General features: G+C 41.3%; 1 protein-coding gene across 6 annotated transcripts; it reads right to left on the bottom strand.

Annotated features, from left to right (window-relative positions):
- Positions 1-27,003: 27,003 nt before the first annotated feature.
- Positions 27,004-94,647, bottom strand: ITGB6 (integrin subunit beta 6). 6 transcript variants are annotated; one of them, XM_060301496.2, is made up of 15 exons: positions 94,572-94,647; positions 93,745-93,824; positions 90,957-91,161; positions 90,098-90,344; positions 81,203-81,368; positions 79,782-79,943; positions 76,604-76,699; positions 61,047-61,136; positions 53,399-53,533; positions 52,760-53,177; positions 45,943-46,165; positions 43,078-43,175; positions 38,235-38,354; positions 32,739-32,905; positions 27,004-27,108 (listed from the first exon to the last, which is right to left on the bottom strand). In XM_060301496.2, the coding sequence occupies exons 1-15, from the start codon at positions 94,630-94,632 to the stop codon at positions 27,010-27,012; spliced, it is 2,367 nt and encodes a 788-aa protein (XP_060157479.1). In that variant the 5' UTR covers positions 94,633-94,647; the 3' UTR covers positions 27,004-27,009. The 6 variants fall into 6 exon arrangements, with proteins under 6 accessions (XP_060157479.1, XP_060157480.1, XP_069901957.1 ...); XM_060301497.2 differs by having other exon boundaries at positions 90,098-90,340; positions 90,953-91,161; positions 94,572-94,632; XM_070045856.1 differs by having other exon boundaries at positions 91,130-91,161; positions 94,572-94,586.
- Between the last annotated feature and the right edge of the window lie 38,232 nt (positions 94,648-132,879).

Genomic DNA, 132,879 nt, shown 5'->3' with positions numbered 1-132,879 from the left:
GACGCTAGTCATTAAAACATAAGAGGAGGGAAGAAAGCAAAAGGGAGCTTTAAAAAAATAAAAGGAAGGTGATGGGGTCTTGGAGAACCTTGCCTTTCTCAGCTGCCTGTTGGCCAAGACCAAACCAATAGTTTTGAGTAACACTGTCAGTTTTAGACTGAATTGTGTCCCACCAGCTCCCCAATCATATGTGGAAGTCCTAACCCCTCAAATGTAGTTGTATTTGGATATAGGAATTTTAGGAGTTAATCAAGTTTAAATGAAGTCTTGAATGTGGGGTCCTAGATAAGGTCGGCTTTACAAGAAGAGGAAGAGAGAGATCTCTCCATCCAGGCACTAAGGAATGGAGGACACAACAAGAATGTAACCATCTGCAAGGCAGGTAGAGAGACCTCATCAAAAACCAAAACCTTCAGGAACTTGATCTTGGACTTTCTAGCCTCCAAAACTGTGAGAAATACATTTCTGTTGTTTAAACCACCCTGTCTCTGATATTTTGTTGAGTCAGCCCAACCAGACTAATAAAACTGTCTTAGCCTGGTTCTCCAGAAAGCAGAGCCTGGGTTGAGATCTCTGGCAGAGAGTGGGATTGAAGATCAGAGTGAAATAAGGAAGCAAGGACAGCTACTGCCTTGGCCACTGTCGTAGCAACATGCGCTCAGTCCTGCAGGAGCCTCGGAAGGTCTCAGAACTGTCTGTCCTGGGGAGAAGAGGAAAGGGGGAAACATTTATCCTTAGGCTGACCGTCTCTGCTAGTGAAGGTGGTCCTAGGGTTATTAACTCCTCTGCACACTTCCATAGCAGTGGTAAGCTCCAAGCTTGGTCCCGTGCCTTGGCAACCGGAAAGCCCTGTGGCAGGCAGCAACAGGTGCATGGCATGGCCAGAGGTGAGGTGCTGTCACGTTGCCCCAGAGGGAACCTGTGCAGGGCTGGCTGCTGCAGAGGTGGCTGGAGTAAGAGGTGTGGCTGAGAGAATGTGAAAACTTCCAAAGTGTGCCCTGAGTCAACAGCATATTATTACATATAGAAGTCAGTATCCCTGCCTGAAACATGCAGAAAAAGATGCTTTCAGCATAAGAGACTATATAGACCTCAGTCATGAAGTACTTATAAATCTCTCCTGTGACTCAGCACTACATCATGTGTCATGGGAATTACCCCAAAGTACAGATGGTTCAGCCCTGTCTGAGTGGGCTGCCATCTATTGAGGCAGCTGAGCGCGATCCAAGTGGCATAATTAAGTAGGAAAGTGCAGCCTTGATATTAATCTTTGGTGAGGTGCAGTGCAGTGAACGTAAAAGTGGGAGAGGCCACGAGGGGCTAGAGTGATTGCGCAGGGCTAGATGTGTTCAGATGGGGTGAAGGGCATTTAGGAGGAAGAGGCTGTTCTAGGATGGGAGGAAGTCGTGAGAGAAAATACGAAGTCTGGAGTGAGAAACGCTTGCACGGGAGAGAGTGAGTAGGCGGGCCTGGCTGAAGCAACGGGTGGCTACTGGGCAGCCTGGCAAACGAGGTCAGTCACTGGGACACAGGACTGCCTCCCACTGGCTGTGGGATCCTGGTGAGACATCCATCTGCTATGGGCTTCAGTTGTATCCTCTCTCTAATGGGGGGAAAAAGCCTTCCCTGACCCAGAGCAGATGATATTCCAAAGTAGCAGAGCTATGAATATGAACAGGATAAAGAGGAGAAACCAGCCATATTTCACCTTCAAAGCAATTAGCGTAATGAAGAATGGTGATGACAGCTTCCTGACACCAAATTTCCTATTCAATGATTAGAAGATTCCAGAAGGGCTCGTTTTCATCTCTTTGAGGTGGAAATCTGTGGCAAAATCTTTTACACCTTCAAGAAAATGATCCTTCCCCATACCCGGGTCTTGTGCCTGTTTCAGATTCGGGAGGTAGGGTAGTATGATGGTGAAAGTAGGTGCTTTGCTACTTACCAGCCGGTTACTTAGTCTCCTTAGCCTCAGTGTCCTTCCGTGTAAGATGCAGATGGTACTATTTGCTGCTGTATTAAATGAGATAAGATTGTGCAGTGCTTGGGACAGAGTCTAGCATATTTTCAATGTCCTTTCATGGGAGCTGTGAGGGTGTGGGGAGGAAGCAGGGCAGCAATGAGCAAAGGGGAGCTCAGGAGCGAGCTCTGCAGACCTCTGTCCTGCTGAAATGATGTCTCCTGCCCCCTGCGGCCCAGAACACCTGCACCTGCAGGCCTTGTACATCTTCCATCATTTTGAATTAGAATTACTTCTTTATTTATAGCTCTCACCTGAAGGTAGGTTCCTTGAGGAACCCACTACATTTTCCTTCTCTTTGATTCTCCAGGGCCGCACAGTTCCTGGCCCTTAGTAAATTCTCCAAAAGTCTCTGCTGAGTGAGTGAATGAAGGAGGGAAGGAAGGAAGGAGGTGGACAGGAATAGAGTGTGTGGAGTCATTTGAAACTCTAGAAAAATATTAGAAACCTGAATGATGTTGAATGAAAATGGTGAAGAAGATTCAGGATTTAAAACTTACTTAATGTGTGGGTTATGGTGAGGGTCAAGATTAACAAATGTATTTCGAGCACTGTAGGAATCAGAGTCGCCGCAAGAAAGGGTGAGACCCTGATTTATAGTGGTTTATAGTGAAACACTATTTACAAAGTTATGGGCAGAGTGAAGGGAACCGAAACAGGAAGGGAAAGACCTAGGTTCTAGCCAGTGCTGGAAGCTGTCATGACTGTATCGGGGCCTGAAGGAACCTGGGAGGGAGCAGTTATAGGGACCTCATGAGAGCTGTACCTCTGCGACAGGGGCCATCTGGCAGGACAGGAGAAGAGCAATTGTTACCAAACTGGAGCCTGTCAGGGGGGAAGCTTAGAAAATGAAGAGCCTGTTCCTTCTTCTCCTGCCCTCTGATCTCTTCCAATTGGCTGACCCAGCCAGTAGTCAGTGGTCCAGGAGTCCACAGAAGTCAGCTTTCCAGAACACAGTGCAGGGTGGAGAACTACGGACAGTGAGTCTGGAGAGACAGACAGTGACTATGAACGTGAGCATGTTCTGTCCATCTCAGTACTGGTGTGGAGGATGCAGCAGAGAGCAGGGTGTGATGAGTCCTTGACCATGATCACAGAGTTCTGAGTCTGGGGGAGAAACAAATAGGTAAACAAGCAATTACAATAACAAACTAATATCATAACAATTACAATGCATGTCATGATATGAGAATGTGTCTGAGACTTGACAAGTCCTTAGAAGGGCCACTCATCAAAGCTTGAGGCTCACAGAAAGTGATGCGAAGAAAAAGTGGCATCCAGATTGGCACCTTGAATAGCTAGCTAACTTCAAAAGATATGCTTAAGCGAATGAAAGGAAAAGCCACCAACTGGGACAAATTATCTGCACATCATATACCTGATAAAGAACTTGTATCTGGAATATATAAGGAACTCTCCAACTCAATAATAAGAAAAACCCAAATATCAAATGGGCAAAAGATTTGAGTAGACACTTTACCAGAGAAGATGTACACATGTCAAGTAAATACATGAAATGATCTCCAAGACCATTAGACATTAGGGAAATACAAATTTACACCACAGTGATATACTTCTACACATCTATTAGAATGGTTAAAGTTAGAAAGACTGACCACGCTAAGTGCAAGCAAGGATGTGGAGAAATTGGAACTCTTACCCACTGCTGATAGGAATGCAAAGTGGTGCAAACACTTTGGAAAATTGTTTGACGGTCTTTTTAAAAGTTTTAAAAAAAAACATATAACTACTTCGTTTCCTAGAACTGCCGTGACAAAGCGCCATAAACTGGGTGGCTTAAAACAACAGGAATTAGTTCTCCCACAATTTTGAATGCCAGAAGTCCAAAATCAAAGTGTCGGCAGGATTGGTTCCATCTTGAGGGTCTGAGGGACAGTCTGTTCCTTGCCTCTCAACCAGCTTCTGGTGGCTGCTGGCAAACCTTAGCATCGCTTGGCTTGTAGTACATCATCATATGGATTTCTTCCCTTCATCTCTCTCTTATAAAAACATCAGTATTGCATTTAGGGACCACTCTGATCCAGTATGATCTGATTGTAACTAATTACATCTGAATATACCCTATTTCTGAATAAAGTCACATTCTGAGGTTCCATGTGGACATGGTTTTGGGGGGACACTATTCAATTCGGTACAACAACCATATGATCCAGCCGTTCCACCCTTAAGTGTTTACTTAAGAAAAATGAAAACACATGTCCATATAAAGTTTGTACACGAATGTTCATAGCAGCTTTATTTGTAATAGCCCGAAAGTGTACACAACTCAGATACCCAGCAACGGATGATTAGATAGATAGATTTAGGTATATCCAAGCAATGGAACCCTACTCAGCAATAAAAAGGAAGGAACAGCTGATGAATGTAACAACATGGTTGCATGTTGAAATAATTATGCTGAGTGAAAGAGCTAGGCAAAAAAGAGTACATACTTTATGCTTCAATTTCCATAAAATTCTGGAAACTGTAAACTAAAATGTGGTGACAAAAAGCAGGTGAGTGGTTGCCTGGGAATGGGAATGAGGGGCTGATGGGAGAGGAGAGATTTAGCTGAGCAGAAAAATGTTCCAAAACAGAGGGAATAGAGGCAAGAGTGGACATGAGGTGTTTGAGAAGTTCTTTTAGCAGGGATATTGGGTACTGAGGTGGGAGGTTCTAGGAACATTAGGGCTAACTAGGAAAGCTGAGATTAGGTCTTAAATCATGTTAAAAAACCTTTATGCTAGAGCCAGCAGGGAGCCATTAGGGGGTTTCATTGTGACCAGATTTATGTGTTACATTTTAGAAAGAACATTCCAGCCATAGTATGGAGAACGGACTGGAGGTGAGCAATTCATAAGGGTTAAGAGGCTGCGGCAGGATCCTGGATAAAGAGGTGGCTCTTGTCTGGACTAGAAAGGAGACAGTAGAAGACTGGGGAAAGTGAACACACTTTGTGAGATGTATAAGAGGAAGGATCAGATCAACAAGACTTAGTGTTTGAGCGGGTGTGTTGGGGAGAAAGAGAGAGTCATCAAGAATGATGTCCCATTTCTGGCATGGCAACCTAGTGGCTTCATCCTCTGAGAAAAAGTTTGGGGAAGGAGTAGGGTTTCAGTCTGGGATACGTTGAGAGGGTGGTGAAGATGTCTAGGGGACAGTTCCATATATGTGTATTAAAGTCAGAAAGCATAGATTTGGAAGTTATCTGTTGTTGATCATTAAAACCATGGGAGTAGATGTGGTTGTTGTAGGTCAAGAGAAAAGAGGAGAGGCCTGAAAATAATCATAGGGAACAACATTTGGGGATAGCTAGAGAAACAGACTGAGAAGGAGTTAGGTGTCTGGAAGCTGGGGAAGAATGTTTCAAGGACAGAATCATTGACAGCTCCATATTCTCTGGAGAGATCAATGGATGTAAGGGCAGAACTGTGCACTGGATTTGGGGACGAGGAGGGAAATTATGACCTTGTGGAGAGTGCTCCTAATGGTTGGAGGAGAAGGCACGTCAGTGGTTTGGGGATGACTAAGACGACTCTTCCCAGCTGCTGGTGGCCGTGGGGCGCAGGACATATAGCTGCACAGGCTGTGCGTATATGGTTGCGGATGAGGGTGAACCAGTTGCTGCTATTTTTGTTACTTTTAATTTTTTAAAATTATTTATTTATTATTATTATTTTTTTTTTTTTTTTGCGGCACGCGGGCCTCTCACTGTTGTGGCCTCTCCCGTTGCAGAGCACAGGCTCCGGACGCGCAGGCTCAGCGGCCATGGCTCACGGGCCCAGCCGCTCCGCGGCATGTGGGATCTTCCCGGACCAGGGCACGAACCCGTGTCCCTTGCATCGGCAGGCCGACTCTCAACCACTGCACCACCAGGGAAGCCCTACTTTGTTATTTTTTAGATGAGCGACTTGAGCACATCTAAATGCGGATGGGAAGGATCCAGCAGAGAGGGGGAATTCAAAGATACTTACTGTTGGAAAATTCAGAGTGAGGTCCTCGAGAAGGAAGAAGTTTCCAGAGCAAAAAGTGAAAGGATTCACTTTAGGAAGGAAGGTGATGCCTCCCTTGATAGCAGGAATATAGGAAATAATGGTTGTAGACACAGGTAAATCTGTAAACTGAACGTAGAGCTGAGAGTTCTCTCCTCTGCTAAGTTCTAGTTTCTCTGTGAAGTAGCAGGGGCGTTCATCTGCTGAGCATGAATGGAGAGCTGGAGCTGGGGAGAGGAGGTGAGACTGGCTCTGACGTCCTCAGAGAGAGCTGCTGGGGAAATGTGGCCGGAAATCTGGGCATAACCAGGGGCCCAGATGTGGTCAGGGACTATGATTTTAGAGTGGATTTTTGTTTTCTTAATGATGCTCCGTAGCCCAGCTACCTGCAGGGAGAAGGTGGACACCGGGCTTCATCCAGATTGATGTCACCCAATCAGAATATTACCTACAGGGAGTTGAAGATATTGGCAGGAGAGGAGTTGATGATGATGAGGGGATCTCACAGGACGTGGCTCCATGATCACAGGTGGACAAGCTGAGGCAGACAGAGGGGGCTCTGGGGCCACACTGCCAGTCTCAGAGCCTGGGTTTGTCATCTGCTGGTTGTATGACCAGGGCAGGTTTTATCTCCAGGTGCCTTAGTTGCCTCATCTGCAAACTTGGAACAATAATAGTGCCATTTCATTGGTCTGTTATGGAGATTAAAAGAGTAAATACCTGGAAGCTGCTTAGAACAGTGACTGGCAGAGTAAACACTCAGCAAAGGTAGTTTTTATTATTGTTATTACTTACATAAAAAAAATATCTGGGGGGCAAACAAAGACTGAGGATTGATTTGGTCTCTTGCTGGGTAGAGAAGAAAGCCATACGATAGACCGTGTTTCTTCCAAGGAGCTGCCATTTCTGGAGTGCTTGCCGTAGCCACAGCGTGGTGGTGAAGAGGTAAGTCTGCTTGGGTGGGAGTCTGCTCTGTGACCTACACCAAATCACTGTGCCTCGCCCAGCCTCTCTTTCCTTTCTGTAAAAGGGAGCACGATGAGTGCCCACCCCATAACATAATACATGCAAAACACCCAAAACCTGGCAAGTAGTGAGTGCTCATGAGACGTAACTACAATTATTAGATGATACCCACAACAGTTACACTGTGAAGTAGATATTATTACAGTCATTATATACTGATGAGGACAGAGAGCTTAAATGACTTACTGTTAAAGCCCTACCCTGAACTGCTCATTAACTTCACATAATAAGCTATCTCATTAAGAGGAAACTGTACTGTAGATAAAAGAGAATATTGGTTTACATAAGACATGAGTTTTCTAACCTATTTAATATGTACTTTCAGCAGCTTTCCCCCAGCCATTTATTAAACACTTCTGGATGTGTTCAAAATATTGCTTTAGGTAGTGATTTACCAGTACTATGGTATTTTAACTAATAACACCCACAGTGACTGGAGTACTAAGGGGTGAAAACAAGTGAAAATTCATTGGGCTAAGGGCCAATGTCCATAATGAGTTAATGAACTAGTTTTTCACCTTAGTCTAGACAGCAATTTATATCAATTTAATTCAATTAACGGCTTTCCCAGTGTGTGGTATTTAGCCAGAAATTTCCACTCATTTGGAAGTTTTAGCTGAGCCTCTGTCTTGACTGGGTCTTCATAGGGTATCTTAAGTCTCCCCTGTCAGCATACAGCCTAATTTCTGCATACTCATGCTCTCCTTCTGCTTCTCACATGTAACCTCGTAGAGGATGTGCAGAGGTAGCAGGCAAAGGGGCACCATCTGTAGAGGAAAGAGGAGACCCCTCCGGAGAGCATGTCACATGTTTTCTGAAACCCAGCTGGCCCAGTGGTGCTCAGCCCTCACTGTGGTCAGAGTCCCCTGGAGAACTTTTGAAAAGCACCAATACGGAGGCCCCTACACCCAGTGATTCTGACTCAAGGGGTCGGGGATGGGACCCAGGCAGCAGTACTTTTTTTTTAAGCTCCCAAAGTGATTGTAATGTGCCGCTGGGGTGGGGAAATCTTGCTTCTCCCATGAACGCGCATTGGATTCTGAATAGATGAGGGCAGGAGATAATGTCTGGCACTTGAAAAAAAAGTGAAACCAACAAGAAACCTCTCAGTTCAGGGAGAGAGGTGAGTTTTAGATGTAACGTTTCCACTTGGCTGTGTTGTAATCACACAGGGAGGGAGAAGCAAGGTATGGGCAGCCACAGCAGACCGGGAGACCTGGCCTGGCTGTCACGGGCTATGGGACTGCCTGACGCTAGGGGCCCCATTTGGAAACTTGTGCTACCAAAGAGCCTTCTCCAGCTGTGCATCTCTGGTTGTCACCCTGCAGGCTATAACTTTCCAGAACTTAATGGGAAAGCCTGGTGATGGATCAATATTTATTTTACCATTTATTAATCATTTTCTAGTAATTTAGATATCCTATTCCATTTAATATTCAGAAAAGTGTGTAAGGTAGTTTTTGTAATCACCAATGCGCCTTTTAAATAGAAACAATAACAAAATCGAGGGGTGGCTGCACCTTTTGATTTCATCTAAAGAATTCCCTGATAAATTGAAGCAGAGTCTGTGGGTGTGTTCACATGTTGAAGGACTAGGTAAAGGGAGGAGGAGGAGAGAGAGAGAGCAGGGAGAGGTAATGGGTTAAAAATTCTTCTTCCATTACTTCTCAGCTGTGTTCCTTTGGTCAAATGACATAACCTTGCTGAGTTTCCTCACTATATAAATAAAAAAAAACCTACCATAAAAATTTCCAGCAGGGCTTCCCTGCTGGCGCAGTGGTTGAGAGTCCGCCTGCCGATGCAGGGGGCACGAACGTCTGGGAAGATCCCACATGCCGCGGAGCGGCTAGGCCCGTGAGCCATGGCCGCTGAGCCTGCGCGTCCGGAGCCTGTGCTCCGCAATGGGAGAGGCCACGGCAGTGAGAGGCCCGCGTACAGCAAAAAAAAAAAAAAAAAAAAAAAAAAAAAAAAAAAAAGACGGTCAGCCTTACAATGCAATATTTTCTCCAAAAGGGAAAGAGCAGAACATATAAGTTGAAGCAAAAACAGGAGAGGTGACAATATTCTTTTTATTTATAGTTAAAGTTGGTATTAAACATTGATTTTTTTTGATCTTCTGAAAACTGATTTATAAATCATTTTTCTATTGAAAATGTTTTGAAATGGCATTTACCCATCAAACAGACGACTATTTTAAAATGGATAATTTTATGTCATATTTTCTTGCTTTTGCACCTTTAAAATAAGGTGCTTTTATTTTGCATTCTTAAAAGTTGTTTATTACTTTATTTGGTAATACCTAATTACAATTTTGAAAAAAAAACCCAAAAACCTACAATAAAAACCTACCATTCAGGGTTGTTGTAAAATGAGAAATAACGTGAGTCGAATGCCACGCACCAGCAGGGCCACCCAGATACTCTGGGACCCACAGCCATTCTGCAGGAGGGAAAATGATCCCAATGGATCAGGGGCAGAGACTCTATGGTGTGTTCCTACTTGTCTTATAATGTGTGCTTGGAGGGTTGGAGACTTGTCAAGTTTTATTTCTAAGACAATTCAAAATGTTAAAGCTCAGCGCGGAAGAAAAAATAGACATGAGATAGTCATGGGGCTATGAAAAGGAACTAGACAAAGTCCTCACCTGCCCTTCTTAGGTTAAACCAGTTAAGTATTAAAGTCCAGAGTAGCTTTCTGAGAAGAAGGTCTGCAAAGCTAAGTGAATAGAGCACTGAGAAGGTGGCAAACCTGTTTTATATTGCTCGGCTTCTAGAATCTTCCAAGGCATACTGCATAGCTTTTCCATACTTTAACAATTTTTCTAAGTTAAAACAGGAGTCATAGTGTTGTCGAATGTATGGATTTTGTAAAAGGGGAAGATATGATTGGCTAAATGACCAGGAATTTGTGAATATAACTTAATTTTTCCTGTATTAAATCAACATATAGTTTTGTTCCTGCATAGTGGCTTTATTTTCATTTTATTAGTAGAGAAAAAGCAAGTTATTAATATAAGGCCAGAAACCTCAGCCTTTTGAACTAAGATTGATGGGCTAAATAACATTTTTAACATATTCCTAGTGAATCCAGTGAAAATTAGAAAATTATAGGAGACCTTTATTGAGATGAAATTGACAAACAATAAACTACATAAATGTAAAATGTACAATTTAAGAATTTTTGACATATCTTTACACCCATGAAGCTGTTATCATAATCAAGACAGTGAACATATCCATCATCCTTACTAATTCCACTGTGACGCTTGGTAAGCCCTCTCTTCTATTCCTCCCCATCCCAGGCCCTAGTCAACTATAGATCTGCTTTCTGTCACTATAGATTAGGTTGAAATTTCCGGAATTTCATATAAATGAAATCATATAGTATATGCTTTTTTGGGGGTCTGGTTTCTTCACTCAATATCATTATTTGCAAATATAGCCACATTGTTGCATGCATTAAAATTTCAATTATTTTTTATTGCTGAGTCATATTCCATTGTATGGATATACCACAATCGGTTTATCCATTTACCTACTGATAGATATTTGGATTGTTTCCAGTATTGTGCTATTATAAATAAAATTGCGAAGAACATTCATGTATAAATCCTCAGGTGGACACATCCTTTCATTTTTCTTGAGTAAATACCTACAAGAAGAATAACTGGATAACAGAGTAGTTATGTATTTAACGTTTTTGGTTTTTTTTTTTTTTTTGCGGTACACGGGCCTCTCACTGTTTTGGCCTCTCCCATTGCGGAGCACAGGCTCCGGACGCGCAGGCTCAGCGGCCATGGCTCACGGGCCCAGCCGCTCCGCAGCGTGTGGGATCCTCCCGGACCGGGGCACAAACCTGTGTCCCCTGCATCGGCAGGCGGACTCTCAACCACTGCGCCACCAGGGAAGCCTTGTATTTAACTTTTTAAGAAACTACCAAATTGTTTTCCAAAATGGTTGTACCATTTTACCTTCCCACCAGTAGTATGTGAGTTCCAGTTCCTCTATATCCTCCTCACTGTTATGGGTTGAATTTTGTCCTTCCAAAAGATGTTAAAGTCCTAATCCTCAGTGCTTGTGACCTTATTTGGAAATGAGGTTTTTACAGGTGATCAAGTTAAGATGAGGTCATCGTGACATTTGGACACAGAGACCGGCATGCATACAGGGAAAATCCCATGTGAAGATGAAGGAAGAGATTACGGTGATACATCTACAAGCTAAGGAATGCCAAAGAATGCCAGAAAACAATCAGAAGCTAGGAAAGGGGCGTGGAACAGATCTTTCCTTCACAGCCCTCAGAAGGGACCAACCTTCTGACACTTTGACTTTGGACTTCTAGCCTCCAGAACTGTGATACAATAAATCTTGTTGTTTAAGCCACCTAATTTATAGTACTTTGTTATGGGAGCCCTTGGAATTTAATATTCTTGTCAACACTTGGTATGGTCAGTCTTTTAAATTTTAGCCATTCTAATAGGAGTATAGTGATATTTCATTGTGGCTTAAATTTGCATTTCTCGGGACTTCCCTGGTGGCACAGTGGTTAAGAATCCGCCTGCCAATGCAGGGGTACATGGGTTCGAGCCCTGGTCCGGGAAGGTCCCACATGCCGCGGAGCAACTAAGCCCGTGTGCCACAACTACTGAGCCTGTGTGCCACAATTACTGAAGCCCATGTGCCTAGAGCCTGTGCTCCACAGCAAGAGAAGCCACCACAATGAGAAGCTCATGCACTGCAGCGAAGAGTAGCCCCCATTCACCACAACTAGAGAAAGCCTGTGCACAGCAAAGAAGACTCAATGCAGCCATAAATAAAATAAATAAAAAAAAAAAAAAAAAAAAAAAAAAAAAAAAAAAAAAAAAAAAAAAAATTTGCATTTCTCATACAGCATGGTGCTGTATGTAATTAATAAGTTTATGTATTGTTATGTATTGAAATTTGCTAAGAGAGTAGATCTTAAGTGTCCTCACCAAAAAAAAAGGTAACTATGTGAGGTGACGGATATGATAATTAACTTTATCATAGCAATCATTTCACAATGTATACATATATTGTATAATTTAAATGGATACAGTTTTATTTGTCAATTATACCTCAATTAAAAATAAATAAATTTGTATTTCCCTAAAGACTAGTGATGTTGAAAATCTTTTCATGTATTTATTTGATAACCATATATCTTCTTCGGTGGAGTATCTGCTCAAATATTTTGCTCATTTTTTATTTGATTGTTTTATTACTGAGGTTTGAGAGTTTTTAATATGTTGTAGATATGAGTTCTTTATCAGATATATAATTTGCAAATATTTTTCCCAGACTGTAGCTTATTTTTTCATTCTCTTAATATTGTCTTTTGAAGTGCAGAAATTTTAGATTCTGATAAAGTTCACTTTATCAGTTTATTCTATTATGGATCATGCTTTTGAAATCTAGTTATCTTTGCCTAATCCAAGGTCATGATGATGTTCTGTGCTTTCTTCTAAATGCTTTATATTTTACTTTTAGATCTCTGGTCCATTTTGAGTTAATATTTGTTACTATGAGTTTCATTTGTTTACATGTGAATAAGCCCATTTGATTTTAAATATTGTGAGATTCAATTTGCTAACATTTTGTTTAGAATTTTTTCCGTCTATGTTTATGAAGGATATTGGTCTTTAGTTCTCTTTCCTTGTAATGTTTTACCTGGCTTTGGTATCAGATTAATGCTGGCCTCAAAGAATGCTTTGGGAAGTATTCCCTTCTCTTCAATTTTCTGGAAGAGTTTGGGTAGAATTGGTATGTATTTTTTCTTCCTTAAGCATTTGGTAGCATTCATCTGTGATGCTATCTGGGTCTGATGTTTTCTTTGTGAGAAGGTTTTTATTATAATTTCAATTTCTTCTGCAGATATAAGGCAATTCGGGTTACCTATGTTTTTTTCTTGAACAAACTTTGGTAGTTCTTGTCTTTCAAGGAATTTTTCCATTTTATATAAGCTTTCAAATTTATAGGCATAAAGTTGTTCATAATAGTCCCTTATTTATTCATTTAATATCTGTAGAATCTATAGTGATGTCACCAGTCTCATTCCTGATATTGGTAACTTGTGTTCTCTCTTTTTCTTTCCCTCATCAATCTGGCTAAAGGTTTACCAATTTTATTTACCTTAAAGAAGCTTTTGGTGTATTGATATCCTCTATTGTTTTCCTGTTTTCTATTTCATTGGTTTTCAGTTTGATCTTTATTATTTCCTTTCTTCTGCTTACTTGTGCTTTATTTTTTTCTTCTTTTTCAGTTTCTTAAAGTGGAAGCCTGAGGTCATTGATTTGAGACCTTTCTTGTTTTCTAATATAAGCATTTATTGCTATAAATTCCCTCTAATTACTGCTTTGGTGGCATGTTATGTATTCTGGTATATTGTACTTTCATTCAGTTCAAAACCTTTCTAACTTTCATTTTGAGTTCTTCTTTGACCATGGGTTACTTAGAAGTGTGTTATTTACTTTCCAAATATCTGAGGATTGTCCAGATATCTTTTTGCTATTAATTACTAATGAAATTCCTTGGTCGAAGAAGACACTTTATGACTTAAGTCCTTTTAAATTTATTGAGATTCGTTTTATGGCCTGGAGGAGTATGGTCTATTATGCTAAATATTTTTTTGTGTGAAAATGATAGTACCTTGTTTATTTATATCATACCTGTTGTAAGCATCTGTAATTATTTTTTTTAATTAATTTGTATTAGAGTATAGTTTCTGCTGTGCAGCACAGTGAATCAGTTACACACATACATATATCCACTATTTCTTAGATTCTTTTCCCATACAGGCCATTACAGAGTATTGAGTAGAGTTCCCTGTGCTATATAGTAAGTTCTTATTAGTTATCTATTTTATATATAGTAGTGTGTATATGTCAATCCCAATCTCCCAATTTATCCCTCCCCCGCCTCACCTTTCCCCCTTGGTAGCCATAAGTTTGTTTTCTACATCTGTGACTCTACTTCTGTTTTGTAAATAAGATCATTTGTACCATTTATTTTAGATTCCACGTATAAGTGATATCATATTATATTTGTCTTTCTCTGTCTTACTTCACTCAGTGTGACAGTCTCTAGGTCCATCCACGTCACTGCAATTATGCTAAATATTTCATGTGTGCTTAAAAAGATCATGTCTTCTTCTGTTTCTGGTTAGAGTGTTCTAGAAATGTTAATTAAGTAAGCTGGGACAATTGTAGGACTGTATGGTCAGGCCACCCAAGATGGCTGTTCTCTTGCTTTCCTTACATCCCCTGCTGGAGCAGTGTCTGCCTTACCTACACCCTATTCATCTGACGGACCTTCCCTTTTAATCATAGAGCCTAATCAGTAAATGCCTACCTACTTGCCCCCGGCACCAGCTAGTGGTTGTTCTAATCTTTAGGTCAGAACTCTCTCCAATATGATAGTTTGTCAAAGGGTCATTGAGAGGCGTGCTCCTCTGCTCGTTTCTCTGGTAACCGATGAGCCAACCTGACGTCAACTTCGGTTATAACTGGTAACCTCCCTCTCCGCAGGTAGCAAAGACTGCTGCCTTGTCTTGCCCATCATCTGACTCACTGGGTAGGGTGTCACTCCAGGACCTTGCTTCAGACATGTAAGATTCCCTCCATCCATTAAACCATTGATGTCTCTGTCGCTGACTCTGGGCTCTTTCTTCAGTCTTGAGGCTGGGCAAATAGAGGGCTTGCAAGCCTGAGGGATACAGCCCAACAGGGACTCACCTTGTTTGTTTCCTATATCTCAGGGATAACTGCCCTTTAATGCCTGATGTCCGTTGTCTTGAAAACCATTGTTTCATGTATTTTATTTGTTTGTTTTTGTTTATACAGGTGGCAAGGTAAATCTGGTTGGTCCCCATTACTCTGTCTTTTTTTGAAAGCAGAAATGTCTTTTTTTTAGGGATATTTTTTCTCACATCTGCATTTGACCTTTAGATGAGGGGAAGCAGGAGACAGGAAGAAAACACTAACATAAGGGACTCTAGAAATCTGTAAAATAACATTTTTTTTCAAAGGCTTATGACTCTGCTTGGTTTTGTCCCAAGGAGTATGTGTGGTGTGTGTGTGTGATTAGTACATACGGTAATGCATTTCACACTTAGCTAGAATGAGTAGACTTCAGAACCAATGAGTAAACGAAAAACAAACCAACCAATCAAATCTGAGCAGCCAAGTTAGATGTAAAATCTTAGAAGCATGTTACTGAAGTGTCTGGGCTAAAAAGTCTGTGTTTTTAAGGGTACAAATGAACTTATGTACAAAACAGAAGTAGAGTCATAGATGTGGAAGATAGGCTTATGGTTACTAGGGGATAAGGTAGGGGAGGGATAAATTGGGAGATTGGGATTGACATATACACACTACTATATATAAAATAGATAACTAATAAGAACCTGCTGTATAGCACAGGGAACTCTACTCAATACTCTGTAATGGTCTATATGAATCTAAAAAAAAAAAGAGTTGATATAGGTATATGTATAACTGATTCACTTTGCCATATACCTGAGGCTAACACAACACTGTAAATCAACTATACTCCAATAAAAAGTTTTTAGAAGTCTGTGTTTTATTTAAGGAGAATACTTCAGACCCATAGTCTTATGAATGATTCTAACATTGGGACATGAGGTTTCCATCCAATTTCACAGAAATGGTATTTGAAGGACAAGGGGCTGCACTAGGCATTCACCCTGAGAAGCCTGATGAGGGGTCCCATCTGCACTCCAGCAGCCATCCCTTTCCAGGCCAGGGCATCCCTGTTTCCGAAGCTTCCGGTCCATCTTAGGCAGTGCGGGAAAAACACTGACCAGGTCTTCTCTTCACCTTTCTTTTCCTAGGCTCCATGAAAACCATTTGCCTTCCATTAGCATTGCTTTCCTCAGACCATAGAGTAGAAAGTACCATCAACTGTCTTGGGTCTTTCTTACAGAAATTACATTCCAGCCCTTTTCTAGTTGTCTTATTTCTATTTATGGATATCCACATTTTCCTGAGTCACTTATTCCAAGATGGTCTCTTGGGTTATTTCTACAGGGGTTAATCATCTCCATTTGTGCTTATTTTCACTAGTGTCATTTCCAGAGTAATTTAACTTCCCGTTCTGGGGACAGCACACTTGCCCTCTGGGGGCTGGATAAAGCGATGCTGTGCCTAAACCAAATCACCCAGGCAGCTCGACGGTGCTTTCTATACCATTCCACTTCCTCCAGGGTGAGGAAATACTCTGCCTTGGGTTTTTCCTCTGGTCCTGTGCCTTTCATTGTACACCCTGCGGGGGTTGTGTGACTCACCTGCGTGAGCTACAGAAAATCTGCATTCTTTTCACTGCATCTTTTATGTTCTGACTGTGCTCTCTCTTCAGGCAAATTCCAGTTTATTAGTAAGAGCAACTATTTTCAAGAAAGGTTAAGCCCAAATCTGAACTGGTCTTGGCTTGTTAGCTTGAGTTTCTTAAAAATTGAAATCTGAAATCTGTTACTTGTGTTCGTTATTTATCATAAATAGTTGCGGCCTTGTTATTTCCATCGGAATTCTTAATTTTGCCTATAGGTCCTCACGACCTACATGATTCCTCTACTCTCTGTCTCCCACCCCCCAATTTTCCCTACTGCCTTCCTGTTTCTCAGAAAAGCCTGCGATTTGTTTTCTGGGCTGCCCCTCGTGGGGGACTGGCTAGGGAAAGGACTAAGTGAGATACATTATTGTGAAATTATTTTTAGAGCTGAGCAATGACCTCTACGGGTGTACAAATGTTAATTTGAGAAATGTTGCTCGAAATTGTTTTTCCTTTGTCTACCTCCGTAGCAGATATGTCTGTCCTTTGAGTCCCAAACCCTTCCAAGTGTCAGCACCCAGTGGGTTATGAATAAAGTCTTTTTAACATTGAGACCTGAATTTCGCTGGTGGTATTTTTCATCATGGTACCTAGAAGACTTAAGGGACCTCTTCTGAGGTTCATGTTCACCTCTAGTATCTGGGGATCCCCAGGGGGCATGTCCCATGCTCTATGGCAACTTGGTGGTGCTCTTTCTGGCAGCTGCCTACATGGTACCACACCCAGGCCCGGAACATCACTCCAACTCCACTGCCTGAGCTGAGTCTGTGCCTCCAGGCCCCCCCTGAGGCTCCCGTCACCCAGTGTGATCCCTCCTGAGCTTGTGGGCTCTGCTCCACAAGCAGCCCTAGCAGGACCTGTCCCATGATGGCCACTCACCTCTGCACCACAGCCGGACGCTCTGCCTTCCCAACCAACAGAGACCATCTGTCTTTCTTTCGCCATTTGGAGGCAGCTCCTCTCTACTGTGTCCCTCTGTTTTCAAAGGGGCCTCACAATAGGCCTCAGGGTTTAGCAGGTCAGACTTCAGTTTACACAGAATTCTTTTAAGGGCTGGTTTAAGAAGCTGTCACCCCATATACTCAGAACCAGCATTCTCCTCTTACAGTTTGACCCTTGTTCTCAGTTATCTAGCTCATGGTATCAGAGACTTTTCTACGTTATTCTTTTTCGTGTACTCCATGGTTTTTCTGAAATTTGTCTTCCGTTTGACCTCTTCCCTTTATATCCCCACTTCTCCAATCATACCTAGACGCCAACCTTGGATACTCTGCTCTTTTTGACAGAAGGGATTATTGGAGGCCCTCAGTTAATAAACACAGCTATCATTTCCTGCATATTTACTGAGTGTATATGTCAAGTATTTTAATATATAGTTTCATTTAATTCTCACAACAACCCTAGGAAATAGGTGAGAATACATGCGGTAGTGATAGAGAGAAGCCGGATGAGGACAGGAGTGTCTGTCAGATTGTTACCTCTTCCCTGTGAACTTCTCAGTATGTGAAGTTAGACACATTAAATATTCACACCCTGTTACTGCCTACATCTAAGTCTAGGATATTAAAAGGTAACTTTGTGTGCCAAGAAAGTTTCTTTGCAGCTGCAGCGTAAAAGTGACTATGTATCGGGCTTCCCTGGTGGCGCAGTGGATGGGAGTCGGCCTGCCGATGCAGGGGCCGAGGGTTCCTGCCCCGGTCCGGGAGGATCCCACATGCTGCGGAGCGGCTGGGCCCGTGAGCCATGGCCGCTGAGCCTGCGCGTCCGGAGCCTGTGCTCCGCAACGGGAGAGGCCACAACAGTGAGAGGCCCGCGTACCGCAAAAAAAAAAAAAAAAAAAAAAAAAATTACTATGTGTCCTTTCCTGTGTGTATCTGGAACTGAAGTCATTTTCAGGTTTTTTAATTAATCATAGAGTTTTATTAAAGCATGGGCTGGTTATCTCTTAAAATTAATATTAGATCTGAATAAACCAAATAATGACTGAACATGACCAAGAAAGCCTAAGAAAAACATTGTATATATTTTCTTACCTTTATGACAAATTCATCTCTTTTATTATTCCCAGTGTTTTTAATCTTCTTTTATTTATATTTTTCTTCTCCAATTCCATCTTCTTAGTAAGAGAGTTTCCAAAATCTGACACACTTCTTAAAATCAATGAAATAGCATTTAATATACCAAAACTGGGCTTCCCTGGTGGCACAATGGTTGAGAGTCCGCCTGCCGATGCAGGGGACACAGGTTCGTGCCCCGGTCCGGGAAGATCCCACATGCCACGGAGCGGCTAGGCCCGTGAGCCATGGCCGCTGAGCTTGCGCGTCCGGAGCCTGTGCTCCGCAACGGGAGAGGCCACAGCAGTGAGAGGCCCGTGTACCGCAAAAAAAATAAATAAATAAATAAAATAAAATAAAATAAAAAATATACCAAAACTATGCAAGATACATTTAATAGCTAGTCTGCTTAATTTAAATGTTCATTTTCCCACTGCAGTGTTTATAAAACCAATAGTATTTTGTAGAGAATATAGTAGAATATAGTCATTTATTACAGGAGATGAATAAACAAATAAAAGAAGCATAGTTTTTATTTTTAAAAAGTATGAAACAAAATAGTTGTTAATCAAAGGGGAGAATTATGAAATAACTGTTAAGTTTATTAGTAGTATTAAGAAGTGTTTTTTTGTAAGACATTTCATAAAGGCGATTACAACTTTAATTTGAGCACTTTAAACACTGTAGCCTAAGAAGAACTCTTAAAAGAAGTTTTAAGCAAATGGTAATCATCACCTTTAGTATTTCAAAGACTAATCACAACTTGTATCTCCACTAGCTTGTTTGGGGAAACAAACAAACACAACAAGGGCTTCCTAATTACCCATACTGGAGAGCCATTCCTGCCACAGTCATTACTATTTTCTGATTTCTTTTGCCATCACCATCAACCCAGCCCCACTCCTGCCTCTCCTTTCTAATTAATTAGCTAGCAAAGTGGGGGCACTCGTCCACTTTTCCCTCCAAGTTCTCTGTCTTGCCGCCCAGGCTGGGCCTCTCTGAGGTGCCAGATGAGGGCTTGCAGGTATTGGCTTCTGCTGGAGCCGCCCCGAGGGTGGCTGGGGGGCAGTGAGGAGAGCAATGTGTGTGCTCAGCAAGGACTTGTAGGAAGACAGGGGCTCTCCAGTCAGATAACCAAGTCCACCCACTTAGCATAAAACACCAGCGTCCCACAAAACGCCCCTGTGGATATAGAAGTCTTTGCTGCTGAGAGAAGTTTCCTTGACATGTCAAGATCCCTACCTCCAAAACATCCTAAAGTTTCCTGCCAGAACTCACAATGTGAAGATCCCATGTGTGCATGGTGGCAGTCCTCTGAGGTATCTGCCTTAAAGGGTGACAGGCAGGGCTCTAGAAAGAGAACTGAGCTGGACACGCCCCACACTGATGCTCAGGCTGGCTAACTTGGCTGGTTAGAGTCTGATGCCCTGAAAGGGTCTTTACTTTATAGCTAGATTGATCATAACCCTGCAGGGAAGCCTACGTGGTTCAGGGCAAATCCATGATTACATCTGGGAAAGCAACTCTAAGACATATCCTACCAGATGCAGATTAGTAGTTGCGCCTTTCTTGGCATACAGAGGAAGGGGCAGAGCCAAAGGTGAGCACTGCCATTGACCTTCAGGATAGTATGGTGATTAAGACGGAGGCTTCAGAGTGAGATGCGCTCAGGTCAAAATCCTGCCCTTGTATATATGTCCATGCCGCTCTCTCACTTTGCCCCAGCTTACCCTTCCCCCTCCCCGTGTCCTCAAGTCCATTCTCTACATCTGCGTCTTTATTCCTGTCCTACCCTTAGGTTCTTCATAACCATTTTTTTTTTTTAGATTCCATATATATGTGTTAGCATGTGGTATTTGTTTTTCTCTTTCTGACTTACTTCACTCTGTATGACAGACTCTAGGTCCATCCACCTCACTACAAATAACTCAATTTCGTTTCTTTTCCCTCAGCTTTCTGAATGCCAGTTTCCCTCTTAGTAAAGTGGGGAAAACAATACAAGCCTAAATACAATAAGATACATAACATACTTTACATAATGCTGGTTATGGTAGATAATCAATGAATGGTGGCTTTTATCATTATTATGTCCTTAACTGTGATTTATAAGACAGTAGAGCATGGTGGTTAAGAACATGGATTCCAAATCCAGAGTTCAAATCCTGGCTTCAAAGCTTGCTAAGTTTGTGACCTGGGCAAGTTACTTAATATCTGTAAAACAGGAGATACCAATAATACCATTCCAAAGGATGGTTGTGAGCTCTGTATAAATGAGCATATAAAAAGCTCTTGGAACAGTAGATGTTACCTATTTTTATTAACAATGTAAGTTATTTAATACTAGTAAGTTACACCTATTAAAATAAGAAACAATAAATACCTCCATTAAAATAATAGATGTATCTAATAAGATACATCTATTAGAGTAAGGAAGAAATATATATGTATGTATATATGCACACAAACACACACTGATATTAGGTCTAGCAAAGCCAGCTGGATGAAAAAAAAAACACAGCGACTTTTTCCCCAGTCAGTTATTGACAAACAGTGGCGTTTCATCATGCACTGTCTTTCAGTGTTGACCTGGAACTGGGTTGGCTACTGTACAAGGACCATGAATGTAAACACATATCAGGCTAGAAATGCATATACTGTTTGAGCAGTAAGTCTCCTCATTAAACGTGTACCTAGAAATCTCAAAGATCAGATTGAAATTTCAAACTGATCTAGAACTTCTGTGGGATTTGTAAAGCCTTGAAGTGGTTCACAACACCAAAGAGCATGTGTGAGTCTAATCTGTGCCTTCCAGGGCCTGGTCTCTCCCAGGGTCTAGCTCCGGGACAAGCTTAAGAGAGGAAGAATTCCTAAGTTGCCCGTGCTGCTCCCTCTTTGCTGGTTGTGCAGCCAAGTGGGAGAGAACAGAAGATCACATATTTGACCCTTTGCTCAGCCTAGGGTGATTCACATTTGGATGCCTGTAAAGCACAAGGGAGGCGGCATTTAGCAGCCTACAGCCCACATTTAACAGCCTACAGCCCACACTTAACAGCCTACAGCCCACATTTAACAGCCTACAGCCCACAGCCCACAGCCCACACTTAACAGCCTACAGCCCACACTTAACAGCCTACAGCCCACAGCCCACATTTAACAGCCTACAGCCCACATTTAACAGCCTACAGCCCACACTTAACAGCCTACAGTCCACATTTAACAGCCTACAGCCCACATTTAACAGCCTACAGCCCACACTTAACAGCTTACAGCCCACATTTAACAGCCTACAGCCCACACTTAACAGCCTACAGTCCACAGCCCACATTTAACAGCCTACAGCCCACACTTAACAGCCTACAGTCCACAGCCCACATTTAACAGCCGCCCACAGCCCACATTTAACAGCCTACAGTCCACATTTAACAGCCCACAGCCCACATTTAACAGCCTACAGCCCACACTTAACAGCCTACAGCCCACACTTAACAGCCTACAGCCCACAGCCCACATTTAACAGCCTACAGCCCACACTTAACAGCCTACAGTCCACAGCCCACATTTAACAGCCGCCCACAGCCCACATTTAACAGCCTATAGCCCACACTTAACAGCCTACAGCCCACACTTAACAGCCTACAGCCCACACTTAACAGCCTACAGCCCACACTTAACAGCCTACAGCCCACAGCCCACATTTAACAGCCTACAGCCCACACTTAACAGCCTACAGTCCACAGCCCACATTTAACAGCCGCCCACAGCCCACATTTAACAGCCTACAGTCCACATTTAACAGCCCACAGCCCACATTTAACAGCCTACAGCCCACATTTAACAGCCTACAGCCCACAGCCCACATTTAACAGCCTACAGCCCACACTTAACAGCCTACAGCCCACACTTAACAGCCTACAGCCCACATTTAACAGCCTATAGCCCACAGCCCACAGCCCACAGCCCACACTTAACAGCCTACAGTCCACATTTAACAGCCTACAGCCCACAGCCCACATTTAACAGCCTACATCCCACAGCCCACATTTAACAGCCTACAGCACACACTTAACAGCCTACAGCACACACTTAACAGCCTACAGCCCACATTTAACAGCCTACAGTCCACATTTAACAGCCTACAGTCCACAGCTCAGAAGAATTCATACGCTGGCCCAAGTAGTGACTATTTGACCACTGCCCACCATCCTGGCCTTATGCAAAACTCTACTCATTTAGTACTAGAGCGTCCTAGTCCAGCTATTAACAGAGGCCCCGATCACTTAAGTTCCCTTGCTTTTTAGCTGTATTGGCTTGAGTCTGCTGCTGTATAATGAAATTTAATAAAAGGGAGAATTTCTATTTATCACATTTCATTTAATCCCTGTTTTTCATTCCCTCTGAATAAGGGGAATGAATAATGAGATTTTTTCCCATTTAGATTTCCATAAAATGAGGCTGATATAAAATCATTATGAACAACATTTAAATAAATTTACCCTCTTGAGAGATCAACTTTCTCCTGCAGTTAAAAATATTATTGGTGGGATCGCTTCTGTCGTATCATGTCCCTTCAAGAAGTGCTGGAAGAAATGGGTGTGGAGAGGCGAAGAGAGTGATTCAGAGGACTCTTGCTTGCTTTGGGAGGATTCGGGGTCTTCCATTTGGGGGGTTTCACAAGAGTATTTCAGGGCACGACTGTTTCTGATGTTGAGGAGGGTTAAACCTGAACCAGATTAAATGCACCACGTGGGCTCAGCTGAAATCCCCATGGTGCTGGGCCGTCTCACTCTTGCCTTGGAGCCCTGCAGGATGCCTTTGTCAGGGGAACAGCAGGCCCCAAAGGATGAATACATTTAAAATGAACAGCCAGCCACTCCCACCCCCATGTATCTCATTCTCAATATCGCCCAGCGTAGCTGTCCCAAAAACTTTCTTTTCCCTTTCCCCCCAAACTTCCTGCCTCTTCCCCAAATGTAGCTGGGTAAACATTTTGTTTCTTTCCCTTCCTCTTAATGGCTCAACTCAGATCGACTTATTCTTGCATTCTTCTTTTAACATTTCTGTTTTCTTAATTACCCAGGTTTAGCTGCCACTCCGGACTTGGGCACAGGACTTGTTGTGGCCCCCGACCCCTGGGGAGTTAGGTGGAAGTTGAGGCTCTACCCCTAAGGGAACTGTGTGAGTAGGTGTTGGAGCAACTCCCAGCTTAGACCCAGGGAACAGGTGGAGACAAGGGGATCTGGGATGTGTGTAAACTGGATCCAGTACCCTGATAGTGTATAGTTATTTGTTTATTTTCTTCTCCCCGACTTGGGAGCACAGGGATTGGTTATTTTGTTCATTGCTGAATCCATATTCATAAGAAATGTGTCTGGCATATATTAGGTACTCAACAATACAGATTGAATGAATTTATTGGGCCCCTGCTATGTGTTGGGGATTGTTATAGGTGCTAGAAAAGACAGGAACTGCCACCACCTAACAGATGGAAAAACTAAGGAGAAAAGTGACTTTCTCAGAGCTATTCAAAGTGGAAGCAGTTTCTGGATTTCCAGACATCTGGCCTTTCGTCTACAAGAAACAGCTTGTTTCTGAATATTAGCACTCTTGACTTGACTTCCCCTGTCTTTTTGTAAAGAGAGGGTCTTTCTGAGGGAAAGGATTTTTTCTAAGCTGACTCCTTTTGTGAGCAGTGGGTCTTTCTCTGCTTAATTTTTCTGATTTGGAAAATGAGCATGGCATCCTGGAATCTATTGGGTTGGCCAAAAATTTCTTTCGAGTTTTTCGCATAGCATCTTACAGAAAAACCCAAAGGAACTTTTTGGCCAACCTAATACAAATGGATTAGCACTACCTGACTGTATTAGTTTGCTGGGGCTGCCATAACAAAATACCACAGACTGGGGAGCCTAAAAATAAGAAATTAATTTTCTCACAATTCTGGAGGCCAGAAGTCCAAGATCAAGTTGTTGGCAGGTTCTTCTGAGGTCTCTCTCCTTGGGCTGTAGATAGCCGTCTTCTCCCTGTGTCTTTATGTGATCTTCCCTTCCTGCATGTCTGTGACCTAATCTCTTCCTATAAGGACACCAATCATACTGGATTAGGGTTACCTCATTGTAACTTAATTACCTCTTTAAATTTCTTATCTCCAAATGCAGTCATATTCTGAGGTACTAAAGGTTAATACTTCAGAATGTGAATTTTGGGGTGAGAATCACAGTTCAGCCCAAAACACTTACCCTAAAGAACTTGATTTTACAAAATGTGAGGTAATGTCCAGGCCTGTTTAAAAACCTAGTGATTTCAGTATTGTAAACATGCAGCAAATTACAGCCCATGCCCTGCTGTCTCCTGCCTTTGGTGGCTGTCTCTTTCTGCTCTTCTCCTTGGCCCCAGACTGAGACCAGCAAGGCGGTCAGAACAGGTCACCCAGGGATCCAGAAATCCAAGAAGAGGGTTTTGTGTCACGTAAATAAAAGGAATTACCATTCATCTAAAGTTCATTGTTTAAATTACCATGTTTATTTATGTCAACACAAAATACAATAAAACAACTTACAAAAAACCCATTTTATCATCACGTAACATAACTCTTCAGTGAACAGAAGTACTACTGTTGATGTTTTGGCCTTTTCAAGGTCCAGCCTTGGGTCAAAACAGTATTCAGAGAAATAGCAGATTCTTTTCTACCTTCCCCAATATATACACAAAGGAAATTTATATATTCTAAAACCCCATTCCAATAATAATACAAAAATATCATATGTAGAGATGAATACCACTATTGTGTCATTGGTATTGCAACTTCCTTCTTGCTCTAGATTTCCCACTGACCCTGAGCTTCAGTCAGGAACGTATGGGTACATCAGCCCTTCAGGTTTCCCAAGTGATTAGTAATTCTTTTAGTATAACTGTATACTACCCAAGTGTCTAATTTACCTGAGTTATTTAGAAGCCTGAAAAAAAAAAGTCTCCAAGTGATCAAATGTGTACCAAGCTAACTGATAGAATTGAAGAGACTTACTGTAGATTAATCTGTGCCAGTTCAGTGGATGAATGTGAAGCCTCCATTACCTAATGAAGTACTCACCTAATAAAAGGCTTCACATTACAATTTACTCAAAGGTAATAAACATTGCACAAAAGCACAAGACCTCACCTACATTCCAGTAGTTTAAGTGCTATTTGCTTAGTCACTACATTATCAAACAAATGGTAGTTATCACTTACTTAACAAAATCTTTCTATCATTTCACTGACAAGAGTCAGTCTCACCCTGTGGGAAGAAGCAATGGCTTGGACCTAGAAGACCTCAGTTCTGGACCAGTTCTACCCACTCTCTGAGGCTTAGTTTCCTTGTGAGGATCAAATGAGATGAAAGTGTTTTGTAAAACAGTATTAACTATAAAAAATAATATTCTACAGAGTTCATCTCTTCAATTAACCTATGGATCCCTAATTACCCACATGTATTTTGCAAGTAAAATCTTACTTTTTAAAGTAACATATTCACCATATGCAACTGAAATGTGCAAGCTGTGTTATGCAAATGAGAAAAGAATATAGGTTTAAATAAGCCTATTACTCATGAGAGACTTGTGTACTCTTGATGTGTTTGATTTAAAACCACTAACAATTTTATTCTGTTTAACCCATGGTCCTTTTGTATATTATTGGAGCTCTTTTTGAATAAGCTATCTAACCATTTAAAGTAAATTTTTAAACAAGAAATTAAAACTTTCACATGACAGTTACAGGGTTTACATGACTGTGAAACTGAGTAAAATGGGTTGAGAAATACAGAAGGAGTAATAGTTTGAAAACTCAGGGTCAATAGGGAAACTGAGTATAGAAGTTTATTTTCAGGTAATTAAACATAATCTAATGATAGGCTTGTTATTTTTGTTTTTTATTGGTGACTTCCTAATTTATAAATTACTTCTTCTTCATCTGTAAAACAAAATACTTGACTTTTGGGTACATTCAAATCCGCAGAAATTATTAACACTTCATTTTCATTCTTACACGTGGGATATTTTTGGAAGAATTGCATCCTACGGCTGAAGTAAAAGTCAGCATCTCATTTTTTCATAAATTAAAAAAAAATCCTCCTTTAGGAAAGGGCAGATTTACTAAAAGTTTAGAATTCATTGGCAAGTGTGAGTATATAATGTGAGCATATGGACTTTGTGACTTTGCTGAGACAAAGACGTCAGGTATTCCTGCAAGAAATGAGATTCTAATTTCAAACATTTTTTAAATGCAAATCAGGCCCCCATGAATTATTTTGATGATTTTTTGAGGCATTAATGCAACAGAGTTAGTATTCCTGAAATGATCCCCAAAGTCACCCCTTTTTTAAGGATATTTGTCTTCTTGATTATTTTGAACCTGCCAACATAGTCTCTAACCTTCACACAGAGAATGACTGATCTCCAAATGACCTATTATTATCTTAAACCAACCTCATTTTGAAACAACAAAGAAAGAAAAATTAAATAGTGCATTAACATTTCATATCAGTGAAACAGACTTTTTCCGTGCGTAAAGTAGTTCTATCCATCCGTGGAAAGGTCTACCTTTTGTTTTTCCCTGTGTTTATAGGTTACATTTTTAAAGGTACTGGTGGAGCCTCTGTACAGTGGATTGGTTCCCTAAAAAAAAAAAAAGGTCCAAATGAAAGTATGTATATTATGTTATTACATGGTTTTAATATAGCTAAATAATTTCATTGTGTATAACAGATTGGAAGTTGAGAGTCAGGCTCAATCTTGAAAGGCATTTGAATAGTTCTGATTAATTTGATATGTCATAATTTTAGCATTTAAAAATGTATACATCTTTATTTTTTTTATTATGAAGAACCAGTCCTATGTGTGCAACCTAGAAATCTTACCCTTTTTGGAAATGCACTAAAATCGTGGATAGAAAACAAGACTTTGGCTGTTTTGGTCACTGCCGTTTTATCAGAGCTGAAAGCTAGCTCACAGTAGGCACTCGGAATTTATTGAATGAATAGAATGAACCAATAGGGGACCCAAAAGTGAAATGTAAAAAATAAAAATGGGAAAAGTGAACTGGTAGAAGCACACAAAGATGAACAACATAGTATCCGCCTTTAAGAAATGTGTTGCTGGTGAGAGGCATTAAACAAGGGCACAAATAATCTTGCTAAAATGAGACCAAAATTCAGAAAGAGTGACAGCTAGCTGCTTGAGAGAAGCAGAGAAAGATCCCCAGGACAGCAAACACCTGATGTGGATAGTAAAAGAATTCAGTGGCTTTTCCTTACTAGAGAATAACAGTGTGGGAAGGAGGGAGTCACAAGAGACTGACATGGGGGACGCTGGGCTCATGAAGGAGTACAGGTCCCAAGGCAGGTTGGGCAAGACAGCTTTGCCCTTGCGGCAATAGAAAGGTTGTGTGCCAAAGCCTGGATAATTCAGTTGTGCTGTTTGGCTGTAGATGTGTTTCCAGGTGCCGTCACCAGGACCAGAAGGACCAAAGCTCTCTAGGTGTTTGGAGAAATGCCCAGCCTGATCCTCCCACTTCTCTCCTTTGGTTTCATTGTTCCAGGCAGGAACAATGTCTGGGTGAGGAGCAGTTTCTTCCCTCCCATTTCCCAAGGTTGACGAGGTAACGTACTTCAGCAGGTGCCTGGCACATAGTAAGTGTTTAATAAATGCTGCCTCTCCTTATTAGTACTTACTTATAACTCTTCTTCACATTTGGAATTTCCTTTTCTTTTAGGTCCTAGAGAGGGTACTAAAGATATGTCCCCCCAGGGCTTTGGGACTCAACATTTCCAAGCCCATTTCTGAGTATTATGGAGTCTGGGTACCACCTCTAACCTTCCAAATTACTAAATGTTATACATTGGTCTCCTTATCCCATGAACTGCAGAGATGGTAGCAATTTCTAGGCATAGGTTTGAAAAAAACACAATTGTACTTGTCTCCTCAGTACATTTCTCTTGCCTCTCAGAGGAACTGAATAAAACTGAAAACCATTCCCTGGCCTCTCCCACTTGTTGCCCTTGGATTCGCTACAGTGTCTTCATTGTGAGGAGGAACCACACCTGCACCTGTTTCTACATTGCCCAGAGTCAGTGGCCTGACCTCTAACTGAGTAACACGTTACCTTTGTCCATGTGCCTTTGGAGAGAGATGCTATCTCAGTAATGAAGGCAAAAATAGAAGAGGTTACCTGGTGGTGGATGATGAGTGAAGGCCAAGTCACCATATTGCTTCTACTCCTGAGGTCAGCCTGGATAATCATAAGGACCCTACAGTCCTTACTTAGTCCTACTACAATAAGAACTTGAGATTTGGAGGGTGTAGGGCAGACTTATGTGGTCTTAGATGCAAGTGGAGTCTTGTTTACAAACAAAAATCATGAGTAGAATTCTATTAACTTTAAGAGATTGCAAGCTATTAAGTTTAAGTTGGCTACAGAAGAATAAAGGACTCAACTGAAGAGGAAAGATGGGAAAAGTAAAATGTGTAGGCTGGGAATGATGGGTGGGGTACTGTCCTGGAGGAATAGAGGGACTTAGGAAACAGAAAGGACACTCGGTTAAGAGTAAATAGTCTGTGAGCAGGGTCAGGGAAGATCTTTGTAGGACTAGGAGTTCTGTTGTGGGCCCCATCCCAGATCACGTCAAACATCCCACACTAAAAATAATTTATATGCACGACAAAGGAGGTGCCTTGAGTTGCAATTGACTGAATACACAATGCTATTTTGCGGACATTTAGTTGAATGTTTAATTTTGATTATGCAGTTTTCATTCTGTGTTTTGAAGCAACTTTGTTTATCAAGGTCTACAATATTAGTGGTGGGGGGAGCATCTCTTAAGAAGATAGTTATAGGGCCTGGGCATGCTAATAGGGTTGAGGGATGAAGCAGTTCCCACCACAGTAGGAGGGTAAGGTGGAAGCTTAAAAGTGGGGAACAGCAAGTATACATTGTCAGGGGGCAGTAGTGTTTTTTCCTGTCCTCAGCTGATGATCAGAACTTAGGAGAATGAGCTCAAACAGGATTTTGTTGGCAGGTGAAAGTATGGCAATGTCCCACCAGCCTCCTCTAGTGCCACGTAGGTGGCAACCTCCCTACCTAGGATTTCCAGCTGAGACACAGGTTCAGGTCTGGCTCCATTTCGGGTGGGTCTGCACTCCTGCACTATTTAGACAAGGTCAGGTTTCCCCCAACCATCTGGGGTGACCAGGCTGATTCCCCCAGGAGTCTGGGGGTTGCTAATTTAGGCTGTGGATTTTACAAAGGCAATGGCACATTTTTAGAGCTTGAAAAAGTGGTATTAAGAAAGCTCTCTGTCATGACCCACAGCTCCCTTAATGATCGCCTAACTGCCAAACGCAGACCTGATTTGCTTAGCACAGTACAAAATCAATCCATGACTGCAACGAATGTCAGACTGAACATTTTTTGCCTCTAGTTAATGACTTGTCATCCTAGAAAAAATGTCGAATCAAAAATGGATTTAAATATCTTCCCTTTGTGTTTTCATAAAGAATATCTAAAAGCATAATAAAAGGTAACCTTTCTTCACAGCTACGATGAAGGAAATGTTTCAGGAGGCAAGGACAAAGCTCTTTCTCATCCTGAGCTCTGTCACCTTTAGAGTCTAATGGGGGCCTAGGGGTCAGAGGTCCCACTACTGTCCCCGGAGATCCCCAGGGGTTTGAAGACCAAATTCAGTTCTTCAAGAAGAAACAGGTTTTAGATAAAAACAAAATCAAATCGAGGACCCCAAAATGGATGCACTGAGCAATATTCTTTTTTTCCAATAGGACATATTAGTGAAATTTGAATTGAGTTATTTGAATTAAACCTCTTTTGCATCCAAGTGAATAATTATGACCCAGTCATTATCTAGTCCAGAACATCAAACGCTTGTTATTCAAAGAAACTCAATTTAACAGGGAATAATATTTTTCTTTTATGCTTTTATCTGTTTAATGCATATTTTTGTTCTATTTTAGGTGAAGAGACAGCAAAAATTCAGCATTTGAATTTCAGTCATGTTCTACATCCTGAGGGAAAACAATTCATGTTTTAGGGGAAATTAACTGTTAATTAAAATGTTATTTTAAAGATATTAATCATTTGTCAGTATTCATGCCTTTGTAGGAGAACATGAAAATATGCTGGTTAGTAGATACACATCACATAATTGCCCAAGCGCTTGTTTGCGAACACCTGCCTCTTCCTTCTAGGAGGGTCAAGGCTGTGCTTGGAAGAAGAGGCTGCAATTAGGATTTTAGCTCCACTATGGACCAACAGTTTGGGAAGTCTCTTAACCTCTCTGAGCCTCAGTTTTCTTACATTGGAAAGTGTCAAGACTACTTCACTGGGCTGGGGGTTGTTGGACTAACTGCTGCTATCGTGTTTTGCGCCAACTTAATCACATTTTTTTTTGTCGGTTTGCTTGCTTCTTTTTCAAATTCTTTTCCCATTTAGGTTATTACAGAATATTGAGCCGAGTTCCCTGCGCTCTACAGTAGGTCCTTGTTGGTGATCTGTTTTATCTATAGTAGTGTGTACCTTATGGTTACCAGGGGAAAGGGTAGGGTAGGGGAGGAATAGATTGGGAGTTTGGGATTGACCAGTACACACTAATCAGATTGTTTTGTCTGGTTGCCTTCTGACCTCTGCCAGGCAGTGGATGAGAGTTAATAACAGCATCTGTGGCCAGGGGGTCAGGTGAAGTTAATTGCTCCAACACTTTGGCCTCATAGTACTAGGTTCTAAGTCACCAAACTAACCTGTCAGGTTACATTTTTACCTCGTTAGAGATGGATACCTTATATCCCCACTGCAAATCCTCACTTGACATTCCTAAGGGTTTTGTTTAATTAGGAAAAATCCACACACACACAGAAGAAGAGGAAGGCTGTATCAGGAACCTCTGTAGACCCAGATTCAATAGTTATGAAGATTTTGCCACACTTGCTTAACTATCCCTCTCTCTCTCTCTTTTGGCTGAATTATTTAAAAGCAAGCCCAGCCTTCACTCCTTTTTCATTATAAACCTTAATTATTTTCTAGCAAAGCCTCATGCCATTATCGTACCTAATTGAATTAACCATAATTCCTAGCTATCAGTCTAATAACCAGTCTGTATTAACTTTTTTCCAGTTGTCCAAAAATATATATTAGAGTGTTCAAATCAGGATCAAAACAAGATCCATACATTGCATTTGGTTGTTCTGTCTAAAGGCATTTTTAATGGGAAGATAAAGTAGATAAAAACTTTCATTGTCCATTGTGCTGCACCATATATTATAGTTGTTTCAAAATAACTGCACAAGATATAAACATTCCTTATCAAGATAAATTTATCCAAAACAGAACATTCCATTTGCTTTAGGTATTGAAGATATTATAGACCTAGAGCAAAAAGTGTTAACATCAATTTACTTGGGGAGATGAACCCAAAGGAGCATTGTATTTGCCTGTATTGCCTCCAGTGATATCGCTGTTTTTAGAATCAGCAATGTAAGACAATTGCTATCAGATAGCTGGACACACCATTAGAGAGAGAGAGATGAAATTAAAACCATGAAATTGTTTCTGTGGGCCTCTAGAAATGGAATTATCTCTCCTGTGGAAAAGAAACACAGAAAATTGGAGTCCTGTTTTGTGTTTGCCTACTGTGAAGAGGAGACACATAAATTACATTTATTGAGTACATATATTTAAAAGTTGATACTTTGGGGGTTTTTTTTCAGGTAGCTGTTTAAAATTTATGTTTTTCAGAAAAACTAACTGGACAGTATTTAAAAAGCCTTCTTGACTTTGTAACTTATTATGAGTCATAAGTATTTCCACGGAAATCGGCATGAACTGTCATACTACTCATGAACATTATTCCATTAGCTCTAACAACCGAGTTATGGAAATATTTAGATACAGCACCTATACTTTATCAAATGGGACCTGCGGGATCCTCCTGGTGGTAAAGAATAAAAGGCATTTCCTTGATGTTTCTAAGTAGCTATACAGTATAAGGAGTTTCACGAGACGCTTCAGAGTCGGGGAAATCCTCATTGCACTGAGAGACAAATGTATGCCGTGAGGGCTATCTGGGTCCCAGATAATGGACAGAGGTCCCTTTGTCCCCAAAGCAGAACCGAAGTAAGCTGCTGGGGACGTGGTGAGAGGAGTAGAGAAAGAGCATGACATTCTAACTCTCCCAGCTCAGAAGAAAGCCGACATCCCATCTTTTACACAGGAAAAGGAGTAGCCCTAAGTGTGCACATACCGTTTGCCACTTGGCCTTTGACCTTTCTGTTTCAAATTTGGCAACTTCTTTCCGATCGTGAAATGACACCAGCAGCTTCCAAATGCACAGTAGGACGACTCCAATGAGAAGAATAGCCAGCGAAACCCCCAACATGATCATGGGAATATTCGGAGGTTTTGGACAGTCTGTGGAAGCAAAGAAAATTATATTAAGAAAGTGGTACAATTAATGTTCTGATGTAGTGAAAACACTTCTCATGAAATTTTCCAACCATACTTTTTCTCCTTCTGTAACACCTTTTGTTTTGCTGAATTTAAAAAAAAAAAAAAAAAGAGTTGCTTGTTGAAGGGTAGCCCTATTCATTCAAAGTAGAACAAAAGATAAAGTAAGAGTTTGGTTATTCAAAGCAAATGGATAGATACTTGAATGGCTGACTCAAAAAGAATTCGAATTCGAAACAGTGACAATTAACACACATGGAATATTTAAAGGATCAATAAAAAGACTATAGTTTACTAAAGATGGTCTCTTCTGGGTATATGATAAAGCAGAAATGGAACGTGTTCACACAAACACACACACACACTTTTTCATGAATTTTCTTGAACCATATAGGAGATTATACTCAATTTTGAGTATTGATTATACTCAATACTAATATTGAGATTATACTCAATATTAAATACAACCTACCCCTGGGAAATATACTACTTGTGCTTTTTAATATATAGACAGAAGACAATCATGGCTTTCAGTTTTATTTCAACTCTAATGCAGTGCCCTGGTGTCCTGGAAAATTTCTGGACTGGGTTCAGAAGAGATGGGTTCCATTCCCATCTGATGGACAGTAGCTGCCTGAAACCATCAAGTCCCTCCATCTCCCTGAGCCCCAGTGCCCTCATCTGTAAAACAAAGATGTGGGAGTTTAGCGTTTCCTTAACTTCCTGATAAATTTAAGCCCAGGTGCCCATGCTTATTAAATCTACCCCTGAAATTGCTAGGCTGAACCCCTGAGATTCTGATTCGGTGGGTCTAGATGGATCCGTAAATTTTTTATTATTAAAAGTATCCCAAGTGATTCTTATCTTCAGGGAAGTTTGAGGAATTAGGTGTTCTGTATAATCCTTTCTACTTGAACATTCTATGAAATGTTATTTTGACTCTATTGATGATAGTAATATAATTTTGCAATTACTCAGTACCTTCTCTCATTGACAGCAGAATGACTAATAATACTTGCAATATGCCTGGGAGATGATACATTTCTTAATGAAACATTATAATTAAGCTCCCCCTTTGCTTTCATGGGAGAAAAAAATCCCACACAGAAATTATCATTAAATATGTTTCCCTCTGCAAGAAGTGAGGCAAATCCATGGTAACTTGGGAGGAAATGAATCATGCTCAGTTTATCCTAACTCTTATTGCTTTTAGATATTTAAAAAGGAGGGTTATACACACAGGACTAGTCATGCCGCTTTCAAGGTAAGATCTATAGCTGATCTGAATTTGAGCGGAATTAATGGCCCCCTAACAGCATGATGCCTGGCCTCACACACTTTTGTGCTTTGGCCAAAAAACCATTTAAGGAGATTATGCAGAAATAAGTAAAGGAGCTAATAAAATAGGTACTACAGTATGAAGATCTAAAGACTGTTTCTAGCATAGCAAATGAACCATGGCTGCTTCTAATAAGTTAGCAACACTCCTGCAAAGAAAGTGGCAGGCCTGTGTCAATGAGAATGTATACTGGCTACATCTTTGACTGAAATGTCTGGGGTGGGGCATAGGATGTTCCTGCTTGAAGCAAGATGAAGCTTGCTGAGACCCTGCAGTCAGAACATGAATTAGGAGAGTTCTCCAGTAGGAAATAAATGATGGAGAAACAGCCATGGCCTGGTGGAGATAATTATTTTAAGAACTTAGAGTCATTGGGAATTAAACATTTCTCAAGAAAGGATTTTGGCCCAAGCTCCAGAGCAGGTATTACACAACAGAAATTTCCACTTTCCATACTCTCTTTAGTATTTCTTGAGATGCTCAGACTAAAGACATTTGTAGGTGGGGCAAGATGCTTTCTCCATCACTGTGCTCCGTCCAGGGTTGCCTATTGAGTCTGGGTCAGCGCTGCGCCTAATTCTAAGGCGCTGAGTTTCTAATGCTGCCAATCTGGTTGCACTACCACATGAGGCTATTGCTCAATAGTCACTAGAAATGTGACTTTTCAGAATTAGGTTTTGTGTTAAGTGTGAAATACACACAGATGTTGAAGACTTGATATGAAAAAAGTAAAATATCTCGTTAATAATTTTATATTGATTGTACACTGAAATAGCAATATTTTGGATGCAATGGATTAAAGAAAACATTATTAAAATTATTTTATGTTTTTTTAATGTGGTTACTAGAAAATTTAAAATTACAACGTGGTTTGCATAACATTTCTATGGGAGAGTGCTGATCTGACATGGGGGAGTGCTGATCTGACCTATTTGGGGGATTCAGATATTTATGATGCTTGTACAGCCAGTGAGAGGCAGTATAGCACAGTAGTTAAGAGCACGGGCTCTGGGCCAAACTGCCGGAGATCCCCAATCAGGGCTGGTACTTAATTGCTGCAGGACCTAGCAAATTATTAACTTCTCAATTTCCTTACCTGCAAAATGGAAATAATAGCAATACCTGCTTTCTATGGTTGTTGAGGGTGTTAAATGAACCAATACATGTAAAACATATAGCATAACACCTGATACATGGTATTAGTAAGGGCTCAATAAATGAGAGCTGCTGTTATTATTATTATTATTATTATTACAACAAATGCACCCTTCTCGCTTTTCTATCCTCAAGACCTCAAGGGCTTGGAATCTCCAAGTTGGAAACTGTGGGTGTAACATCCACACCCATATCCCTGCTAGGAAGGCTCCCCAACTATCATTCACTGACTGTGGCTCTCAGGAATGTGGCTGAAATTTCCTCCAAAAGGAAAAAAGATGAGTGAAGCTCTCCCTATGTTCACACACACACTGATGGTGACCCTTCACTGGGTGTTTTTTTTTTTTTTCTATTTGTTTGAAGAATACTGGGCATCCTTAACTTTCAGATCCTCCTTTCTCATTTTGCCTCTTTTCTCTCCTTGCCTCCAACCGGCTACCCTGGGATCCTCTGGTTTTAAAGCTGTGAGAGGGGACTACAGATTCCTGGGGACGGGCTCTGTCCTCAGGGCCCCTGGAAGCTCCGGGCCTATCAAGGAGCTCGAACATTTACCAGGAAAGAAGCATCCTTGAAGCCGTCAGGTGACTCCTGTTAAACTTCTGGGAGGTCATTTTCCCCTCACTATTCCCTGCTACAAAAGCATAGGGAGAATAAAAAGCTTTAATAAAAAGATATCAGGGCATCTGAGGGCTCTCGGAAAGATGGCATGTTGATGTACCACTCATATTGTGTGGATGAATAAAGAAGAAAAACCCAACAGTTCAGTAATGAGCAAGCATTTATCAACCAAAATGTTTCACAAGAAAAAAAAATCAAAATGAAACCATCTAGATACAAAACCCCCTGTATTAAAAACAGAACTTACTCTGGAAGTTCATTTTTGTTTGGAACTTGCTTCTCCAATGGAATCAATATTATAAGGAATGGCTTTGATTTCAGTGGCTAAAGCCACTGCCATGGTCACAGACAGAACATGGGGGTGTAGTTGAAGAATTTGACTTAATGAAATACATAATGAGGAGGCCGGTTTTCGTACTGTAAAGTATTTCTTCCTCGTACAGCAGGATTCACCTTAGATTTTCTTAACTAATGACCTCTACAACGCCCTTTACGTATGCATTTCAAAGAAGTCAATTTACAGAAGCTTTTCAAGAGCAAGTCTCCTGGTGCACTCTGCCCACCTGAGTGGCAAGGTCACCATCATACACTTGTCTCTTGCATTGTGCCGACCCCTCCCTCCCTGACCCTCAGCACTGCAATGTGATACTTTTCTAATCGTGTTTGCTTGGTTAGTTCATAACGTCTTGAACTTACTTTTTGGTAATTTTGTCATTGCTTTTCACACTCTTAAGTGATGGCAGCTTGGTACTCTTGGTTTCAAATTCAGGACTTAATACTTTGTCAGCCCACCGATAAACCAGCACACACAACAGAACACATCTGTCTTCTAGCCTGCCCTTGCTGCTATGGTCTGGGCCGGAACTTAGGCCTCAAGCTTTTGAGGGAAGGAGCAGGAGGCTGCTGACAAGATCTGGAGAGGTCTGATTTAATGCAGCTGTCATTTCTGCCAGGAAGGTTTAGGGACACATCATTAACTGAAGACAGAAAAGGTGAGGCACCTGTGCGCATCTAAGAAGGCAGCCAGGGCTTTTAGGGCAGAGTCACTCAGAGGAGGTCTGGAAGCCACCTGTATCAGAGGCGCCTGGAGAAGTGTTAAAATGCAGAGTCCTGGGCCACACATCCAGCCTGCTGACTCAGGAGGCTGGCGGTTTAACAAGCTCCCCCGGTGAAACTTACTAAAAGTTAAGAACTTCTCAACAAAAGTATCAATACCTTCCCCACTAATTTCTTTTCTACCTGCTACAAGTTTCTCTCTCCCCTTCACTGAAGATGAGATTTTTATGTGAGGGTTTCCTGAGTCCCAAGCTGACTCCATGAATTGGTAAGGAGAAAAACTCACAGAAGCAACTCACAGACTCTGACTTCCTTTACAGATCACTTCCTTCCTTCCTTGTCTGTTCACATCTTTCCGACTCAGCATTATCATTTAAAGACCCATTAGGTAGGTTATGAACTGGTACATATTTTACATGCATTATTTCATTTAATCATTGAATCAACCCTTAGAAGAAAGTACTGTTATTTTTCCCATTTTACAGATGGGGAAATAGAGACTCAGAGAGACAATTATCTTCCAGAATGTCAAGGAAGTAGTGGAGCAGGATTTGAGCCAAGGTTTGCCTGAGTCAAAGCTCATTCTCAGGCTTCCCTGGTGTCTGGGAGTCCGCCTGCCGATGCGGGGGACACGGGTTTGTGTCCTGGTCCGGGAAGATCCCCCATGCCGCGGAGCGGCTGGGCCCGTGAGCCATGGCCGCTGAGCCTGCGCGTCCGGAGTCTATGCTCCGCAACGGGAGAGGCCACAACAGTGAGAGGCCCGCGAACCGCAAAAAAAAAAAAAGCTCGTTCTCTTAGACTGCTATGCTTCTCTTCCCTGTCAGTCTTTCCTAAAAACATACCTTTTGCTTTCATTGCATTTAATTGGTCCACCTTTCTACAATTCATCAGCCAGCTTTCAGGGATTGGTACAAAAACACTTCTCTTGTTCTTTGGTCTTAATAAGAGGCGTTGGAACATATCAAACCTTTCAACAGGTATCTTTCAGTCACTGGGAAAGTAGAGGCACTCCATCAAAATTTGGAAATGTCTTTCCTGGCAAGCTACCCAGAGCAACTTTCTGGTTGTTTTCTCCTCTCCCATGTAACATCTCTTACCATTGGCAAGGGAAGGCATGTCACCCACCTTTCTCATTAATGCTGTGAATGATGGTTTTCCCTTCGTTATCTGTAGTTATTAGGAATGTAATAAGACATTCATTTTCTCCTCGCAGAGAACAGGAAACAGAACTATCCTTTGAGAAATCTGTAGATAAAAGAGTCATTCATTAGGTTAAATGAGATTCCAAAAGAGATTTTTTTTAAAGCAAAGTAGCACTGAGTTTTATTATACAAATAGGAATTTTCAACATTACAGAATAGGAATAGAAAAGACATAGAATTTTCCCTATCCACTGAGATTTTAGTTTCTACTCCTGTTCCAGAAGAACAGTTCCAGGTGTGGTCAGTCAGGACTGACCATCGAATGCACCCATCAAAATGATGGTGGGAGGATTTCAGTAGAATGAAGTACTTCAAGGCAGGTACCCTTAGCTGTCTTGGGAATAGGATGGCTCTGATTATGGTAATGAGGAAGCTATACGTTCTCCTTGGCTGACAGCATCTGGGAGGAAGCTGAGATTATATTTCAGAAAGGGACTACACAGTCCAAACTGATAGTGGTATTTCTAAAGGGGTCTTTCCCGCAATGGCATAGTCAAGATTGTTGGCCACATATTGTCAAAACAGTAAATATAAATTAATATGAGGAAATGGAAAGTGAAGTGTTATGTAGCTCAGGGACCACCAGGATAAAGGTAAATCCCAGAATAAAAGGAGACCAGGATGACAGTGGGCCTACCACTCAGTATAGCCCTTTTCTCAATTAAAAAAAATTCAGTTTTCCTCTTTTCCAAGTAGAAGAAAAATGTTGAGCTTAGGCAAGAAGCAGAAAATGAATGTCATGACCGAAATTGATAATATAGTAAAATGGTCAGTCTAAGATGCTAATACTATTTATGAGCCATTTTAGTGATCTGGTACCTATGCCAAAATTACATAGGAGTTTTCTAATTAAAAAAACAAAAAACTTGCTTAAAGTTCTCTTATCTTCTAAGTTAGAGACTTTTTTAATGATACTGTTACAAACACTTTTTTTCAGAAACCTGTAAATAGAATGACCTTTTGCTCTTATCCTAAAATTTTAAGACATATGATCCAAAATTAGTATATTATGACACAGTGGGTCAGAATACAAAACTGGGACTGTCCCAGATAATCTTGGACATAGTCTTGTTAGACCTATAACTTTTCTCATTAGCTTCAACATAAAAAGATTTTAATAAAACAGAATCTACATGTGTTCCTCTGATTCTAACAAAGAAAAATTAAGTAATAGTCTATTTTTTGGTTCAACAATGCTATCGCCATAGCAAGATAGAAAATTAAGTTGTTTTTGCATTTAATTTCTAAGTTAAACATCTCATGCCAGAGTCCGTAAGAAGCATGCCTGTATTATCTATCACAACAGGGACTAGTAAAACATTTGGCATTATTAATAAGATTTCAGAGGATAAATTTAAGTGAACAAACTGTCTTTGAATCCATTAGAAGCATCTATTTACATAGGAATATTAAGAAATCTAATTACAAATTATTCTCAGCTGGTCCTAAATGTTTACCATCATCTAAATCACCTCAGAGTTCTGCAGTGATGGATTCCAGGGACCCACCCTGGCTCTTCTGAGTTGAGAAGTCCGTGGTTAGGACAGGAGTTTGCATTTTAGTGAATTGTTAACAGTATTTTTAAGGAGGTGATTCTGATGAAGAGGTTTGGGCACCTCTGGGCAGCATTTGATTAGTGAAATTTGTGATATTTCATGTGTTTGACAGCAACAGAACTGTATATATAATTCATACTTCGGTCATTTTTAGATGACCTCCACCACACATTCTCCTACCAAACCACCCAGTTAGCAAGGATTCATGAAGTCTCCGGGAATATGCTTTTTTTTTTGTTTTGGAGTGTTCTTTTCCTTCCCTCCCCGTCTCTGCCGTGACAGTGGACACCCGCCCTGTTCCTCTCAAACTTACTTAATGGAACATTTTATTCTCAGGTAGAAAATATGTGGACAGCTCATAATACTCCTTTCAGTAATATTAATCCTGCTTTTTTATTTTCCCTTAAAGAGCTACACTGAAGCACAGGGAGGCTTAATTTACTTGGCCAGGATTTTTAAAGTTTTAATGGAACCGCTAATATGACCTTTGAGTCACGACTCCCTTCTTGCTTTAATTACTTCACCACTCCTTTGCATGACTGTTATGACTCTAGATTTAGCCTGTTTTGTAGTGTTTGGGTATTAAAATGCATTATTGAATGTGCAGTGAAAAGGTCCAGTTTGGGCTGGAGATTTGCATAATTAGCTGCTAAGGTTTTCTTTTGTTGGTTCATTAGAAATGGACCTTTCTTTTTTACCCACTTTTATGAGTGCTAGCAGTGCTGTTCTAGAATAATACGATGAAAATAAGATCTCAGGCAGTCCGTGAAATCATACTTAGAAAAGGAAGAAATGTGAGAATGTAGGTGAAAAGGCTGGGGTCTGGGAAGGTCCAGAAAAGATGTGGAAAATATAAACTGTCTGCACCATTGAATCAAGATAACCATGTGTTTAAGACCTCGCCTTTGGGGCTGAGGCAGTAGTTCTCAGAGAAAACAGTTTCCCCAGGGGGGGAAAAAAAAAGAGTTCTGTGGTCAAATAAGTTTGAGAATCCCTCCTTACTCTAATTCCTCCCTTTGCTTCTCCTGCAAATTCACAATGCACATTTAATTTAATATACAAGACAACTATCAGTCTTGCAAAAAAAACAAAAAGCTTAGCTTCCCATTTACAAAGTTTATATGACCATGGGTGCTTTTGTCCATTGAACACTTTCAGAACTAGTGTTCCATGGAACACACTTTGAGTAACAATGCTCTGAGTACATGAATATTGGGGTAAATTAAAAACTTCTACTTCAGTAAAATGGAGTGAATAAAGTTAAACCATATGTCCTTAGAATTACTCACACAAGTCACCATAGCACAGGTGAGGAATAATTTCTTCAGATTATGAAGTTTATGGTTATCTTACTTTACTCTCCATGTCCTTATTAGGGGGAGAATGGGCTGATAAAAGACCCCATGGAAGAGCAAATATGTTGTGATAATTTCAAGATAATATGATCAATAACATAACTGGACGAGTAACTTGAAATAGGACTTATAAAAAGGCCCATTAGAAGAGTGACTTTTTTAATTCACAGGCTGACAAAGATAGTTTTTCTCTCGAATTCATCAAGATTAGTGCTTTAAATGGTACTGGTAATCCAATTATTATTTTTGATTTCTGAGCTAGAAATAGTTGTAGTCCCCTATTTTGAAGGTAATTTAGTCAATTATATAAGAAAAATAATGCAAAAATTTTAAATGCCACTTGAGAATCTTGTCTTCCTCTCAAATCCAAGCATTTCTGATAACCTATACTCAGAAAACTGTGTATTTAAATATAGTAATTCCCTGTTCATGATTTACATGTTTCCAAGGTTTACTTCTTTTTTCCCCTCAGCACATTAGATTTCTCACGCTGCTAGTCAATTCAGTTCTAGTCATTTGCAGGGCATTTTCTGCAATTTTTAGTCATTTCTTTAAAACACTTGGTAAATATCCCAACTGTGTGCTGTGAAATGAAGCCAGAAGGATATGCTGAGATTTTGTATGAGTTACTAATGTGGACAGGCTACAAATCCCACTTTACTCGGTGCTTCTACTGCATCTCACCTTCGGTATTAGTGTAAGGTACATACCGTCTTGTCCAATTTATGGTTATTCGGCATATTTATCTGAGGCACCAGAAAAGCACAGGCAAGGGGTTTCATGAGCACTAATCATGCCCCTCCACACAGGGTTATTTAACTATGCACAGTCAGAAACCTCAAGTTTAAAACAATGTTGGTAAGTTTCAAAACAATATAAGTATCACTAACTTATTTCACTTTGGAAATGGATTAATTTCTGTATTCTAGCTTCGTCTATTCAAGATACATATCCTAGAGTGTCATAAATGATCGTCTTGGTTATCCCACTCCTCCTGAGATGCACCGTGGCGGTGCCTCTGAGGCGTGCAGAACAACGTCCCTACCTGAGCAGCAGGGGTAAGGCAAGGAGTTTGTGATGATGGAAAAACAAATCCCCCCAGATGGTCCCTTTGGGAGAAGTCAGTCATCGGCTTTGTTTTAAAGTTCACAAGTTATTTTTTAAATGCATTACCAGCTAAAATACAACCAATTTACAGATTTGAGATAACATCTTGCCATTAGAAAGAATCTGATTTTAAGTAAGTAACTTCAAAAATGGCAGGTGGAAGCAAGAGCAGAGTTTGCTTAGCAGTTAAAGGTAACAGGCCCTTCTCGTAGTTTGGGACCAAGGCAACAAGGAATTAAGGATGACCATGTAATGCCTATGTTTGGAAAGCTGGGAGTAAAAGCATATGCAGGGGAGGGCAGGAAAAATGGCCACTAACCAGAAACTGCCTGGTGTCTGAGAGTTGCTGTCAGAAAACCCATATTATACCTTACTTTGTCCTATCATGAAATAAGATAATCGGACGATAGAGGATGATTTCAGGTTAGGAGGTTAACATTTAGCTATTTCTTCAATCTTCCACTCTTCTAATTCAAAAAAATATAGCATTCTGGAATTCTCTCCAATTGCATGTGTTAAGCAGAGATGAATTTGCAACAGAGCAAATAGCATAGCCGGGACTTTAAATTGCTTGTCTCCCAAACCATCAAGTCTTTAGCCTTCTGGAATGCATTTACTCTTAGAAATGGATGCGAGTGAATTAACACCCTAGTACAAATGAGGTCGAGCTACTGAAGAGCCCTCCACCGAATTTCTGCCTCTCCAAAACTGTGCAAAGGAAAGGAAAGCAATTTCAAACAAGTAGAACCTTCTTCTTCGTTGATGGTCGCACCAGCTAATTTGCATTTGTCAACACAGTCTTCTCCGGCCTGGCCATCTGCAGACAGGTAGCATTCAATGCAGCTCCTGTGAACATTATTCAACAGAGTTGATCAGTTTGTGTTGGTGGAAAATAGATACGCAGCTGGGATGTTGCTTTAATGCTGTTACTATGGTTCTGGCTATAGGAGTGTCTCAGAGAGGATATTGCGTTTCGTTACTTTCAGAAAGATGGTTGGGTGACGTCCAAGAGGAAACTCCTTTATTCTGAATTCCGTGCAGTAATCAGTGTTCCATGAGCCAGCCTTGATAATAGCTACTATCCTCATTCATCTGTACTGATTGCTTCTGATTGGTTAGATTAAAATTTTTTTCCCCCAACAACAACAAAAAACCCAATTATTTTGGTATTTGATTTAGCTATATTTTCATTAAACATTTTCCTGGGAAGGGTTTATGGTACTAGACAAAGTGTGACTTTCTTAATAGAAATGGTCTGTGTTTTAACAAGAATTCTCATATGTCCTGAATGACTATTTTAAAGATTCACTTTTCTGTAACCCTTTTGAATGCGTCCAAGCCTTGATAGGGGTATTTTCAAAAGCTGAGGACTACAGCCTGGGTCCTCATTAATGCAGGTTTTTAAATAAAGGATTGCTACTTATAGAAAAGTGCATTTCCAAGAACATAGCCCAGGAATTAAGCCACTCTAATGATGTCTACACAGGAGAGTAAACGTAGACCCTGAATTAATCCCGTGCTGACAATCACTTTACAGATGGATAGTGTTTGGAGTAACCCGAAGCTGCAAGTTTTCTTACTGTGGGCACACATTATGCTGGCCCAGGAAAGGTGTGCTCCTCTAAGCGCTGGAAACATTCCCCACGCCCACCCTGCCTCACCAACTCTCAGCTGAAACAGCACTTTCTTAGGCAAGCCTTCCCTGATCCTTATCAGTTAGTTCCCTCGTAGTGGAAGCTTCTGAATGCCTCTGCTGGAAGGGTTTAGGAGCAGCAATCTACGTGGAGTAGGGGTAGCAGTCTTACCTGGAAGTGGTCTTTGCACTGCAAGCACACGGCACGTATCTGGGTTATATATTTACTTGGAGTGGTTTTGCAGTGGGGCTGCTTGAGATTGCGAAAGCCCTTGAAGGCTCTACACCTCTGTGCATCCCGCTGATGGCCGCCCGAGCTAGTCTGGTAGCTTTATCTCCTGCCATAGAGTTCCACTGCACCCTCTCTATCCCTTATTGTAACTGTTAGCCCAGATATCGTTATAATTACTTTTTAAAATGTTCTGTCTTTCCCAGTAGATGCTCAGCAGCTGTGACAGCAGGAACTGTAACTGTTTCAGTATCACTGTATGTCTATGGCCTAACATGATTCCTGGCTTATAGTAAGTACTTAATACCTATTTGATAAATAAGTGCATGAAAGAATAAATAGAACGGTTTCACCTCAAAACTAACAAACACCAAGGGGATCACTCTACCCGATTTCTCAAATTCAAACTACTTGGACTATTAATTTCATGTCTTATAAACCAGATTTAAGATTGAATTATGTTTGACAAAGAAAACAAACTTCTGGTTACCAAAGGGGAAAGGGGAAGGGGAGAGATACATTAGGAAGTTGGAATTAACATACACACACGACTATATATAAAATAGAAAACAACAAGGATTTACCGTATAGCACATGGAACTATATTCAATATCTAGTAATAACCTATAATGGAAAAGAATCTGAAGCTGAACACCTAAAACTAACACAACACTCTAAATCAACTATAGTTAAATAAAAAAATTTTTCAAAGAAGATTGAATCATGTTTACAGAGAAGATAAAATAGAAAAATAATAGAAGAAATACCTTGAAATGACATTTTATATTAAATCCTATTCAAGTAAGTCTAACCTTGCACCCGTGCTTCTCTTGGCATATGTCCAGGCACAGTGACAGAGAAGTTCTGACACCTTGGATAGTGAGCAACCACTGAGTGAATATTGATACTGATTTTCTTACTTTGTTTACATTGGAAATGCACATGTCCCCATTTTAGGTACCAGAGTTAATGAAAGTATGAACTACTTAAGCACGTTTGCTGTATAATATATTATACCTGCAATGTCCTAACACAGCCAATTTGGAGATTTGCTTCACTTAACCTGCAAATGTTGCCCCGCTTTCATTAAGAAGTTAACTGCCAAGCAAAGAAACTTTTTTTTGTTTTTTTACTGGAAAATAAAAACAATGCAGTTGTTTTGTTGCTGTTGTTGTTCACATTGTATAAAAGAAAGTGTCAGTCACAATAGCTGTGTAGAATGACAACCAAAGAAAGGTGCCAAAGAGCATGAGTGGTAAAGAAGAGGGAAGGAATGGAAAGCCAAGATCATCTTTCTGCCTCTTTGCCTTTATGAGTTTATAGATAGGAATGAATCAGTAAGGTCAGGCTATAAACGTCTAGATAAGAAAGAAGCTTGTCTGTTTCCCTTAAAAAAGTACTGAATGTGAGTGTCCTCAGTCTACTCCCAGGGCATTCCTGATGTGTGGTTGGTACTGTAAGGGAGAGACTGTCGATGTTATCAGCGTGGGACATCAGCTCAGCTTCCCGGCTAGGCTCTCTTGCAGAAATGTGACTTTGTGGTCCTGGATCATCAGCGCTGAGAGGCAAGGGAGAGGCTGACGTTCCAGGCTGACGATCGCAGGGGCCCTGCAGGTTTGTGTGTTTTAATGGAGGCTTGGAGACCAAAGCCAGCAAGAACAATCTGAGGTCTGAGTGTATAAAACGTCATTATAACTTTGATCACCATGAACCCTATGGACAGGAAGGACTGGTGAGCGTAGAGACATTACCATTTAGAGTTACAGGGATCGCCACAGGTGGGACAACGTTCGCAGGTGGGTCCCGAGGCTCCGGGGTTCGTGCAAACGCACTTGCCGCACACACAGCCCCCTCGCCCGCTGCAAAGCGCCCCGTCTTCGGAGATGCAGGGCTCCGTGCTGGTGGTGCAGTTACAGTACTCGCCCGTCCAGCCGCTCCTGCACACGCACTCGCCGCAGTCACAGTCGCCGTTATCTGCAAAACAAAGCCCTGGGTTTCTTAGGGCTAAAGCCACTTCTGGATCTTGGGGGCCATCTTTTCTCTTTGCCTTTGAACACCATCAAAAAGACAAGAAAAAAACGAGAAAAAAAGTCAGTGCGTGTGTGTGGGTGCTGGCGGGGGGGGAGTAAGCGTAGATAGATTTTATGGCACGTATTTTGCGAACTGTGTATATTCATTGATCTGGTCTCTTAACTGAACCAACTTGATTGCCTGATGTTATATCCAACAGAATTTATAACCAGATGAAATAAGATAGTCCAGAAGCCTATAATAGCTACTTGGTGTGTGTGTGCAAGTATGTGTGTGTATATACAGTTGGCGCTTGAACAACGCATGGGTTGGGGCACTGACACACCCCGCCCCCGCCCCACTCTCACTCCTCCCCCCAGGCCAAAATCTGAGGATAACTTTGGACTCCCTCAACTCTTAACTACTAACAGCCTCCTGTTGACTGGAAGCCTCACTGATAAAGTAAACAGTTGATTAACACGTATTTTGTACGTTATGCGTATCATATACTGTATACTTACAATAAAGTGAGCTAGAGAAAAGAAAATGTTATTAAGAAAATCATAAGGAAGAGAAAATACATTTACAGTACCATACTGTATTTATCAATGCCGTAAATTTACAAGATGAATCATCTGGCAGTACCTACATCAATATTGTCTTATAACGCTGTAGATATTATACAACTTACCAACATTAGACATCAAAAATGAAAAGATAATGTGAAAAAGAAATTCATATTTATTTATAGGTATAGCTATTCATGCCTTGATAATGAAGAAGCAGCAATATGATTGCTTTATGGTAGCCTAGTGTAATTGACATAATTGCTTCCCAGTAGCCTAGCCTATACACCAACGAATGAATTGTTAAAAGTGTTTATGGCATACAGTATTATAGACATATTCATATAGAAGCATGATTACATTTTCTAAAAAACCACTTACCTGTAATGGTAGGCTGATATGCAGTTTGTCCAATTATGAGAAAGGCATACTGTACAGTAATATAATGCTTTGAAAGCAAAGTTATAAAACAGTAAGAAAACTAACACATTATTAATTTTATATTAAATATCACTCACCTTATGCCTATGTAAGAATAGACTAGTATCTATATATACTGTATGCATTCATGACATGCCTAAATATTTTTTTGATAATTCTGGCTATGCAGTTCATCTGTGAGTATGTTCAAATTGTTGCAAATCTCCAAAAATTTTTCCAATATATTTATTGAAAAAAAACTTGCACATAAGTGGACCCACGCACTTCAAACCCGTGTTGTTCAAGGGCCAACTGTGTGTGTGTGTGTATATATATATATATATGTAGTTTTTAAAATTTTTTGCTTTCAATTAAGATGCCATAGGATAGACATACAAGATAGACTTTAGTAACCCCACCTCTACATCACTCAAGCTGAGTAATCATGAAAGCCTCATCTATAAAGTAGAGGGAATAAAAGCTGCTTCCAATGGTTGTGGTCAGATGAGATAACATGTAAATCTCCTAGCTTTGTATTCACCAACTAGATGTCCTACAGGCATACAGTGAGCGCCCAACAAATTCATTTATTTAACAAATTTTAATTGAGCATATATCATGTGCCAAAGATTGTTTTAGGCTTGAGGATACAAAATTAAATAAGACAAGGTGGCTGAGCTTATAGCTTAGTCTAGGAGACAGGCAAATAGATACTACTGCTAATAAGTACAACGTGATAAGTGCTATACACACAGAGGAAGTTTCCAAATTAGACAAGAGATTTGGGGAAGTTTCCAGAGGAACTGATGCTTGAGCTGAATTTGGAAGATAAGGATAGAAGAAGAGGGTTACGTGCATTATAAGCAGAGAAAAAAGCATAGGTAAATGACAGAAGTGTGTAATCACGTGACCTGCTTAATACCCATAGTAAAGTCACATGAATAAAGCCAAAGGTGTGTATGGGGTGTCCGTGAGGATAGGAGGAAAAGGTCAACAAAAATCAGAAATCACATCATGAAAAGCTTTATGGACTAAAGTAAGAGGTTTTATCCTGAAAGTTATGAAATTTTAAGTAAGGGAGAGAGCTGAAGAGATAGATATGTGTCTAGAAATGTCCTGGCATCAGTAGAGAGAGTCAAACTAGACACCGAAAAGCAAGGAGGTTCTCCTAGCAATAGAGGCAAGAAGATATGGGGCCCTGAACAGTGTCCATGGGAATGCAGAGGAAAGGGTTCAGGTGAAATTCACTGCATGGGGTGCCCAGGGCGGTGGGGGAGGGGAAGAGAGAGGATGGAATCCTCCCCAGGTCACCCCCCTGGGCTGCTAGCTGGATGGAGCTGCTGTTAACTGCCCTGGAATGGAAGTAACTCATGCGGTGCCTTATCCCCAGTGCCTGGCACAGAGAGTGCTTAATTGTTAAATGAATAGATTGTTCTGAGGCAGAGAAGAAAGAGCAGCTTAGGATGGGGAAGACGATGAGTTCATTTTTGGTTCTGTTGAGTTTGAGGGACCCATGGGTGGTTGAATACGTATATATAGCCCTGAAGTTTGGGGTTTGGAATCCACCAGGGACAGATGGCAGTTGAAGCTGATGTGGATGAGATCATCTAGGGCAAGCAGATAGAGTGAGGAAATCCCTGGAGAGCATCAGCATTTAAGATGTAATCAGAGAAAGGGATCCTCACAGAAGAGGCTGAGAGACAAGAGCGGCTCCTGAAGAGCTCCTGAAGAACTGGCCACAGAGTACCGTCCGAACTACTGTAAAATGTTAAATAAAGTGTTTCAGGTAAATGGGCTCGTGTGCTCTTTCATAATATTTTTTGGGTGCCTGCCATGCCCAAGATCCTAAATTAGCTTTTGCTGTTCCAAACAAACAGCATTTACTTACAAATTTCATAACTGACACATTTCTTCAGAAAAGGAAAAGCGTACCAGCCATCGCCTCCCAAGTTTTGCTCTTTGGCAACATTCCAAAGGCATGTGGGCATGGTGGCGGTGGTTGAGTACATAGTGGGTGAGTGCACAGGTGTAGAGCCAGACAGCACATGTTTGGGTCCTGGCTCTGGTACGGGCTGGGACAAGTTGGGAAAATTACTCAACCTTTCTATGCCTCAGTTTCCTCATTGGTAAGGAGGGGTTATTAATAGCACTACTTCATCAGATTGTTATGATGATTACCTGAGATAATATATAACAATGTTTAGAACAGTGCTTGGCCCATAAATAAGCAATATATAAGTTATTATCATTACTCCTAAACACTATCCAGTAAGAAGAATCTGATAGCAAAATTATCCATCAGTATTAAAACTCCTGTAATTATACTGAAAACCAAACAGATGTAAAAGAAATCACAAGTGAGGCAGGTTTCCATTTGTAGGAGACGCTGCCATGTTCATTGTAGAAAGAAGCATTCTGGGTTTTCTCTTGTAAACTTTGGTCTAGAAGGTCGTTACTTTTCTATCTTCATGACCTGGCCTTAAGAGACATGGAGTAGGAAATCACAGAACAAAGGGTAAACCACAAAGATTTTGAAGCTGGATTCTGACTTCTCCTGGTGTATATGTACCTGTATCTATATCTATATCTATATTTATATATCTACATCTGTATCTGTATCTGTATCATCTATATCTATATAGAGAGGGTAATATAGTAATTTGTACATATATATACTAAAAAGACTTACACTTCTCTAATGAAAGATGACTTGAAATTTATCTGGATCCATGACATTAAGACTGCATTTCATAACCTATTTAACTCATAATTGAACTAATTAATTCAAAGCTAAGAATAGTTAGTTTATTTAGGCCAAAACCATTCATTTAATTTTTATATGTAAGCTGTCCTCTAAAGCACAATTGCTTTTTGTTTCTTCCTCAGCAAGAGGGGAAACTTACTTTCATGATAGGGGGGTGATTTCCACATTGAAGTTTATTCTGAAAAATGTATACGGTATATAAATATTGTCAAATGAAATGTGCACTTCCAAAGGCTTTGAGAATGCCCAAGTGTATCACTGCATATAAGAATTCCTTGGCAGAAATTTTAGAAAACCCTTCCAAGAGCTCCTTTCAGAACTTAGAAACCCTCCCTTTCTGTGGGCCTTCCAGAACCATTAACCCAGTCACACATGTTGTTAATCGATATCCACAAACAGCCGATTATCTAAGGTACCTGTTCATACAACAATAACAACAACAACACAACTTCATAATGGCTTCATGTAGAGGCAAGACGATAACCAAAGGTCAAGAAAAAATTATCAGGCTCTTTTGAGAGGGAGATATCTTTCTGGAATGCCATTGACTGATAACTCAGTGCACAATGGCAGGAAGTTTTTTCTGTAGTGCTGTTTGCCTGTTAGAGTTTCCAGTCTCTTAGAATCAAAATTTAAATGACTAATGGAATTTGGGCAAGGGAAAAATCAATGGAGCCCTCTATCTTTGAGTGCTTACAGATGGATGGAAGAAGGTGCATGAAAAGAACATTGTGATAATGGCCCTTCAGAGAAGCAGCACATTGCAGAGTATGTTGGTTGTAAAATAAGTGAGATTTACATGAGAAATGAGGCTGTAGCATAGTCAGGCCTCTGTGACAAACAACAGCAACAATAGCTTGTGTGTTCACAAGGCCAGGATCAGTTTTATCCCTACACTAAGCACAATGCCAGGCACATAGTAGGTGCTCCATTGCTCTTCGTTGAATTTGAATGACTGTACTTTTGTTATACCTTTTAAAAGAGAAAGTTACTAATAATAGAGGAACATCCTTTGAGATGTTACTGAACATAAAAAAGCATTCGAGAAACAGTCATGGTTGGGGATGGGAAAGTACCCCAATGTATGAAGGAAATGGGCATTGGTGAAGTTTTCTGAGTCCAAATGAAAAAAAATTGTATTTTCTAAATAGAATTTCTTTAGCGATCACTGTATCTGATTCAAAGAGAGGCACTATTGTCAGACCATCTGAACTACAAATACACAGATCAGGTTGACTCTGAATCTATGTCTGTCTGCATGCGTGACACAAAATAAACTGAAACACCACCAAAAAATGGGAAGAACTGTGTTGTTGAACATAACCCATCGATTTACACAGCCTTAGACCTCTGACTTCAGATCTAAAGGGTGAAATACAGGTGGGGTCATAATTGCTGTTATACTGTATTTGATTACACTTTGGAGTTTTTTTTTGGAAAGGCAATTTCAAATGTCTTAAACACATATTTTATTAAAGATTTCTATTAGAAATGCAATCTGGGGTTCTGCTGAATAGATTCTTTTCAAGACTTGGTGACGGCCTCTGGCTTCAGGCTGTGTTCTGTCTGCATTGTGTGAAAAGAAGACCAATGTGGGTTTGGAAACACACCCATTAGATAAGGAAAAACACCTTTGAATGAAAGGGGAGAGAAATGTGTCTCAATCTGGACAGACCCTAAACTTTTCACTCTTTGGTGGGGAAGAAAGAAGGCAGCCTCAGAGGAGTCTATTGGCAGCAACAGCAAAAGCCAAGAAATGAAACGGAGGCGCACTTCTAAGGGTATCAGATGTTTTTCAAAGGCCTTTTTCCCTGAAAATCAGTCTCTTTTATATGTTCCTGACACTGTGGTTTGAAAACGTAACTTGCTTAGTTTTCTGTAAAGATAATGGCTTTCTGTTTTGAAAAGCTATCTGCTCACACACTGTGAAAAGAAAAAAAAAAGCCATGAGCTTAAATTCAGCAGTCGGTTACGATTTCAATTGTAACACAAATCTGTATCATTTAAAAGTATAATTAACACATTTGTAATTCTTGTCTGACTAGATTGTACTTAAATACGTATGTGCATCTCTCAGAATGATTTTATAATAGTCATGTTATATGTAATATAGCTTTAAACTAAAGTGATTTTTACTTCTACAAAGGATATTAGAACATAAATATTTCTGCTACTTAAAATTTTTCTCAGTCTCAAAAAATTCCAAGGATTTTTCATTTTTACCCTTTCCATAACCCTCTTCACATATGTCCTTATTCATCTTTATTATACCCTGTGCCTAACCTAGTATCTGTTACCTAACAGGTGTTTAATGAATATGCATGGGTGAATGAAGGCCCTGAAAGTGCATTTAGAATTTTTGTGTCCCTCGTCCTTTGCAGTATGCTCCTTAAGTAGCCTGGCTTTTTATCTTTCCAAAGTAATAAGCATTTAAGAGTTGAGTCAGATACCAAGAGTCTGATCCAGAATAGTCTGGAAGATAATGGAGTTCGATTACATGCAGTTTTGTGGCGTCTGGGTAATAACCAAAGAGAAGGCATCCGCCTTTTACCTACTTACTCCCAGGGAAATAATAATAGAGATGTAAGTTCAGCTGGCAGAGATCTCACCCCTAGGGAATGTCAGAGCCAGACAAAAACATAAGGGAAGGTCAGTTACCTTAGTCTGAAGGTCAACCCACTCAACTGATCAGCAAACATTTATTGAGCACCTGCTGTGCCCAGGTGGCTGTGGAAGGTGCAAAGGATGCAAAGCCCTTCCTTGATACGTACAAGGTCGCCCTGTAAGGTGGATTTGGACATGGCCTACCTCCACAGAGCAGCCCTCTGTGTCTCACGCAGGAGAAATTGTCACACTGGCAGTAAGGGCCATAAATGGCTCCATAGGGGGACAAGTGGCAGATGCACTGCCCGCAGTAGCAATCGCCTCTTCCGCTGCACGCGGGGAGTTCCGGGGCCTCCTTGCAGGAGTCGGTGCTCAGCGTGTCCTCCCCACACTCGCAGTGAGGACCCATGTGGCCAGGGTGGCAGGCGCACACTCCACACTGGAAGGAGCCGTTTCCGTTGCTGCATCTGGAGCTGTTCACCTCCACTTCCTTCTGACAGTCACAGCTGCATTCTGGACTGACAAGGATCTCCAGGGCGTCCCCCAGCCCCACAGGCTTTATGACAATGTGCCTGCTTCTTCTCTCACAGTTTGGTATACTCACAGTCACGTTGAACGAAGCCTGGAAAAAAAGAAAATACTAATTATCTTCTGCTAGCCACCAATATGCATGGGAAGAAACAAAGCTGCTTGGGGATCAGCTTTGCGAAAGCATTTATTAGGAAATCTTTGAAAATCGCTTTTGAAATTCTTGAACGGAAAAGTCTAGCTTCAGTGCACTAAGGTAACTTCTGACAGATCATCTAGATGTTTTTTCAGATGACCTATGAGCCGTCTACTTACTGTGTCTCCCACCTTCATGTGAGAGCATTTCTTTTGGTGTGGAAAGGGGGTCCCAGTATTACAGACAGCTGTGAATGACAGGTTGAGTCCTTCTGTGTCTCCTAACACCTCCAGCTCCACCTCAGACCGGAGTTCCTTTAGATAAGACATAAAGAGTTGAATGAAGTCACAACCAAAAAATAGAGCCAGAAGAGAAGAATCTGTGAATCATGTTCATTAAACAACAAATAAATAAAATTAAATTGGGTCTGAAAGGAATTCACCATATCACCAATCAAGCAAAAAAGCAAGCAATACACACACACACACACACACACATCATATTTTATCGAATCTAAGATGCCATCAATTCTAAGATACACCATTATTTTATGACAAGTAAACTATGACAAAATACCTCGAGATCGTTTGGCACTCCATATGAATCAAACCTGTCCGTCTATCATTGCTTTAAAAATTATTTTATCCATTTTGAGGGTTGGAAAAATTTCTCCAGTCCTGAATTGCATTGCTTGGCATATAAAAGGCAAATCTTTTGCTGTATCTCAGTAACAAAATATAACAATAGCTTGCTTTACTTGTATCCTACATATCATCATTTTTAGGTCCCATAAAGCAGCTGGTTGTTACTTTATAAGGAATACAGATCATTCCTCCAACAATGAATATCTGCTTCACTGATATCAGTATTTGTTTCCCTCTTATTCAGTTTTGGTACATTTCTGCACAAACAATAACTTTTCAGTATCGAGTCATAGTGCAAACCTGGAAGATATTTTAAAATAGCAATTGAACTCAACACTACCAACAGTGTACTTAACGAATTGAAGTGGCAATAACACATACAGTTACTGCCAAGATTATACATGTGCAGACCATGAAAACTACATTGTGACTTCCATTCTGTTGAAAGCATTGGTAAGACATGACTAATTATAAAATGTATCCCAATTTTAGAGATGTTAAAATGTGAGAGAAACTGTGCCTTGAAATCAGTGCTGGAATTTATAGAGTCCCTATTGTACATTTAGTATAGAGCCAGGTCTGGGGGAATGGGTATAAGACAGGATTTCTGCCCTCGAGATGATCATCTTGCTGAAAAAAATTAGGTGGAACCAAGTGAAGCAGTTAACGTACAACGTCAGTCAATGTACCATTAAATTAGAAAAAAAAAAATTGTGTAATACATAAGGGTTTGGGAGAGTTCAGGAAAGAGGGCTGTCAGTGAAGACTGAAGTATTAGAAGACTAGTCCTTAATGGCTGTGTTGGATTTAGATGTGTGGAGGGGATGACAATGGTATTTCAGGCGAGGGGACCAAAAGAGAGAAAGCTCAGTGCCAGGAGTGGGACAGAATGGAGAAAAGAGGGGCTCAGCCCAAGCCTGCACCCCTACTGTCCGGGGAGACACCAGACCACAAAGAACCCTGAGGTTTGGAGAGATGAGTTAACACCTGCGGGAAATATTCCATGAAGCTTTTCAGCAGGGGCCTGATTTACTGAAAAGGCAGCTGCAGGGAGGTTTTCTGGAAGGCATGTGCAGGACAGGCCAGAGGAGAGGACAGGAAGATTTAAGTCAAGGAGGCTGGCATGTTGCTACACTCACCACGCCTGAGGCGTGAGGAGCAGGGATGCAGTGGCTGGGATATGCGATGACGGGGCTGGAAGAGGGGAAGACTAGATACAGGGCGTGTGGGTGATGGCAGAGGGGTACGTAGAGGCAACGTTTCCCAGGAGGAAGAATGTCAAGGAAGGGGAAGGGAGAGCTGCTGTTTGGGGAAAGCTAGTGTTATTATTCAGACCTTCTTTATTCCTCTTTCTTTTATAGAAGTTTGTATTTGGGGGACTTCAAAACCAAATTAATTTCAAATAATTTCAAATTAATTTCAAAACCAAATTATTTTTAAAAAACAGAATAAAAACAAATTGTAAAATACTATGAAGTAAGTTATACTTCATCTAAAAGGATTTGATAGAGTCCCTATACCCATTCCATTGATAGAATTTTAAAAGCATATTCTGCTTCAAACTTTCCTGAAATATAATTTTGCCAACTGCATGGTACGATAACCCTGCTTTCCTCCTAATTCTAAGGTGCTGACTGTAAATTCTAAGTCACTCCTCTTCCCTGCTTTGTTATTTGCCCCACGTGGTCACTCCTTCCATAGATGGGCACAGGCTGACTTTTCAGAATGTAGTCTTTGTCAGAGATTAAAGTGTCGTTTCCCAGTCCTAAAGATTATTCCCACCATGTCTTAAGATTTCAATTTCTGCCAATTTAGCATTAACATATACCCTTTAAATCTGTTTTATCTCAACTAGTTACATTACCAGTTTATTCATTCAGAAAATATTTATTGAGTGTCCACTATGTACCAGACACTGTTCTAGGTGCTTGGGAAACAAAAACGTCTAAAATAGCTTACCCCTTGATTGAGTTTATACTATAGTGTGGGAAGACAGAAAGGAAACCACACAATAAATAAGAAAATTATGTAGTACCAGGAAGGTGATAAATGCTATGGAAAAAAGTTAGGGTGGGATAATGAAGATTAAGAGAGTGTGGGCAGGGGGTATAGGCTACAATTTTTAAAAAGTGATCAGGGTGGGATTCATTAAGAGAGTCACTTGTTTCTCTATGACATAAATCACAGCAAGATCCTTTTTGACCCACCTCCTAGAGAAATGGAAATAAAAACAAAAATAAACAAATGGGACCTAATGAAACGTCAAAGCTTTTGCACAGCAAAGGAAACCATAAACAAGACCAAAAGACAACCCTCAGAATGGGAGAAAATATTTGCAAATGAAGCAACTGACAAAGGATTCATCTCCAAAATTTACAAGCAGCTCATGCAGCTCATGCAGCTCAATAATAAAAAAACAAACAACCTAATCCAAAAATGGGCAGAAGACCTAAATAGACATTTCTCCAAAGAAGATATACAAATTGCCAACAAACACATGAAAGAATGCTCAACATCACTAATCATTAGAGAAATGCAAATCAAAACTACAATGAGGTATCATCTCACACCGGTCAGAATGGCCATCATCAAAAAATCTAGAAACAATAATTGCTGGAGAGGGTGTGGAGAAAAGGGAACACTCTTGCACTGCTGGTGGGAATGTAAATTGATACAGCCACTATGGAGAACAGTATGGAGGTTCCTTTAAAAACTACAAATAGAACTACCATATGACCCAGCAATCCCACTACTGCGCATATACCCTGAGAAAACCATAATCCACAAAGAGACATGTACTACCATGTTCATTGCAGCACTATTTACAATAGCCAGGACATGGAAGCAACCTAAGTGTCCATCATCGGATGAATGGATAAAGAAGATGTGGCACATATACACAATGGAATATTACTCAGCCATAAAAAGAAACGAAATTGAGCTATTTGTAATGAGGTGGATAGACCTAGAGTCTGTCATACAGAGTGAAGTAAGTCAGAAAGAGAAAGACAAATACCATATGCTAACACATATATATGGAATTTAAGAAAAAAAAATGTCATGAAGAACCTAGGGGTAAGACAGGAATAAAGACACAGACCTACTAGAGCATGGACTTGAGGATATGGGGAGGGGGAAGGGTAAGCTGTGACAAATTGAGAGAGTGGCATGGACATATATACACTACCAAACGAAGAGCCGCATAGCACAGGGAGATCAGCTTGGTGCTTTGTGACCGCCTGGAGGGGTGGGATAGGGAGGGTGGGAGGGAGGGAGACGTAAGAGGGAAGAGATATGGGAACATATGTATATGTATAACTGATTCACTTTGTTATAAAGCAGAAACTAACACACCATTGTAAAGCAATTATACTCCAATAAAGATGTAAAAAAAAAAAAAAAAGAGGGTCACATTTCAAGAAAGTGAGAGGAAATTAGCCACGCAGATATATGTGAACAGAGTGTTTCAGGAAAAGGGTGCAGCCAATGCAAAGGCCCTAAGGCAGGACCATGTCTGCCTTGCTCTGGGAGCAGAAGAGCAAAGAGAGCAGGTTTGCTGCACTGGAGCAGAATTAGAGGAGAGTAACGCGAGGTGAAGTCAGAGGTGATGGGGTGGAGGGGAACAGACCTGATAGGGTCCTCGTAGGCTGTTATAAAGAACTCGGCTTTTACTCTACGTAAAATGAGAAAGCAATTAGGGTTACCAACAAAAGAGTAATAGGAGTTGACTTAACATGTTTAATGAAACTTCTGGCTGTTTTGCTGAAAACAGATTGTAGGAAGCCAAAGGTGGAAACGGGAAATATCATTTAGGAGGCTTTTGCAATAATTCAGGTGAATGAGGATGGTGGCTCCAATTAGGGTGAGGACAGTAGACGCAGCAATTGGATCAAACTCTAAATAAATTTGAAGGTAGAGTCAACAAGATTTCCTGATGGATTAAATGTACAGTGTGAAAGAAAGAGGGGGGAGTCAAGGATCGTTTCAAGTTTTTTGGTCCTAGCCACATGAAGGATGGAATTACCATGAGTTGAGAAGCAGAAAACTACGGCGAAGTATGTTTGGGAGAGTCCAGGTTACTCTGCTGATGTGCCCACTAACATATCAACTGACTCCTAGATCTCTCCATTTGGATGTTTACTAGAGAAATATAGCACGGTTGCTGGGCAGCATTGAGGGCCAGCTTGAAGTCTGTGATCATGAATTTAAAGTGAGATCCGGTAGCATAATTGTATGTTTTTCCCATTCCCATTCAGCTGTGCAGAGTGGACAGTTGGATTTTACCAGGACCACTGTTGGCCAACCACCTCAAAGGAGTGATAAGGTGCAGGGGAATTGAGAGAGTGTCTAAGGAGTGACCACAATGTTTGAATTTAAGCTGAGGGGCCAGGTGAGAGAGGACATCAAGGGGATGAGGAACTGTACACAGAGGACAGGGTCAATTAATTGGAGATCCTGATGGGTTGGAAGAAATATTAGGGGAACTAGCAAGAGTGAGGTGAAAAGATTGGAAATGGTGAGCAGAGAATGGATTGCATGTAACTGAGACTATCGGCAATGATAACGTTTAAGGTATGACAAGAGTGTGAAGGTATGAGGAGGTAATTAAAAGGGAAGGGAACAAAATCGTTTCAGAAGCAGAGTTCAAGAAACTGAGAGTCCAGGGTACGGGAAGGATCATATATATGTATACATATGGGCTGAAATCATCAAGAAATAAGACAAGAGTGGTGTTGGAGACAGTGACACTGTGAACTAAACGAGAAATGAGGGATATGACCTGAACGTTTGTAGATGACAGCAATTAGGAGTAGTGAGTGACATAATCTAACCAAAATGAAGGAAATCTCAGCAATGATCTAATTGGAATATCATATTGCAAATTTCACCAGGAATATTTTAATGTGAATTTCCCAAAGAAAAGACGTAAATGTTTGTTTGTATGTATCATCTTTTCACTCATTCATTTATTGAGCATATACTATGAACCAGGCAAAACAAAACAAGTCACTTCCCTTCTGGAACTTAAATGCCAACAGAGGACCTTACCCTTGGGAGTATGGGTATTTCAGCAGCTTTTATTATGTGGTTAGGGAAGGAAGGAAAGTAGTGAATGATGGCCAGGTGAATACACATCTGGTATTTAAGGCTTTTTAAATGTCAATACAGCACTGTAAAATACTGAGCTGAAGTTTATCGTCACTAATCATATACACAAATTGTTTGCCTCTGCCCCACTACAAGTCAGAAGCGTTTTATGTTTTCTCTCAATATAGTCTCTTTCCTTCTCTCTCTTTTTTATAGGTTGGAAAGAAATCTAGTCTATGGACCCCCATATTTTAAGGTCCTTTTAGGATACATTTAAAAGATAACAGAACAGAAAAGTAATTTGAACCAGTGCCAAGATCTGTTGCATACCTCGCAGTGACTCATAGAGTTTCAATCATACCTCCAGAGCAAGATGGTTTGATATAAGAATAACAGACACTTCATATTTTTGAGACAGTAAAATGAAGACACAAGATTCACTTCAAATGTTTGATGTCTTGATTTCAACTACTCTGTAAATTATGTGAGTGATTGGAGATGTAAAGTGAGACATAAACTCTGACAGAGCAAGCAGGGGCACAGACAGGGCTGGTCAGACAGGAGGAGAAATATTTTTGACAATTCACTGTTTTCTACTTCGCTTAACTCCTTTGAAAATATTAGTGGCCAGCACTTTTGAGAGTCCTGAGTTAAAGAAAATTGAACGTGTTCTAATTCAGTGAAGAATTGCCATGTGATTTTACTTGATTCTACACATTAAAACTTTACTGCATAAGAGGGAGGAAGGTTTTTATGGTATTTTGTTGACAAGCTTTCCTGTCTGGAAGAATTTCAAGCGTGAACTAGCATGGTGATTAAATTTTTATGTGAGCTAAGAAAGCTGAAGTTTCTGAGGGTATGAATTTTAAAAAAAACCTCTCATCCTATAAGTTTAATGGACCATCTGTATTTTCTTCTTTGAGAAAATGTATTCGAGAAAAAATAACTTGCTTTTCCCTATTAAGGTGAGTTTCAAAATTGGTGGGGTGATGTCAAAAACACTGGGTTTTGTTCTCAAAATACGTGACTCTTCCTTCCCTTAAAATTCTCCCAAGACATCTGTGAGAGGAATCTGGACACAGCTATTTTTAAAAAACTTTCCAGATGATTCTGAAATGTCAAGGAACACTGGTTCAGTCTATGCTAAGTATTGGCATAGAGTGCATATGGGTCATTTATTTGTCATTTTAAAGGATCAAAATTAGAATTTTATTCATCTGCTATTATGTAACTCTGTTTGGAGCAAATATTAGAGCTTTACTGCTTTATAAAAGTTTATTTTTTTCATTCCAGTCTTAACTTAGAACTTCATCTTTGTGTGTGTGTGTGTGTGTGTGTGTTTCTTTGTAAGTAAAGGCAAAAAGGGGGGATGATAATGATATTTAGGAACCGAAATAAAAAAGAGTTGGCAACTGGTCATCCACTGTTGATTGAGTTATAAAACGGTGACATAGAGAGAAAACATAGCAACCCTGTAGGTATGGATCTTATTTTAAGGGAAGAATTCTGTCTTCAGGCACTAATTTACAAAGACAAGGCAAAAGAAAAAAAATGTATTTATGTACATATATGACATAAAACCAGTGGAAATTTTCCTTGGTTCTCAAAAGCAGAAAATCTACAAAGTGGTTCCTGGTGTGCTTTGGTGTTTTTTCCCTTGAGTTATGATTTAGTCTCATTAAGCCTGTGGAGTTAGTTCTCATAGCTCTGTTACTCGTTGGCAATTTAAACTTAATTTTTTTTCAGGCAGAGAAGAGGGAAGCTTAATTGTACGACTCATGAAGCCTTTTCAGTAGAATTAAAATTTTGCAGGTGACAGTGCTGTTGTTGGTTATTACTACAAAAACAACCTTTATGATCGGGTTTATGATTTTTCTACATTCTGCCCCACCTTCCGGGAAGAATATCTGCAAATAAGGTGAACAAAATTTATGTTTTGGATATAATTTTTTATATCCATTAATGCAGAGAGATTTTCTTTGGATAAGCACTGTCTCTACCAACAAAGGAGAGTGCATTTAACAGCCTAAAACATATCTTAGTTTTTAAATACGAAAGAAATGCAAAAAGAAAACCCAGCAGTGAAATATCATACTTCATAAGCCGAGATGATCAGCTGGAGAATGTTTCCAGAGTCCTTCTGTAGCACCCCTACTGTAGCTCCAGGAATGAGTTTTGCATAATTCTGTAAATGAAAAAGAATAAGTCAATCTTTGCTCACTGTAATTGAGAAGGATTAAGTGTGGGTTCAACCTGCTGGTTGAGATCACCTCTCTTTAACTGGCCAGGAGAAACAGGCTCCAGATAATAAACGGGTGTTTCTCCTGAAACTGTAGCCCTGTCTGGTGCTGCTTCCCGTGCTCAGGTGGAAAAATGAAAAGGCCAGAGCTGCTGCTGGGGAAATCCAGCCCCTGTGGTGGCCTTAGTCTAGGGCTGTGATTTACATCACAATGGGACTCAAGTCTCAAATAAAAATAACACTTATATAACATCTTCCATTCGTGGAGCATCCTTTGTCTAAAAAGTTCTGAGCATACTACCAGGAACTGTCTTCTCTTTTTTGTAGCATTGTAGAAACTAAGGTTTGGGTCACGTGGGTCCCTCACTGCTCTCAGGTCGCCCTGCAGGTCATTCAGTCCAGAGGTCTTAATTGTCAATCATTGTCAATCTCTTGGTGGAGCAAAGGAGTGAACTGTTTGGATGCTTGCTGTTAACTCCCGCTTTCCTAGCAGTAATGAGTACACTTTTAGGGATGTCAGCATGGTACTGGGGTTGGTTGGGATCGCTCCCCACACATCATGACCCTGTGAATCAGCACCTACCTTTAAACTATCTGCATTCTCCATCTATGTTGCTTCCCCTGAGATGTCGTTCCTACCAGAGGAGAACTCACAATATTAGCTCATCCCTTCAGGTACCAAACATGGCTAAGGACTGAAGCGTTTCAAAGAAGGCAAATTTCTAGACAGCTGAAAATTACCCCTTCCTTAAGTTTTATGTTTTAAAACTTTATTTTCAAACAGAAAGTTTTCGAAAACGTACAGGACACATTCTTGTCTTCACAAATAAAGACATTCAAGCATACCTTGACTTTTTCCTTGAAGAAATAGTCATACATATCAATATTAACTATAACTCTATAATCGTCAAAGGCTTCTATCCGTAGAATTTGCAGATAGATCACATCCTTACCAAGTGGACCCCAACTGCTATGCTTTCGTTTCATTTATTTGTTTTTAGTTTCTGTCTTCTCCTTGTTAAGCTGTAAGGTATCACTCGCCTACCAATTCACTCATTTATTCATTTGCTCTTGCATTCACCAACATCAATTCAGTAGGCTTAATATGCCGTGCTACATCAAGAAGAAACGATCACTCATTTTGTCAGCTGTTCTCTTCTAAAGTTTCCATGTATTGTGAAATCCGATGACCGAATTTATCACAGTTGTAGGCAAAAAAAGAAAACTAAGCTTTGAGTGAAGAATTTAGGGCATCTCCTAAAGTTCAAGCATAATGATATCCTATCTTATTCCAAAGAAGATTTAAGTAGTTTAGAAAATGCACAAAACTAAATCAGAATTAATAATCATGATAGTAAGTAAATAAATCAGGATAAGGGGAACCCAAGGGAGGAACAAATGAAGCCAGGGTGATGTGGGAACACCAACATGTTTTGGGAGGTCCCGGGCACTTGCAAGAGGTGGGCACCCGGCTCAAATCCAAACCTTCTACTCCTCATTTATGGAAAAATGGGCTTTGGTTTTAATTTGTGAGTTTTGCAATGTTCTACTTATTTCACCATTCATAATTGTGTTTAAGTTTGAAGTTGCTGGAAAGCTGAACTGTTAAAAAAGTGTCAGTCGTCCATCCGCCTTGACACTGTGTTTTATTATTGAAGGGGCTGTGGATAATAATCCAGGTAACATCCCTCCCGTTACTTTGGGCCCCTCCGTCACTGCCTATTGAGGTGGGTCCCCAAGTCAGATAGAACTTGTCAAATACGAGGAAGGCACTGGTTCATCGACTCACTTTTCAAATAAACACATGTCAAAAGGGCCATGAAGCGTGAGAGCTGTGGTTAACAGCAAATACCTAAATGGGAACTTGAATTTCACTCAAGTGGAGCTGGAATGTGTGTAAATTTGACTGGTTCCAGAAGAGAAGGCAGAGGGAAACTTTAGAGTTTGACAAAGAAAGGTTTAGAGCCTTTTGAAAAGGAATTTCAAGGTCCTTAGCTTTGCATGAAACTGCTATCCTTGAAAAATGTCCTGATATCCCCCAGGCCAAGACATAATGGGTATTTTCCAGATGCAATGGTTCAAGGGGCCTCCAGATTCTGGGTTCATTCTTGGTTAACAAAGCCAAATCCATCTAATTCCTAAAGCATAATTACGATCCTGCATGTGGTGTGACATTTGGCTACTAGGACGAGTGGTTTAACATTAATCACATTTGTTGATCGTCACCAGAGTGAGGGTACAAAGGAGTTGGCATGTAGGAGAAGTACCCAGGATGACACTGACCATTGTGGAGAGGAAGACTATTAATTAATTTCTGGATGCTGATTCCCCCCAAAACACTGCAAATAACTAACTAAGAACATGGACAATTTGGCTTCTTGATCTAACACTGTAAAAACATTACACTTTAAATCTTGTAGTATTATGATTACTGTAAATATCATGTGTCAAATTCATTTCTGTCACTAAAGCCCTAAAGTGTTATTATAAATTGCCCTGATTAAACATGTTTAATGTTAGAAAAAGGATGATTTTGCATGCCTGGGTGTGATCAATTATAGCAGTGTGACCGGAAAAGAGAACTCTTGGGTATTAGAAATGATGAACTCTGAAGACGCGACGTGGCATGAGCTGAGTAGAAATGCAAACTCCTATGCTTGGACTTGAATTTCTTGGGCTTACGTTCCCTATTCTCTGTCCATGGATTATCTTAATTATGGATTTTCTCCCTTTCCTCCCCACCATGCCACCCAGGAGTTTCTGAGGTTGCTTTTCTCACTCGTGTTTGCAAGCTTGGCTTTTTCTGTTCACCTTCATTTCCTTAACTTCTTTCATCAAGGCCTAGTTTTTCGTTCACATTGCCCCAACCTCAAAAAAGATTTTGTATTTGTCCAACAGTCTGCATTTGCTCCCTAGAAATCTCCTGTTTGTCAAGGCTAGAGGATCAGAAGTGGACAGGCCGCGATTTAGCGGGCAGGCGTCGAAGGCTTCAGAAGATAGTACCTGGATTCACACCTGCACACTTCAGGTTCCTCTCAGAGAGCGTCTCTAAGTTCAGGGCCTCTGGGCGTCCGGCTGCCAGAAATCAGGGGTGCACCCCTGCTGGGCTGAGGGCAGGGGAGCCACAGCCCCACATACCTGCAGCCCCAGGTAGCCGTAGACCGGCTGTTGGTTGGTTTTCTCTTTAAAGAGACTCAGGTTGAGGACCTTGGCAGCCTCTAGGCTGCTCTTGGTGCTATACTGCTGTTCTCCCCATGGAAGAGACAGCTGCCGATGGGGCCTTCATTCCTGCTTTGACTGCACTTCCTGTTGGGTTCACTCTCACCTCCAGGTTCAGAGTCTGGCTCTGTTCTGGGTTACAGTTTATTATTGGCTGTATCCTTGCTGGGCATTGTGATTGGGTTTTTGCCTTGGATGGTGACTCGAACGTGCCCTCATGTCCTCCTCTGGTGACATTTCTGCTATAGCATCATGGGTTCCTCGCCACCTCAGACCTGTCAGCCACCATTTTACACAGACCACACTTCTCATGTGCCTCGTCAGAGGGGGGGAAGTCGGAAGTCAACTGGCCGCATATCTGCTAGTAGCATTTTAATAAAGAATTTGTAAAACCAAATATTTAGAGCAACCTGCTTCTTCTCGTTAGGCCTTGTGCTTGCTTAACTCTTTCTATGGAGCCTCACTGATGTGGAGGGATTTTATGCTTAGCGCCGTTTATTTTCAACATTATATGATTAACCAACGTCACTGTTCTTGTTCTTTAACTATACTTACTAAATATTTTTTTGCTACATTTTTTTTTTTTTTTTTTTTTTTTTGTGGTACGCGGGCCTCTTACTGTTGTGGCCTCTCCCGCTGCGAAGCACAGGCTCCGGACGCGCAGGCTCAGCGGCCATGGCTCACGGGCCCAGTCGCTCCGCGGGCATGTGGGATCTTCCCGGACCGGGGCACGAACCCGCGTCCCCTGCATCGGCAGGCGGACTCTCAACCACTGCACCACCAGGGAAGCCCGATATATAGTTTTTGATTTATTTATTCTACTTATTTTTGGCTGCATTGGGTCTTCGTTGCTGCACGCAGGCTTTTCTCTAGTTGTGATGAGCGGGGGCTACTCTTCGTTGCTGTGTGCAGACTTCTCATTGTGGTGACTTCTCTTGTTACGGAGCACAGGCTCTAGGTGCACGGGCTTCAGTAGCTGTAGAGCGCAGGCTCAGTAGTTGTGATGCACGGGCTTAGTTGCTCTGCGGCATGTGGGATCTTCCCGGACCAGGGCTCGAACCGGTGTCCCCTGCATTGGCAGGCGGATTCTTAACCACTGTGCCACCAGGGAAGTCCCTAACCTTTAAAGATTTTAAGCCTTCGTTTTACCTGGAAAAGTGAGTACCTTGCCTGGTCACAGGGCTAATAAGTGGTAGAAACAGGTCTTGACTTTAAAGCAAGCACTCACTGGGCTCTACGTGCTCACTGTGCAAATGCCAACAGCCATGGCGGGGTGGGGGGGGGTCTCATTGGAAAGTTAAGGTAATAATGCCTGGTATTTATATATATATAGGGGTTTAGAGATTATAGAACACTTTCCTACTCAAAGCAAAAGAAAGGAAGAAAAAGCTTTGTGTCCGTAATCACTTTCACATTGAAAGGCTACATCTTGAAAGAAACGTAAGAAGTCGTGAAACCATAGAGGCAAAAACATTTTTTTTTTCCTGGGGGACTGTACTGTACTTTTTATCTGGTCAAAGTAAAACAGCTCTTTGCAGGTGAAAGCCCGCTTTTGTCAGGAAGTGTGCTTCTTCCAGAGCTGGGGGCCGGCTGGGTTGGCTGAAATAAGTCCTTCTGAAGGTAATCAGTAGGCTTTCTTCCCGTGAGGTCTTTCATTTTTGTGAGGTTTTATTCTCCTGTTCATTATCGGTAAACGCAGGGCCCCCGATATTATGCAAAAGTTTACCCCCAGGCTTGACTGTGTTACTAGGACTCCCAAGATTCCAAAAAGAATATGTAATTGTTTCTGGCACTAGGTAGCGTGAATGTCTGTCTCTGGGTTGCCTGATATCGGCTTTGCCTTCAGGCTTTTAATTGTCAGCATTCCACAGTCAGACCGGCAGCGATGGGGGTGTGCTAATTAGATCAGGTGCTTGATCTTGAAGTCTGTACCAGCGATGACTAGGTAGTCGGCTTCGGAACTTTTGAGCACTCCCTGTCTTTCTCCCAGTCTGCCCTGGAATGTAATTATCTTGTCAGCCGAGAAGCTGCAGCGCACAGCTGAACGAGTGCTCGGCAGCAGTCACAGTGCGATAAGGGAAGACAAATGGCCCACCGTGCGTGACTGTTCTGAGACAAACAATTGCACAGAGAGGCACTGGAGAATGGAGGCTGAGAACAAAGGGTCTACACTGAGTATTTGTTCCTGAAGATACTTCAGATCGTCTCTTAATAAGATTACCCTGCCTTTTTTTTTTTTTTTTTTTTTTTTGTGGTACGCGGGCCTCTCACTGTTGTGGCCTCTCCCGTTGCGGAGCACAGGCTCCGGACGCGCAGGCTCAGCGGCCATGGCTCATGGGCCCAGCCGCTCCGCGGCATGTGGGATCTTCCCGGACCGGGGCACGAACCCATGTCCCCTCCATTGGCAGGCAGATTCTCAACTACTGCGCCACCAGGGAAGCCCCCTGTCCATTTTAAAATCAGATGTTTTTAAAACTATTGAATTGTATGAGTTTTTTGTATATTTTGGTTATTAACCCTTTATCGGGTTGCAAATATTTTCTCCTATTCTTTGGTTGCCTTTTCATTTTGTTGATGGTTTCCCTTGCTGTGCAGAGGTGTTTTAGTTTGATGTAGTCCCACTTATTCAGTTTAACTTTTGTTGACTTTGCCTTTGCCTTTGGAGTCAGATCCAAACAATTACTGCCAAGACTGATGTCAAGAGGAGCTTACCACCTATGTTTTCTTCTAGGAGTTTTATAGTCTTAGGTTTTACATTTAAGTCTTTAATCCATTTTGAGTTAATTTTTGTGTATTGTGGAAGATAGTGGTCTAGTTTCATCCTTTCACACGTGGATGTCCAGTTTTCCCAGCACCGTTTATTGAAGAGATGGTCCTTTTCCCATTGTATATTCTTGCCTCCTTCATTATAGATTGATTGACCACACATGAGTAGGTTTATTTCTATCATATGATCCAGCAATTCCACTTCTGGGTATTTATCCAAAGAAAATGAAAACACTAATTTGAAAAGATACATGCACTCCATTTTCATTGCCGCATTATTACAAATAGCCAAGATATGGAAGCAACCTAAGGGCCCATCAATGGCTGAATGGATAAAGAAGACATTGTATACATATACAATGGAATATTACTCAGTGATGAAAATGAAAGGAATCTTGCCATTTGCTACAAGAATGGACCTTGAGGGCATTATGCTAAGTTAAACAAGTCAGACAGAGAAAGACAAATACCATATGATTTCACTTACACATGGAATCTAAAAACAAACAAAACTAATCAAATCAGAACAAAATAAACAAACAAAAAAGCCAAGTTCATAGATTCAGGGAACAGATTGGTGGTTGCCAGGGGTGGGGAGGTGAGGGTGGGGGCAGGAAGTGGGAGTGACATGAGTGAAGGAATCCAAAGGTATAAACTTTCAGTTATAAAATAAGTCATGGGACGTAATGTACAGCATGGTAACTATAGTTAATAATACTGTATTGCATATTTGAAAGTTGCTAAGATAGTAAATCTTAAAAGTTCCCATCACAAGAAAAAAATGTTGCAACAGTGTGATGCCAGGCGGTAACTAGACTTATTGTGGTGATCTCTTTGGGCTGTGTATACAAATATTGAATTGTTATGTTGTACAGACAAAACGAACATAATGTTATATGTCAATTATACCTCAATAAAAAAAAAGAAAAGAAAAAAATGCAAAATCTCAGGCCTCAGCCCAGACCTCCTAAATCAGAGTCTATATTTTAACAGCCTCCCTGGGTGCTTGGAGACACCAAGGGAGATTTTTAGAAATACTGATGCCTGGGTCTCAGCCCCCGAGATACTGATTTAATTGGATCAGGGTGTGACCTGGGCCTTGGATTTTTTAGAAAGCTTCTTAGATGATTCTAATGAGCGCCAAAGTTTAAGAATGTCTGGTCCACACCATTCTTGTTGTCAAGAGGATGCTTCCAGGAATAGCTCTGGCAATTTGGAAAATAAAGGTGTTATGTTTTTAAAACTATACACCTGTAACCCATATGGGGTCCTCAGTTTGTCATACACCTGTGACATCTATTTTCTACTCAACAACAAAAGTGGTGGTTTTGAATGCCTTCTATCCATGGAATAGCACTAAGACCGGGGGGTCTTGTTTTAGCCTACCTTTCCCACTCCATCCCCTTCTACCCCAGCTCACATCAGGCTGACAAACCTCTTTTCAGTTTGTCAAACACACTGAGCACTGAGTACTTTGCTACCTCAGGGCCTTTGCACACTCCTTCTCCTCTTGACTGCTCTTAACCTTCAGGTTGCTGCTTTATTCATCACTTCTTAAAAAGGGTCTTCCCTGAAGATCCTATGGAAGTAAGGTCTTACACTCTCCTCTTCCATTATTCCCCATTGCTGTACTCTCTGTTCCATTTTTCTTAGTAATTCTTTCAAAGCTTTTAGTATGTGGCCCAAATATTGCATGAACATACTAAAACATAAAAAATTATTTGCTGTTTAGAAATTCAAATTTAACTGGACATCCTGTATTTTTATGTGCTAAATCTGGCAACCCTATAGAAGAAGTATGCCAACCCCTGAATTAGTGAATAAAATGTGCCCAAATTGTTCAAGCTCAACAAAATTTTCTGTTTCAAAAATTTTCTGATTACTTTTTGAAGATTCAAGACCGTAAGGGCAACAAGATACTGAACAATGTTGTAACTAACAGTGGCCCCGCTGTAGCCTAGTTTGAGCTCTTTCAGATAATGAGCCATAAAGTTAAAACATATAATACTCTCAAATTTCTCTTATGTTTGGGAGCTGTCAGTTTAACTTGTCCCTTGTGCCTTGATGTCCTCTGTAATTGTGTGAAAGGCTGTGCCGTGTGGAGAATGCATGGGTACAGTTAAACTCGGCATGCTGGTCCAAGAAGGGGTGAGCTTCCTTTAATCATAGCTGTAATTTGGTCCAGCCTCACAGATAGAGAGTGGCCACCTGCAGCCATAGGAAAGGCTTCTGGGGATAGATAGGTAACTGAGTCCCCTCACACTGTGGACCCTCCTAGGAAGGGAAGTGTAGGTACACAGCTTTGAGCACCTTGCAGCATGGAGAAGAGCCTTTGAAGGAGCTGAGTTTGTTCACAGATGTCAGAGTCCTCACCAGTAGGGCACTTTCAGGGATAAGAAAAGGGGTTACTAGAAATAATTTGTTGGTCCTATTAAACATGTTGCATGAATGTATAAAAAAGTAACCAAGTATCATTGGAATATGTAAAAACGTGACCTGGTAGGTAAAGGTGTAGTAATTCTAGATGTTCTGGGGCTGCTAGGGGTGGGCAGCAAGTTTGCTTTTATTTTAAAACACACACCCTCTAAGTCTGGCAACCACAGATTCAGAATTCTGCAGAATGACCCTGATTTCATCTAATGCTATTCTTATTAATGAAAGTGGTTGTTCGACATATAACTAAGTGCAACTTAATTTTTATGCCTTTTTAAGACTGTAAATATGTAAACACATTCCAAAAATTTGAACATACTTAATATGTACAATCTGATACCAATTATGTTAAAACATGTAAATGCACGTAAAAACAAAAGAGAAGACATTCTAAAATGTCAAGAATGGTTAGCTGTGCCTAAGTAGTGAGTTTATGAGTGATCTTTATTTTCTTCATTGTGCTTTTCTGTATCTCCCTCTTTTTTTTTAAATAATGTATTAATTTTATCATCAGAAAAAGAGTAATTTAATGTGTGGTTTTTCTTTTTTGTTTTTTGGGTTTTTTTTCCCAACAGTCCCATGTTTTTGGTAGGAGAGTAACTAAGTGATACAACCACTTTGGAAAGCAACTTGGATACACCCAGGGGGGTTGAGGATGCCACTTCCCTGTGACCCAGGGGCTTCACTTCCAGACATGGATCCTCAACAGAGAACATGCCTGCAAGGATGTGCATGGCTGCAACAATTGTAATGCTGCAGGATTGGAAATGATCTGAAGCCCTCAGGTACAAATGAACATGCTACAGTAAATACACGTAATGAAATATGTATAGCAGTGGAACAGAGTAAACATGAGCTCTAAGTGTTTCCACAGATAAGCCTCAAAAACGTAACTTTGAGCACCACAATGTGAATGTACTTAATGCCACAGAACTATATGCTTAACCTATAAAATGGTAAATTTTATGTTGGGTATATTTTACCATCATTTAAAAAAAAACCCCAAACATAACATTGAGTCCAAAAGCAAACTATGGAAATAATACATACAGCATGAAATTAAACTTGTGAGCCCAAACTACGTAATTAGTTATGGGTAGACATATGTTTTAATGCTTCACATAATAAACATGGGAATGATAAACACTAAGTTCAGGATACTGGTTACTTCTATGGAAGGAAAGAGGGAGGTGGGCAGTTACACAGCAGGCAACTGGATCTGAAATGTTTTATTTCTGTAAAATATCGGAAGCAAATATAGTGGCAAAGTGTTAAGATTGGAGAAAGCTGGGCAGGAGGTACGTGGGTGTTCATTGTGTTACTCTATTTTTCCATGTGCTTGAATGGTATCATCATAAGAGGCCTACAGCCTGTGTCAGACCATGTGTCCCCTATTCCCCCTTTGGCCGAAACCTCGATAACGGTCACCTTAGAGACTAGCTATTTTTGGTCGGTTGGCCAATGGCATAAGCTCCCTAACTGTGGGACCCGTTCTTACCGCTCAGGACTTAAATATCACACAAGGCAGAATCCAGATGTGTCTCTTTTCAAGTCCACACATATTCAGATGGCTCTATTTGTCTAAGTTAACAGCAAGAGTAAGTAAAATCCAGTGTTTACTGGCCTTGAAGGACTCTGCCGTTTGCAGCGAATGCTCTGCTGCTCCCGTGGGCTCTGTGCTCTTACTGTTCAATGACTTTCAAAAGCCGGTTACTTTGTGAAAAGGCTGCTTCTCTGTTGGCCTAACGGTTAGGAATGGGCCTGCTCTTTCACTGCAGAAACTCAAGTTCAGTTGTGACTTAACTCACTGTTGGGGCTGTTGACTCAAACTGTCTGGGCTCAAATCCTGGCTCTCACATGCAACTTGCTTTTGGATTTTTGGGGGTGCTAAAAAGGAGATTAAAAGATAAAGTGAGTTAAAATAGTTAACCCCAGCTGCCACCTAATAAGCCCTCAGCAAACCTTCCCTATTATTCTCATGGTCATAGTTGCTGATTCTCTCTGGCCCTCACTTTCCACCTCTATAAAGTGAAGGGCCAGCACTGGGATACCCTCAGCATCGAAGGTAGTTTTAAGATTGCCGATTAATTTGCTGCCCCTTCTAATAAAAATGGTGAATAGAAAAGAGTAAAAACATTGACAGATGTGAAAACTCTGGCCCCTCAGGAAAACTCTGCCTTGGGGTCTCTAGAATATAACCTCTAAAATAACCTCTAACCTTTAGGTAAATCATTGGCTTACAAGTCTGCTAATGCTCTTGAGTCAGACACTGTGTCTTCTTCTCTCTAGTCACCAACCCTGGCCTGGCTCATGGATGTTTGATAAATGAATGAATGAATGAAGACTATGGTCAATAGCACCCTGGTTCTAATGATGTTAGACATTCTGGGTATTATGTAAATCTTGAAATATTTAGGCCTAGTATTGATGAAATCTCATTTTATATTTCTACATGGGTTGGCCTAAGAAGGCATCTCATTAAGACCCTGACTATAAATTTGTATCTTTTTTTCTGTGTGTTTATTTTCTGGATGATGAGTCCTTGTGTTCTTTAGAAGAAAAGTACTCTGTGTAACCTAGGGTGTAACTACTGATGATTTTTCGTGTTTATGGTTTATTAATTAGTCTGGAAAATACTTCCAACCACTTTGCCCTGATAATCTGAGGACACGAGTTTGTTTTTTCCAAAATCTCCCTCTCTGAGAGGTGTTTTTATTAATGAGGAAAGTGCAGGCAGCTGGCTCTCCTTGGTCTTTATTCTCAGATACCAGCGAATAAAGAGAAATCAAAATCCTTTTCCATTACACTTGAATTGAGAGCAATTTATTAACTCCATGGACGTTTCTCGTAATCCAGAAGTTCTCTTTTTAATTCCTACATGATTTTATTTTCATTAAAAGCATAAATTTGGAATTCCCATAATTACAGGGTGGAGTTCATAGATAAAGAACAACTTTTTAGACCGTGCCCTAAAATTAGCTATATTACAGCTAACTATACTTTATCCGTGTGTAAATCATTGGAATTTATGGTGATTTGCGCCCCCTCCAGGTCCAGAATCATTGACTACCAAAGCTGGAGGTCATCCACTCCTGTCCTTTTATTCAGTAAAAACCGATCCGAGAGATAAAGGGATTCTCACTGGAAAAAAATTGTTTTGGTCTTTTCCAACAGTAAACATTATAAAGCAAAACAATAATAGAACAGGCTACAAATAGCAAAAGGGTCCAATTATTGTTTTATCTCCCTCCCTAATTTCTCTGCCTCCTTTCAGTTCCCTTGCTATGGTGAAAAGCTCAAAAGATGAGGAGAAAAAGGAAAGAAAGGGTGAAATAAAAACTGGGTTTTTGATTCCTGAAAAATTGAAACTTGTATATGGTAGACAATTTCAGAAGCCACACTTCTGAAACATCAGGCTCATAGCATATCGCAGCAGCCTTTGTTTTTGGGTTAATGACCGTCAAGTGGTTAATCACTCGGGTTTTCCTTTTACAGACTAGGAAGAAGGCTCTGGAGCTTATCCAACAGGGTGATCCCAAGGCTGATGGCAGAGTGTTCCTTTCCTCTCTAGTGCCAACTGGATTCAAGTGCAGAAGAAACAGCCAAGGCTGCAGGAGACCATAATGGTAGGTCAGGCTCCCCCACCTGCTCTTGGACATGGGCTCCCTTGACCTTGACAGGCATTTGTCACACAAAACTCCAAATCTCTATTTAGAAACTTTAAGCCCATTTGAGAAAAAATGAAGTGCTTGCATTGCAGTTTTTTGTTTTTTAATTCATTCAACAAATACTTACTGAGAATCTACTTTGTATTGAGAATTGGCCTAAACAGAAAGATGAGCGAGACCCACCATGCTCTTTACAGAGTTAATAATAGAAGATTTTTTACCTCCAGAGGGGAGGGCCTTTTTGTTGGTAGAACAACCTGCTTGGGCCCCTGTCCCCATGCTTTAGACCCATCATTCTGTCCTAATAACCACAGGGACATCAATTAGTGGCCACAGATGTTAGTGAAGTGTCTTTTACCAATACATCTTGTTTACTTTCTAAGTGGTGTTTCAACATTACATCATAAACACCAGGTCATACAATTATTATTACATATATATACAATAACAATTAACGTCATAAAACTCATCTTTTCCAGCCAGAGGTAGACATTTTGAAAGATAATGGGATATTTTAAAGTCTTGCAAATAATCCCAGGTGATTAATAACAGGATTTGACAATGTAGTAAAAAATGCTAATTTCATTGCTTTTCTCTCAGTCTCTCATTAGCAAGGAAAGACTAGTCAAATTAGACAGTTGGGGCTTAGTAGCCTGATACTAAATTGATGTAAATTAACAGTAAATATTTGAAAACAGCAGAGGAGATAAAAAAAATTTTTTTTAAAGCTTGGGTAATTGAATCCTGATTCAAAATGGTATTTAGCAGTTGAATGTAATATACTACCTACTACTCAGTCTATTATCTATCATTATCTTTTGAACCCTGTAATTGGACAAACAGGAAACTATCCATGATAATAAGTTTGTTCAAAATCATCTGTTTGCTGGAGTCTGGGGCACACACTGCAGTCATAATGAACAGGAGGCAAAACTGCTCACTGTAGCCTTTCCATTGTTTGTTCATCTCCGTTACCACAAAGTACGGCAACATACACACCTGGGCAGTCCAAGGCATCTTACCAAAATTATTTTAAAAAATAGTCATTTTTTCTTGCGTTCCATGAACGGGCAACATAACTCTTTATTTGCTGCAAGATGGGCACCATTGAACCTGACCTAGCTCCTGTCCCGGGTGTGTGTACATAACTGTGCTTAACACAGAACTGGGGCAAACAGTTTGCCTCCTGGAATTTCCATTAGATCCAACCACTTAGTTGCTTTATTTATCCTATCACTGGTTTTATTTTTCAGTGATTCTTTGGTCGTTATGCTGCCTCTATCACAGCTATCCAAACATCAGGTCACATAGGGCTCCTGCACACATAGGGCTCCTTCTAAGAGATTTAAATGGAAAGGCAACCCAAGCCATTACTGGTCTATTTTCAGTTTCCATTATCAATAAAACAAGAAACCAGCATTTTCATGCTGTGCAAAACCTTCAGGGAAGTGCAATGCTGCTGTCATTATCTTTAGACCAGGCTGCCGTCTACTCCCACTAATGCAGAGGAAATGATGAGTCCATCAGAATGAAAATAAAATAATGAAAGGATCAGAGTCACAGAGCGGGCTGCTGGCCTGGTCCACTGCATGGCTCCCTGCAAATGTCCCTTTGAATTTAGTGGAGCCTAGATGGTAAAACCACAGGTCACAACGGAACATAAATTCACCTCCTAATGAGATTAGTAGGCAGGCAAAATAAATGTCCTGCTGTTACGTTAGAGGCAGGCTCTAATCTGGTGTTTTCCTTGGAAATGATCATTTCCTTTGCAACAGGGAACCGTGGATGCAACCTGTTTAAATCTGACAGATTCTGTTTTGCCACAGAGCTATTTTTCACCTTGCTCTGTCTTTTTAATAGCAATTTTGAGGAGGCATTTGAATGAGTTGTGTCTTAAAGACTATTACCAAAGTGAGTTATGGGTGTCTCTATTCGTGGTCATCAATCGTGTTTCCCAGATCCCTCTTTTAAGAAAACTTTGTGCAACTTCTCCTCCCCTACCTAAACAAGGAGCCTTGCTTTGGAGGAGGTGTGGTGACCCCCAGGGTCCTCTCACTCTAGCCTTACGAATCAAAGGCAGAATAGACTCACTATTGTATTTGGGGTACTTTTAAAAAATCTTTACTGCAACTCTACTACTTAAAACCACTGGAAACGAGTATCACATACTAAAAAGCCTTAAGAAAATGCCTAGATCAGGTGAACCCACATGGTCTCTGAGTAGAACAAAGCCCTCGAGTATGTAGCTAGATTGCAAGGGACTTCCTTCGTTTTCAGCAGAAGGCAGTCTCACCTGGAGTACAATACCCTCCTCTCATTAAAAATGCAAGATAGGATCTCCTCCTGGATCCTTTCTACAGAACTTGATGCAAGTTCATGGATTGTACCGTCCTGAGCAGTGAGTGGCATTTAATCAAAGCCTTCTGTGAAATAATCTCAGTGTTTCCTGAGCTCTGTAAATTCACCAAGCGAGTTAAGAGGTCCTTTCAAAAGGAATGGGAGACTCGACTTTGAATTTAGGAGTATTTGAAGCTTCTGCATAGAAGGTACAGACGATTTAACGGACACATATTTTCTCAACATTTTCTAGGACTCAGGCTGGAGATTCCTCCTCTGTGAAACTGCCCATGAGGAATAATAGATCATTTGCTAGTACCCCAATGCATGGCATTTTGACATATTGTTTTTCTGAGGCTGGAAAGAAGCCACAGAAAACTTTTGCACTTGTAATATGTGTTTTACTGTGTATGCAGTGATTTATGAACATTTTTTTCATCTAACAAAACAATTTCCTTTCTGCCATTGGTGCTTCCATTCAAAAACCTGAACTGCAAATCCAGCTACTTTAAGGGAGAAATTATCTTTTGGCCCAGGGTTTAACAAATTTTTTTCTTTCAACTTTTCACTTCTCAATAGTTTGAGTTGTATCTCTACTTGTGTATTTTCTATGTATCGAATTTGCAAATGTCAGAGATTTAAGTCAAGTCTCCTCCCATTCTCATAATTTTCTCTGCTCACTGTTAACTCAAGGGAAGATAGATTGATTTTCCATTAGATAGGTGGTCCTGTGTTTATTGGGACTCTCTTCCAACTTTTCATTTCCATAACTGTTTCTTCCTTATCCCACCATATCTGTCCTCCACTCTCTGCTGCACCTCTGTGTTTATAATTTGAATTGCAAACAGTAACTGAATCCACTTTGCCAGTGTCCAGTATATCTGGTACGTGTTAATGATTACCTATTGGCCTCCCATGTATTAAATTCAGAGTTAAAGTTTCATGTCCAATAATCTCCCTGAAGGAATTTCCCAAATCATGTTTGCTTACCTCATACAAATGAACTTGTTCTTGGGTTACAGCAAAGATCAATAATACGTTATTTTGCACCAGTTTATCAATGAGTTGTCCAATTGTTGGATATTCCTAAAATTGAACACAAAGATTTTAAGTATCTTCTTAACAAAAATATGTAAAATAAAGGAATATCTCTTTCAAAGATATCTTACTGAGTTTGGCATTTTCAATTCTCACAGGCATTACTGTGTCTATCACTCCAAGTAAACAAATACACAATTAGCATTATTTTCTTAATTGGTTTAGTAATTGTTTCCTAGCTATTGTAAGTTGATTTAATTCCTTAGAGTCGGTGCCTGTCAACGTGGTGTATTATGATCTGTCACTTCCAAGGAGATCACTAAATTTATCTAAAGACTTACAGTGTGTCATCTTTTCAAGGGTAGAGATACATGTCTTTTTCTAAGTGCCACTTGCCTGCAGGTAAATATTGGAGGGAATGTTAGAATTGAGAGAGGGACCATGACTATGATGAAGGTGAGGGAGGTGACTCTTGCAGCTCTGAAACTCTGACTGGAATTGGATGGGGCGGGATGAGGGTTGCGGAAGGACCAACCTGCTGAGGAAGCACACACTGCCACTCCTAAATCCCTCTGACTTGAGATATTCCTGTACCAGTTCTCCAATTTGGTCTTACTGCCTTTTTGATGTCACGAATTGGTTTTATGGGATGCTGCAATATTTTTACAGGGCAATTGAAAAGCCATTGTATTCAATTTACTTCTGTTCCATTGATACATTCATTCCTGAGTGATACAAGTACTTTAAAATATAAAGTCATTAATTATCATATTTGCAGATGACCTTTACTTTCCAAGCCTGGAAAACCTGGAGCACATTTGCCTGGCGTATGACTCCAAATGTGAATAATGTGTAAAAAAACCCTCAAATGAGGGAGTGGCCTGCAAACAAGGGAACTAAGAATACCATGTTGCTTATGACTGCAGTAAGCCAAAGTGCAGGAACACTGACGAATAAGCCTTCTTGCACACGAATGTGGTGTGTTCATATATTCTCAGCGCTTCCGGAATATTTTTGTCTTCAGCCACAAAATTAAAGTTGAGGGAAAAGTATAGTTTTGCCTAAGATACTCAGGTCAGTTACCCAACTGCAAATCTGGCTGTGTAATGCGTGCTTTCTATCCCATTTGGATTTTTATTAGTGGATATTAGCAGAATCCAGGTACTATCTATAAAGCTTTCTGAGTCTGACATTCTCAGTTTCTGTGTTTCAATTGCCCAAATATTAAGTATCCTTCAACCTTAAGCCTGAGGTCCTCCAACGCTGGTCCCTACTTATCTCCAGATGTTCTCCAAACTTTCAACTGCTGTGCCTGTGTAACCAGGATGGTACCACGTAGCCCTCCATAGGCGGGTGAATATGGTTTTCTATTTGATCCAGATCTTTTGGTTTAATTCTCACAATTATATTCTAAGTTCCTCAAGGCCAGGGATCATGTCCTGTTATTTTGCGGCCCCAGGAGCCTGGCCCAGTGCTGAGAGCATAGAAAGTGCTCAGAGGACCCGGGGGCTATGTTGCAGGCAGGGAAATAGCCCACGGCTCTGTGCATTGTAGCAACTTAATAAGAATCACTTGAACGTGTATTACAGGAGAAGGTCATATTAGGCAACAGGCAGTATTTGCTTCTGTGATCTTGCTTTTTTCTGAGATGTCTATTATGGGGCATTTGAATAGTTGCAAGAAAAAAGTAACAAAAAAGGGATCCACTTCTCACGGTTTATTACCCCTCATTGGCTAAAAGACAAAATGTGGCTACCCTCACTAATCCTTTAATATGGAAGGACAACCGATACAATTAAAAATATATAAATTTGGTGAACACTATTGATCAAAAGTTAGGTAGAAACAGCCATGTTGAAGTTTAGAAATTTAGGTCAAGAAATGATAGCAGATAATTCATGAACCATTAGATTTTTAAAACTAATAGCCAACGCTGTAGTAAGCGTTTCTGTACATTATCTCACTAAAGTCTTTTCTTTTTAGAGGATAGTTTTTCCAATCTGATATCAGAATCCTGGGTTCTCTTCCCTCTTTCTTTCTCTCACCTACACACACTTCTACAGCATTGTCATTTTCAAAAGTCACTTAAATTCTCTGTACCATTTTTTCCCCAAGTGTTAAATGGGGATAATATGACCTTTCCAGGTTTCTGCTTCATAATTCAATTCTATTTTTAGTGTGCTCCAGGCACTGTGCTGTCAGCAAATAGAGATAATAAACCAGTTCTGGTACTGAGGATGTATGTTAAAGACAGACAGAAACCAACAAGCACATTTTCATATGGCAATGGCCAAGAAGCCATCTATGTATAAAAGCCAGGGGAGAGATGATCGCTTTGGGGCCCAGTGGAGGTCAGACAGGGTCCTCCCCGTCCCCGGAGCAGTCATGATCAAGCTGGGTTTTAAAAGATCAGTAAGAGTTTCTCAGCAGCCTTGGAGGAAAGGGCATTGCAGACAGAGGGAAGGACACATGCACCAGCGTGGCAGCCTCACGTTCTGTTCAAGGGAAACAATTAGACACATAGGGTTCTGGTGAGGATCAAATGAGATCATGTACATCAAAAGAGCTCTGAAATTTTTACCTTGTTTTACAAAAGTCAAGTGTTTTTTCTTTTTTTTGAATGTCACGAGCATTTTTTAAATGACGAAAATAAGCCAGATTTAATAAGCACCAACCGAGCAGCACCTGACTAGTGGTTTCCCAGGGAGTCCCAGGGTCCATGAAAACATGGAATTATGGAGGCAGCATGACTCTGGGACCATCATTTGAAACAACTCCTAGGTGACTACTGTTCTGGTCTGAGCCTTCCTTTCCAGGGCTATGGTTCAAACAGAATGAGCTGACTGTATTATATTTTGCTGGCCTCGGGCTCTTTGAAAAATTGGGGAGGTTCTGGGATCATTCGTACTATAGCAAATCTGAACTTATCCCACATCGCCACCGCCCATCTGTGCTCTCGAGGGGACCTCTAAGGGCGATGAGGATGGAGAAAGGCCAATGTGTTAATCTCAAATCAGAAAATGTGCACTGCTTCTACCAAGGGTGGGTTACTCTGCTATGTATTACAGCAATTGTTGCTCCGTTCGCCTACTTGTAGCCCTGAAAACAGTGTAGAGTATAGGTTACACACCAAGACTGTTGACATGGAGTATTCATTCTTGCTGTCCAAGTGACAGAGCCCATCGTTAGGAATGACGATGCCTGCCAGTTTGCTGTCCATTCCAAAATGAGAATCGGCATCGCTCACAAAGACCAGGAGATGGAGGGAGTCATTACGCCAGCCAATTTTTTCCTGCAGTGAGAGAGAAGCATTTAGCTTGTATGGGAGAGGGGCGGACGTTTATTGAGAGTGGATCAGTTATGCTTGGACACATTCAGATTATTAAAATATATATTGCTGCTCGATCTATTTTAGACTGTTTCATCTATTGTGAGTTGGTAATATTAACATATTAAAAACATGAAATTCTGTGACCTTTGTTTTATCCTGGATTACATTTTCAGATGATTTATGCTTCAGAAAAAATGGTTCCACTACAATCAGTATCCAGTTGATCTTGACATTTACACAGTTAATTATTTTTACTGTCCAGTTTTCAATTTACCAGAAAAATGACAGAAGGGAGTGAGGGAGGTCATAGATTATCCCAAATCCAAGCTGAAGCAGAGCTAGTAAGAATGCAATACAGAATGGACCCGAAGTAAGCCTGTTTTATTAAAATTTCACCCAACCTGTAGGCATCTATTTCTCTTTCTACTGATATCATCCAAAAATTCTAAACATAATACAAGGATAAAAACTGCTTATCAAAGTATGACTGCAGAGTACTGTTAATTAAGATGGTCTGTTTTCTGTCTCTTTGCAGAGCTCTCCCCTTTAATTAAGATTAGTCAAGGAACTAGTTGGACAGAAGCTCATCGTAGCTGCCCCATGGTACCTTATCTTTTTCCTTCCTTCCTTAATTCTTTGGCCCTCCCACATTCTAGGACCTTCGGCCCTATCTGTTTCCTGATATTTTCCATGAAGACTGTCATCTGAAGACAGGGGAATCGTTCCCATGGGTATGAGTTTGATTGTCAAGGAGGAGAGGTACTCTTGCATTGTTGTAGAGACACTGTGGCTTCTGATGCTTATTTTGTTGTTCGAAACAATAGATAGCTGATCATATGTAGACGTTTATTCTGAATCAGAGCATTTTTACTTTTTTTTTGTTAATTGCTGTCTTTGTTTTTTTCTTTTTTTTCACCATGGTTGATTCAAAAACTAATGAATATGATTTGGATCTTTGAAAATTAATCATACATGACTATTCTTTTAACCAATTTTTCCCAACTGTACTACAATGTTATTAGACTATTTGAATATTAGGCATAAAAAATTGTCCCCATTTCAACATGATGGAATTAAAAAATGTACAAAATTTTAAGTATCTGTTGTAGAAATATGGTGATTAAAGGAAAGATAAAGTTAGCTAAGCTTTTCAAAGGAGATTTGTTCACAAGAGATGAAATTTGTGTCAACAGAATGAAACACTGCTCCCCTCAGCATACCTTACATACAGCAGCTTGCATAATTGCATCAAATCCACCTTCTGGGGTGTCAATATTAGCAGAAATTTTCTGATTCTTCACAATTTCATTGAATCTTTCTGCATCATTTGTCAACGGCAAAATGTGCTTGAATCCAAATGTAGGTAAACAAATGTATGGAATACTACTGCAAAAGGAAGATGTAAAATGTTCTTGAAATATGATGCAACACACAATGAATGGGTTTAATAGCCTAACAGCATTTCCTTCAATGAAGATGCATTTTTCTAAAGTGCCCGACTCCGTAACTTGGCTGTGAGTCTCACTGTTAAGGTTGTTTTCATCGTCTCCCACCCAGCCCTTCCAAATTGGCCACATTAGCTAACATTTAGAGCTTGCTGTGTGTCTTGCATTGGTTCAGACACAGAAAACAGATAATCAGGTGATCAGACTCCCCGTGTGTGTGTGTGTGTGTGTGTGTGTAATCACTACCTTCTATTGCCTCTCAACCAAAATCCACCATTAAGTTTACCTGATGACAACAATTCCTTTGTATTTTGATAGCTTAAACTGTCACCAAGGATGAGTCTCCCTGTAGCAAGACTGAGAGAGGAACCTGTCTACTCCGTCCTCTGCTCAGTCCTCCCTGCCCAGGGCCTGAAAATCAGAGCAAGGCTCTTGATTCTAGAGCCCAACTTTATTGTGATAGAACAGACTATTGTGGACAAGCCTGGGGTAAAACCACCACTAAAAACAGTTTACCTGTGAGGAAAATGCCATGTTAGGATGAGATCTGCCCTAAAGACATCACAGTAGAACAGAAATTGCTAATCCTGAATCAGCCACATTTTATTCTGAAAGCCAGCTAGTAGCTGTGCATGAGACTTTGGGCAAGTTACTCAACCCTTCTGAGCTTTAGGTTTTCCTTTGTAAAGTAGAGATAAATAACATAGAGCAGAGATTCTCAAAGTGCGGTCCCTGGACCAGCCACGTGAGCATCACATGGGAACTTGTTATAAATGCAAAATCTGGGGTATGACTCCGGACCTGCTGAATCGGAAATGTTAGGTGTGGACTCAGAGACCTGTGTTGAGCCAAGTCTTCCTGATGCATTCCAAAGTTTGAGAAACATAGGTGTAGAAGCACAGAGACAAAAAGGAGTAGCCCCCAGTGAGGCTGTGGTATGCTTCTGAGGAGAGCTGGCTGACTTAGGTGAGCATCTTTGCAAGTTCAACAGCCTGTCTTGTCAGCATACAAGGAGCTGATGCATCTTTGAGGAGTAGGCTCTTTTTCACCATAGTCATCTGCCTGAGGTATACAGTCAATTCTCATTATTTACAGATTCCATATCTTTGAAAATCCATATTGCTAAAATGTATTTGTAACTCCCAAATCAGTCCTTTCTCTGTCATTCGTGTACGTGCACAGAGTGACAAAAAAGCTGAGTCGGGCTTCCCTGGTGGCGCAGTGGTTAAGAATCTGACTGCCAACGCAGGGGACATGGGTTTGAGCCCTGGTCCGGGAAGATCCCACATGTCGCGGAGCAACCAAGCCCGTGCGCCACAACTACTGAGCCTGCGCTCTAGAGTCCACAGGGCACAGCTACTGAGGTCCATGCACCTGGAGCCCGTGCTCCGCAAGAGGAGAAGCCACCACAATGAGAAGCCCACGCACCATGGGGAAGAGTAGCCCCTGCTCGCCGCAACTAGAAAAAGCCCACGCACAGCAACGAAGACCCAATACAGCCAAAAAAAAAAAAGTTGAGTCACCTGATATGATACATATGTTTCCAGCTGAGGTCAAATAAGACAGCCTTCTTGTTCCAGCTGTCATACTGTAAACAAATGTCCTTTTTGTGGTCTATCTGGTGCCATGGTTTTTTTTTTTTTTTTTGCATTTTTGTGATTTTGGGGTAATTTTGCTGTTTAGAGTGGCCCCCAAGTGTAGTGTTGAAGTGCTGTCTGGTATTCCTAAGTGCAGGAAGACTTTGATGTGTCTTATGGGAAAAATACACATGTTAGCTAAACTTTATTCTGGCATGAGTTACAGTGCTGTTGGCTGCGATTTCAACATTAATAAATCCACAATATGTATTAAATAAGATGTCTTTAAATAGAAACACACAGAAAACAAAGTTATGTATTGCTCAGTTGGTGAAACGTGACCAGAGGCTCGTAGGAACCTAACCCTGTGTCTCCCCTAGGAGAGCATTCTCTAATGCAGTTGTTGAGGAGAATTTACAGAACAAGACTTCTGTAAATGATGAGAATCAACTATATATATATAAGTCAGAATGACTGTGGATTTGTTTACACTGAGAAATGAAGCTCTGCCAGAACCAGAATGCTGGTGTCTGCAAGGATAATCATTTACTTCCTGTCAGTAGACTTTCACAAAAAGTAGGTCATAATCTGATGCGTCCTCAGATTTCAGAACAAGGGGGGGTTAAAGGTGGCCAGCACCGAATGGTACAGTCTGAGATGTCCCATTTTCTTAATGAGGTATCTTTTATTTTCTAATGATTTTAAGAACTCTATCTCTAAATAGTATCAAACTTTTGTCTTTGTAGTTTGTTTTTAAGTTTTGTTTACAATGTTTTTGGATATATACCTTAAAAATTTTTATATAGTCGATTTTTTCCCTTCAAAGATGAATGTATTTTGAAATGTGAAATGAGGAATTAAAAAAAAAAAAGTTAACCTATTAAATGATAATAATGTAGCATTTGTCCTAATTGCTCCTGTAGTATTTAAAGCAGCTACAGGGTAGAAGAAAATGCCATTAGATTTAGAATAAAAAGACTAAATAGTTATCTATCTAGAATGAGGGTGATAATAATAGTTACTTCACAAGGTTGTTGTAAAAATTACATTAAAAGTATTTTATAAAAAGTATATAATTGTGTGAAGTGTACCATTGTCCCTGGAGCCCAACTAGTCTTGGAAATGTTTCGTTTAATCTTTTATTTGGGGGTGTTGGTTCACACTGTACAAAAATGGCATTTGAGAATCTTCTGGAGCCAGAGAACTAGTATTCCTATCTTTCGGTAAGAGATTTGCATTTTTGTTGGTTAGAATTATTTGCTATGTAGTTCTTACTAGAACTCTAATCTTTTGGAAAGGGGAATACATTTATTTAATTCAATAAACATATTCATGTGCTGGGAGATGAATGAAGCTAAAACAAAGCAGAATGTCAGAGCTGGGTCACACCAGAAAATTTTGACTGGAGGCTGCCTATTTTGGTCAAAGTTCTTCCTCCAACAAATGCTTATATTTGGTTGTTATTTTCTAAGATAGAAATTGAAGGAACTACTCATTGCTGAATAACTTGATTTTGAGTCCCTAGACAACAATAGATTTGCATTTAAAATGCATTCAAATTTAAAATTGTAAAACACAATATAAAAAGTGCTACTTATATTTTTATTAAAACTTTAAATAAAGTTCATAAAGTAAGACTATAATGATATATACTAAAAGGTTAACACCATCTTTTTTGAGTGGGATTAGAAATGATTTCCATTTTCTTCTTTTTGTCTGTATTCTCACTTGGGCTTGTTATTAAAAATTACATTATATACTCATATATGGTTTTTTGTGTGTACATATAGGAAATCTAAGCATTTCATGGTTCAGTTATCTCTTTTGCAAAACTACAATGAATTACTCACTTCAAGTCTTCAAAAATAAAACAAAACACCAAATCAAACGTGAAATGATGTTAAAAAAAAATCCCTCAAAATGTTCGATGGAGAAAATTTTATCTTTGTGCTGTTAAATATTTTTAAATGCATATTACAATTCATTACAAATAGGAAAATGGAGAAAATATGATTTTTCTTGATGTTTCTTAGAGAGCAGCATAAGAGAAACTTCTTTCAAAAACGTAAACCATTCAGGCTTCTTACGTGGTGAAACAAGTTTTAGTGACTTTCCATCTAACGAAGATAAAGAACGCAAGCTACTTCAAAAAGCACTAGAGACTAGATTAAAACTGAGGTTTTAAAAGTGTGGTGTGCAGACCCACAGAGGTCCCTGACACCTTTTCAGAGAGTTTTTCAGGTCAAACATATTTCATAATAATAAGAGATGTTATTTGTCTTTTTCACTGATGATGCAAAGCAATGGTGAATAAAACTGCTGGTGCCTTAGCACAGATCAAGGCAGTGGCACCAAACTGCCTAGTATTCCTTATAATTTTTTTTTAAATGCTAGTTTCACTTGATTGTCCTTGACGAAGCAGTAAAAGATATTAATTTTATTAAGTCTACACCCTTGGATACGTGTTTTTAAAAAATATTTCTGTGTGACCACATGGGGAATATGCATACAGCATTACTGCTGCACATTGAAATACATGTTTATAGTGGAAAAACACTTGCGGTTGTTTGAACTGAACTGGCCTATTTTATGGAACAATCATTTGATCTGAAAGCCAAACTATCATTCCAACTTAAGTTTTTGGCAGACATATTCTTAAAAATGAAGAAAGTAAGCCTGCTACTTCCAGGAAAACGACTATCAGTATTTGTTGCCAATGCTGAAATCTGAAGTAACTAGAAAATTAGAACTTCAGAAAATTATCATCTGCCACCCATGGCTTAACGGCTTCCCAATACTTCAAGATTTATCTGATGGGATTAATGATGATATTAACAAATATGATTTTTTTAGATATTATATCATGAAATTTGGCAGATCTACATAACTCACTGAAACTTCATTTTCCAAATGATCAGAGCGTTATATTACAAAACCACATGCACACACACACACAACACACACACACACACACACCAGTAAAAGAGCGATTCAAAGTGCAAAACAGACCAATGGTTTTTAATGTAACAAAATATGAAGTTCATTGATATTTTTTCAGATTCCACATTGAAAATAAATTTACCTCTTGTACAGTTTGAATGTAATATCAAAGAAGAATGTCTACAGTTATTGGAAAAATCTATTAACTGCTTCTCCCTTTTCCAACTATATATCTGTGTGAAGTTTGACTTTCTTCATGGAATTCAACCAAAACAAAGTATTACAACAGATTAAACGGAGAAGCAGGTATGAGAAGCCAGTTGTCTTCTTTTAAATCAGATATTTTAAGAGATTTGTAAAAATGTAAAATAGTGCCACTCATCTTGTTAACTTTTGTTCTGTTTTGGAAAATGTAGTTATTATTCCTAAAGGTGTGTTATTATAGTAATATGCAGTGTATTTTTCATTGTAATTATTAAATAAATTGATAAATAATTATTTTTATATTTTCTTAGTTTTACATTCTAAGACACTGAATATTGATAGATATAAAGCTCTTTTGGACGTCTTAATTTTTAAGAGTGTAAGAGAGTCCTGAGATCTAAAAGTTTGAGGACCATTAGACAAAAATAACTAGAGAAAATAAGTGTTAATGAGAGAAAAAAAATTAAAACTGGTTTTGAATGTCTGTTATGTTCTGAGCCTATTCAGCTCTCACGATTAGCCCAGGAAGTGAATATTATTATCCTCATTTATAAATGAAGAGATGGGAGCTCCAAGGTTATGATTTAAGCCCAGGTCTGGAAAACGCCATGCTCTTTTCTCTTACCTCTCATTGCCTTTGTACTAAAGAACATTTTATTCCATAATTATAAGGTTTGAATTGATCAAAGGATTGACTTCTGTGTTTGGTGTTTGGGTTCTTGGTGTGTAAATGTGTGGCGAGTGGAATCTGGACAGAGAAACTGGGAGAATTAAGGGCGTGATTAGAAAGGAAAACATATAATGTTGCAGCAAAAAAGAACTCGTTATTTATAACTTTAGCTAATGGTAAATTTTGCCAACAAGAATAAAAGAAAAACTTCTATGAAATAGGAAGATGCTGACCTTTCAAGAGCTCAAATATGTGATCCTCCTTTGGGTTCCCGTTCACCGAACCCTGGGCAGTGCTCTGGCCTCCCTTTACCCCACTCTGTTGGTGTTGATAGTAGGTACCACCTACTGAGAGCTTCATGGTCAAGCCCAATATCAAATGCTTCCTTTCATTACCTCACCCACTCCTTACAACCCCTCTGTGTGATCGGTATTATTATTCCAAACTAAAGCTCTGAGAAGTGAAGCGGTTTCCCTAAGGTGACATTATGAGTGAGCAGATGAATGGTTACCTGGTAACATGGGTGTATTCAAGGGATCAATGGAACAGAATAGAACGTCCAGAATTAGACACACATACAGTCAATTGCTTTTTAACAAAGGCATCAAGATAATTCAATGGGGAAAGGAAAATCCTGCTTAACAAATAGTGCTGAAACAATTGGATAGTTGCATGTAAACAAAAGATAGACCTAGACATTTTCCTCATTCCAAACAGAAACGCTAATTTGAGATCATAGACCTAAGTGTAAAAGCTTCAACCACAAAGCTTCTAGAAGAAAACAGAGGAGGAATCTTTGAGACATTAGGATAGGCAAAGATGTCTCAGGACAAAAAAATACACTAATCATAAAGCTAAAAATTGATTAACTGGACTTCATCGAAATTAAAAACTTGCTTGACCAAAGACATTGATAGAAAAATAAAAATACAATCCACTGCCTGGGAGGGTATATCTGCAAAATATATTTGACAAAGAACTTTTGTCCAAATATACAAAGAACCTATACAATACAATATTAAGAAGAAAATCTAATTTTTAAAAATAGGAAAAATATTTGAAAAGATATTTCACAAAATAAGATATGAGAATGGGAAAAAAATACATGAAAAGATGTTCCACATCATTTGTCATTAGAGAAATGCAAAGTAAAGCTACAATGAGATACACACCTATTAGAATGGTTAAAACTAAAAAGACTGAAATTACCAAGTATTAACAAGGATTTGAAATAAATGGAACCCTCACACATTGCTGATGGAAATGCAGAATGGTACATGCACTTTGGAAAACAATTTGATGGTTTCTTAAAAAAATTAAAACTATACTTATCATACAATTCAGCAATTCTAATTCTAGGTATCTATGCAAGAGAAACAAAAACATACATCCACACAAAGACTTATATGCAAATGATCATAGCAGTATTTTTTCATGATCACCAGAAATTGGGAAACAACCCAAATGTCCATCAATAGATGAATAAATAAAGTGTAGTATAATAAATTCATACAAGGGACTATTACTTAAAACAAAAAGGAACAAACTACTGGTGAACACAAAATCAGGGAAGAATCTCGAAAACATTATGTTGAGCAAAAGAGCCAGGCACAAAAGGTATATACCATTTTTTCCATTCATATGAAATCCAAGAATAGGCAAAATCAATCTAACTGATAGAAATCAGAAAGTGGTTGCCTCTGGGGAAGCAGAACTGACTGAAATGGGGCATAAGGAAACTTTGTGTGGTGATGGAAATATTCCATGTCATGTTTTAAGTGGTGCTTACATTGGTATATTCAACTGTCAAAACTCATGAAACTGAACATTTCTGCTGTGTGTATTTTAGTACCTGTCAATTATACCTCAAGAAGGGGGGTTGGGAACAGATATTATCTCTGATATTTGCAACCAAACACAATTCCTAAGAGTTGCAATCAGTGATGAATTCTTTTCAAGGTCAAAATATTTTTTGGGCTTCCCTGGTGGCGCAGTGGTTGAGAGTCCGCCTGCCGATGCAGGGGACACGGGTTCGTGCCCTGGTCTGGGAAGATCCCACATGCCGCGGAGTGGCTAGGCCCGTGAGCCACGGCCGCTGAGCCTGCGCGTCCGGAGCCTGTGCTCCGCAACGGGAGAGGCCACAACAGTGAGAGGCCTGCGTACCGCAAAAAAAAAAAAAATATATATATATATATATATATTTTTTTTTTTTTTTTTTTTTCTTTTTGCTGTCAGATTCTAGTTGGGAACCGCATTGAAATGTCTTAAAACGATACTATAAAAACTGTCTTCTATAGAGATTGATTCCTTGGGTGTATACTAGTGTTCAAAGTCAGTGTACGTTTGGAAAGCCATTTCACGTGTATACTATATTTATAGGAGTAAAGGGCTTGGCTTTGGACAAGCCCAGATCTTGGTACAGATCACTGATTAGTTAGGTGGCCTCAGGCAAATTACTAACCTCTCAGAGCCTCTGTTACTTCCTCTGAGTGTAGGGATGATGAAGCCTGCTTTGACCTGAAGCTATTATGAAGATTGAATGAGGTCATCTATGTAAAATCTTTAGCATAGGGTCTGACACAGAGCAAATGGAAGCTCTTTTTCAATAGAAGGATATCAAATAATTTTATTTTGACCATGTCGTTGATATGTACAGGTAAGTCATCTCAAAGCAACTTGCCCTTGATCATCACCTGGATAATACATGGTTTTAGTAGCCGATCAGAGCATATTATAATGGAGTCATTGCTTAATTTCCTAATGAATTTGACAACAGTGAAGGCTACAAAGGGCTTTTCCAAGCGATAAGAGAAATTCACATCTCCCGAAGTATATCAGAGGTAGCTACAAAAGCTGTTATTTTGGCTGCAATCATTGGAGTGGAGACATATACTCTGAGAAAGTGTGGGTTACTGTCAAATAGCCTCAGAGAGTGGTGGTCATTGAGGATAGAAGGCCTCTGAGGGGCTGGGGAAGGGCTCAGCCCAGTGGAACCTGCAGTGAAAGACTTGGTCCGCTTGTCTGCAGAGCACAAAGCCAAATTTGTCACAGACTGACCTCCGCAGCGAGACAGATGCTGCAGATGCTGTGAGGACCCAAGCTAGAACCAGGTATTAAGTTGACTTCCCCTTGGCTCTGAAAACCTAGGCAACTGAGAGCTGCAGAGATCCAACCGGATGGGAGGGAACTGCCAGGCACTTAGCAAGCTCCTACAGCTCAGAGCAGGGCCAGCTCTACAGGAAATCAGTGTTCAAAGATGGCAGAAAATCATTTACTTACCTGCAAGGGTTGGCGATTTCTTCTGGTGTTGTTTTCATAAAAGGGGAGATGGGTTTTTCTACAAAAGAGCCGAAGCCCAGTCTAAAGTTGCTGGTTAATTTAGACATCTCCTTGGAAAGCAGGGAGCCTAGCTCTTTGATTGTGTTGAGGTCATCATCCATGGAGGCCGAGAGGTCCATGAGGTAATACAAGTCCACCGGGTAATCCTCGGTCTGGCGAACTTGAACTTGCAGAGTCTGTTCACTGCCTGCGACACCCCCGCAAGAAAAGCAAATCATAAAAACACATGGAGACTTCTTTGTGACTAGGCAATCCCTGCCTGTTTCATTTCAATAAGAACTTACTGAAGATACTTACAAATTCATACACTGTGTGGTAAAGTTTATACATGAACACATCCATGAAAATCTTTCAGCCGTGAATTTAGAGTAACTGAAGGAGGTGAAAGTTAGGATATTTTATATCTCCTTGGGAGAACTAGCATCCATTTAGATGGAAGATAAGCTGAATTTTTTTTTGTGTGTGTGGGTTTAGAAAAGAAGAAAATAAAGAGGAGTTTAAAGCTACATTACAACCCTTGAAGAAATGTGAGGTAAGCCTTAGCAACATTTGAGTAATTCAGATGGTTACTATTAGATAAGGCTCTTTTTGGTAACACATTTGGAGTGCAAAGTGACCAATGTGAATAAAGAAAAGTGTTAGCCTAGCAACTCTCTATTTCCTTAAGAATGGGAAATCTGAGTCATCACAAACAATGATATGTAATATGGTACAAGGTGTATTAATGGAATAACAGTATTACGACATGTGATGTTAGATTTATTTACATGAGCCAGTGAGTGTATAAATCATAACATACCTGGTCTCAGTTTAAGAGCCAAGTTTTGAGGGGCAATCTGAACGATGCTGGAACTATTTTTCTGTCTGCCTACACTGAGAGGCTTATTTATAAGTATTTCTACTTGGGAGACAGGGTTTTCGATGAAGGTTAGTTGACATCCTTTAGCTAAAAGATTTGCTGGAGTATCACACCTTTCTCCAACTCCCGATAGATGGGTAAAATTCTAAAAAAAAAAAAAAAAAACAATAAAGAGAAAAAGATGACAATAAAGACAAAAAAAGAAGACATTTCTTACGATTACTTTTTGCTTGCTTTCTAGTTAGGCATCTTGTCATAGTATACCATATCCCCACATGCCTGACATTGATTGTAGGTCTTAAGTTATAGCAGAATAACCAGAGAATTCTGCCAGTAAAATTGGAATTTCCTTTAATTATATTCAAGAGAATTCACTTAACAGCTTTCATTTTTTTCCTTTTCTTTTCTTTTCTTTCTTTCTTTTTTTTTTAATGCTCACTCCTTTACAACGTTTCCTGTGCTGTGACCAGATCCTTGAAATAGCTGGGTCATAGAGTTGACATCATCGTGTGAATTATCTGTTCAGGATAACCTGTAGGTTTGTGGAATCCTGGGACTGTCCAGACTCTCAGTGTGTCTATTACCAAATCCAGTGACAAAGAGCTTTTTCTGTGGCTTCCTAAAGGGCAAAGATTGTGACATCTCCCTATCTACTCTCTGTCCCAGTTTAATTTATGGATATATTTACCCTTCTATTACAGTATTACTTCACTAAAGTTGACCTCTTGGGGACTTTAAACTCAGGGTCTTAAAGTGTTCCAGTTTAAGGTCTTTTAGAAATTTCTCCAACATTTGGATGTGGGGAAGGGAAGGGAAAGAGAAATTGTGTAAAAGACTGCTTTTCTGTGTAGGACTCAGGAGTTTCCCAGTTCCCCTCTGATCCACCTGGGTATCTGGAGGCAGTGAGATGAAGTGTTTTCAGGCAGAAGTGTGGCCATCCAACCCTGGAACACCCAGAACAGAGAGATGCAGTTGAGAGATAAACACCTATCTCACCTAATAGCCACGGCTGCTGTAGAGCAGCTGAGGCTCTGGGCAAGGTTGATCTTGGGGCCCGTTGATTCTCATACTTGGAGAGAAGAAAACCAAGCTCATATTGTTTTTCCTCATTCAGAATTCTAAACCACTCTTCCTGTTTCACCAACTAAGAAAGTTACATTTCTTTGGAAATTGATTTTTTTGAGAATATAATGTGTTATCTATCATCAAGCCATGTGTATATTTGAGGCCTTAGAGAGAGGTAGCAAATTCTGTAACTTCCCATGATGCGTCCAAAGCAAACCGTGGCTTGACAAGACCTCAGAATCCTTCTTAACACAGTGTCACTGCTACCACCTGTAATCACTCTGTCTGTCAAAAGGTCAGAGGCAGTGTTAACCCTGGAACCTATTTACTATCTGCTCTAAGCAGAAGCCTAATTTACTTTTTGCTCCAGCTGTCTCTACTGATATCACTACTTCTAACTTCTACTATTTGTTATATCAGTGTGACCTCTCAGAATAAACTGGCCTTCAAATTTGATGGAAATTTGACTACGGAGTATTATCCACAAGCAAAGCTATCCATAGTAACTTAAAAGCCTCTCTTCAATAAGTGCTAATGAAGAACGTAAGTGAAAATTCTAGAGATGGGTATTTTGTTAGACTGATTTGTTGTTTTATGTCTCTATCATGAAACTAACATTGACTTCTTCAGAGAGTCAATGTCAAAAAATGTGGGGTTTTCGCTCTTTGTATATTCCCAAACCTTCTTTTGATACGTGAGCTCCAAATGGCATAACTGTCTGCCCTTCTGCTTGAGCCCCCTCAGCAGAGGCGATAGCGGGGGAGTGAGCTGTGTCTGTGCTCCGGTCTACGAGCCCCTCCACGGACACATGTAACCGAAATGTGGGTTTTAACAGTGACAGCCTGGACCTGAGTTAGGCGACCAGGTTTGTTCCCCTTGAACATGCTACTCAATTCTTGCTGAACTTGGCATTCGTATGGTTGGATTTGTGTTTAGATTCTCTTTATGAGATTCAGCAGAGAACTGCTTTCATTCCAGAAAGAGCTAAGGCAGCTCCTTCTTACCAGGAATCATTTACAGTTTGCCTAGTCGTGTCACAGGAGACACTGATTCTGGACGGCTTGTTATACATTCCCCAATCCCCTTCTGCTACCTTCACGTAGTTTTCAGTTTGATCAGATAAGGAATGTCTGTTTCGGGTTTTGTCATCAGTGCGGTACAGAGTCACCAAGCTCGCATAGTTTTTAAAAGAACTGGATAATGTCTGAACAGTAAAGTTTACCCCAAGCCTAGAACACTTCTCTCAGATCCTAGTAATGATTCAGAAGGGATGCTGGTCCACAGATGGAATACAACTATGATATTGAAATCAAATGTATGTTTGAAAATTATCAACTTCATGATCTCTGGTTACCCAGAGCCTCAGCATTTTACATGTAAGCAATTAGAAATGGCTTTAACATCAGAGGAGGCATCAGGTTAAATAAAGAATCTTGAGTTACGTATATTTCAGAACACTTTGACATTCACTCTGTCCTCAAATTGCTTTTGAATGTAATCACACGAAGGACACTTGGAATCACAAACGCTTACATTTTCCTTTCCTGATCTGTTTTACTTCTATAACCCTAGAGAAAGCAGGAAGCTATCAGAACACTCAAGGATGGAATTACTGTAAATGTAAGTGCATTTTTTACACACAGGCTGAGGTCATTTGTTTTACCTCCTGAGAACACCAGGCACACTGAGGTCCGATGAGTAAGCAGTCCTCACAGGTCTCTGCATCCCCCATGGAACAGCCACCTGTTTTTAAACCCAGCAAAACACAAGGGATTCAGCACACTCTCTGCCACTCCATTCACGAGATCTATGGCTCTTAAGGTACTTGAACAAAACAATACCAAAGTTCATTTCTTAGTCTTCAAAGATCAGTCCTCAAGACGAGAGCAATCCATAGTAAACTTCATATTTTACATCTATCACGTTGAAAGCAGGCATGTCTTAGTAGCCAAAAATAATCACGCTCTTTTTTCTTAAAATATGAAAATATCTTAACGTTCACAAATACAGGATCATCATATTTATCGTCTTCATTCAGTATCATCCCCCTTTAACTTTTTAAAAATTATTCATACCCATTAAAGAACGCTTCTCTCTTAAATGTACTGTATTTTTATTTAAAAACTAAGTCCCTTTTCTCTCTCAAGGTTATCACTCTCAAGTGGAAGGCCCTGTTGTATAATAAGGTAGCTAGAAAAGTTACCAAAATGGTTGTCACAAGAGTATTAAGAAGTCCTCTTGTGCAGTAGTGCTGTTTAATTCTCTTATTAAGGTGCCCATGCAACCTTTGTATTTATTTATCTTAAGCCCGGAGCGTTTGCTGTGGGAACAGCCTTGCGGCTGCCTGTAATTTGTTAAAGTGTTCGTTCAATGGCAAAAGAGCAATTGAACAGATCCAATAAAAAATGACTTCTGATCTAGTTTCTGAATCACACGGCAGGTTTGTCAAGCACACTACGAAAGCAATATATTGGAGAGCTAAAGTCTTACCTTGTACGTGATCATTCCTTCCTAGAAATAGAAAGAACAGGCAAAGCAGTTCAATCCCCATCCGTTTCAGTTCTCGCTGTGCAGACAGATTAAAAAATGAATTACCTTCAACATTACAAGACTAAAGCTGAACATCGTTAAAAGTCTTTCTTTCTTGAAGTGTAAAATTGTAAATACTACTTACACTGCTTTGAAAAGCAACTTGAGATGTAAATAAAAAAGTTTTCATTAAGACTGAAATGAAAACAGAAGCTACCTGGACAGGTAAAGAAGAAAAGCTGTGCTTAAGAGCAACTTCAGCATGATTTACTTCCTTGTTCTCCTTATAAGGAAGGCAGGTGTACAATCACCAAGAAGGTGGGGAAAATTCATTCAGTAGAAATTTTTGTGTAAATTCTATTAGTCTCTCTGCATCCTAGAGAAAGTTGACACCTTTAGTAAAATATTGATCGATGAACTGTCAAAAGAGCAATTGAAATATGATCTAAAGTTGTTTCTAAAATAATTATAATTTAAGGTAAACAATAAAGATGATAAATAAAACGCAAATATGTAAGTTATGTATAAGGAGGGTTTAAAAAATGAGCTAAAGGAAAATACCTGAGATTTTTATGTTCCATTGTTAAATCCTTTCAGAGAATTGAGATGAACTCTGAAAAATAAAAATCATTATTTTATAATTTAGAAGGCAGTCTAGGGAAAGCAAAATACTGTGTTCCCTTGTTTTTTAATTTGGATGAAAGATATTTTTCCATAAGTATAAAATTCCTATTTAAATGCATTATTAGAAAAAATATAATATTTCAAAATTAGTCTCAGACAATAACAATGGAAACAGAAACAATGGAGTCCAAGATACTGAATCCCTCTCCTCCGCATAGCGACCAAGTTCTCTTTCTCATGTACGGTCCCTGCTCCCAGCTCACTACTTGGCACATAGAAGATATTTATTTGTTGAACAGAAAAGTGACACTTTAAAATACAACAATCTATGGCTAATTTCAGGAGTTTGATTATGAATTTTTCCTAATATTTTCCAGACAGTGTTTGGGGTTTGCAGATACTGCAAACAAATCTTTATTTCGTTGCTCTCCAAACTGCTTGACCTTAGACAGGCTTCTTTGTGGCTTGCTTATGTCCTGGGAGATTATCTTTTAAAGGTATATTTCTAGGCAAGCATGTGAAACTTGTGAAGAGAGAAAACTAATTATAGTCTGCTCAGGTTCTTCTCAGAAAGCTATGTTCAATTTTGCACTCCATCATACACAGGAATCTGCAAGAACATGGCAAGAATCCTTCAGAGAGAAACCAGAATTATTAAAGACTTGAGAGGATACCTTTTGGGAGAAAAATACGTTATATGAAATCAGTTGATTTAGGTTGAAGAAGAAAGATTAAGGCACAGATATCTGTGTCCCTCATATTACCTCTGGTTAATACTGGTATCCTGTATTAGCTGTCATTCATGTATTCATTCATTCATCCATTATTCAATAAATATTTATTGAGCGTCTACTTTGTGTTAAGTATTGTTCTAGAAGCAGAGGATATGTCAGTGAACAAAGCCAAGCTCTTGGCCTGTGAAGTATATATTCTAGGCTGGGGAACAGACAGATTCTTAAAATCAGGCTGTCCTAAGGGCTATGAAAAATGATAAATCTGGGTTCAAGAGGAAAGAGGGGGGCTTCCCTGGTGGCACAGTGGTTGAGAGTCCGCCTGCCGATGCAGGGAACACGGGTTCGTGCCCCGGTCTGGGAGGATCCCACATGCCGCGGAGCGGCTGGGCCCGTGAGCCGTGGCCGCTGGGCCTGCGCGTCCGGAGCCTGTGCTCCGCAGCGGAAGAGGCCACAGCAGTGAGAGGCCTGCATACCGCAAAAAAAAAAAAAAAAAAAAAAAAAGGAAAGAGGGGTAGGAAGGGTGTGTTGTTTTACTAGCCTACGTACAGACTTCCACCCCAGCCCCAAAATCCTAGTTGTGCTGCTTTGTTTCCTATCTGTCCTCAGTCACAGCCCCTGTGATGTGCACTCCCTCCCCTACCTCCAAGGCTGAGCACACACCATTTGTGCTGTCTGGAGGCGTGTGCTTCTTCCTCATTCTTCTCACTTGGCTGACTCAGCTCTTGTCCAGGTCTCAGTACAGACATCAACGCCCTTAGGGAGACCTTTTTGGTCTCGCCAGGCCTCCCTTCCTGTGGACTTTCCCCAGGATGGCCCTTTCCAATTTGCTTGTAGTTGCCAAGATCCTTGCCTCTCCCCCCCAGTAGACTGTGAAGTTCTTTAAGGCACTGATTTATTCAACAAATATTTATTGAATTCTTTACTATGTCTCAGGCAGGGACAGTGTCTCAGTTATCTTTCTATTCCCAGCAAGTCGCATAATGCCAGACTTTGTAAGTGGTCAATTAATATTCATCAGCTAAATGGATACATTTTTTGTCTTGGCTGTCTAGTATTTTACCTGTGCCAAAGCAGCGACTCCATGAATATTGAGTAAACAGATGTGTAAATGAATAAATGGTTTTAGAAGACACGCAGTGAGTGCAGATAGGAGAGAGGAAAGACGTCCCCTGCTTGCGTTGTGAGGAAGCTGAGTAGAGACTTAAAATGCAGGGTGGAGGACAGGGGCAGAACTGAAGAGAACAAACAAAGTCGAACAACGCTACAAGAAAACCTCCATCCACTCTGCTTTTATCTTGGCACCACCGTGGAGAATCCATGACGGGTTATTCGGCGCAGGGGAAGTATTCTGGCTTCCTGAATACTTCCTGTGGTGTTGGTGCCCTCTCCTGGAAAGTACCCATCCATGCCCCTGGGGGTGCAGGGAGCCCTACTTGTTCCATAAACTGGCCAGCGCTGCATAAACCCGCCCGAAGGAAAACGCTGTCCCCTTAGCCAAGCCAACCAGATTAATTACCTCTGTTTCTGTATATATATGGAATTTAAACTGGGAAATACAGACTAAAACTGGGCTTCAATAATGGGAGCTGAAGCTGGCAGAGAGAGGACCTCAGGTGGAAGGAAAAGTGAGACCTCTGGAGTGAGTCCATACTAGGAAGAATCGGCAGCTACGAGGAGACAGAAGCCCGAGGCAGAGGAAGTCTATAATGAGTAGACAAGGGGGTGGGTTGAGCGTATCACTAGTCAGAGCAGCCGAGAAGGGCCCCTGAGTCACATGAATGGAAAACACTAGCGTTAGACCCACAGACTTACTTTGCCGAGGGGAAGGAACACAGCCCAGGCCGACAGCTGCCATGATTCCAAATGCCCTTCCAGATTGGATCTTTCTGAGGCGCGGCCCTTCCTGGGTTTCCCCAGGTCTCGTCTCTTGGAACAATGTGTATTCTTAGAACAAATTCCTATTGCTTATGGGTTGTTGAGGGTGTCTCTGTATTTCTGAAAATCGAGAGATCCTAAGTCACACCGTTTAGATTTTCAGACAGGCTGCTTGGGCCCATAGGATAGAATCCTACCATCCCAAATGCTCAGAGCCCCAGCTGGGGTCTCTGACTCCATCTGGGGGCCAAGACGTCTGAGCTGAGGCGTGGGTGGAATAGCAGAGCACCACACAGCCCAGGGAAGCCACGTCGCCTGCACTCCTCTCTTCAGCTGCCTTCTGCTTCTGAGATTGTCTTCAGTGGAACCCTGACCTCGGGAACCCATCTGACTCACTGTATTTGGCTTGGGTCTCTCCCGGACCCAGCCCATCATTCACATCAGAGAATAACCATCTAGGGTCAGCTGGGCCAGCCCCAGGGCACCTGAAAACACTCCTGGGAGAGCAAACACTGAGTAAACCTGGCTGGGAGCCAATTTGAACTGTAGTGACCTTAGTGATGACTGCCAGCTCTTGGATGGCCTTGCTATGTTACCAGCTTTCTTTCAAGTACCAGTGACAAGTCTCCCTCCAGTTGTCTTTCTATGAAGCATTTCATGGTGAGTAGCTGAAAGGAAACGTAGAGATGAATGCTATCCCTTTGTGTCCGGCACTGCTGTAACTGTGTTTGTGACACACTGCATGGCGGGCTGTCCACAGGATGCTATGGCTGACCTCAGATGTGTGTAACTTGGGGGCACAGAATCTGGAAGTGGACACCTTCATTTCACATTTCAAGATCTTCAGAAAAATTCTTTTAAAGAAGGGTGTGCGGGGCTTCCCTGGTGGCACAGTGGTTGAGAGTCCGCCTGCCGATGCAGGGGACGCGGGTTCATACCCCAGTCCGGGAAGATCCCACATGCCGCGGAGCGGCTGGGCCCGTGAGCCAAGGCCGCTGAGCCTGCGTGTCCGGAGCCCGTGCTCCACAACCAGAGAGGCCACGACAGTGAGAGGCCCGCGTACCGCAAAAAAAATAATAATAATAAAAATAAAGAAGGATGTGTAACAGTTTCCTGTCAACTTAGTGTGTAATGCCCACAACACGCTAAGTGCTAGAGAAATTTTTTGTGGCCTGGGACTTACATTCTAGTCTGGAGTTTACTTTTTTTAATTTGATAAAATATACATAACATAAAATTTATCATTATACCTGTTTTCAAGTGTATCGTTCATTGGCATCAAGTGCATTTACATTGTTGTGCAACCTTCACTGTCCATCTCTGGAAATTTTTCATCATTCCAAACCAAAGCTCTGTATCCATTAAGCAATAAGTTCCCATTTCCCCCACCCCCTATCCCCCGGAAACTACCATTCATTCTACTTTCTGTCTCTATGAATTTGAGTGTTCTAGGTACTTCATATAAGTGGAATCATACAATGAAGCCTTTTTTGTTTGTCTTATTTCCCTTAGCATAATGTTTTCAAAGTTTATCTACATTGTACCTTGTAGCAGAATTCCATTCCTTTTTAAGGCTGAACAATATTCCATTGTGTGGATATACCACATTTTATTTATCATTCATCTGTCGCTGGACATTTGGGGTGTTTTCACCTTTTGACTATTGTGAATAATGCTGCTATGAATATTGGTGTACAGTATCTGAGTCTACTCCTACTGTATGTCCTTGGGGATAGCACGTATCTCTCGGCACTTTAGTTTCTAGTCTGTGAAATAGTGATAATATCCACTTTTCAGGATTATGGTGAAGATTTAATTATACCATTCTGGAATGAATCCAGATTGGGTAGGGCCTGAAGATTGTATAATTTGGGGGACCCTGTTTAAGAAAAGGGATGCAAATGGGAAATAAATTGGATATAAAAGTGTATATTTATTTAAAGTGAGAAAGAGAGAGGGGGAAAGATAAAACAAAACTATGATAACAAATTACTGAAGCCTTAGAGTTTCCAGGCCCTTTCTTCTTGATATCACATTAGATAAATTAACCAGAAATGCTTACCCAGAAATGCTTCCTAGTGGCAATCTGGCTTCCCATCCCCACCTGGAGCCACCTGCAGCTCCCAGGCACCTGGGCAAGCTAGGGGCTGGGACTGAGGCTCCGTCTGTTTATGGTAAATCCCCATCTGACTTCACTCAGGATTTGTGTTTATCGTAGATAGCTTTATTGGGCACTTCCTTCGTGTCAGGCGTTGTTCAATATTTTCCTAGTGTTGACCTATTTCATTCTCACAATACCCCTCAGAAGTAGGAACTGTTTGACCTCCATTTACCAGATGAGGAAACTGAGGCAGGAGAAGCTATGGAACTTGCCCACCGTTGCAACGCTGCTCAGGCAGCAGAGCCCTGGAGACGGATTTCTCCCCCAAGTCCGAGCTCCACATCACCGTGCAAACTGCCTCCTGGTACATAAGAGATGTTTGGAGAATCCTAAAGCGGCTGTCAGCAAGAAATTAAATTCCCCAAGGAACATTTAGATAAGCCTGTCTCTCCATCTCTAGACCCCTTGTTCCAGCTCTGTATCCAGCTGTCTCCTTTTTGGTTTGCTTGTTGTTCATCCTGTGGACCATTCACCACCAAAAACGAGACAGAAATGTGGTCCTGGATTGTACAACATTTTTCTTATTCCTCCTTTGATTTACATCCGTAAAATCACTTAAAAGCAAAGGAAACAAAACCTGTTGCCCTTCAGGGGACGGTGACAGCGCTGGGCCTGGCCTTGTGTCCAGGAGAGGGCGGTGGCCGGCATTTCCTGTGGGCCGGCGATGACTCCGGATTGATTAACTCCTGGGCCTCCGGTGGCAGCCATCCTGCACCTCACTCTGGAGCGCAGGAGTCAGTCACCTACTAGGAAAAGGAGGACGGTTCTCCCTCGGCAAGTCTGATGCCAATCTTGTACGTCAGACCTGCTTGGGAAAAGTACTCAAGGAAATTGTTAGGGAACTTATTTTGAAATCCTAAAAGAACTGAGCTCCTTCTGTCTTTGAGCTGTGGAATAAATCCACAGATGAGATTTTCCATAAAATATCAGAGAATATGAGTTTAATCTGCTTTGACTCTCAGAACGACTCTCTCTTCGTTGCCCGTTTCCCCATCTATGAAGCAAATGGTACGTCATGGCAGGAAGTCCATGTGAATAGACAGAAACGTTGATTGCAGAGTAATTCACTCATTCACAGCTTGCAAAACTGCTGAGCACTCTTTTCTCTTTTCCTTTCAAAAGATAACTCTAGCAGTCTCACCCGACGTTAGGATTCCTTCGTTTTAAGCAAAGTTTTTCTTTTTTTTCTGATGAGCACCATCTCTTACGTCTGGGGTTGCCATGGGGTGGACATTATTAGCAAAAATAAGCTCTGATTCTTCATTCATTCATTCACTCACTCACTCATTCAGGAAGTATCTACTGAGATCCTACTACTTGCCAGGCACTGTTCTGGGAACACACTGTTGATTAAAACTACCAAGGTCTCTGCCTCGTGGAGCTTGTGTTCCTGTAGGAGAGACAGACAATAGACACCCAAACAAATAAAGATGTCAGATGGTGATCTGTGCTGAACAAAACAAAGAATGGTAAGAGGTCAGAGAGTGAGCAGGGTGTGGTGGCCAGGGAAGCCTCTGATAAGGTGACATGAGTACAAGGTCCCCCGGCAGGAGTGTCTGGGGACAAGCAAGGCAAGGTGGCCGGTGAGACTGGAGAGGAGTGACGGGTGATCACAAAGAGGTAACAGGGGACCAGCCAGAGAGGCACAGGGACAGTGAAGAGCTGTCACCAGAGCCCCGTGGGCCACGGTCGGGACTCTGGATTTGTATTCTGAGTGTGAAGGGAAGTTTTTATGGGGTTTCAGTGGCTGATGATATAGCTTATGTTCTGAAAGGATCCCTCTGAGGAGACTCTAGAAGCAGCAAGGATAAAGCAGGGAGACCTATCAGAGGCCATTTCAACTTTTGAGGCCAAAGATGAAGGCTTGGACGAGGAAGGTTGTGAGAAGTGATTGGTTTCTGGATATAATCCCAGGGCAGACAGGATTTACAAATGGATTGCTTGTAGGGAAGGAGAGAAAGCGGGGGCTCAAGGATGACTCCAAGAGTAATGGAGGCTCCCACGTGGCAACCCCACCATCACCAGCAGGTTTCTCCAGGTGTGTCAGAGACACGTGGTCTAGTGCATGCCCATCAAAAGAGTCACAGTGAGCGCTAGTCAACTCTCATAACCCATGAAATGATAATCGTGCAAAAGGTGCTCTGTGGCAGAACAGCAAAGGCCAGAACTACGCAGGAAGTGCTCTAGGGTGAGACCGTCTACACGTTTGTGTTGTCAGCATTCCTTCAGTCCAGTGAAAGTGTGATTAGCTGGCATCTTCTATTCTGGAATTCACCGTGACTTGGTTTGCGGGAACAAAAGAAAACCTGCAGTATCCCTGTGGTCCTGCAGCCCTCTCTGGCTGCACAGGTAGACTACTGGGGTCAGCTTCAGTAGCAAAAGAGTCTGTCCTAACAGATTAAAAAAAAACATATTCTTGGGGCTTCCCTGGTGGCACAGTGGTTGAGAGTCCGCCTGCCAATGCAGGGGACACGGGTTCGTGTCCCGGTCTGGGAAGATCCCACATGCCGTGGAGCGGCTGGGCCCGTGAGCCATGGCCGCTGAGCCTGCGCGTCCGGAGCCTGTGCTCCGCAGCGGGAGTGGCCACAGCAGTGAGAGGCCCGCGTAGCGCAAACAAAACAAAACAAAACATATTCCTCATTAGGCCACTGTAGGAAGGCAGGTGAGATGGACATATTATACATTAAAAAAAGAATCTTGCAAAGTAGGATTTCAGACTTCTTTTCACCTTAAAGAGGCAGTTTATGAAGCCGCAACACTAAAGAAGCTTGTTATTCTTTAAAAAGCTGGGGGAAATGGTGACCAATGATTACGTTTGAGGAATATCCTTGAGGAGGTCCATGGATGGTTTATTTCAACTGCCATTTTAGGGACCTCTCTGATTGTGGCTGATGCCCACTCACTGAATCCTATCAGTACGTTTATAAAAATCGGATAGGGAAAAGGACTGAGTGTGATGCAAACACCCTAACCGTTAAAAAGACCAAACAGTAAATTATTCTAAGAAGCTATGCAAAATTAACCGGATTAGAAGAGGTGAAAGAAGAAAAACCTTTAAAAGCAAACTCTGCTGGCATCTAATTAAAAGGTAAGTTGGATTTTTATACAACAGAAGCAATGAACCTATATATTGCTGGGTGTAATTACTTTCAGACAAAAAGTGGCTCCAATGAGCTGTCAGATGTGAGAGGCTAGTTTGAGGGAGTATGACAGCCGCCCGCCTGTCCTGCGACCTGTCGTCTCAGCACCACTCTGGGTGAAACTGTGTTTGCAGATGGCCCTTCCAGATGTCACTGACGGGAGAGTGACAGGGTTTCAACCCGTGCCTGGTGCAGCGAACGGCTCAACCGTAGTTTCAACATTCATTAAGAATTTTCTGGGGACTTCCCTGGTGGTCCAGTGGTAAACAATCCGCCTTGCAATGCAGGGGATGTGGGTTCAATCCCTGGTCAGGGAACTAAGATCCCACATGCCGGGGGTAACTAAGTTCATGCGCCACAACTACTGAGCTCGTGCACATCAACTAGAGAGCCCGTGCACCCTGGAGCCTGTGTGCCACAACTAGAGAGGGAAAACCCACACACCACAACTAGAGAGAAGCCCGCTCGCCGCAACGAAGAACTTGCACCACAAGGAAAAGATCCCGCATGCCACAACTGACCCAATGCAGCCAAAAAAAAAAAAAGAATTTTCTTCATATCGAGTTCAAAGTTTTAAAGTTCCGACCCAAACACATATAGTGAAAAATTTCGGCAGGAGAAAACTGCTGTTAGTTGCATATATTTTGGGAGGTCTGGGGGGCAAATATTCCTTACACATGGATGAAGTTATGGTATCTTGGAAACCCGTAGAGTCGTGTCCAATAGCATGGAAAATGCAGCTGTGAGCCCTGGTCTCAGTCCAGACCTTGGTGGATGACTGGCCGTTTGCTGCATGGTATAATCTATAGAAATGGTTTGGAGCCTAAACTTCAGGCAATCAAGGGTGAGGAAGACAGGACTTAAATGTTAACCTACAGAATGACTTATTTTTATGTATGTCCCTAGAGGAAGAGCACTGAATCAAGTATGGACTTTAGATAATAATCATGTATCAATATTATTTCCCAAACTGTACTCCTTGCCCTAAAAGTGAAATGTTCTGATAGTTTAGTTAATATAGACTATTAAATCTCCCCTATTAGAAATTGGCGATACACACTCATCTATTAAACACCCTAAGAAGCCCCACAGTGAAGAAAATGGCTTACCTTTGTTTAACAATTAAACAAAAAGTAAGCCTTTTTTCCTCCATGTACTTATTAGCATTTCTACCTGATATGGTTTCAGGGGTGCTTGAAGAGAGTACAGATGTACTGAAAGTTTTATGAAATTTTACCTATCCTGCTGTCAAGGAGACCCAGAATCAATTAAAAAATTGTAAAAAAAAAAAAAATTGTAGCCAGATTTCTTCAGAAAATCCTGATGTGAATTCGTTTGTTTCCTGCTGCATTGTGAATGCATTATCCAATTCAAAGACCTTTCAAGATGGATCTTCTTGGAGAAAATTCTTTTTTCTGAGGGAAGTCCAGAGGGCAGTTCCATTTAGATGATAGTTCAGATGAAGTACTTGGAGTAGTGATGACTCATCGCTAAACTCATACCCAGGTCTTGACCTTGATTACTTAAAAGTCCAAACCTTACAGTCTTAAGCTAGGCTAGCTTCCCTTGTGAAATGGATTCCAAGCACTGCTGTATGTTGCTGTCCTATGATACACTCTCCCCTGGGCAGAGGGCACCCCGTTGCTGCATGAGTCAACCCCTTTGCCTATTCCTTTTTGAGCTGTTGAGCTCATCTTCAAGCTCTCATCTGTCTGTCTATCAACCAACCCATCTTGCTTGCAGAAGGTCTAGAAGAGTAGTTCCCTTAAGACGACAGCATCCTCTCCTTTGGGTAGGAAGCTTCTCTTCATGTGAGAAAGCGTGCGACAATTTGTTACAAATCTGTTTCTTTCCTGCTTTCTCAGGGTCTTAGGACACATGGCTTCAGGCAAGGTGGGAACAGTCTGCTTGAGTCTGGATCTCTGCTCTTGATGTCATCATTCTCCTGAAAAACCTCTCTTCGTACAATGGTCAGTTTCATGTCCTTCTTTAACAATAAAAGTGCTATTCTCTCATTGAGATGGGAATCTAAGTGAATATATAAGAAACATAATTTGTCTACCTTGTGGAATGTCAAAATAGCAGAGTCATTGTAACTCATTCTGCTTGATTTGCCAAAAAAGAAGGTAAAATACAATGTATGTGTTTAAAAAAATTGAACCTAGTAGCAGATTTTGGACAAACTTACCCTAAAAATATAGCATCAAAATATAACATCTAGGACTTCCCTGGTGGTGCAGTGGTTAAGAATCGGCCTGCGAATGCAGGGGATATGGGTTCGATCCCTGGGCCGGGAATATCCCACATGCTGCAGAGCAACTGAGCCCGTGCACCACAACTACTGAGCCTGCTCTCTAGAGCCCGTGAGCCACAACTACTGAGCCCGCATGCCACAACTACTGAGCCCACATGCCACAACTACTGAAGCCCGTGCGCCTAGAGCCCATGCTCTGCAACAAGAGAAGCAATGAGAAGTCCGCGCACCACATGGAAGAGTAGCCTCCGCTCTCTGCGACTAGAGAAAACCCGTGTGCAGCAATGAAGACCCAATGCAGGAAAAATAAATAAATAAAATAAATTTTTTAAAAAGTTTGTTTAATAAAGGTTCTTGATTTATAAAAATATATATATAGCATCTAAAAAATATAGCATCATCTTAACTTTAAAAAAATTATTTAGCCTATTTCATGGAACACTGCAAATACTAATTCCTCGGTCTTGATACTCACTGTAAAACAATAATTGCTAACGATGGCTCTTACGATGTGCCAAGCACTGTTCTAAATCTTTATCGCACTGTGAGGTACTGAAATTTTCCCCATTTAAAAAATAATATTTACTTTTAATTTAATTTAATTTAATATTTTAGAAGAGTTTTAGATTAGTACGGCGAGTTCCCATATACCTCACACCAGTCTTCTCTCTTTTTCCCTATTAGTAACATCTTACATTAGTATAGTACATTTGTTACAGTTAATAAACCAATACATTATTATTATCTGAAGTCCAAACTTTATTTAAATTTCCTTAGTTTTTACTTAATGTCCTTTTTTGATTGAAGAATCCAATCCATGAATAAAAAACAGGGACCTACTGTATAGCACAGGGAACTATATTCAATATCTTGTAATAACGTGTAATGAAAAAGAATCTGAAAAAAAAAAAATCCCATCCAGAAAACCACATCACATCTGTTGTCACGTCTCCTCAGGCTCCTCTTGAATTCTCTCCATCATACAAAAGGAAAAAATGTGGCCCAGAGAGAGGCTGAATAACTTACCCATGGTCTCATAGTTACTAAGTGGAAAAGTTGGCCTCAAATCTAGGCAGTCTGACTCCAGGCATGTGGTTATCCTTTGTCTATTGTTACCCTAGTAGTATTATTTCAGCACAAATTTCTTAAGTTACTTGTCAGCTCAGGCAGCAGAGAGGTGAGCATACCTGATCCAGGTGTCCCTAGTCTGGGACTGGCCATAGTCACGTGGGCAGTTTTCAGTAATAGGACAATAGCTCCCTGATTCTCAGAGCCTTGAGTAGATAGATTCTGGAGGAAGCCAGGGGGCTTAAAACAACTGAAATTTATTTTCTCACAGTTCAAAAGGTCAGAAGTTCAAAATCAAGGCGTTGGCAGGGTTGCTTCCTTCTGGAGGCTCTGAGGGAGAGTCCGTTCCATGCCTCTCTCGTCGTTTCTGGTGGCGGCCAGCAACCCTTGGCATTTCTTGACTTGTAGATTCATCACTCCTATGCCTTCTCTTCACACGACCTTCTCCTCTGTGTGTTCTCCTTCTCTGTGTCTTTTCCTCTTCTTATGAAGACGCTTGTCATTGGATTTAGGGCCCACCCAATAATCCAAGATAATCTCATCTCAAATTCCTTCACTTAATTACATCTGCAAAGACCCTTTTCCAAATAAGATCACAGATTCTGGGTGGACATATCTTTTGATGGGACCACCATTCAAACCGCTATAGGAGCCGGTAATGCACACAGCGTTGTTGTGAGGATGAAATGAGATAAAATTACATTAGATACCTGATGCTGGCTTAGACATGTTTCAAACACGGCCGCCCTTTTTATTATTACTCTTTTGCACAATATGAGGCCCCCATTACAAAAGTGTTAACTTAGGTAAATGTCTCAACTGAAATAAATTCATTCATCTATGTCTAGTTTATATGACTATTATTATCCTTAATAATTGCTTCATATTATGGTCTTCTTAGTTTCTAACATATAGCCCTGCCAGGAACTTCACAAGGTTGAATTCAGCCTTTCGTATACGTTTTCTATGCGCTAAGGAGTGAGGGGCATCCTCAGTCAACACTTTTTAGCTAATGACACTTGTCAGAAATACTGAAGGAATGTAAGCTTATAAATGATCTCCTCTTCAAGAGAATTACGAGCCAGGGTGCTGATGAATGAATTTCCTGTCCGTTGCCCAGGCTGATAGACATGCAGCAGAAAAAACAGCTGGAAAGTCTCAGCTCTTTCTCTGCCCTTTGGTTACCCTCTGCAGTCATTGCATGCAGCAACCCCACTTTCTGATCTAGATCTTTATCTTGGGGACAGAGTTACAACTCACTCCAACCCCACTGCATTGCGTTGCTTCTCCACCCCCCGCCCCCCACCCTGCCTGCACTGTCTCCTGCGGTCACTTCTGGCAGCCACAGGGCTCCGAGCTGACTTCGCTGAATTCCTTCTGCATTTGTCAGAGAGCCACAGTCTCAGAATGTTAGGGCAGCAGGAAGGGCCTTTAGAAAGCCAAGTCCAACCCCACTCCATTGTCTCTCCGACCCTTTCTTCGGTCAGTCACTAGATTCGTACTGAGCATCTACCCTGGGTAAGGCATGATGCTCGGTGCTAGTTACAGAGCAGCTTCCCAGAGTGACAGTGGGTCACCTCCACATTGCTGAGTAAGCATCCAGATAATCTCCCATGAGCGCTGATAACTTATGTTTTACTTAGAAACAATTCTTTAATATATGTGTTCTTCACCTGAGGTCTATCTTTTAACAGCACCTTTGCGGGGGGGTGGGGGGGTGGTCCATGACCTTGGAAGGGGAAATAAGTTGTATCATTTGCACTATCACAAACTGAAATTAAACATTTCCTTCATTATAAATGTAGACAAGAAACCACTGTCATTAGCAGTACCTGTAATTCTCACCAAGAGGAATCACACATATTTTTCATATCACTTTATAGTTGTTGCAGGTATCTTAAAATGTTGTCAACACTTATCATTGTGTCCAAATCACAGTAGTCACTAGACCTGCCACTGGGCTTTGATAAAGTGTTAATAAAGAGGTATGTGTGTTACTGTAACAAAAATTTGTTTTTCAGTATTTTGATAGCTATTTTTCAATCTAATTGGCTTTCTTTCTAATTGTATGTATTTTATTTCAGACATTTTTTTTCTGAAAAGGGGTCCTTAGGTTTTATTAGATAGTCAAAGAGGTTCATGTCAGACCAAAAAAGTTCAGAACCCCTAAGGAAGGAAAGGAAACTAGTCATGCTGGCTGAAGACCCTTTTTCTAGACCTTCAAAAATCCACTGAAATGTTCTCCATCCCTTTATCCCTGAAATGAGATTGAGACATCAGATATACAGATGCAGGCCACACAGTTGTTCTTGGATCACCCAATTAAATGTATAAGTTGGCCCTGTGAAAGGTAAAACAAGCATGACCTGAATAATGTATAGTATTTGGGAGTTACGTGGTCAATTTTGACTACCATTGATGTTGGTTAGGCCAATACTTCCAGATCCTCCTGAGCTCCAAGGTTAAGAGAGACCCTGAGTTTTGAGAGGGGCCAGAGAGGAGTCCCAACAATGATTCCCAGGTGGAAAACAAAAAGCTCTTAAAGAAAGTTTTAAAGAAATGTATGCAAATAATTAATGCATTGATCTATACGTCTTAAATTCAACATTTATTCAACCTTCATTGTGGGTATAACATCCCTACCCTACCTACTGATTCCCATTCGGGCAACAAATTGAATATTTTGTTAAATTAAGTAAATTTGGCTCTTTTATTTTTCAAAGAATTGGATAGAAAAAAATAAAGGTGCTGATAATATCGATAAGAAGAGGTATCGTGAATTCAGAAGCCATGAGGTAGAAAGCAGCCCATATTTAGCCTCATGTGGGTGCTCGCTGAACTGTAGGTTTCCTTATGAAAGAAAAAAGCCAAATTAAAGAGTCTGTATGAGAAGCACACCACTGAAGACCATGCAGAGGATAGGTAGAATGGGATTGTGGGTATAAATCTTTTTAACTCTCTGGGAACAGAATCTCCCTCCCCGCCTTTCAAGGAATTATTTTCATTAGCTTTTATACCCTTAACTTCCATACATGTTTTCAGGAAAACAGGACTGTTTTTAAACAAACAGCTTAAAATATTTATATTTCACATTGCCAACTCCCACCTCCACAAACAGCAGTAATAACTCCAGTACCAATAATATTATTTCCATCACCCTCCAAACCTGCGCATCCCTATTCCAGGCTTCTCAGTTAGACTAAGCGATTAAAATAATCTTTAATCCACTTTATGATGTCTTTCAGTAATCTCTTATTTCCCAGTCCTTTTTCCTCTCTTTACCCATTACACAACTGGCTAAAACACTACTTTTGTATGTCAACTATCTTTGGTGATTCCCCATAACCTACAGAATAAATTCCAAATACCTTAACCTGACATTCAAAGCCTTCCATAACTTTGGCCTGATCTATTGTTATAACTTACTGTGCATGACTCTCCTATGAAAACTATGGCTTCTGCCAAACAGGTTTTTTCCTATTTCCAAGCAACCCAGTTTTACCAATTTCTGCTCACTCCCTTACCCTTGTTGCATATGCCTGCACTCATCCACCACATCTGTTTAGATTGAACGTATCCTGTGCATTCTTAATCCCCAAGCTCAAGTCCAATCTCTTTCTAAGTATCTTGGCCACAATTCCTGCTTTACATGAATTTCCATAGTCCTAAATACATTACTCATTTGGGATTTGTTATGAGCTATATTGAAGTTGTGGCATTTATTTTTTAAGTAAATTGTATTTCTTATTTTTTTTTTTTTCGAAGTGAGAACGAGCACAATTTCAAGCACACAGTAAGTGTTCAATAAACCCTGGCTTTTTCATTTACTGATTATTTAATCTTGGGTTCATAACTTGACTTATCTAGCCCTTAATCTTCTCACTGGTAAAAGAAGAATAATTGCTACCCAGAAACGTTGTTGTTAGAATTAGAGATAATATATCTCAAGGGTCTTTTATAACAGATAATTAATGAGACATTCCCACCCTAAAGCAGGTTATCATCTTGTTGGAGAAATGGATATAAATTTAAAAAGGCAAATTGATATGGGGAAGAAGAGTAACAAGGAGCTAGATGACTTAATTTTCCTCCAAACTTAGCCTCCCCTTTCCCCTTTGGTAACTATAAGTTTGTTTTCTACGTCTGTGAGTCTGTTTCTATTTTGAAATAATCTGTTTTGTGTTTTAGATGTCACATATAAGGGATATCATATAATATTTGTCTTTCTCTGTTTGACTTACTTCACTTAGTATAATAACCTCTAAATTGGAATTATTTGTTAGCTTATGTTAGCCTTAGCTGACGATGCAGATAACAATAAAAGAAGACTTCATTAAAGAGAACACAGGGAGAAGGGATTTGCTAATTTAATGAGGGAAAGCAGAGCAGCATCTCATGGGCTTCGGGCATTAGGATGTCATCTCAGCAATGACAAGGAACTTACTAAAGTTGTCCTGCTCTGACATTCTGAATTAGAGCTGACATTAGGGCAACCAGAGGGAGATTCCTCGGGTGTCAGCCCAAACCTGACTTCCTTCCCACTCCTCACTTTTCTAATTTGACCCTGACATTGGGAGGGCAGCACCAGATCCAATGGAAAGTAGTATTTCTGGGGCTCCCACCAGATCACTGAGTGTGTTAAATGTCAATCACAGGAATTTGGCTTTTCATCTGCAGGCGTTGGGAGTCTACTGAGATGACAACAGTGCTGTAAGAATGACTGTTGGACCCAGAGCCATGATTTAGATGGACTTGAGGTGGGAGAAGGGCATTAATGAGGCTGGGCAAGAGGTGAGGGTCTCTGATCTAGTGCAGGGCATTGCGAGTGAAGAGGGATGGACATTTTAGAGATCAAATGCATGTGACTGACTTACAGACTTCCTGCTATTTGATGTAACTCTTGTCCTTTATATTACACATGAAATCAGTGAACCTTCCAAAACGGAATCCAAAATTATCTCCACTCTCAGTATCAACTCATCACAGAGTCTGCTTATCCTCCATCTAATTGCCAAGCCCACTTATCTATCATCATAATAAATGATAATAGTAGTTACTTAGCAACTACTATGCCTGGCATTGTGCTAAGCATCTTGTATACAGTAGACCCCCTTATCCATGGCGGATATACTTCAAGACCCCCAGTGGATGCCTGAAACCACGGATAGTACTGACCCCTATATATACTGTGTTTTTTCCTAAACACATATACATATGATAAAGTTTAATTTATAAATTAGGCACAGTAAGAGATTAACAACAATAACTAATAACAAAATAGAACAATTATAACAATATACTGCAGTAAAAGTTATGTGCATGTGGTCTCTCTCTCAAAATATCTTGTACAAATTTAATGCATTTTCTGACTTAACTAAGCACTTATTACACACTGTGGCCATAACTTTTGCGGTTTAAAGTGTGACAATAAAACTAGCACAATGTTTCTTCTTCTCCACAATTTCATGGATAGAAGATTCCTTCTTACCATAGATCCTAACTACCGCAGCATGTGATTTTTTTTCTTTCCTTGTTAAGTTGAGAACTTTCACCTTTTCCCTTAGAGGAAGGACTTTGTGGCTTCTCCTTGGTGTATCCGAATTGCCAGTTCACTACTCTCGAGTTTTGGGGCCATTATTAAGTAAACTAAGGGTTACTTGAACACAAGCACTGTGATACCTCCACAGTTGATCTGATCTGATAACCAAGATGGCTAATAAATGACTAACCACTGGGAGGTGCTGGACAAAGGGATGATTCGCATCCTGGGGGGGACAGAGCAGAACAGAATGAGATTTCATCACACTACCCAGAAGAGCACACAATTTAAAACTGAGGAATGGCTTATTTCTGGAATTTTCCATCTAATGTTTTCAGACTGGGATTGACCATGGGTAACTGAAACTGTGAAGAGCAAAACTGAGAATAAGGGGGGGATGACTGTACATTTTTTCATTTAATCCTAACTGTGAATGGGCCATTTGTTAAACTAATGTCTCTGAACTCCAGACCCGGCCCTCTAGACCCTGCTTTGCCACGCTGAAACCAGGACTCTGCAAACCACATTTCTGCTTTGCCAGCTGCTTCGTGTTAGGCTCTGCCGACAGGAGCCATGGAGGCAGGCTGCAAGGCTTGGGGAGGGAGAAGGGACCTGCCTCTTCTTGTCTGATTCCTGTTCCAGAGTCTCCCAAGGAGCACCTCCCAGCCCCGGCAGTGGAGCTCATTGCAATGATGAGGGTTGAATACAGTTTGCTGTTTTTTCAACACTCAGAACCGGGAGGCAGAACCAGCCTTCTCACGCTCACTCAGAGACCCCAGTGTCAGCCCAGCAATGCCCCTCCTCAGAGCTCTGAGTCTTGGCCCTTTGAGAACCCTCCTTAAATTTCTAAATTAATAATTCCAGATCCCTCCTTTTTTTCTCCCAATCGTAAGGGTGGGAGCTACTTCCTGCAGGTGCTACCTCAGTGATACTGTAGTATCTTTTTACCCTCTCAGATGTCTAGGTAGAAACTTTGTACCCAGTCAACAATTTCTTATAGTGAATTCTTTCTGTTGAAATAACTGTTGTAGTTTCTGTCTCCTGCTGGAACTCCATCTGGTACAGTGAGGTAAATATTGTCCTCCTTTCCTTTCATAAATAAGATAGCTGATGCTTGGTATTAAGAGCCATTAAGTAACTTGCCCAATGTCATGCTGATAATAATTGAATTCAAGTCAGGATTCAGAACCCCCTTTTAACTCCAGCACCCTGGTCATAACTCTCATTTGGGGTCTCATTTTTGCTCACTTTTGCGAGGACTTCTCTCCTTTGTATCCCCCTGTGTCATCACTCAGAAGGCTGCTCTCCCCACCCCCCTCTCCCGCCACTCTGGGTGCAGGGTAGCAGGCCCAGGGAGTGGGTGGTGTCGATGGCATGAGTGCAGCCCGGTCTGGGGCCAGAGAGATGGCCTGTCCAGCTGCTGCTGGTGCCCACACCTGCCATGTCGAGAGTTCAGGACCTGGCATCCCAGGAAGCGCTTTGCAGCCCTGCCTGAGAGTTCTCTCTGCTTCATGTGAAGAGAAATGGAGCACGAGCGTGTGCAGTCAGGACAGCCAGGAGCCCGGGGCGGGGGCAGGGGGCACGCCTGGCAGGAGTGAGCAGGCGCTGGCATCTGCTGGGGGCTCCCAAGTGTTTGGCCTGTGTGTTTGAGAAGGAAGCTGAGGCTTTAAATCTTGGTCCTCCATGAATTAAGCCAGCCCAGGGTGATGTGGTTTTGCTTAGCCTCAGAGCTGGAAGGCCCTTCTTCAAATCAAACAAGCAGAACAATGCAAACAGTCTATCCTCCCAGCCACCGTCTCCAGGCCTGGGAGTTTCCTGCAGGTCTGACGTGGAGGCCTGTGCTGTGGGTGAGGCTGAGACTGGTGGCATGGGGAAGGAGGTGAGCCCCAGCCCCGCTGCTCCCTCCCTGAACCGTCCTTGCCGACTCCTCAGCAGAGCCTGGAGGGGAGTGGAAAGATGCTCCAGGCCTAACCCGGCCTGCCCTCCGCCTCGAGCCCCTGCTTTCTGCCCCACCTGGCTCTAGGTGGGATGACCAGGTTGACACCCGGAAGGTGGCTGGGAGTGGTCTGGGGGCAGGCAGAACCCTCATGTCCCTCACAATGTCCTTGTTCCCATTTCATAGATTGAGAGAGAGAGGCTGGGAGGATCAGTCATCTGCAGACAGCTGAGAATTGTGGGAAGGGCCAGGTTGTTGACTGTGCTCCTGACGTCGACGGACATGATTAATTGAAGAATCCAAAGGTTGCTTACAGTGTTTCAGGCACTGGATGAAGGTGCCTGCTTAATTCAGGTAACTCGCATAGCGGGGCATTTGAGCAAACAATTCCGTTGTTGATATTGTAGCTTTGCCTAATTATTGTGACAATTTCCTAAGAGATAAAAGTAAAGTGTCTTGAGGAAGGAGTACCTTCTTTTCTAATTTTTTTTTTTTTCGGTACGCGGGCCTCTCACTGTTGTGGCCCCTCCCGTTGCGGAGCACAGGCTCCGGACGCACAGGCTCAGCGGCCACGGCTCATGGGCCCAGCCGCTCCGCGGCATGTGGGATCTTCCCGGACCGGGGCATGAACCCGTGTCCCCTGCATCGACAGGCGGACTCTCAACCACTGCGCCACCAGGGAAGCCCCTTCTTTTCTAATTTCGCATAAAGGTACCACATGGGTACTATCAGTCTCCTTGGATCACGCCCCTCCTCACACACATGCCCCGCTATTGATTTCTGTTCGCGTCTATTGGTGTCTATATACAGTCGTTGCACAGAGCTCTTTTCTTTCCTCTTGGGGAGGGAAATTGGGGAAGAAGCTGCTGGAGGAGGGAACTGGTGTGTTCTTTATCCTCCTCCTGCTTAGAGGACTCCGAACTCTGGTCATGGGGGTGGTGGGAGGTGTCCAAAGGAGATAAAGGCTGCTCAGGAAGCCTCGGGAGGTGAAGTGCGGTCAGTGAACTGCCTCGGGCCCCGTGACAGCCACTGGGGAAGGAGTCCCTCTCCTCTCTGCCTGGCGCCCGGGACTCTTCTGCCCCCGAGGACTGCGGGCCTCGGGATCGGGTGGCCGTTGCGCCCTTGACAGGAACCCTGCCCACCTCAGGATGGCTGGTGGCAGAGACGTTGCCTGTAGCTTTGTGAGTGAGGAAGAGGGACCAGGGGGCCCCCGGGATGAGAGATGCTAATTGTCTTTGTGGCCATAACTACACACCTCACAGATTCAGAAGCCAACCCCTGGGCAATATCTGGGAGACCTTTGGGCGATGCTGAGATCCTGCTGTCTTTCAGTCACCAAATTTTCAGGGAGTGTTGGGGAAGTTTATCCAGTGTGGTCAGGGTGGTCTTCTCTAAGGAGGTGACATTTTATCTCAAATGACCCTAGAGGAGGAGTGCACAGGGGTAAGGGGCATTTCAGGAGGAAAGAACAAGTTCGAAGGCCTTGAGGCTGGAGCATGCAGGCCGCTCTGTGTGCCAGGACCGTCAGGTGGGCTGGGGCCATGGGTTCGGGGAGAGTGATGGAGGTGGGGCAGAGAGCTAGCAGGGGACCAGACCTTGAAGGTCCGAGAGAGCACTTGGGTTTCCCTCTCGATGAGATAGAAAGCATTAGAGGGTTTTGAGCAGAGGAGTAACGTGAGATTCGATGTATGCAGATAAGGCTTTTAAATCAGCGACCATTTGAGGTTTGCCGATAGCAACCTTTGGTGGAGATATTTGGGATGTGAACCCAAGCTGAATGAGCCATGCTTTTTATCACCAACGGCTTCTGCCTCTCCACTGCTGAAAAAACTCATTATGCCGCAAGAACCTTTCCCTTCTAGCTTAGTCATAGATGTGACAGCACCTCCCATACCTGCCAAGTCCTTTCTGACCTCGCAGGAATGTATTTCACTGCAATCATCCTTCCCGCTTTCTGGAACGCCCACCTGTCTGCATTCTCTAGGGGATGCAAATGTCTCTGGGTTAAGGATCTTATCTCAATTTATTGGGAGATCCTCCAGGTTTCCAGAGATCCAGTCCGATTAAAGCCTGCACATTTATTTAATTAAAAACAAGTCCAAATGCCGAGGCTTGGGAGATTGCCTGCCTGGTAATACAAACCTATAAATCCCTCTTCCTCCTGCTTCCAGGCTGACTGTAAATACCCTGAAATTCAGCTTCATTGGAAATGTTTTGACCATTCTGCGTCTGGCTCAATGGGTAGTAATAAATAAAAGTGAACAGCGGTGGGAGAAAAACTGGATTCCATTTATTTTAAAGCTTAACGTGGCTCAGCTCCGAGAGGGTGGCTAAGGACAGCTGGCTTGTTCCTGTCGTGTCTGACTCACTCTTCTCATTCCTAACCCAGGCCCTCAGGGTCTGGATAGCCATCTCCAGCCTCCGTGATGATTCACCTTCAGCTCCGAAGGTGGTGGGGACAGATAAATCCCCATTATTTCAGAAGGAAAAGCTGATGGAAAGAAGCTAGTTTTGTGATCTGACTAGGGCAATTATACATTCCCAACCCACAGGAAGTGCCGGCATTCACAAAGTCTACCCAGCCTGCAAGGGAGCGGGATATCAGAGGTTGGGGGTATTCTGGGAAACCTGGATGTATGGCTGCCAAAAGTCATATGAATTTGAAGTCAGGGTCTTGGAATTGCCTGAACTCTTAAAAGGAGGGCTACCCTGCAAGGACTGATATGTTTCCTAAAGCATACATTGCCTTCCTGGTAACAGCAGCTGTAGTGATGCAACAATAATGATTGCAGTGCACCAGAGAGCCCCGAGATGCTGCAGTCCAAGGCCTTCGCCTGACAATCCCTGGGAGATCCATGTGTGAAGTCAACTCTGAGACATGCAGACTTCCCAGAGCTGGTGGCCATGCTGCCTGGATTCCATGTGGGACCAAAGTGACCAGCTGGTCTGCTGAGCGGCCCCACGGAGACCTATCTAAGGAGGGGTAAGTAAGGTGTAGCTGTGAGCTCCTTACTCAGCTGCAGCAGACATCTGCCACTCTATGACCATTTTCATCCTCTTTAGTCACAAAAACCAACCCTCCACTCTACCCCACACTGACCGAGGGCTTTCTTTTCTGACCGTTCAGAGGTCTCTGGGTTACTCAATGATGGCAGTAGCCCATTGCTTTTAGGCTAGCTTTTAAGTGTCCACCCTGCCCACTGATGAACTTAGCAGTGGCATTCGCAGGGCTCACCACTGTGGCCCTAGGCTGTCTTGATTTCTATCCTGTGGTAACTTACACACAGACACTCATGGGCGCACACACCTCACTGACCGTATCCACACATATACACTCAGAGGTTCCCCATCAATGGGACAAAACCAAACGTGGGAATCTTTTCTTGAGTGGGGACAGCTAGACCACCACGAAAGGTAGAGTTGTTGCATTAACTTCTTATTGTACTTAGAATTCAGCTCTGTTTAAGTAGCATTGTTTTCTTTTTCCTGGGGGTGTTGATGGGAAAGGACCTGGCTCTCTCCATAACATTAGGGACGTGCCTCCTGCACACCACACTCCAGGGCTTTACCTCTGGAGGTGCACTTCAAAGTTAGAAAGAACACTCCATTCTTGTTAGCTTTCGCTTCTTTCATGCAACAGATGTTCAGCACCTACTCTGTGCAAGATCCCCGTGAGGCTTCGGAAGATGTAAAAATGCAAAATCCTATTAAGTGAAGTAAGTCAGACAGAGAAAGACATATCATATCATATCATAAGCAATATCATATGATATTGCTTATACGCAGACTCTTAAAAGAAAATGATACAAATGAACTTATTTACAGAACAGAAACAGACTCACAGACTTAGAGAACGAATTTATGGTTACCAGGGGGGAAGGGTGGGGAGAGGAATAGATTGGGAGTTTGGGTTGACATGTATACACTGCTATATTTAAGATAGATAACCACTTCATCCCAGCTTCCTCCTTCCCCCTCGTGTCCTCAAGTCCATTCTCTATGTCTAGAGTGGCATGGACATATATACACCACCAAATGTAAAACAGATAGCTAATGGGAAGCAGCCGCCTAGCACAGGGAGATCCGCTCGGTGCTTTGCGACCACCTGGAGGGGTGGGGTAGGGAGGGTGGGAGGGAGGCCCAAGAGGGAGGGGATATGGGGACATGTGTATGCATATGGCTGATTCACTTTGTTATACAACAGAAACTAACACAGTATTGTGAAGCAATTATACTCCAGTAAAGATCTATTAAAAAAAAAAGATAATGAACAAGGACCTACTGTATTGCACAGGGAAACTCTCCTCAATAGCCTGTAATAACCTAAATGGGAAAAGAATTTGGAAAAGAACAAGATACATGTATATGTAAACTAAATCACTTTGCTGTACACCTGAAACCAACACAACATCGTTAATCGACTATGCTCCAATATAAAATAAAAGTTAAAATAAATAAATAAAAACTAAAAACGCATAAGTTCCGGTCTCTGCCCCCTAAGGAAGAAAGCTGAGTTTCTTTGTTAGCGACGTGGAAGGCAATTACATACATTTATAGCTAACCCCTTAGTAAGTGACTTCACAGACCCAATCTGAATGGAACCCTTTTGGACAATCTGGGGCACTTTCTGTGGGAGTTACCAGTGCCATGGCAGGGCAGGAAACTCTTTTCCATAGTTTGTAAACTTAGGCAGAATGTGGCCCTTGGGCAGAAATGATTACAATTAGCTCTTGTTATTAATAATGTCTATTTAAGTGCAGAAGTAGAGCAGCTGGCAGGCTTGGAGCGCCATCCTGGCAGCCCACGGAGGGCTGGGTGCCACAACAGGGCCGTTGTTCTGCCCATCATTGCCTCTGGCTCCCCCTTGGCCTTGGTACTTAATTGCCTCCCAATTGAGTCGGTCTGAACCTGTTTACTGAGCTCCTTGGCAGGGATGTAACCAAATGTCCCCGGGACTCACCAGCCTGTGAGGCCAATTAAATCACATTTTCACTCAAATTTTGCTAGCTGAATGCCAGCCCATAACGCCAGCCCTCCATGCCTCCCCTTTCTCAAAATCTCTTTACTTATTTGGGGAGGATCCACAGGATGTATTGAGTGTGCTCAAAAAACAGTTTACAGTTCATGCATGGTCATGGCTTGTTGGTCACTGGAAACTGCCACTCTGCTGGTACCCTGTGTGCCAACCCCTCTACTGGGGATCCGAGTCTTGGCTTTGGCCCTACCTGTCCCAGGGGACAGCTGCTGGCTGGGGCCTCTGTGAGCTTTCAGTGCCAAGGCCATGCAGACCTCTTCAGTGTCCTCGGGATACTTTTAGTGGACTTGGGACTCTGTTGCTGCTCAGAGCAGAGTGCCATGATATTCCCCATGGAAACGCCCTCACTCGGCCTGATTTCCAGTGCCACAAAGCTGCGCCTTGGCCCCTGCACCTCCTGCAAGCGCCCCGGCTCTGTGTCTCCTGTGATCCCTCCTCATGCTGCGACCAGGCCACATTCCTTGCAGAGGTAAGGAAGACGCCCTCACCTGCCCCGTGTCGTTCTCTATATTCTGCACCCCAAAGCCCCTCTGCTTCTGCCTGAGCAACCAAAACTCCCTCTCGTGCCAACAGCTCCTCAGCTTCTGGCTCTGGCCTTGTCCTCCCTCAGGGCTCAAGCCCGGCTAGGCCTCCCTCCCTGTCTTGCATACCCTTCCTCTTTCCCCCACTTCTCCCTTAGTATCCATCCCTCATTCATTAAACTCTTCCTTGTTCCCTCAGCTGAAAAACAAGATGATGCAGCTCAGCTGTGCAAATAAATACTTGGAAACTATGCGTGGGTCCTGGTCTCATGTACCTGATCTCCACTTAGGCTCAGTGGGTCCTGCTGAGCCTCTAACAAGCAAAGCACTACATGTCTAACATGCATATTCCTTTTTCTGGCATTAGAAAGCAGCTTATAGCTTCACGGCAGCAAGGGCCTGTGATTCCTTTCCATTAATTTCCCCACAGTTTCCCACGAGGATCAAATGAGACAACGTGGAGAAAGTTACACCTAAGTTGCAACTGGCCACGTCATCATAATATGAGGTTACGACCCTGCCTACTGTAGATGCTCAATAGATACCATTACAGAATGGCCATTGGCCATGACACTTACTACTTATGTAGTCATTCATTCAAAAAATACATATTAAGCACCTACTATGTGACAGGCTCTGTTCTAGACACTGGAGATATAAGGGTGAGTAAGAAAAAAATATCCTAATGGAGAAAGATGAATGCTAAATACATTTAAGGGGATAAATAAGAAAATATCAGATTATGATAAGTGCTCTGCAGAGAATTGATTTAGGGTGACGTGGAGCTTCTGGTATAGTGGGACACCAGGGGAGGCTTCCATGAGGAGATGACAGTAAATCGAGATTAGAAAGAAGGATGAACCATCAATGCAGAGATCAGAGGAAAGAGGATTCCAGGCAGAGCAGCAGCAAAGGAAAGTGGGCAGAGGCAAGCTCTGTGGGATCTGGTGATGGAAAGAATCTAGGGTGTCTAGGGAGGGGACAGTGGTGCCAGAAGAGGTCGGTCCTGTCTGCACGAGAGGACCAGATGGCAGATGGCTCTGTAAGGCAGGAGAGACATTCATATTTTGCTTTAGGCATAATGGAAACAGTTGGAGTTGGAAACAGGGGAGCCACATCATCTGATTATGCTCTAAAAGGATAACTTAGGCTGCTGGGGAAAGAATGGATTTTAGTGGAGCAGGGAGAAGGGGCAGGGTTTGATGTGGGAGGACAGATGGGATCGGATGGTGATTGGGTGACTGAATCAGATCTGGAAAGCCAACAGATTTGGGGTCTTTGGAAGTAGAGCTGACATGAGTTGCTGATTATTTAGATCAGCAACTCATGGAGAGCGAGGAACTGAGGAACATCAGAAGGATTCCTAGACTGGCAAGGGAAGCCCCTCACAGCGTGGAATATGGGTGGACTGGACCTGGGTGATTGTCAACGTATCTGGAGGGCGGCTGATTCTGTAAGAGCAAAAAGGGACACCAGCACACTCTCTCCCTCTCTCATTCTCTCTCTCTCTCTCTGTCTTCTCAGAAGAGAACCTGCTAGAAGAAATCATTTGGTTTCTGAATTTTTTTTTTCTCTGAAAGCAAACCAAAGCCCCAGTTCCAGAGGCTAGAAAGTCAAATAACTTTAACATAGCCCACGCAGGTAGAGTGCGTTAAAGGAGCCAGTGGTTCTGTTTACCTGTTGAAATACCCATGATGGCTGGAGGGAGAGTTCAGGGTTTGGGCTGGGCTTAGGGACTGCTGATAACAGTCTTCGCCCAGGAATTTAATTGTATTACTCAAAGGTAAACCCGTGTGTCTGTTCTCATGAAGGCTGCCAGCCCGGTCTATTCTCCAAGGACCTGAAAACCCAGACCCCAAAGGAACATTTGGCTTTACCTGTGTCCTGGTGTTTGCTGACTTCACAACACAACTCAATGAAAATATGAAAAGCCCCACAAAAGGGTAAATGAAATAAGGGCCCCCTGGACCTCAAGGAATTTACAGATCCCTGAATTTTATCACTGTACTTATTTTTTAATTAGAGACAGTAACTTTTCCTTACAGGTTCTTATTGACAAACAAGTACACTGATGTCCCTAAAGCCTCTGATATGATCATCTTTCCCAGAACTGGAAGTACCCAGTTACCTAGCTAGTCAGGGGAACTTTTTTTCTTTCCCAAGGTTCGAGACTTTCTCCTAATCCTGTCTTAGTCACACACAGTTACTCATTACCTGGAAGGGCACTAATAGTTTATTCACGGCCACTGTACATTCTGTGCTGTTTTGTTAAACCAGGAAAAATGCAGATGGCTGAGTCATAGTTTTCAATTCATTTTTCCATTTCACCTGGAGCAAAGTTTTTCTATATCCATACCAATTTTATTGCTTTCCATGTTACTCTGATCATATATTTCACAAGATAATTCAGTCTTTTGCTGGAGGATATTAATAACACATACTGTAAGTGGGGAGTAGCGTTATCAAAGTACTCTTAAATAGATGTAAAAAATGGAAATACCACAAGATTTAGTATCTCACCTTCAAGAGATGGGCAAAGAGGGAGGGAGAATGAGACAATTAAGAACCTTGACAGGGCTTCCCTGGTGGCACAGTGGTTGAGAGTCCTCCTGCTGATGCAGGGGACATGGGTTCGTGCCCGGTCCGGGAGGATCCCACATGCCGCGGAGCGGCTGGGCCCGTGAGCCATGGCCGCTGAGCCTGCGCATCCGGAGCCTGTGCTCCGCAACGGGAGAGGCCACAACAGTGAGAGGCCCGCGTACCACACACACACACAAAAAGAACCTTGACATCATGGCAGAGCTTTGTAACCACTGGAAGAACTCACTATTCTACATAGTTTCCTAATGTAAAGTTTATTTAATTCAGCAGATCTTACACACCTCTTATAACCCAGCACCATTATACAGAATAAGTATATTCAGGGGGTCAGTAAATAAAATATTTCAGGTGCTGCTGAAGTGTAAAACACTGTAGATACAAGGGGCCTGTCTTCAAGGAATCTTCATCTCATTGGGTAAAAACATACACACGAACTACTTCAGTGACAAAACACAGTGGAGCATGAGATGGGCTAAAATGAGAGGTACAGGCAATGTGCTTGGAAGTCATGACATAGAAACAATGCAACTGGAAATCATCAGATCCCTGACCTCAGCTGAGTGCTCCTTGAAGGACAGACTTATTTGGATGAGACAGACTGAGGGACATGGCACTGCAGGCAGTGGGAACAGCGCCTACAAGGGGACCTCACTGGGAAAGATTAGTGTTTGTGCAGGAGGGGGGCCCACCTGGTGAGAAGGTTTGGTGGGGATGCATTGAAAAAAATGTAGACTAACACCAGTCACATCATTTGCTGTGATAAAAACAATATCATTTTGGAGTCAATAATGCCTCAGCTCACACTGAGTCTGCGTGCAGTTGTGGAGGAAGTTCATCACCAGTGATCTTTCTTATCTATATTTGCATAAGTCAGGCTGGAGCTGGAAATGTTGATGATAAATCATCTCATTATAGAAGTGGTAACTCACCTCCCGGGAAGTAGGAAGAATTGGGATGGACTGGTATTATTGAAGTCACTTGAGCAAAGAAGAGGCAGAATCAACAAGTGATAATGAATTTACCTGCCGGGCCTACACATTCATTTCCTCCACTGAAGAGGTTCCACCTCAAAGGGGTTAACTCTTCATTTTTGGAGTTAAAAATAATCTCAAAGATCAGGAGATTCCTTTGGCTCAGAAAGTTCAGTGGACTTAAAACCAGAAGGACAACCCTAGATATTGCTCAGTTCCAAATTACCAGGGCCATTAATTTTCTGCGTGTGTGATTTGAATATAATTATAAAGCCCAGTTTCTTCACCTTGAAAACACTTAAGAAAGTGAAAGGCAGGATTCATTCTTTCTCTCTCTCACCGCTCTCTCTCTAACTAGAGTAATACCGTGAGTATAATCCAGCCTATTTTCAAAGCCATGGTTGGCTCTGCCACTCACTACCTGTGTGACTTTGCACAGATACTTAATTTCTACAAACTTCAGTTTCTTCTTTTTAAAGTCTGCATAATAATATCATTTGATAAGGGTATTATAAAGATTACAATGACATGCAAAGTGTTAGCACAGAGGCTAACATTCAATAAAATATAGCTATGTTTCTTTTTATTAAAACTGTATAGCTATTTACTGTTTGTAAAGCACTCTCATGAATTTTTCAATAATCTTTTAAGGTAAATACATCTCATCTTTAGAGATGAGAAAACTGAAGGTAAAAAATACTAAGTCCAGGGACATGCAATGGTAGGAGACAGAGTTGGGTACCAGTTGCAATACCGTTTCACTGGTGTTTCCCTAGCTCTAGCTATCTTTTTTAGTGAGACACACAAACTAAAAGAAAGCAAGTCATATTTGTATTTTGTATAGTGCATAGTGAACCCTCATACATGAGGTTCCCTTTTGAATCCCATTCGGTAGCTAGCAAGAGCTCTGGGCAACAATTGGAAGGGGGTTCCTTGCCTCAGTGCTGTCCCCTATGGTGGCCACTCCCACATGTGGCTATAAACACTTGGAATGTGGCTAGTCTGAACCAAGAAGAGATGTAAGTATAAAATATACACTGGATTTCAGAGACTTAGTGTGAAAAATATGTAAAATATCTCAATAATTTTTTAAAATTGAAGTATAGTTAATTTACAATGTTGTGTTAGTTTCAAGTACACAGCTAAGTGATTCAGTTATACATATATATATGTGTGTGTGTGTGTGTGTGTGTGTATATATAATCTTTTTCAGATTCTTTTCCATTGTAGGTTATTATAAGATATTGAGTATATTTCCCTGCACTATACAGTAGGTCCTTCTCATTAATAATTTTAAAATTGATTACATGATGCAATGAAAATACTTTGGGTATGTTCAGTTAAATGTTTCACCTATTTCTTTTTACTTCCTTCTAATGTGGCTACTAGAAATTTTCAGTTGCATATCTGGCTTGCATTTGTGGCTTGCATGATATTTCTATTGTAAAGAGCTGCTCTACCTAACTCTTTGCCCTTCCACAGGTAACCCTGGGCCTCTCAGCCCTTCTCCCTCCTCCCCAAGACTCTGAGATCCTCCTGTCTGGAGAGCAGTGATCTGCTCACTTACTTTATGCCAGAGTGTTAATGAGCTCTCTCTCTCTCTTCCCCCCTCTCTCAGTCTGCAGAAAATCTCCTTTTAGAAAAGGTACTGAAAGTGGAAGTTAATACATCTGGGATAGGGAGAGATATTAGGGCAACTATTACTATTTCAAATGTCTACAGGCGTCAGAAAGGTACCATAAGGTAGACCATGTGTCGGTGGCAATAGAGAGTGGTAGGGACTGTGGCAAAATGAAGAGCATGTGCCTGATCCAAAGGGAACAGCCACCTCTCAGCTACAGCTAATGGTTGCTATTTAGGAATCTGGGCCCTATGTGGCCAGATCTTTTGATTTTTCAAGAGCAACCAGAAATCTAGGTTCTTATAGGAGGTCTCCTGATTTTCAAAGATTTGCAAAAAAATAAAACTTTTAATAAGCATTATAAACGGCCTATAAAATCTGCCTTAGGTCTATTTGGTCCATTCGGTCTCAGTTTTCTACCTCTTGATTTACCCGTATATGTAAAGCCCAGCTGTTGAGATGTGTGGTAAACTGGACAGGTAGTGCTTATAACACTGACTTTGCCTCTTGACATTTGTAGAGCTGGAAGAGTCCTCTCCCTTTATAGATGAGATACTGAAGCACAGAGAGGACAAGGGGCTCATCCACAGTCACACTGTCACTTGCTCAGGACAAGGATGTTGGGCTCCTGATTCCCTGCCCACTGATCCTTTAAAACATCACACAGTATCTTCTGTCTGCACCAAGGTTTGCCTCCGACAAAGGATCCTGATGAGCTGGAACACTCTGCCAGGTGTGTAAGTGAGTCTTAGAGCAAAAGATGCCGTACCCATACTGGTCTCTGGCTGGCTAGGAAATGGTACAAATGGCTTGTGTCCTAATGAAGTGCTCTCATACATCATAGCATCTATTCGACAAGGACACACACTCATCATTTACCCAGAGTGAACTGAAATCCCCAAACAACCCAGTGGAGAAAAATAATCACAAACCTGAATACTCCTGTTATGTATGAGCAAGTATACATTCTAGACACCTGAGTCAGGCCCCGGGGGAAGAAAGGCTCCTGAGATTCAACTGCAGATTCAGTTGACACAGAAAGATTTTCACCCAGGGCATATTCTAAACGCTTGTGCCTGCTTCCCAATTCTGAAGTGGGAACGGCCCAACCCAGTTAGTAGAAAAAAATGCAGATATGAAATTTAGCATTCACTCAATATAGCATTTATTTTTCCTGGCCCCTCCTTTTGCAAATACATTTCATGGCACTTAAGACTTAAACTGCCTGCTTGTGTTATTGATAATGGTTCCAAAACAAATACCAGATCATGAGTAATTTCTTGCGTAAAACCTGGGACTTTCCTGGGTGAGGTAGGAAGGTTGAGACTTTCCAAATTATCCAGGTTATCATAACGTTGCAGGGATAGCCAGAGTTAACTTTTTGATAATTTATAATACCATGGCTTCTAGGGTTTTCAAGTCTTAAAGAGCAATTTCATTTCTACTGGACTGTCTGTTCCTCTCAACAGTCTAATGAAATCGGAAGTACAGATTTACTCTCCACATTTTAAAGATAAGGAAATGGAGTCCTAGGAAACTGACCCTATGACTCACTTAGATAACGACAGGACCAGGTGTCTCCTGGTCCCCGTAAAAGTTTCTTTCTATGAGAGCGGAAGCAGTGAGGACCTAAGACATCTTTAGCTTTTCTTCCTGAGAAGAGCTGAACCCCATTACAACATAGTACATTATTACATTGCCTTGAACATTATGCAGGCGAAAAGTAGATATAAACCATCATACTCTTTTGATTCTATCCCCTGACCTAAGTCATGACGATTATTTATAACATGAATTTAAGAAATCAGAAAAGCAAAAAACAACAAAACACCACCCAAAGTATTGAATTTGCCACAGTTTTTGAAGGACCTGGAGAACATCTCTCTCTCTCTCTCTCTCTCTCTCTCTCTCTCTCTCTCTCTCTCTCTCTCTCTCTCGGAATCCATATGAAAGACCACATCCTTCCAAACGGGTGACCTTGATAGGTTTTCTTCCTGTGGCCCTTTTTCTATTGTAAGGGGGAAAAAAGGGAGGAGATTTTACTAAGGCTGTGTGCTCAGTAAAGAGGTGGGAGAGGCATCAAACTTCAGAGAGAGAAGACAGAGATAAATAAAGATGTACACAGCCAGCCAAAGGGAAAGGGAAAGGAAAGACCAAGGAAAAGCCAAGAGAGGGGAGGAATGGGGTAACAGGGCACTGGCTCAGGATGAGACATCCAGTGTGAGGTCACCAAATTAAAATCCAGAATTCAGCTTCCCTTGAGGAAGCCAAAGATTTCCTTCAACATCTTCGAGTGCTTTTCTCAAGGGTGGCCACCCAACATACATAACAACAGAGTTTCGAACTCAAGTTATAGTTTGTTTAGTAATCCAACAATACTTTTCTACAGTTTTTCATCTTGAATTTATGGTATGTCAATTGCATTATTCTTAAATGCGATTTTGTAGCCCAGCCTGTGAATCTCTCCTCCATTGATCATGCAGGTTCTATAAGACAATCTGTTCCAAGTTCTATCAGTTGTATTAAAAGTGAGTCTTAAGAACGCAACCTGTTTGTCAGTTGGAGGCTGTCTGTGAGTACAGTGACTCTGTGGGACTGAGTTGCAGACGTAGGTTATGCATCTTAGAACTGCTTCAAGAAATTGAATGTTTTACCAAATTCACTCATCACTGCACCCCAGTGCCTAGCACGATACTGGCCACTGGGTATTTCTGGGGAAATGTTTGTCAAAAGAAGTCTCACATCCTCAAGTGGACTAACATACCCCTTGTTTAGCATATGTTTTGTATTTTTAACAAATCGGGGAATAAAATAATGATTTTATGATCACCACATGGCCCACAATAAATGTGTTTTGCCGCCTTAAAAAATATATAAGTAACAAGTCCTTTGTATTAAATTATTTAACTGGTTCCAGACCCTGTGACAGTTACTCATGCAAGGAAAAATCCTTCCTTCACTCCATAAGTCTCTATGAAACTTCCATTATGCGAAACACTACTGCTGGCCTTGGGGACGTTAAATAGGCAGAGGTCCCTGCTCTCAGAGAGCTTATATCCTAAATAAGAGGAGAGAGACAATAAATGATATTGAAAAATGAACTATAGAGTTCATTAGACACTAAAAAGTGCTAAGGAATAAAGGAAACAAAGCAGGGAAAGGAGCTAGGAATTGTCAAGGAGGTAGAGTGGACATGAAAGCCCTCATTGAGATGTGACATTTGAGTGAAACCTGAAGGCAGTGAAGGCTCAGTCGATCGGATTTCTGAAGTGGAGCCTCCAAGGCAGAAAGGACAATGGATGCAAAGGGCCTGAGGCAGGAGCATGTCTGATGTAGTCAAGAAGGATGGAGGAGGCCAACCAAGCTGGCAAAAATGATGGGGAAATGGAAGATAATAAAACCCAAGAGGCAATTTTTTTTTTTAATATTTGAATTTTATTTTATTTTATTTTTTTATACAGCAGGTTCTTATTAGTTATCAATTTTATACATATTGGTGTATATTTGTCAATCTCAATCTCCCAGTTCATCCCACCACCACCTCCAGTGTTCATACGTTTGTTCTCTACATTTGTGTCTATACTTCTGCCTTGCAAACCGGTTCATCTGTACCATTTTTCTAGATTCCACATATATGCGTTAATATACGATATTTGTTTTTCTCTTTCTGACTTACTTTACTCTGTATGACAGTCTCTAGGTCCTCCACGTCTCTACAAATGACCCAATTTCATTCCTTTTTATGGCTGAGTAATATTCCATTGTATATATGTGCCACATCTTCTTTATCCATTCATCTGTGGATGGACACTTAGGCTGCTTCCATGATCTGGCTATTGTAAATAGTGCTGCAATGAACATTGGGGTGCATGTGTCTTTTGAATTATGGTTTTCTCTGGGTATATGCCCAGTAGTGGGATTGCTGGGTCATATGGTAATTCTATTTTTAGTTTTTTAAGGAACTTCCATACTGTTCTCCATAGTGGCTGTATCAGTTTACATTCCCACCAACAGTGCAAGAGGGTTCCCTTTTCTCCACACCCTCTCCAGCATTTGTTGTTTGTAGATTTTCTGATGATGCCCATGCTAACTGGTGTGAGGTGATACCTCATTGTAGTTTTGATTTTCATTCCTCTAATAATTAGTGATGTTGAGCAGATTTTTACGTGCCCCTTGGTCATCTGTATTTCTTCTTTGGAGAAATGTCTATTTAGGTCTTCTGCCCATTTTTAAAATAATTAATTAATTAATTTTATTTTTGGCTGTGTTGGGTCTTCGTTGCTGTGCGCGGGCTTTCTCTAGTTGCGGTGAGCAGGGGCTACTCTTCATTGCAGTGCGCAGGCTCCTCATTGTCGTGGCTTCTCTTGTTGCTGAGCACGGGCTCTAGGCATGCAGGCTTCAGTAGTTGTGGTGCATGGGCTCAGTAGTTGTGGCTTGTGGGCTCTAGAGCTCAGGCTCAGTAGTTGTGGCACACGGGCTTAGTTGCTCCGCAGCATGTGGGATCTTCCCAGACCAGGGATCGAACCCATGTCCCCTGCATTGGCAGGTGGATTCTTAACCACTGTGTCAACAGGGAAGCCCTTCTGCCCATTTTTTGATTGGGTTGTTTGTTTTTTAAATATTGAGCTACATGAGCTGTTTACATATTTTGGAGATTAATCGTTTGTTGATTCATTTGCAAATATTTTCTCCCATTCTGAGGGTTGTCTTTTTATCTTGTTTATAGTTTCCTCTGCTGTGCAAAAGCTTTTAAGTTTCATTAGGTCCCATTTGTTAATTTTTGTTCTTATTTCCATTACTCTAGGAGGCGGGTCAAAAAAGATCTTGCTGTGATTTATGTCAAAGAGTGTTCTTCCTATGTTTTCCTCTAAGAGTTTTATAGTCTCTGGTCTTCTTTAATTCATTTTGAGTTTATTTTTGTGTATGGTGTTAGGGAGTGTTCTAATTTCATTCTTTTACATGTAGCTGTCCAGTTTTCCCAGCACCACTTATTGAAGAGACTGTCTTTTCTCCATTGTATATCCTTGCCTCCTTTGTCATAGATTAGTTGACCATAGGTGGTTGGGCTTATCTCTGGGCTTTCTATCTTGTTCTGTTGATCTATATTTCTGTTTTTGTGCCAGTACCATATTGTCTTGATTACTGTGGCTTTGCAATGTAGTCTGAAGTCAGGGTGTCTGATTCCTCCAGCTCTGTTTTTTTCCCTCAAGACTGGTTTGGCTATTCGGGGTCTTTTGTGTCTCCATACAAATTTTTAAGATTTTTTGTTCTAGTTCTGTAAAAAATGCCAGTGGTAATTTGATAGGGATTGCATTGCATCTGTAGATTGCTTTGGGTAGTAGAGTCATTTTCACAACGTTGATTCTTCCAATCCAAGAACATGTTATATCTCTCCATCTGTTTGTGTCATCTTTGACTTCTCCAAGAGGCAATATTTAGTATTTGCCTTATATGGGGCGAGGGGAGAGGAGACCATTCCAACGAGCTGATAGTATCCTCCCAACGAGTAGAAATTACTCTGCAGCTTCCCTCATCTCTGTGCAGACCACTCATCCAGTAAAAAACGATCCCTGCCAAACCCTAAAGATGGTCATCTCTTTGGCGTGGATATGCTTATTTCTTACCTGTGCACAGCATGTGCAGCACATTAGCTGAGAGGGTTGAGCAGAAGAGACCAGATTCACTCCATCAACTCTGCTCCATTTCTGCTCCCTTTACCCCAGCCCAAGATCCCAGCCTCTCTCCTCCGGGTTATTGCAGAAGCCTCAATCTCTTGTCCTGCCTCCAGTGTCTGTAGCTCATAGGCATTCCGCATACCTAGCCCAGCCACCCCACTGATATCAAGTTCTGAGGGTCCCAAGGGGTCCCTGGGGAAGGCAAGAGAAGTAGGCAGTGGTTGGGGCTCTGGACTCCCATCCCCACTTCAGCCGGAGTGTCCCTTGATTTCAGACTGAAGTATGACGTCTCTGTGTGAGATTTCTTCTTGCCCTTCAAACTGGAAAACCACTGACCTAAAACAGCTCACATCATATCACTCTGTCACCCTTTTGCTCCAAGACCTTCAACACCCCGATTACCAAAAAATAAAGCCCAAGATCCCCTTACACCTTGAATAAAATACAGGGTTCTTGCAGTGACCCGTCTGGCCTCAGTGATGTCCTTCCCTCCTGTCCCCTCACACAGCCCACTCCAGCCACCCATGGGACTTGCTCCAGGACCCTCCATGTACCCACTGCCTCGGACCTCTGTGTTGACTGTCTCCTCTGCTGGGAACATAATTCCTCTGTTTTGCTTGGCTGACCCCCTCTTTTCATTCAGGAATTCAGTCAGGTTTCTGTTCAAGTATCGTCTCCTTTTAGCCACCCCTGGCCACTCCGTCTAAAATAGCACCTCATTCACTCTCTATTTTCCAGTGTTGCTTTATTTTGCTTTATAGCACCTATTGCTACCTGATGTTGTGTTATATGTTTATTTGTTTACTGTTTTTCTCCACACCAGGATTATAAGTTCTAGGAGAACAGGAGCTTTGTTGTGTCACTGTTCTATCCCTAAGCACTTAGGATGGTGCCTGGCCCATAGCAGGTGCTCAATAAATATTTGCTGAACGAATGAATGAATGAGGCATGTAAACGTGGCCTTCATGGCACTCCACAATCTTGTCTGGACAATATTCTTCAGCCTGAACTTGTGGTTGTCCCTGCCCTGTCCCCACACACCCTAACCAAGTTCACGGTGCATCTGTCGCCGAATCCCACCAGTATTGTTTCATTTTTGCTCAAGGAACCTCTTATACCTGAAACACCCCTCTTATCATTTCCGCCTGACATAATAAGCATTTTTCTAGACTCAGCTCAAAGAACCTCCTTTTGGAGGCCTTTCTCCACCCCCACCCCCACCTGGAGCATGTCCCCCTCCCAATCTCCCAGAGCTCTTTATCCGTTGCTCTTTCCATAGAGCCTGTCTCCCTCCCTGCTGGCTCCATTCATGAGTATGCCGTCCTCCTAGGCACGCAGGGCATTCCGCTTCAAGGACAGTGTGTGGGGTACAGTATGTGCTCAATAAAAAGTTGATTTCGGAGTTAGGAGAAAGAATGAAGTGATAGCTCACACAACCTTCTTGTCCCCCATACTTTTAGCTTTTACTTGTTCTGAGATACAGCCTGCTTTATCTTTGGGTGTTGCTAACTCCCAGCATCCTTCCCAGGCTAGTTCTGCCAAGTTCTTCCCAGCCTGGCTTTTCCTGACGCTTCGACTCTCTGCTGTTTCCAACAGCACCTTTCTTATGTCCCTACTTGCTATACTTACAGCCAGAGAAGCTTATTGACTTTTTTTTTTTTTTTTTTTTTTTTGCAGTACTCGGGCCTCTCACTGTTGTGGCCTCTCCCGTTGCGGAGCACAGGCTCCGGACGCGCAGGCTCAGCGGCCATGGCTCACGGGCCCAGCCGCTCCGCAGCATGTGGGATCTTCCCGGACGGGGGCATGAACCCGCGTCCCCTGCATCGGCAGGCGGACTCTCAACCACTGCGCCACCAGGGAAGCCCCTTATTGACTTATTTTTTACCTGATCCTAGGCCAGCACTTCTCAAAGTGTGTTCTGGTGACACCAGACCTGGTAGGGACTGTGGGAGAAAAGGTTTCTGCTTGGAGTGTGTTCAGCATGTTAAGTGTTCTGTGAATCCCGCAGTAAAAATACCTGTTTAGCATCATTAAGCCAAAGGATCACATATTTATTTGCCGAACTACTTTTTTTCCCACAAAGCACCTATTAATACCCTGAAAAATTTAATCCTGCAGCACATAATTTTACAATGTTATCTTGGATGCGTGCAAGAATATTTGTGAAATAAGGAATGAACTGCGATGACATGGCAACTCCTGCACACACAGCAATGGAATAATCATCAGGAGCGTAATAACACAGTAAAATAGCCACCAACGTATGTATATGCTTCCTTCCGTATCTGGCACTGCTCTAGGATTCACTTAATCCTCACAAAAATTCTTGTGAGGAAAGCACTATCACCATCGGTCCCATTTCACAGATGGGGAAACAAAATGCAGAGAGGTTGGGCTTCCCTGGTGGCGCAGTGGTTGAGGGTCCGCCTGCCGATGCAGGGGACACGGGTTCGTGCCCCGGTCTGGGAAGATCCCACATGCCGCGGAGCGGCTGGGCCCGTGAGCCATGGCCGC

The sequence above is a fragment of the Globicephala melas genome, chromosome 7, assembly GCF_963455315.2.
Source record: "Globicephala melas chromosome 7, mGloMel1.2, whole genome shotgun sequence".
NCBI lineage: Eukaryota > Metazoa > Chordata > Mammalia > Artiodactyla > Delphinidae > Globicephala > Globicephala melas.
This window is presented reverse-complemented; position numbering and strand designations above follow the sequence as displayed.

Excerpts from the sequence above, each read along its gene's own strand:
- ITGB6 (XM_060301496.2), bottom strand. The coding sequence starts at position 94,632 with ATGGGGATTGAACTGCTTTGCCTGTTCTTTCTATTTCTAGGAAGGAAT. Across the intron at positions 43,176-45,942 it reads GATCCCTGTAACTCTAAATG|GAGCTGCATTGAATGCTACC; the intron begins GTAATGTCTCTA and ends TAATGTTCACAG. Across the intron at positions 38,355-43,077 it reads GACCATCAACGAAGAAGAAG|ATTTCTCAAAGGATAGTTCT; the intron begins GTTCTACTTGTT and ends TTTTATCTACAG.